The sequence below is a fragment of the Pelophylax lessonae genome (genome assembly GCF_965119305.1).
Source record: "Pelophylax lessonae genome assembly, chromosome: 5".
NCBI classification, from domain to species: Eukaryota; Metazoa; Chordata; class Amphibia; order Anura; family Ranidae; genus Pelophylax; species Pelophylax lessonae.
Genome location: NC_138772.1, coordinates 316114466 through 316221775, shown reverse-complemented (window position 1 = coordinate 316221775; position 107310 = coordinate 316114466). Strand labels below are relative to the sequence as shown.

General features: G+C 44.8%; 1 protein-coding gene across 1 annotated transcript; it reads right to left on the bottom strand.

The window, feature by feature from the left end:
- Positions 1 to 10229: 10229 nt before the first annotated feature.
- LOC309556027 (inosine-uridine preferring nucleoside hydrolase-like) lies at positions 10230 to 98807 on the bottom strand. Its single transcript, XM_082258294.1, has 6 exons — positions 98678 to 98807; positions 81604 to 81791; positions 41095 to 41274; positions 29389 to 29500; positions 15762 to 15898; positions 10230 to 10667 (listed from the first exon to the last, which is right to left on the bottom strand). The coding sequence occupies exons 1-6, from the start codon at positions 98691 to 98693 to the stop codon at positions 10320 to 10322; spliced, it is 981 nt and encodes a 326-aa protein (XP_082114420.1). The 5' UTR covers positions 98694 to 98807; the 3' UTR covers positions 10230 to 10319.
- Between the last annotated feature and the right edge of the window lie 8503 nt (positions 98808 to 107310).

The window sequence follows — 107310 nt, the reverse complement described above, 5'->3', positions numbered from 1 at the left end:
ACCCACTCAATGCCACCATTTGCCTATGGTTCTTTTGGCAATGGCATCACTTGTACCAGACCTACCCACCTACCAAACCTTTTTTTTCACTATGAATATATTGAATAAGAGTCAAATCCTATGAACTTTAAAAACAATCATCACACAAAACATGATGTCAATGCATTAAATTCTTGCACGGTCATTTCCTACTATTAGTTACATAATATTATACTCTATCGCCTTGGGGGAATTATCATGGGAGGCCCAGAAGCATTGGAAGAATATCTCAAGTGACAATTTTTTTCACAAAAAAAGTGGTGAAAAGAACACTACTAGAGTGCTGGTGATCTGTGCATTTTCTATTGGAATATACATGGTGCTATCCATAGTTGTCATTTCAAGCACCTAGTTTCTCAAAGTCCAAGATACTTTAGCAATCAATTTCCACTTGACTAAAAATATTTTAATTCTCAGTATAGCCCTTCCTGTTTTTAAGCTTTTCACACTCTTTACATAAGTAGCAATACTTTGATCATATAAGTAAAGGTTTAGACATAATTGGGGAATTCATTCATTTTACACATTTTGAGTAAATGGCAATTTTGATCTACATTGTAAGTCAATGATTCATTACATCTTTTAGGAACAACAATGTTGCTATGGAATGTCAACTGGGTGCGTATGAATGACACACAGGATTCTCTTACATATCTGTGAATGCTTTAGTATACTGAGACAGCACATCTTCAAACTAAAAGGAAACATCTGTCATCATGTTCAAGTACAGGTGATGTGTAACTGAAGACATGTCTGAAAATGTCCAAACTTTTAGAGCTTCAAATTAATCAGCAATTTAGCTCCTGCTTCAGGTTTACAGATTAGATTAGTGCTGTCCATAAGTTTTCCTATTTTAATCAAACACACGTATTTCTGGTTATGTTACTGTATGTTATAATGTACTGTAAATTTTCAAAAATAGATTAACTCTCGTATGCATAATGGTCACTACAGTAAACAGCTAATTAAAAAACAGTTTTCTTGTATGTGCATGAGTTCTGATTGTATGGTTGCATATCACCCTGTACAGTGGGCACTAGTGAGTCATTCCATACTCTGCCACCCACAGGTTGGTCATTGTAAGTGCAAAAAAAAATGTTCTCAAAACCAAGATGTCTGTGAAAGGCTGAGCAACTTAGGGCCCTTTCACACGAGCGCTCCGTATGTCCGCAAATCATCCTATTTTTTTGCGGATGATTTGCGGACATAATGTAAGTCTATGGCATTGCGGATGTCAGCGGAATACCATCCGCTGACATCCGATTTTCTTCCCGTCAGTTCTGTTCCCTTTTTTTTGAACTGAACAAAACCCTATTTTTGTTCCGTTCAAAAAACGGAAAGGAAGGAAAATCGGATGTCAGCGGTGTCATCCGCTGACATCCGCAAACCCCCATAGACTTACATTATGTCCGCATATCATCCGCAAACGGATGGGATGATATGCGGGCATACGGAGCGGATGACAGAAATGTCATCCGCTCCGTGGAAAAAAAAAAGGACCGCAGCGGAGCTCTCACACGGAGAGGCCGTGTGAAAGAGCCCTTAGTAATTTCTTGCCAATCTTTCTATAGGAGGTGACCCTCGGAGGTAAAAAAAAAAAAGAGGAAAGAAAATGTAAAAGTTATTGCAAGTTGGGCAAATGGTTCGGCCTGGTTGTTAAGGAGCAGGGCTGGGAAGCCCACCTGCAGCTGTCCCTTTCACAGCATCCTTAACAACTAATAAGCCATCAGCTGTCAACGGGTTTCCCCACTGACAGCAAATAAAAAAAAAAGTGTGGGTTAAAAAAAAACATGTTTGTGATATCACCACACCAGCATCTCTGATGTTCCAAATAAGAAGGGCCACCGGGTGATGTTACCTTTATAAAAACAGTCAATGCAGAGAGGAGGCATTTGGCCGGTGGCCGGCACAGAAGGCAAAGCATTTTTTTTTTTTTTTTGGGTCGGCGGGCAGCGTAATTGACAATGGGTTTACATCAGGGATCACAGTTGTTTTTATTTTTTATTAAAGGATTTGTCTCCCGTATTTTTTTTTGTACACTTTTTTGGTGAATGGGTAGGGAAACTTTGTACCCAATACCCATTCACATGGGGGGGGGGGTGGGATCTGGGGGCATCCAGATTCTGATAAGCCCCTGATCCAGAGACCCCGCGACAGCCACAGTCCAGGGTTGTCGGAAAGAGGCCCTTGTCCCCATCAACATGGGTAGCTGGACACTAGGACATTTCTACACACCAATGGGGCCCTCTGTCCCTGCTTGTAAAGGGCCATTTCTGGATCTGGCTCAGTGCCTTGTCAGATTCCACCTAAGCAGTGTTCCAGCTGAGCCTGGGAGTTCTGCAAGCAAGTGATGTGCTGGAGGAAGATGAGGAGTGTATATAGCTGTATATAGGAAAGCTGTCCCTGAAAACTGCTCATGAAGTGAAGTGGGCATCCCATAATAACCCTATCCCCATCCAATTTTAATACCCCTAAAAAACAAAAGCAAAACAAAGTTGCTGGACTTATTCCTGACTCTTGTGTGCTGTGGAAATTCAGTGTGCCTGGCTGTGCAGATTGGGGGATCCCTATTCACCAGCGGCTCCTAGGGGGGGAAGTGCTACAGACGTGTCCAACTGTACTACACTTTAGTGGTCAGTAAACTGATTTACCCTATCAGTATTGCCAACCGCCCAATAATTTTAACCCATTTTTGGGCTGCCTATGTTTTTATCCTCTAACCATCTCCTGTACCATATCCGTATCCTCTAACCATCTCCTGTACTATGTCCGCATCCTCTAACCATCTCCTGAACCATGTCCGTATCCTCTAGCCATCTCCTGTACGATGTCCGCATGCTCTGACCACCTCCTACACCATGTCCACATCCTCTGACCATCTCCTGTACCATGTCTGCACCCTCTGACCATCACATGTACCATGTCTGTATCCTCTAACCAACTCCGGTACCATGGTCCGTATCCTCTAACCATCTCCTCTACCATGTCTGCATTCTCTAACCATCTCCTGTACCATGTCTGTATCCTCTAACTATCTCCTGTACCATGTCCGTATACTCTAAGCATCTCCTGTACCATGTCTGTATCCTCTAACCATCTCCTGTACCATGTCTGTATCTTCCAACCATCTCCTGTACCATGTCTTTATCCTTCAACCATCTCCTGTACCATGTGCACAGCCTCTTATGACCTCCTGTATCATGTCCGCAGCCTCTAACCCCCCTCCTGTATCATGTCTGCAGCCTCTAACCACCTCCTGTATCATGTTCGCAATCTCTGACCATCTCTTGTCTTTTATCATGTCTGTAGTCTCTGAGGGGGAGCATAGAGAGGAGCCAAGAGCGGGACTGCTGCTGGGATGGGGGTCACAGGAGGAGTCAGACATGTGTGGACTGTGGAGAGGAGACTATATTTTAAAACCAGAGCTGTCAAGCTGGAGCCGTCTGAGTCCTGCATGGTGCGCCTGGGAGGAGGTCAATGACAGTGCCGCCAGGCCAGTCTGAGGGGGGTCACTGATGTAAGGTGGGAGTGAATACAATAATGTAAGGGGCACTGATATAAAGGTTCCCCCTTATATCAGTAACCCCCTCCTTACCGTAGTGTATTCACTTTGCGGAAGGTGGTCTCTGCTCGCCAGAGTTTCCCCCACATCAGAGTTACCGGCATTCCCCATTACATCAGAGTCTGCAGGATTCCCCCTTACAGTGCAAGGAGGAACTCTGTGTACCCTCATGTAAAGGGCAATGCTGCAGACCCTGAGGTAAGTGGGAACTCTGATGTAAAGGGGAACGCAGTGCTCCCCCCTACATCAAAGTTCCCCCTTAGATCATGATCTGCAGCATTCCCCTTTACGTCAGAATTCCCTTGCACTGTAAGGGGGGAATCCTGCAAACTATGATATATGGGGGAACTCTGTGCTGGTTGGGTTATATTAACCTGACCTTCATAAAAATGGAGAAATATCACTGAAAACGGCCATGTTAGGTACTTTTTTGCAGTACCAGTAATAAACGTGGCTCTGTCAGTAAATTTCATGATTTTTGCCAGTAAAAATTTAGTGCCGTTTGTAAATGTTGGCATCCTGTCAGTAAATTTCACTTCGGAGGGTTGGCAAAGCTGTACCCTATATACCTATACTTTCATCATAGGATAGTATTCGATTAATCATAAATATATCAAATTATTTTATGGTTGAGAAAATGTTCATTTTTTTTTTTTTTTTAGGGCATTGTATTAGTGAAAGTAACAAACATGAAAAAAACAATAACTTCAGCAAACTCAATGAATAAAATATGTCTTCTTCATAGGGAGTGTCTGGGTGTATTAATGTTTCTCCAAGCAAACTATTTCACACAACTGTGTCCTTGCATCAAATGCCAGTTCTGTGAATTTGTGAGGACAAGCCAAATAATAATTAACACATCTTATTAACTTATAATAAGCTAAATTATGTATTTAAATGTACATTTAATATCCAATTATATTGTATATATCCAAATATATACAGTATATGTTGTAGCCGAGTGTCTCAAGGGGAGCCTGGAAAAGTCCTGTTTACACCTCACCCAGGCTCCTCTCGTATATTTTAAGGAACCTTTGATTCTTTATCCAGTTTGGGTTTTGCACATCTCCCTTTTGGCAATGTAGGCTCACCTGGAACTCAAAGCCAGTGCTCCTGAGCCTGGGGGAACAGACAAGTGGCGTCTGTGAAAGATGCAAGGTTGGTGAAAGCTGTAAACTGCATGTGTGGAGACAGACTAGCATTAGGCTTGCTTAAGGCCCGTACACACATGCAGATTGTCGGCCGAAAAGATTCGGCCGACGACCGATCGGCCGATTTTCTGCTTGTTCCGACAGCCGACAGCGCACTTTCGGCCGAACAGAATCTGTCGTGCAAGCATTAAAATTTTTGTATGCCGACACCAGAACGGCCGATTGTTTGCCAGTCAGTACAGATTTCAGCCGACAGACAGCAGATTTGCAAGACTGAGCATGCTCAGAAAAGAAAAAAAGACAAGGAAAGTTAACCATCACATGACATCACTTCTGCAGTCGGCTGTTGTTGGCCGACAAAATTTGTGTGCAGTCTTTTGTACTTTTCAACAGACAAGACAGCCCGCGGACAAAAGACGGCCAATCGTTCGGCCGACGATCGGTACGTGTGTACGGGGCTTTAGCCTCTTAGTTAGGATGTGGATTTGTATAGTTGATGCCGGGACATGGGCGTCCGCAGAACTTTTTTCAGGGGGGGGGGGGTCATTTTAAGGTCACCCATGCTCTGCCCCTTTTCAACAATATCATGAAGGGGAGGGGCTTAGTCATTAAACTTATTTTGAGAATTTATTTTTAAAGAGCAAACCGCCGCATTTATTTTTAAAGCATTTGTTAACCTAAAAAAAAAAAAAAAATTGATCCTGTTCCCTTAATGCATGTTATACAGCACATTGTTTTGCCGTTTAATTTGGCCCCTTCTATCTCTGAAAATACCTGGCTGATCCTGCCTGGCTATGTCCTCCCCTCTGTAAACTGACCACAGTATACCATGGCTGCTGAGCCCTGAAACTGTGGTCAGTCTACGTGCCTCTGTCATCCGCAGCCCTCCTGTCCTCCTCTGTCCTTTCCCCTGCCTGTCTGCTCCTGTTTCAGTGCCCGCCCCATCTCCTCCTGCTGCTATAGTTCCATTTAAAGTTTTATATCCGGTCTACAGTCTGTTTAATAATCTTGTGTGCCCCTGTGTCTGTGTTTTATAAAAATAAGCCATTCTTTACAAGTTTTCAGAGCACCACTTGTCGCTCACGTGACCCGCCGCTTCTCTCCTCCTCCCCCCCTCCCGACTGACATCAGCGAGGAATCCTCGGCCCCGCCCGCTGCAGGTAGCTGTCAGACGGGGAGAGGAGAGAGCCGCTGGGTCACGTGAATGGTGCTCGGCCCTCTGAAAAATGGTAAAGAACGGCTTTTTTTTTAAACACATACACAGACACACAGGCACACAGGATTATTAAACAGACCAGACAGAATGGTATAAAGTGGCTTAACAACCACTAAAAAGGGGAAGTTGAGATTTCAGGGAAGATTAGATTAGAATATAAGGGAATAGATTAAGCTTTAGCCAGCCAAATTCAGGAAAAAAATTACAAAATATTAACCAGGTATAGATGCCCTGCAGTATGACATTGAATGTTGCCACCACTTTCTGACCACTGATGGTGATGTAGAGAGAATTCCAGCAATATACTCCCCATCTGGCAGTCCTGCTCTTCTTTGAGGTCATATTGGAGCACCATCTTTATATTAAGTTTCCAGCTTAATTCACAGGGGTGTTCGGAAATATCGGAAGTGGACTTACTCTCTGTCCATCCTGGCTCAGCAGTATCTGCCAAAAAGGGCTTGCAAGCTTCGCGTCCTCCTCTCCACAAGTTGAGTCCTGATGCATAGGCATTTCAAATTACCTACAGGTTCTTAGTACTGGGGAATAAAGTACTGAACTTCAGTGGCGGCTGGTGAAGTTTTAAGATGGGGGGGCGCAAGACCCCACCCTTTTATTTTGACCCCTCCCATTTCTCAAAAGCCCTACCCCTTATAGACTCCACCCATTTTGTCCCCTGTATTTTGCTTGCGTGAACAAATTCTCCCAATATATCACATATTAAGGGGTCTCTCAGTACTAGTATATCCTATAATAGGGAGCAGGGGCCCTATTATGGGATACACTGACTGAGAGTGGCACAAACCCCACAGTACAGACCCCCCCAGCACAAACCCCAAAGTACAGGCCCCCTAGCACAAACCCCAAAGTACAGGCCCCCTAGCACAAACCCCACAGTACAGGCCCCCTAGCACAAACCCCACAGTACAGGCCCCCTAGCACTAATCCCACAGTACAGACCCCCTAGCACAAACCCCACAGTACAGGCCCCCTAGCACAAACCCCACAGTACAGGCCCCCTTTCAATGCAGTGACCAGCGTACATGCCCCCTTCAATATAGTGACCAGCATACATGTCCCCAATGCAGTGACCAGTATACATGTCCCCAATGCAGAGATATGCGTGCGTGCCTCCAATGCAGTGACCACCAGTGTACATGTCCCCAATGCAGAGCTATGCGTGCGTGCCTCCAATGCAGTGACCACCAGTGTACATGTCCCCAATGCAGAGCTATGCGTGCGTGCCTCCAATGCAGTGACCACCAGTATACATGTCCCCAATGCAGAGCTATGCATGCGTGCCTCCAATGCAGTGACCACCAGTGTACATGTCCCCAATGCAGAGCTATGCATGCGTGCCTCCAATGCAGTGACCACCAGTGTACATGTCCCCAATGCAGAGCTATGCATGCGTGCCTCCAATGCAGTGACCACCAGTGTACATGTCTCCAATGCAGAGTTTAGCGTGCGTGCCTCCAATGCAGTGACCACCAGTATACATGTCCCCAATGCAGAGTTTAGCGTGCGTGCCTCCAATGCAGTGGCCACCAGTGTACATGTCCCCAATGCAGAGCTATGCATGTGTGCCTCCAATGCAGTGACCACCAGTGTACATGTCCCCAATGCAGAGCTATGCGTGCGTGCCTCCAATGCAGTGACCACCAGTATACATGTCCCCAATGCAGAGTTTAGCGTGCGTGCCTCCAATGCAGTGACCACCAGTGTACATGTCCCCAATGCAGAGCTATGCATGTGTGCCTCCAATGCAGTGACCACCAGTATACATGTCCCCAATGCAGAGTTTAGCGTGCGTGCCCCCTTCAAAGCAGACAGTGTCAGAACACTTGAACACTGTCTGCCACTTACCTCACTAGTCACGGACGGTGACCTGCGTGGCGTGCTGCGAGTCAGCCTGGGGTGGCGGCGGGACTACACTCACTGTCTGCGGATTGTCCTCCTGCTGCTCCTCAGCCTGGACGGGGGCGGCTGCATGTCCAGGGGTGGAAGGTGTCCGGTGTAGCCCTCTCCTCTTTGCGCCGCGTTGTGTACAGCACTGCTCCCGGGAGTGACAACTTACACAGCCGAGCAGCCGGCACTGGTCACGCGGCTCTCGCTCGGCTCGTCGCTCCTCTCTCTCGCTGCGCCGGCTCCTCTCTCTCTCTGCGCCGGTGAAGTGTCCGGGCCGCGGGTGGGAACGGAAGGTGATCGTGACGCTGGGGCGGTGCACCGCCCCCAGGCGTCACGTCACCATGTCCATGTCCTCCTGTTATTGGTCCAGGCTGGACTCTGGACCAATCACAGCCGGACATCATTAAAGTGGGGTGTGTCGGGGCGCATTGCTCTGCGCCCCGATGACCCCCAGAAAAGTGCCAATCGGCTCCGCTGCCAGCGGAGGGTGGGGTCAAAAACCCCACCCCCTCCTTACCCGGCACCTAGTCCGGCGCCCCTAGTGGGCGGAAAATATAATTTTTTTTTATTTCATCTTTTTTTACTTCCTCTTTTTGGGGGGGTGGCGCCCCTGCGCCCCCTATGGGCAGGCCGCCACTGCCTCCAATGGAAGATCAGAGAGATGTGGCTGATAGGTTGGAAGAGCTACAGTCGGGATGTAGTTCATGGGGACCGAAGCCAGGACCTGAATTTGGCGAAAATATGTCCTCTAGACTTAGAAGGGAAATTCATCCTCCAAAAAGGCTTACTTATAATACCCTTTGAGAGAGCTCAGATGAGCTTATTGCAACTACTCAACGTCCTAATCAAGCACCAACCTCTTCCACTGAGCCTTTGGTGGAAGATGACCCTGTTCCACTCGCTGACACTATTAAGTGGGACACTAATTTATTGCTGGCCTGTTGTGAGAGAGATTCAGCTTTTTCTAATGCTTTACATAGTCAGTTACTTGAAAGTTCTTCTATTGATCAGTTGTCAACTACCTTAAGTTCTATTCAGGGTTGTTATTGACTTATTTGTTCTTACAGACCAGTATATATTTGATTCTCATAAGGAGAATTCCTCCATCTCTGGGGACCAAAGAAATTCAAGTGGGGGGGGTGGAGTGTCAGGATTGACGTGCAGAAGGATTTTTCACCTGATGGATCGCCGGAATATATGGACAGGGATGCCAACAGGACACCTTAGCGAGACACAGGTTCACCAGAGGTGCAGAGTCTAAGTGCTAGTCGGTATTCACCAGGGCCCTGATGGTGGGGATGGATTTGGCTATGTGCTAACACCAGGTTACGGTCCTCCAGATTCCCCAGCCAGGCCAAGAGCAGGTCCAGGTCAAGGTCCAATAGCCAGTAGTGGATAAACAGATCAGGTTAAGGCAAAATCGAAGTCAAGACGAGCCGGGGTCAGGGGGGGCAGCAGACAATCAGAGGTCAAAGGCAAGCCAGGTCAGATGATCAGGAACAGCAGGTAGATACAGGCACAAGAGACAGGAGAGCTGAAGATCACGCAGCAAAGATTCAGTGTGACTACAGCACTTAAATAGGCCGCTGTAGGATCTCTTATGCTGAAGTGTGATAAGAGCTCCTACTACCGGCGAGGATTCCGCAAAGCCTTGCTAGAGCAGGAACTTTAGTACATACTGTCTTAAAGGGGACCTGTTTGAATATTGTTAGATCCTAAATAAGTAAGAAGAGATACTGCTAGCTCTGATTTTAGGAGGGGTTCAGCCAGTGTTCAGGGTTATTATATATTACAATAGCTTTGACAGTTAGAGCCGATAGTCAGTTGACATTATTAATTGGGACACCCTGTTCATTGAGCATTTATCTTTACAGGGTCAGTCTCTTGAGCCCCATTGTGATTAGTTGGGTTTAACTAATTAACACTGCTATATTTGTTATTACTGAATCCTATTTTTTTATCAATAAGTTTGATTGATTACCTTTTCCTCAGTAAACCCTAAGATTCGTATCTCCATTGTGTCAGTGTGTTCTTGAAGATTATTACTGAAATGTCGGAACCTAAAGTGTCCAGTGGGTTGGATGATTCTCAGGGTCAGGTGAGTGCAGAGGAACTTCCACTAACCAGCAGCCCTCAAGGGAGCATTGCTACACATACACACACATATACATACACAGATCTAGAGATAGATAGATCTATCTTTATCTATCAGGCATTAACAACTTTATCACAACCAGTAAAACCCTTTACAAAGAAAGATAGTTTCAGCAGTAAAATCCAGTATTTATTTTGCATATAGTGTTTTTTAATCCAAGTTTTAAATTTGAAAACTCCAGAAATATATTTTAGTAATGAGGATGCTTGTTAAACATGACAAATAATAGCTACATTAAACAATAGATTTTATTGTTTAAACTTTATTGTTAACAAGAATTAGGATCTTTCTCTATTTAACAGCAGACTCCATAAGCTTGCTAAATTTTTCCAGATCACATCCATTCATAATGATAGCTTTGTTTTTCTTCTTTAGTTCATCAATGAAATCCAGCACCATCATTCCACGGGTGAACTTCCCATTAAGCTCCACAGTCACTCCACATTCAATGAATTTGGTAATTGTGCTGGGATCTATGGCTGCAGCCATTGCATAGGAGTCACAAGAGACAAATCCAGGCCCATCCACAATGGCTTTCTCTTCCTTCACATCTCTCGAGAACTGCAAGCTGTGAGCATATATCTTCTTTATGAAGTCAGATTTTTTTGTCCCCAAGTTGACCCAATGATCATACCATTCCTAAATAACCAAATCAAAGTTAGTTTTATTTTATAATAAAATGGTAAACTTGTCATAACCATCTACATAACATTATCAATATAATAAATACACCATGCCACTGTTAACAGCGACTGTATCAAAAAACATAATTGGCTGAGAGATTTTGTTAAGAAGAGCAGAGACACAACCTGTAATTAAAGAACTATAGGCAATTTTTTTTTTTTTTAATTTTGGATAGATTAAGGGAGGGTTATAACCCCTGTCAGGTTTACCATGTTTGTCCCTTTGGGGAGATTTCCCTTCACTTCCTGTCCCACAGCCAAACAGGAAGGGAGAGGAAATCTCTGCAAATTAGGGAAATTTCTTGGGGACTCCCTGGTCACCAAAACTAGTGTCCCCATTGGAATATTTCACCTCTTACTTTTCTGGGGACAACACAAAATATGGAATTTTTTTTTTACTTTCACTGGAAAGTAAAAAATGGTAAACAGGACACAGAGAGGGTGAATCTCCCTAATGGGGATGCAGACAGCAAAACCTTACAGGTGTTCTTATCAATCTCCCCTCTGTAATGGAACTGCGACCCACGCTGTACTTGTGGACTTCCATCAGTATACGGCTTCCTCCCAGTCGTGAACATAGATATCAAATTTTCCAGCCGCCCCCATACAAAGCTAGCCGACAACTTAGCTTGTACTGGAATCATCTCCTTTATTGAACAGTTTCACACTCAGTTTATACACACATGAGCACATCCCCCTCCTGAGAAAGTTACCCCATCAGGTCAGGGGGTTGCCTGATTACATTATCATATGCAGATGAACTTGTATACAGAAATAGAATTAAGCTGAACTAATTATCTAGTCATCTGGACAGAAGCAATAGGCGAGTTAATTTAACAATGGGACAGACAGGCTTAACCAAATACGCATTTCACCTCTCAATACACAGACAAAAGGCAGAGCCTGTCTCTGACATTGAAGTTCAATACACATCATAATTGCAGAACCCAATTGAAGCAATCCAAACCATTAAGTATCTGCCTTTCACTCCCAGTGACGGTGAGTAGCGTCACACCCTCTATCCAAAACATTAAAAAAAAAAAGAAAAGTTTTGCCTATAGCTATACTTTAACTGCTTGCCGACCATCCGCTGCAGTTGTACGGCGGCAGTCTGGCGCTCCCAGGCAAAGCGTCGTACATGTACGGCGCTCGCCTGGGAGGAGCTAGGGGGCGATCCCAAGCCGCCGGAGGCGTGCTCCCGACCCCGCTCTTCAGCTGGGGAGCCAGCGCGTGTGACCGGCAGCTCCAATGGTCACTTGCGTTCTCCCGCAGCAGTGAGAGAAGGACAGATGGCTGATGTAAACACAGCTGTCTTTCATTCTCTGAAGTCATCACAGAGGCTATGTGATCCTGCTATATAGGATCGCATGTCTCTGTGATTACTTCACAAGCCACGCCCCCTGACAGTTAAAATCACGCCCCTAGGGACACACTTAACCCCTTGATCACCAGTAAAATTTAACCCCTTCCTGTCAGTGTAATTTTTACGGTAACAGTGCATATTTATAGCACTGATTACTGTAGTAATGTCACTGGTACCCCCAAAAGTGTCAAAAATGTCAGTTAGGGGGTCCGATCTGTCCGCCCCAATGTCGCAGTCCCGCAGAAAAAAAAAAAACGCAGATCGCCGCCATTAATAGTTAAAAAAAAAAAAACAATAAAAAGTGACATAAATCTTTCCGGTAGTTAGTAAACGCAATAACTTTTGCGCAAACCAATCAAAATACGCTTATTGGGATTTTTTTTACCAGAAATACGTAGCAGAAAACAAACTGGCCTAAAATGTTAAAAAAACATTTGATTTGTACATTTGTTTTAGAGAATTTCATATATAAAAAAAAAAAAAAAAAAAAAAGCGCACAGGTGATCAAAATACCACCAAAAGAAAGCTCTGTTTGTGGGGAAAAGGACGTCAATTTTGTTTGGGTACAACGTTGCACGACCGCGCAAATGGCCGTTAAAGTCACGCAGTGCCGAATTGCAAAATAGGGCCTGGTCTTTGAGCAGCCAAATCCTCCGGGGCTAAAGTGGTTAAACAATGAACTGAGTGTTCTCCCCTTTGTAGCCATTACAACTACAGAAACAATACCCACTACCTCCAGATATGGGAAGGATGTGACATTGGCGCTTTTCCACTGCATGGTACGGATCAGTTCGGCTCGGTTTGGCGCTTTTCCACTGCATGGTATGTGTTAGAACCGTTCGGTGCGGTTTGGTACAGCAGCGCTTTTCCACTACATTATACGGCTCGCTTAAACAGTACCACCTCGGTTGGGGTTCCAAGCAGGCCGTCCTGATACCATATCCCACAATCCTTTGCGTGCAGCATTGATTGTTTGTCACTACTAGCCACTGATTGGTCAGAGAATCGTTGTAATCCCACCCACTTATTACTTAATGGAAAAGCAAACCGAGCCGAGTAGAGCCTATACAGTGCTGACTCGTACCACGCAGTGGAAAAGCAAACTGAGCCGAGCTGGGCCAAGCAGTGCCAAGTGGAGCCGAGCCGGTACTTGCAGTGGAAAAGTGCCATAACTCTCCTTCTCATGTCACAGTGCAGGTGCTTGCACCCTCAGTGATTAAGCACAGATATATGGGGGCAGGGAGTAGCGTTGCCACCTCATCCCTTTAAACCCAAACACATACACAGGTTCTGAGGACAGTTTTTTGCAGATAAGGCACCAAGTGAGTTTAATATAAAAATTATTATTTTCCAACAAACTAGGGTGGTAATTGCCATCATCCCATTAATATATAAAATAGGTTATTCCTCTATTGTGTGGGATTTTAAAGATTTTAAAGGCAATACTATAACAATTAAATACTAGAATTTAAAAACATAATAAATCTTTATTTGTACATGTATAGGTAAAAAAGTCTCAAAAGGAGTCTTACGTATATACAGTGTCAACAAATCATACTATATTGTGGCATTTCAAAAGCAAATCGAACAACAAGTCAAAGAAAATATAAAAAGGGATATTCACACTACAATAATTCAATGGTTGATACAGTTGTGGTAGTTCCAACAATTGATTTTCATCCATGTCGCCATGTCGCGTCAGTTACAGTGGATGTTACAATATTGCTGAAAAAAACTCCAATGCGTTTCAACATTGTTTTTTTCAAGGAATAGTTAACCACTCTGCAAGTACAAATAACTATCATTTATCGCTATATCTTATACATTCAAAATTGCTTGCTAACCTCCTGCTATATGAAACTTACTTGAATTCCCATAACTGAGGCTGAATACGCCCTCCCTAACCCCGGGGGGGGGGGGGGTATTTATATTTGCAGAGTGGTTGACTATTCCTTGAAAAAGACAGTAGAATGTCAAAACGCGTTGGAATTTTTTTAGCAATATTGTAAAATCCACTGTAACTGACGCGACATGGATAAAAATCAATTGTTGGAACTACCACAACTGTATTGTTGTATTTGCTTTTGAAATGCCACAATATAGTATGATTTGCTGACACTGTATACACGCAAGGCTCCTTTGAGTCTTTTTTACCTATATATGTACAAATAAAGATGTATTAGGTTTTTAAATTCTAGTATTTGTTATAATTGCCTTTAAAATCAAACAATAGAAGAACAAGTGAGTTTATTACCACCTTAATCAGCCGTTTTCAAGCGTTTACAAAGACGGTCATCTTAAGAATTCCAGATTTCGTTTTCTTTACAACATAAAATCTAAACTACATAGATTTGATTTATTATAAAAAAATGTATCGCCCCCCCATTCTAATCACATGTCCCCAAGTATTTGAAGGTTCTAGCACGACCTTAACTGAAATATGGTGGACATTTAGGTGCGCCACTGAGAGTAAGAAATACTCTTTTGGTCTAACCAGGAATGCTTTACTTCCCGCTTTGTTTATGTAACAAGTATCAGTGAGAGTCGGTTCACACTAGGGCGACACGACTCTGTACTACTTTCCACACTGCAAAAGGGAGATGTCTCTCTTGCTCGTCAGGATCTCTAAAATATAGGCTCTCCAACCTATCCATCCACAAATATAAATGATCTTTCAATACCATAAGAACCCCCCCCCCCCCAATATAGACTTTTCATCGATTTTAACCAGTTCAGGAAAGACTTTACAGTTCTCAAAAACTGCTGGTTTAGAGCACCCTTTTTCAATCAGGGTGCCCAGGCACCCTGGGGTACTTTGAGGTTTCTTCAGGGGTGCCTTGGCAAAATGCCTAAAAATTGTATACAGGCTGGCATGTGGATGAAGGCTGCCTTTTTAGTTACTCTAAGTCACAGGTTTTCATTGTGCACCATTACAACCTTCTAGCTGCCAGCATCCTAATAACCAATGGCATCATCTGTTGATAAGAAGTCAGTGGTCTGCATAGCATCCTTGTTTGACCCTACCGCTGCCCCTCTGTGTCAGCATAGGGGTCACATTAGCTGAGTGATGGAGGAAAAACTGAGGGAGAAGAGAAACGGTATACTAGTCAGAACCAATTAAAGTGTATTTCCTTTGAAAGAATAAATCCGCTATAATGTTGGGTTTCCTACTTGGACTAGTGGATGTTGATGCATTATGTTGTAAAACTATTAGAATAGTTTTTAAATTTAGAATGGGGTGCCTCGAGACGGTCCATCATTTTTAAAGGGTGCCTTGGCTGAAAAAAAAAAAAAAGTTGAGAAACCCTGATCTAGAGTCACATTTGGCCATTCCAGGCTGAGAAAAAAATAACCTGAAGAGGTCTCAAGAGCCAACTTGATACCTTTTGGCTTCAGTACTTTTTAAAAAGGTACTGATCCAAAAAAAAAAAAATATATGGATTAGCAGTTCGCACTTCACCTTGACTGTTCTAGCTGCATGTTTTTGCCAGGCCAGTTTAGGAAGAGGTTTGCAGCAGCAGTCCTCATATACCTCTCAAACCAGGTTTCCAATAATCGCTGGCTTTTTTTTGCAACCCTGACAGATTGGTCTGCTGCTTTGATTTAAACAGCAAGTTAGAACACTTGCTCACACGAGTAATCTATACATGTAACAAGTACAGAATTAGGGTACAGGGTTTCACTTACCCATGAAAGCTTGGAGCGACATGAATGCTCCCAAGTAGCAATGTAGGTTGTACACAAATAGTCATTCAAAACAATGTAGGCAGCTTCTGGATCTGCAAGGAAGTTAAACTCTCCACAACAACTGGTGTTTCCTCTCGCTTTAGAAGGAAAAAAAAAAAAAAAAAGTTAGCTTACACTAAGAAATAAATGTATTTTTGTAAAATCTTACTGTAAAATCCTTTTCTCTTAGCTCATTGACAGACGTAGTCCTCGGTGATTCAACACCCTCGGGTTATGCTGCCCTCTACAGGAGTAGGACTAGACAGGAAAGAAAACGTTCTGGCCACACCCTAGGGGCAGTCCCAGAGGGTATATCCTCTCACTTCCTGCTCTAGCAAATCAGTTATGTCACAAAGCAGTGTTTAGAGAATTTAACCCAACCCAACTCAAAAACAGAGGGGCGGGTACTACGTCTGTCAATGAGCTAAGAGAAAAGGATTTTACGGTAAGATTTTACAAAAATCCATTTTTCTCTATCGCTCATTGACAGACGTAGTCCTCGGTGATTCAACACCCTCGGGACGTCCCAAAGCAGTACCACAAATGAGGGGTGGGAAAATGGAAATCAAATCCAATCTAGAAGGCCCAACCGGTGCCAACTAGAAGTTTACAATGCTCATCCTCAATGATGAGACTCAACAGAAATTTTTCAACAGAAAAAAACCCCCGAGGTAGACCACCGGTCTCCTCAAATTGCGGCCTGCAAAACCTTGCGGTCAAATCAGCCATCCGCCGATGCCATCACATCAATCTTATAAAATTTTGTAAAGGTATGTACCGACGACCAGGTGGCCGCCTTACATACCTGGACCACTGACGCCTGATGGCGATAGGCCCAGGAAGTACTGAGCGCTCGAGTGAAGTGCGCCCTAACAGGGAACGGAGGATTCCGACCCTTAATAGAATAAGCCTGTACCACCGTCTGACTGATCCATGTAGATATGGTCGCGGCAGACACAGGCAACCCCCTTCAAGGGCTATCCGTGATCACAAAAAGTGAGTCCGTCTTACGAAAACAAGTTTGTAGTAGTCAAGTGTATCCTTCTGAACCCCATCCAAGGAGTGTAATGCAAACTCCCAAGGATGGCTAGTCTTAGGACACGGGGAAGGTAACACAATACTTTTATTCAGATGAAAAACTCTGAAAACCACTTTAGGAAGGAAGGATGGATTCGGAAGAAGAACCACCTTATCCTTATGAACCACCAGATATGGGGAACGACAAGATAATGCGGCCAGTTCGGACACCCTGCGTGCAGAAGTAATGGCCACCAAGAAGGCCACCTTCTGGGATAATGTAAGCAAGGGAATCTCCCTAATATCTTCAAAGAGAAGTTTCTGAAGAACCGACCACACTAAATTAAAATCCCAGGCGGTAAGGGTGCGCGCACTGGCGGAGCCAGATGTCGCACCCCCTGGATGAAATTCCGAACCAAGGAATGATTAGCCAAAGGTTTCTTGAAAGAAGATTGCTAACGCCGAAAACCTGACCCTTGATCGTGCTCAAGGATAGTTTCTGCTCAACCCCTTGTTGCAGACAGACCAAAATTCGGGTCACCGAATAGGTATGTGGGGGAAATCCAATAGATTCACACCATGCAATATAAGACTTCCATGTGCTGGAAGTCGCTTTCCTTGCTTTAACTGGAGGTAGGAATAACTGAAGCTGACACTCCCTTGTCCTTCAGTACCTGGGTCTCAATGGCCAGGCCATTAAGCCAGCGACTGTAAAGCAAGATGGAAGATCGGTCCCTGAGACCGCAAATCCTCCCTGAGAGGAAGTCTCCAAGGAGCGTCCGCGACTAGCCTCACCAAGTCGGCGTACCAGGCTCGACGAGGTCCGTCCGGAATTTCCAGAATAACTGGAATTCCCTCCACCTCTATCCTGCGAAGAAGTTCCCGCAGCAACTTGAGAGGATGGAAGGCATGCCGCAGCTGATACTGCCCCCACGGGGCGATCAGCGTTTCTGCTGCGTCCGCTAGAGGATCGCGGCGCGAGCTACAAACCTCCGCACCTTCCTGTTAAGCCAAGGTGCCAACAGATCCACATCCGGGATGTCCCAATGAAGGAACAGCTAGTGAAAAACCTCTGGATGAAGAGGCCATATGCGATTGGATCAGAATCGGGCTGCTCTAGAGCTGCTCGATCCAGTAAATCAGACAAAATCTGATCGCTCTCAGTTCCAATACCCTTATTGGTAATCTGGATACTATCGGAAGAAATGACTTCCCCTGGTTGAGCATCGGAGACTTCCTGGTCCGCCCGCTCAACCGGATCCGATTGTCCAGGGAATCGGAATTCTGATTCCATTAAAGAATCTCCTTCAGGAGAATTCGGGTATGAGACTGGGTATACGGTACTGCCTCTAAGAAGACCACCATCAGTCCCAGCCAATTGACGGACAGCAACATCCGAATCGTTGACTGAACCTTCTGGAGTTTCTCCGCAAGGAGAAACTCTCTTGCCCAGGATGTATCCAACCTTAGGCCCAGATAGTTCAGTCTCCTGGTGGGAACCAGGGATGATCTTTGGGAAAGCGAAAAAACGCTGATGTCCTGCGATGATGGGGATATAAAGATAGGCCTCCTAAATGTCTATGGACGCCAGGAAATCCCCCTGATGCAGGGAGGCCACCACTGTACGGATGGACTCTATTTCTTCCCAAGTCCAGATTTGGACGCACCTTGCCCTCTTTCCTGGGCATTGCTCGCGGAACAAACAACTCTTTATGAGCAGAAAAGGAAGGTCCTCGTTGTTACGAGGTCCTTTTATCCTAACAGTCTGTGGCAAGACAGCAGGTGGTACCGTCTATCCTATAAAGAGGAATTCCTCAAACGGATAGCACCTAGCCATGCGTTTGGAAATAACAGGGGTTTGTTTCAAAACGACCCCATTTGGGTAAAGGAAAATCCTTCGCCCTTTTGGTAGGCTAACAAGTACCAAAAAGGAATCTCAGTCTCAGCTACCTCTGCCGGTGTAACCTCAAGACTAAAGGTTTCCCGGACGGACACAACTAGTGCATCCACCACTCTTGTGCTATGGCGGAGGCAGAAACGTGCTCCTCACTGCTGAGGAGATATTACCTGAGACAACAGCCCCTGAAGTATCTGATAAACAATAGGGGTAGGCGGGGGTCGCTTCTTGACCCCCGTCCCTGACAGACCACCTCCACCCGGGATACCAAAGACTCCAAAACTGCCGATAATGCATTAAAAACAAGTGGGGTACTGGAGGGTCCTGCGGCCACCTTGAGGGGATCAGGTGGGGATACCTATGCGGCAGGGTCAATGATTATACAAGACACTTGCCAGCGACAAAAAATGACAAAGTAAAAAACTTTTTTTTTTTTTTTGTGTCCCCCAGTCGCAACAGCGCCCCTCAGTGTTACCTGCCTTTTTGGACCCGAGAGAGAGAGACCCCAAGGCTCATCCCTGATGCACAGAAGTTTTCATCAGTTTGCTCAGTGCTTGTCTTGTTACAGACAGGAAGTCTTTGGCCCTATTTCCTGGGTAAAGGAGGCGGCTCCGCCCCTTAACACGCCTGCCGGCGCCTCCCCCTGGCTCCATGAGGTGTTTGAGTCACCTCAAACATGGCCGCCCCCATGCTGGAGACACGAGGCTACACCAAAATGGCAGCCTCGTGCGATCTACCAGACAATGGCGGCGGCCTGCACAGAATAGCGGCATGTCTGCAGAAGGATCTCAGTCTCACAACTCTTCACCCTCATGGTGGTCAGCATGGTCGGCGGTACCGGACCCTGGCGGGCCGTATGCGGTCCGTGGCCATCGGGAGGCATCTGCTTAGCTGGAGGAATGATCTGGAATGCAGTATACATGTATAGACATCGCCCTGTGGCTTCTGACAGGTAGGATACCTTATACTATAACAGTAAAGTTCCAGTACTGCCACTGACTACAATCATTTTCACATTTTTACAATTAGATTGTCAGCTCCCAAACCAAGCCTCCTGGCTTCTTGTACACAAAAATCACACTCAATTAGGGGGATCTGTGACATGTTATAGGATAGAGGGGAACCCATCCTTACCATTACAGAGAGGGGCCCGCGTTCACCACAAGACCCGTCGGGGGAAAGGGGGAACATACTACTCACCATACCGGAACCAGGCGGGCGCCAACTCCTGACAGTACCCCTCTCCACCGAGGTAGGAAGGCTGTCGACCAATACGGACGCCGTGACTCATGGTCTTTGGCGTTTCAGCGAGAGGTTTAACTCGCAGGGTCAGTCCCCGTCCAGTGGGACTATGTCGCGGCCGACCCAGCGTGGAGCTATGGCCTGCACGCGCTCGTAGGCTGAACTGGGGTGACCACTGGATCTCAACATCCAGCCCGTCACCCAGTTCAGCTTTCTTGCTTGAAGATCTCACAGGAACACTGGAGAAAAAAAGCTGTCTAAAAAATCTTTTCTAAGAAAAAAATCCTGCCAGGACCGAAGATCCCAGCAAGGTATCTAGGTCCTTACTCCTAACTAGACAGAAAAAAACTGATTTGCTAGAGCAGGAAGTGAGAGGATATACCCTCTGGGACTGCCCCTAGGGTGTGGCCAGAACGTTTTCTTTCCTGTCTAGTCCTACTCCTGTAGAGGGCAGCATAACCCGAGGGTGTTGAATCACCGAGGACTACGTCTGTCAATGAGCGATAGAGAAATACATATTTACTGTTCCACACATATATACACATATACATACAAACACTGCAGAGGCGGCTCTCTAATTAGGCGATTAAGGCGGCCGCCGAAGGCCTCGCAGTCTCTTTCCTGCCCAATATAAAATATAATTTTTTTTATTTTTTTATTATGAGAATACTAGTAGCCTTGCCTTATCACACTTGCTAGGCCGCCGGCGGCCGCATCCGCAACATTGCCGGCGCGGCGCCGGCGCTAGTATACAGCATAACTGTAGGCCCCGCACTCACATCGGCTTCGTCTCGGCCAATGGATAGAGATGACATCACGACACGACGTAGCCCCTCCCCTGCATTCTACCGCCTGCAGTACCAGGAGAAGAGCAGAAGACAAGAGAAAAAGGTAAGGACAGCGAGTGACTGATCACCAGAGCTGGCACCGTCCCCTGGCAATCATCGAGAAGCCAGTCTGCTGGAGCTTAAAGGTACTGCATGACTGTCCTGCCCGACACTGACAGTGAGAGCTTCCTGTGACAGCCGCCTGTGACCTCACACACACAGCCTTGATGATATTTATGCCATTTGATATATGATGCCACCTACTGACCCCCTGCCATCCTTATCACCATCATCATCTCCCTGTTCCTAGCATCCACCCTACCATCATATTTCCTATCACCTCTCCTGTACCCCACAGTCAGCCTGCTACCAACATACCCCCATCATCATCATCTCCATCTCCATCATATTTCCCCTGTGCCTGGTATCCTACCACCCCACCACCTGTCATCTTCATCCCCATGCACCCCTCTGCCAGCTTCCTTCCACCCCTATACCCCCTGCCATCTTCATCCCCCCGTACTGCTCTGCCTTCTTCCTACCACCCCACCCCACTGTCATCTTCATCCCCCCTGTACCCCTCTGCCAGCTTCCTATCACCCGCCCTACCCCACTGTCATCTTCATCCCCCCCCTTGTACCCCTCTGCCAGCTTCCTTCCATCCCGTCCCCTGTAATCTTCATCCCCCCTGCACCCCTTTGCCAGCTTCCTTACACCATTGTACCCCCTGCACCCCTCTGCCTGCTTCCTTCCACCCCTGTACCCCCTGTCATCTTCATCCCCCTGCACCCCTCTGCCAGCTTCCTTCCACCCCTGTACCCCCTGTCATCTTCACCCCCCTGCACCCCTCTGCCAGCTTCCTTCCACCCCTGTACCCCCTGTCATCTTCACCCCCCTTGCACCCCTCTGCCAGCTTCCTTCCACCCTTGTACCCCCTGTCATCTTCATCCCCCTGCACCCCTCTGCCAGCTTCCTTCCACCCCTGTACCCCCTGTCATCTTCACCCCCCTTGCACCCCTCTGCCAGCTTCCTTCCACCCCTGTACCCCCTGTCATCTTCATCCCCATGCACCCCTCTGCCAGCTTCCTTCCACCCCTGTACCCCCTGTCCTCTTCACCCCCCTGCACCCCTCTGCCAGCTTCCTTCCACCCCCGTACCCCCTGTCATCTTCACCCCCCTGCACCCCTCTGCCATCTTCCTTCCACCCCTGTACCGCCTGTCATCTTCATCCCCTCTGTACCGCTCTGCCAGCTTCCTACCATCGCAGCCTCTGTCATCTTCACCCCCCCTGCACCCCTCTGCCCGCTTCCTTGCACCCCATCCCCTGTCATCTTCATCCCCCTTGCACCCTTCTGCAAGCTTCCTACCACCCCACCCCTGTCATCTTCACCCCCCTGCACCCCTCTGCCAGCTTCCTACCATCCCACCACCTGTCATCTTCATCCCCCTGCACCCCTCTGCCAGCTTCCTTCCACCCTGTACCCCCTGTCATCTTCATCCCCCATGCACCACTCTGCCAGCTTCCTACCACCCCACTCCACTGTCATCTTCATCCCTCCCCGTATCAATCTGCCAGCTTTCTACCATCCCACCCCCTGTCATTCTCATCCTCCCTGTACCCCTCTGCCAGCTTCCTACCATCCCACCACCTGTCATCTTCATCCCCCTGCACCCCTCTGCCAGCTTCCTTCCACCCCTGTACCCCCTGTCATCTTCATCCCCTCTGTACCGCTCTGCCAGCTTCCTACCATCCCACCCTCTGTCATCTTCACCCCCCCTGCACCCCTCTGCCAGCTTCCTTGCACCCCATCCCCTGTCATCTTCATCCCCCGGTATCCCTCTGCAAGCTTCCTACCACCCCACCCCCTGTCATTTTCATCCCCCCTGCACCCTTCTGCAAACTCCCTACCACCCCACCCCCTGTCATCTTCATCCCCCATGTACCCCTCTGCCAGCTTCCTATCATCCCACCACCTGTCATCTTCATCCCCCTGCACCCCTCTGCCAGCTTCCTTCCATCCCTGTACCACCTGTCATCTTCATCCCCCATGCACCCCTCTGCCAGCTTCCTACCACCCATGTGCCCCCTGTCATCTTCATCCCCTCTGTACCGCTCTGCCAGCTTCCTACCATCCCATCCTCTGTCATATTCACCCCCTGCACTCCTCTGCCAGCTTCCTTGCACCCCATCCCCTGTCATTTTCATCCCCCCTGTACCCATCTGCAAGCTTCCTACCACCCCACCCCCTATCATCTTCATCCCCCCTGTACCCCTCTGCCAGCTTCCTACCTTCCCACCACCTGTCATCTTCATCCCCCCTGCACCCTTCTGCAAGCTTCCTACCACCCCACCCCCTGTCATCTTCATCCCCCTGTACCCCTCTGCCAGCTTCCTTCCACCCCTGTACCCCCTGTCATCTTCATCCCCCATGCACCCCTCTGCCAGCTTCCTACCACCCCTGTGCCCCCTGTCATCCCCTCTGTACCACTCTGCCAGCTTCCTACCATCCCATCCTCTGTCATATTCATCCCCCTGCACCCCTCTGCCAGCTTCCTTCCACCCCTGTACCCCCTGTCATCTTCATCCCCCATGCACCCCTCTGCCAGCTTCCTACCACCCCTGTGCCCCCTGTCATCTTCATCCCCTCTGTACCGCTCTGCCAGCTTCCTACCATCCCATCCTCTGTCATATTCACCCCCCTGCACTCCTCTGCCAGCTTCCTTGCACCCCATCCCCTGTCATTTTCATCCCCCCTGTACCCCTCTGCAAGCTTTCTACCACCCCACCCCCTATCATCTTCGTCCCCCCTGTACCCCTCTGCCAGCTTCCTACCTTCCCACCACCTGTCATCTTCATCCCCCCTGCACCCTTCTGCAAGCTTCCTACCACCCCACCCCCTGTCATCTTCATCCCCCTGTACCCCTCTGCCAGCTTCCTACCATCCCACCACCTGTCATCTTCATCCCCCTGCACCCCTCTGCCAGCTTCCTTCCACCCCTGTACCCCCTGTCATCTTCATCCCCCATGCACCCCTCTGCCAGCTTCCTACCACCCCTGTGCCCCCTGTCATCTTCATCCCCTCTGTACCGCTCTGCCAGCTTCCTACCATCCCATCCTCTGTCATATTCACCCCCCTGCACTCCTCTGCCAGCTTCCTTGCACCCCCTCCCCTGTCATTTTCATCCCCCCTGTACCCCTCTGCCAGCTTCCTACCATCCCACCACCTGTCATCTTCATCCCCCTGCACCCTTCTGCAAGCTTCCTACCACCCCACCCCCTGTCATCTTCATCCCCCTGTACCCCTCTGCCAGCTTCCTACCATCCTACCCTCTGTTATCCTCATCCCCCTGTACCCCTCTGCCAGCTTCCTACCATCCCACCCCGTCATCTTCATCCCCCCTGTACCCTTCTGCCAGCTTCCTTCCATCCCACCCCCTGTCATCTTCACCCCCCCCCCTGCCAGCTTCCTACCACCCACCTTCCTCTCATCTTATTTCCTCTGCACCCCTCTGCCAGCTTCCTACCACCCCACCCCACCCCCTGTCATCTTCATCCCCCCTGTAGCCCTCTGTCAGATTCCTACTACCCAACCCCCCCTGTCACCTTCATCCCCCTGTACCCCTCTGCCAGCTTCCTACCACCCCACCCCACTGTCAACTTCATCCCCCCCCCCCTGCACCCCTCTGCCAGCTTCCTTCAACCCCACCCCCTGTCTTCTTCACCCCCACCCCCCGTACCCCATTGTTAGCAACATCCATTGACAGCAATTTAGACATTAATGGCTGTGTGTTGAGTTATTTTGAGGGGACAGCAAATTTACACTGTTATACAAGCTGTACACTCACTACTTTACATTGTAGCAAAGTGCCATTTCTTCAGTGTTGTCACATAAAAAAAGATAGAATAAAATATTTATAGGTGAGGGGTGTACTTAGTTTTGTGAGATACTGTATACCCTATGTTTAATGATATTTGATTAAAGAGTAATCAGTTAGTGAAAATTCTAGAGATTGTAAATTCATAGTTCATAGGATTTAAGGCTCTTAATATATGCAATCTATACAGTTCATTTCTATAGCTTGAATTATTTTTCCCATTTTGGGCGTGAGTGGGGCCTCATGTCTAAGATTTGCCTAAGGCCTCACATAGCCTAGAGCCGCCTCTGAAACACTGTATCTCACAAAAGTGGGTACACCCTTAATATTTTTGTAAATATTATAAAATCTTCTCATGTGACAATACTGAATAAATGACACTTTGCTACAATGCAAAGTAGTGAGTGTACATTTGCTCTCCCCTCAAAATGACACACACAGCCATTAATGTCAAAACTACTGACAACAAAAGTGAGTACACCCCTAAGTGAAAATGTCCAAATTGGGCCCAAAGTGTCAATATTTTGTGGGGGCCATCATTATTTTCCAGCACTGCCCTAACCGTCTTGGGCATGGAGTTCACCAGAGCGTCACAGGTTGCCACTGGAGTCCTCTTCCACTTATCCATGACGACATCACGGAGCTGGTGGATGCTAGAGACCTTGCGCTCCTCCATCTCCCATTTGAGGATGCCCCACAGATGCTCATGTAGCACCCTCCTAGGTAGGTGCTAGGAAAAGCATATGTATGGCCCTGTCTGCTTATCAGGGGGGGCTGATCAGTTAGTTAGACTGTCATGTGTTTCCAGGTGTGGTCTGTTGAGTCTGGGGAGTCTCCCCACTGTATCCGATGAGGGCTCTTGTTGGACAGTGGAGGAAACCTGGCCAACAGCACACCAGGGTTTGTAGCCGTCCCAGTGGGCGGAGTTTGCTGCAACGCACCCTGGGATTGGGTATAAACCTGGCGGGAGCATGTGACAGAGCATCTTTGGTGGGAAGCAGAGTCCCAGGAGGAGGCTGATGGCTGTCTCTCCTCCTGTCAGAGCAATTGAAGGTGTCCTGGAAAGTCGGCCTGAAGGACCGGAGTTTGAGCTGGGCTGCAGAGAGGAATCCAGAGTGTGGCTGACTGAGTGGAGCTGCTGGGCAGAAGTTTCCAGGAAAAACAGTGTTGTGAGTATATATCTGCCCAGGGGTCTGCCTAGGATAGGGGGCCACTTCAGAAGGTCAAAGGGATCCAGGAGCCAGCTAACCGGTAGTTGTGGCATAGAAAGGGGGTGCCAAGTGTTAAGCCCTGAAGATAAGGGAGTGAAAGGGGGCGCTTAGAAGTAACCCAGGGGGACCCATGTTCAGCAAAACGGCTGGGAATTGTGCTACACTCAATAGGGATTAGGTCAGGAGACAAGATGGACCAGTCAATCACCTTTACCCTCAGCTTCTTTAGCAAGACAGTGGTCGTCTTGGAGGTGTGTTAGGGTTATGTTGTAATATTGCCCTGTGCCCCAGTTTCTGAAAGGAGGGGATCATGCTCTGCTTCAATATGTCACAGTACATGCCATTCATGCCTCCCTCATTGAACTGTAGCTCCCTAGTGCCGGCAGCACTCATGCAGCCCCAGACCATTACACTCCCACCACCATGCTGGACTGTAGGCAGGACACACTTGGTCTTTGTACTCCTCACCTGGTTGCCACCACACATGCTTTGACACCATCTGAACCAAATACGTTTAGCTTGGTCTCATCAGACCACAGGACTTGGTTTCAGTAATCCATGTCCTTAGTCTGCTTGTCTTCAGCAAACATTTGCAGGCTTTCTTGTGCATCATCTTTAGAAGAGGCTTTCTTCTGGGATGAGAGCCATGCAGACCAATTTGATGCAGCGTGCAACGTATGGTCTGAGCACTGACAGGCTTACATTTCCTTCCAGATCTGGACCAGGGCATCACTGAGCTCCTGAATAGACTGAGGTGCAACCTGGCGGAGTTGGATGGACCGAAACAATGTATCAGAGGTGTTCTATTGGATTTAGATCAGGCAAGCATGGGGGCCATTCAATGGTATCAATTCCTTTATCTTCCAGGAATTGGCTGCATACTCTCACCACATGAGGCCGGGCATTGTCATGCACCAGGAGGAACCCAGGACCCACTACACCAGCATAGGGTCTAAAAATGGGTCCAAGGATTTCATACCGATACCCAATGGCAGTCAGGGTGCCATTATCTAGCCTGTAGAGGTCTGTGCGTCCCTCCATGGATATGCCTCCCCAGACCATCACTGACCCACCACCAAACCGGTCATGCTGAACGATGTTACAGGCAGCATAACGTTCACCATGGCTTCTCTAGACCATTTCTCGTCTGTCACATGTGCTCAGGGTGAACCTGCTCTCATCTGTGAAAAGCACAGGGTGCCAGGGACGGACCTGCCAATTTTGGTGTTCAATGGCAAATGCCAATTGGGCTCCATCGAAGGGAGGACAGGGCCCACTAGAGGATGTAAGGCCTTCAGGCCACCCTTATGAAGCCTGTTTCTGATTGTTTGGTCATCAGTGGCCTGCTGGAGGTCATTTTGTAGAGCTCTGGCACTGCTCATTGTGTTCATCCTTGCACAAAGGAGCAGATACCAGTCCTGATGAGTTAAAGTGGAGTTCCACCCTGGGAATACTTTTTTAATAAAAATACCCCCGGGACAGTCAGAGCTAGTACATTGCACAATGGCTAGCCTCTGATCTGTCCCGGGTTGCACTTACCTTTTAGGAGAAATACTTACCTTGAAAAAGTATTGTCCAGCGCTGCCATCTCAGGTGTGGGCAGCTTGAAGCCAGAGCGATCCTCTTCTGCGTCCTCTTCCGTCTTCTTCGGTCCCACGATGCACTGCACAGGCCCCGCCGTCACTTCCGGTACGCGCGCGTCATCCCTCCACAGCTTCTGGGCATGCCCAGAAGCTGTTTAGAAGCGAATGACACTCGCGCACCGGAACTGACGTAGGGGCCGGTGCAGGCGCATTGATTCCTGGGAGCGATGACGTTCAGCTCCCAGGAATGATTGCAAAGCCAGGAAGTGACGAATCGCCGTGGCCGCCGAGGGGAGGAAGAAGGAAGTAAGGCAAGTATATTTTCTTCTATACGAGGCAAGTAAAACAAAAAAAAAAAATTGCGATTATCCATTTGTTTTTCAGGTAACCCGGAGCTAGAAGATGGAGGTAAGTATAAATTTAGGGTGGAACTCCACTTTAAGGACTTTCTATGGCCCTGTCCAGCTCTCCTAGAATCTCCTGCATGCTCGAGACTGTGCTGGGAGACACAGCAAACCTTCTGGCAATGGCACGTATGGATGTGCCATCCTGGAGGAGTTGGACTGACTGTGCAACCTCTATAGGGTCAAGGTATCACCTCATGCTACCAGTAGTGACACTGACCCTAGCCAAATGCAAAACTAGTAATAAACAGTCAAAAAAGGTTAGTGAGTAGGGAAAAAAATTGTCTGTGGCCTCCACCTGTAAAACCATTCCTGTTTTGTAGGTTCATTTCTATAACACCAAAGCAGCTAAAACTGATTAACAACCCCCTTTGCTACTTAACTGACCAGATCAATATCCCAGGAGTTTAAATTACTTGATGCTATACTCTGATTAAAAAGTGTTCTTTTCATTTTTTTTTAGCAATGTACATTGCGGTTTGCAAGTGGTTTACTGGGATTATGGCTGAAGATAATCAGCCATAACCCCAGTATTCATTTTTGCAGCCGGTGGTTGGCTTTTTAAATGAAAGCAGTCCAAGCGGCTCATGAGCCGATGGAACGCTTTCCGAAGTGGCAGGAGGGGATGTCCCTCCCGGCTCTCGCCGGTGTTTCTTGGGCTTGCCGATTCGCTGTAGAAACGGTTTGACAGTGAGGCCAGCTGCTCCCATAGGTGATCAAAGAGTTTTTGACCCCAGATCTCTCCATAAAGAGGACCGATCATTCTTATTTCTATTACAAGGGATGTTTACAATCCTTGTAATAGGAATAAAAGTGAAAAAAATTTATAAAATAAAAAAAAGATAGTGTAAAAAAAAAGAAAAAAAAATAAAAAATTTAAAAGCACCCCCATCCTTCTGTACTTACATGTAGAAGGGAACGTCAGAGTGAGAGCAATAATTCTAGTGCTAGACCTTTTCTGTAACTCTAAACAGGTAATCTGTAGAGGCATTTAAAAAGTTAGCTATGGAGGTTTTTAAGTACCATAGTTTGACGCCATTCTATGAGCATGCGCAATTTTAAAGCATGACATGTTAGATATCAATTTACTGGATGTAACAACATCTTTTACATGTTAAAAAAAAAAAAATCGGGGAATATATTGTGTTTTTGTTTTTTATTTTTTTCATTAAAATGTATTTTGTTCCAAAAAAAACTGACAAAAAAAATTGGAACAATCGCCATTTTGTTCCCTAGGGTCTCTGCAAAGAAAAAAAAAAAAATAATGTTTGGGGGTTCCAAATTTTCTAGCAAAAAAAAATATGGATTTAAACTTGTAAACAAAAGGTGCCAGAAAAAGCCTGTTCTTCAAGTGGATAAACATGCAAAACAGGTAAGGAGTGACCAGGCAACTCAATTCCCAACTGGGTTTACAACTCAACTGGGTTTACAAGTAAAATGAGATAGATCATCATTCAAGAGCTGAGGATTTAAAGATCTGGACATTAACTAAGATTATTTACAAGCTGAGAACCTACAATCTCTGACTTACATTCCATATTTCCGCCCATTATGTACAAATGGTGCAGTTTCTGCGGTATTGTTGGATCCATCCTCACAGCTAGGGCCAAGTTTGTTAATGGACCTGTAGCCACTAAAGAGATCTAAAAAAAAAAAAAATAAAAAAAAAAAAAAAAAACATTAAAAAAAAGCAAACATTACGATGTGTTTACATTGAGCATACTAGGGTCAATGAATACAAAGTAACTAATTTTTTTTTCCGACTACCTCTGAATCAACCGTGGCTTTGGGTTTTATCAATGCAGGTTTTTGTTTTCTATCAGTTAAACATGAAGGACATTTGTCTTTTTTCTACTACAACAACAACTATGTAACTAGGTACAGTAAATGATTGATAGAAATATTATTTGCTGATTTACGTGCAGTTATAATCATTTAACTATTAAAGCCCAAAAAAAAAAGTCAATTCCAAAAATATGAAAATCCGTCTGGTTCAGGGACTGCCTCTGAAGATGTATGGGAAAAAAAGAAAAAAAAAATCAGCTACATCACATTGGCTATGACTAATTTTAGCATAGGAAGTGCAACACTGGCTTTTTAAAATAAAATAGATTATCCTTCCAAAAATAGATTCATTCAATTACCAATTAAAAGCTAAACTTCAGTTTTCAGCTCTAAAAATACACCAATTAACACAGTTATGTTTGCAGTAAAATGTTTTTTTTTTTCTTTTTTTCTTTCTTTAAAATGGCAGCAGTGAAAATGCCCAAATTGGTCTGATTGGCTCCTTGTTATCCTTAGTACAGCAGCACTTAGACTGGAAGAGAGAGGAATAGAATTAGGAACCAAGTGTGCTACATGCACAGATTCTGACAAGGAACCTGCTGACAGGAAGAAAAGGCTTAAGGACGAATCAGTATTCTGCTGCTGTTCCTTTACTCCTTAACTTTGGGGCTTCCAAGGACTTTTTTTTACAGCTTTCCGTGCCCACTTTTTTTAAATGGGCACAGGCAAGACCAAGACCAGCCAGTCTGATTCTGTGGGAAAGTCCTCTTCAGCATGATGTCTTCGCTTCTTTCATGAACCATGGACTTCATTCAAGACAAATGGGTTCACAAACTGATTCATTCCGGGTACAAGACTGAATATCGGTCCCGGCCGGCGGACAGGTTCCTTCAGTCAAATCTTCACCTGCTTCGGATTGTTTGAAGGATCTCTGGGACGCAGTGCACAATCTCCTTGCTCAAGGATGCCTTCAAGGTTTCTATTCAAACCTGTTCATGGTGCCCAGGAAAGAGGGCAAGGTGTGTCCAATCCTGGACCTCAAGACTCTGAACTGGTTTGGGTGGGTGCAGAAGTTTTGAATAGAATCCATTCGGTCGGTTGCAGAGTCTTTACATCAGGAGGATTTTCTGGCCTCCATCGATATCAAATATGCGTATCTACACATCCCCATCTACGGGGGACACCAGCGATTTCTCCGCTTTGCGATGGCAGAGGAGCATTTCCAATTTGTGGCGTTACAATTTGGTCTTGACTCCGCTTCCAGATTCTTTACCAAGATACTGGCCCCAGTATTGGCCTTGTTGCGCCAACAAGGGATTGCGATCCTGGGATATCTGGACGATCTCCTATTGAGAATGGACTCTCACTAGGCTCTGTTGGGCGACATGTCAATTACAGTTCAGACCGTTGGAAATTCAGGTGGACAATCAATTTAAAAAAATCTGCTCTGACGCCTTCAGTGAGGTTAGATTATCTGGGGCTGACTCTAGATTCTGCCTTGGTGAGGGTCTTTCTTCCCCTGGATAAACTTCAGAAGTTACAGGGAGCGATCCAGTTGCTGTTGGAAACCGATCTGCCCTCCCTACAGACTTGCATGAGAGCCCTGGGTCTGATAGTATTAACCTTTGAGGCGGTTCCGTTTGCTCATTCTCACTCGAGACTTCTGCAAAAAGATTCTTGCCAAATGGAACAGGGATCCAGTCTTTAGACAAAATGATACACTTGAGCGGACTCCCGAGGTCTGCTCTATCCTGGTGGATCCAGTCACCAGCATTGTGTCAGGGCAAGTCCTTGCTACCACTGTTTTGGACGGTGGTAACCACGGATGCCAGCCTGTCAGGCTGGGGTTGAGTGCTGGGGAAGCTCTGTGCCCAGAGTACCTGGTCAACAGGAGTCTCTTACCGATCTATATTCTGGAGCTCAGAGTAATCAAGCTTTGCCTGATCCACTGGACGAACCGGTTACGCGGTTCGAATCCAATCAGACAATGCCACGGTTGTGGCTTACATCCTCAGGGGGGCACCAAGAATGTCCTGGCAAGCCAAGGTGGTGGCTGAGATTCTGGTATGGGTGGAAGACAATGTTCCGGCTATTTCCGCAGTCCACATTCCGGGTGTGGAGAATTGGCAAGCGGATTACCTGAGTCGTCCGGTGCTGGATCAAGGAGAATGGTCCCTTCATCCGGAGAGGCGTTTCATCTCCTATGTGTCCGGTGGGGAACTCCGAAGGTAGACATGTTTATGTCCCGCCTCAACGAAAAAGTCCAGAGGTTTGTGGCCAGGTCTCAGGATCCTCTGGCCGACGCCACAGGCCAGGTGATGAATATTCAATTATCCTCACAGACGGGACACACTATTCACCCAATGACATTGGGGCTTCTCAGCAGAGGGCGTTAAGGTAAAAGAAATTGGACATCATAGTGTAAATCCGGATTAAAAGGAGTTAAACACCAAAAATTGATGATTGATATTCAGGCCCTGTTCAGGTACCGCTTACCAGAAATAAGTTGATGTAAGGCCAAACAGTATAAGGAGACTCCAGGTATGCCTCAGATAATGAGGATCGAGGGACCTTAATGATGTCAGTATGGAACTCCAGCAACGTGTAGATTGAGTGATGAAAAATAAAACAAGGCAAACGCCATAGCGTAAAACCAAAAAAACAGGACAAAAAACACCCAAGTGATGTGCACACAACAGGTCTCGTGAGGGAAGAGTCAGTGCATATGGGGGACCAATCACCAAATAAACTCCATAGGTACCCCTTACCAAACACTAAAGGGTTGGGAGCAAAACAAAGGAGTATGTGGGGTGTCAAACCAATGAAGATGGCTGCTTACCGGATGGATAGGAAAACAGAAAAAAGAGGGACACCAAACATGCAGACCAAAAGACCAGTGGTGTGTATGGGTACTCTTACCAGCTTCAATGGTTAAACAGGCAGGGATGTGAAACTCAGCTCAGATTCCCAGGAGAAAAACGACCAGCTCAACAGATGATTGAATGGGTAAGGGAATCCAGTAATTGACACTCAAAACGGGACTTCTCCAAGGGGCTCAGGGCTCAGAGGTAGATGAGAGGGCAGCCAAAGAACACAGAGGAGAGAGCCATAGTGTAAAACCCCAATAACATTTATTGTAGAAAAAGAATAAAACTTACAAGCGTCGGAAGAAATAAGCATGTACAGGGAGATGTGCGAGCCGCCGGCCGGACGGCTCCGCTCGCCCGTCCTTCAAAGGTGGATCACGTGGGGATGACGTCAGCACGCCGCGTCTTGACGCGTTTCATCAAAGATGATATTATCAAAGGTACGGGCGGCGTGCTGACGCCACCTTTATATAACAAAAACAATCGATGACCGGAAGTTCACCCAGCGCCATCTTTAGTGTGGTAACCCGGAACCGGAACATATTACATGACCCGGAAGGGGAATTAAGGAGGGACAATAACAATTTGCCATTGGTAAATCCCGATGAATGGGATTAACCCTAAATTGACTCCGTCTAATGCCGTGTATGGATCCATATCATACATCAGACCTGGGGGCCAAATGGACCAAGTTCAAAACCCCATTGTCCGAAGAGCAGAAGCAAATATCAATAAATAAAATATAGTATATAACGCTAGAAAGTGCAAAATTGAAAATTAAAAATGGGATATATGACCCAATAATTGTGAGAACTTCCAGTGATGGATTCTATTGTGTAGTTCCCACAACATCAAAAATTATTTAAAATTGGCTCAGAATTGTGGGTAAAGGCCATAAATACTACAGATAATATATATTACATAGCATAATAATGGCAGTGATATATAAATTAAAATAAGTACATACATAAATTGAAAATTACATGCATGAAATAAAACAAAAAAATATCACCAAAGCCAATACGGTATGGAAAACATGGCAAAACACCAATGTCTAAATGAAGCCTCAACCATCCTATAAAAGAGGTGAGGCGACAATGATGAGCAATTAGTCATATCAAGGGGGGGGGAGGGGGAAACAGAAAAAAGGGGGGAACCAAAATAAAAATGTATATATATATACAAAAAAATTTAGGAGTTATCGATAAAGGCGTTCACCTCCGTGTCGACATTTAATCCAAAGGGTGTATAGGATTTAACCCTATATATCCAGGCCATCTCGAGACGTGAAATGCCTCTCTTTAAAGGTTCACCCCGCCAATGTGGAACAAACTTATCTATTCCAAGGAACAGCGTACCCTTAGGGTCACTATTGTGCATCTGTGCGTAGTGCTTAGAGACCGAATGTTTAGGGAATGATTTTCTAATGTTTGCAACATGTTCATTAAGCCTCACATTCATAGGGCGTTTTGTCCTGCCGATGTATTGGTAACCACATGGACACTGGAGCAAATAAACCACTCCTTTGGTAGCACAAGAGATAAATGGCTCTATATCATGTGTTTTACCAGTACTACGGGAAATAAAAGTTTTAGTATTCCGTTTCTTTATTGAATTCAAAGAGCAAATCTGGCACCTGTTGCACTTGTAGTACCCTGTAAGTTGATCTAAAAAGGTACTTCTAGATTTTGGAGGTTCAAGCACATTGGGGGCCAGGCGATTGCGTAATGATGATGCTCCTCTAAAGATAACCCTAGGTCTCTCTGGTAGGGAGGTGCTGAGGACAGGGTCATTATTTAGGATATGCCAATGCCGGCGTATCAGATTTTTAATGACCATGTGCTGGCTTGAGAAAGTGGTGATAAATGGTGCAGCAGCAGAATTGGTGGCAGTATTATTAGCCTCTTTCATCCGTGGTTGCAAGAGTTGGGCCCTGTCTTGTTGTTGTACCTCTAGGAGTGTTTTCTGGAGAAAATCTGGGTCATAACCCTTCTCAAGAAATCTTCCAGTTAGGACTTTCGACTGGGAAAGGAACTCCTGATGGTTGGAACAATTTCTCATAATGCGGAGATATTGTCCCTTGGGTATTGCCTTTAACCAGGGGTCGTAATGGCAACTATCGACTGGAATGTATGAGTTTCTATCAGTAGTTTTAAAATATGTTGATGTTACAAAACTATTGTCCTTCACAGATATAGTTATATCAAGAAAGTTGATGGTAGACTGGCTGCATTCATAGTTGAGCTGGATGCCTCTTGAATTGGCATTCAACATTTCCATGAAAGCCACCAATTCATGGTGATGACCGTCCCAGAGGAGGAGGACGTCATCGATGTACCTAGCCCACAGCCTCAATTGAGGCCTATGGTGGGCATAGATGACGTCCTCCTCCCACTGGGCCATGAAGAGGTTGGCCAAGGAGGGGGCATATTTAGCCCCCATAGCCACCCCTGTTATCTGGCGGTAAAATTTACCATCAAACCAGAAATAATTATGGTGTGTGGCAAATTCCAAAAGTCTCATGATGAAAGAGATCTGTTGGTCTGGTATCTGGGAATCCCTATCAAGAAACATCCTCACTGCATCTAGGCCTAAATGATGTGGAATGATCGTGTAGAGGGAGGACACGTCTGCTGTTACCAGCCATAGATCCGCAGTGGGAGTCTGTTCAGACAACAAATTCAGGATATGCGTGGTATCCTTGACATAAGATGGAGTCCTCTGGACTAGAGGCTGCAGATAGGAGTCTATGTACTTCCCCACCCGGGACGTCACAGAGTCTATGCCACTGACAATGGGGCGACCCGGGGGGGAAGTCAGACTCTTATGCAGTTTTGGAAGGCAGTAAATTACTGGGGTCCGGGGGCATTTCGGAATGAGGAAAGCCTTCTCCTTTTTATTAAGTATCCCCAGTTCGTGACCATCCTCCACAATTCTCTCCAACACCTTTTTGTATTTGGTCTTGGGATTAGAGGGCAAAATGACATATGTTTGATTGTCATTCAGCAATCTATGCATTTCTGCCATGTAGTCGTCCCTATCAAGGACAGCTATTCCCCCCCCTTTATCACGGCATTAGACGGAGTCAATTTAGGGTTAATCCCATTCATCGGGATTTACCAATGGCAAATTGTTATTGTCCCTCCTTAATTCCCCTTCCGGGTCATGTAATATGTTCCGGTTCCGGGTTACCACACTAAAGATGGCGCTGGGTGAACTTCCGGTCATCGATTGTTTTTGTTATATAAAGGTGGCGTCAGCACGCCGCCCGTACCTTTGATAATATCATCTTTGATGAAACGCGTCAGGACGCGGCGTGCTGACGTCATCCCCACGTGATCCACCTTTGAAGGACGGGCGAGCGGAGCCGTCCGGCCGGCGGCTCGCACATCTCCCTGTACATGCTTATTTCTTCCGACGCTTGTAAGTTTTATTCTTTTTCTACAATAAATGTTATTGGGGTTTTACACTATGGCTCTCTCCTCTGTGTTCTTTGGCTGCCCTCTCATCTACCTCTGAGCCCTGAGCCCCTTGGAGAAGTCCCGTTTTGAGTGTCAATTACTGGATTCCCTTACCCATTCAATCATCTGTTGAGCTGGTCGTTTTTCTCCTGGGAATCTGAGCTGAGTTTCACATCCCTGCCTGTTTAACCATTGAAGCTGGTAAGAGTACCCATACACACCACTGGTCTTTTGGTCTGCATGTTTGGTGTCCCTCTTTTTTCTGTTTTCCTATCCATCCGGTAAGCAGCCATCTTCATTGGTTTGACACCCCACATACTCCTTTGTTTTGCTCCCAACCCTTTAGTGTTTGGTAAGGGGTACCTATGGAGTTTATTTGGTGATTGGTCCCCCATATGCACTGACTCTTCCCTCACGAGACCTGTTGTGTGCACATCACTTGGGTGTTTTTTGTCCTGTTTTTTTGGTTTTACGCTATGGCGTTTGCCTTGTTTTATTTTTCATCACTCAATCTACACGTTGCTGGAGTTCCATACTGACATCATTAAGGTCCCTCGATCCTCATTATCTGAGGCATACCTGGAGTCTCCTTATACTGTTTGGCCTTACATCAACTTATTTCTGGTAAGCGGTACCTGAACAGGGCCTGAATATCAATCATCAATTTTTGGTGTTTAACTCCTTTTAATCCGGATTTACACTATGATGTCCAATTTCTTTTACCTTAACGCCCTCTGCTGAGAAGCCCCAATGTCATTGGGTGAATAGTGTGTCCCGTCTGTGAGGATAATTGAATATTCATCACCTGGCTTTTCTATATCAACTATTTGGTAAGGGGTACCTGCACAAGTTTTCAAAACCTTTATTTGGCATTGGACTTTTTTATGGACTATTTCAGTTGATGGTTCAACATACAGCGCAGCTTATCTTTTACTATTTATTTTGGGGTGTCTGTCACACTTGAAGTTGCTGCTTATTGTTTTGAATTAGCGCAGTTGTTTTCCTTTTATTCCGACGCCACAGGCGCCTTGGTGGCTCCTTGGAGCCAGTATCGGCTGATCTAGGCCTTCCCTCCGATAACACTCTTGCAGGGTGGCGGTGGAAGGTATTCCAGTCATTCTGGTGGCCTTACACTGGCCCCGTCGGTCTTGGTATGCAGACCTAGTAAAATTGGTCGCCGATCCTCCATGGAGACTTCCTCTGAGGGAGGATCTGCTGTCCCAGGGACCAATCTTTTATCCTGCTTTATGGTGGCTGGCTTCAATGGCATAGCTGTTGAAGAGCAGGTGTTGAGAGATGGGGGTCTCTCTGAATCTGTGATTCCTACCCTGTTGAAGGCTAGGAAGGCGACTTCTAGGAATATTTATCATCGTACATTTCATGGTGTGAATCGCTGAAGCTGCACCCTCGCTTGTTTTCTATAGCTAGGGTTTTGGCCTTTTTACAAAAAGGGGTTGAGCAGCGGTTGGCCTTGGGCACCATCAAGGCCCAAGTGTCGGCCTTGGCTATTTACTTCTAATGTCTGTTGGCTACTAATACCTTGATTCGTACTTTTTCTCAGGGGGTGCGTCATCTGGCTCTCTCGAGGAGATCCCCGTGGCCTCCGTGGGATCTCAATATGTTTTTTCCTGTTCTTCAAAAGCCTCCTTTTGAAAATATTAGGGAGATTTCTCTGCTTTCCTTATCCCAGAAGGGTTGCTTTTCTGGTGGCAATTACTTCTCCCTGCAGAGTGTCTGAGTTTGTGGCGCTGTCCTGTCTTCACCTTATTTGGTGGTCCACAGAGATAAAGTGGTACTCCGACCTAATCCGTCTTTTCTCCCTAAGGTGGTGTCTGATTTCCATCTAAATGAAGACATTGTGTTGCCTTCACTCTGTCCTAAGCCTCAGCATCCCAAGGAAATTGCTTTGCACTCTCTGGATGTGGTTCAGGCGATCACCTGATGGTCACTGAGTCTTTTAGGAAATCAGATGCTCTTTTTGTCCTTACTGAGGGATCTCATAAAGGTTTGGCTGCGTCTGCTGCGACTATATCCAGATGGATTAGGCAGACGGTTGTTCAGGCTTCTTCATTGAAGGGTCAGGTTCCTCCTTTACCTGTGAAGGTGCATTTTACTAGAGTGCTGAGTGCCTGTTGGTCTTTTTGCCATCAGGCCTCAGTAGTGCAAGTTTGTAAGGCGGCGACTTTGACGTCTGTGCACACTTTTACAAAATTCTACAAGGTAGATTTGTTGGCATCTTCGGATGCATCCGTTGGCCGCAAGGATTTGCAGGCTGATGTTTAAAAGGAGATTCGTTTGTTTCTTTTTAGGGTTTTTTTTTTTCTTTCATGGGTGAGCTCCTGTTGTTCCTGGTTGAGCTTTATGTTACCCATTTGGCTAAGTTTAGCCTTTAGAGTTTATGTTAACTATTTGGTTTGCATTCTTCCCACCCCTCATGCCTACACTGCTTTGGGACGTCCCAATGGTATAAGAAGCATACGAGCTGCGTCACAATGGACGTTAGAGATTGGATTTTTGTAAGAACTTACCGTAAAATCCTTTTCTCTGAAGTCCATTGACAGACGCAGCACCCGCCTCTCTGATATGGGGATGGTTTTGGGTCTTCTCACTGCTTGCAACGAAACTGGTATGCTGGAGTAGGGTGTGTGGGGTTATGCCTATAGGGACAGCCCAGGTAGGCATGGTAAACGGTACTACTCCTGTAGGGAGCAGCATAACCCAATGTTATAAGCAGCATAAGAGCTGCATCTGTCAATGGACTTCAGAGAAAAGGATTTTACGGTAAGTTCTTACAAAAATTTTTTTTTTTTTAATATACACAAATGTTTGTATAATTTCTATTTTAAACTGAATTGGTTGTTCTACAAGGTGATTGTTTACAATCACTTTAACTTTACGTTTCTCTCCTAGGGGTATCATCATCACGGTGAACAATTAAATAAAAACACAACCTCTTGACTATTTTGGTACACAGGAGTACTCTGTATTTTTCAGCCCGGATTCTAAGGCTCCATTCACATGAACGTTCTGATCAGGCCCATCTGTCTGTTTTTTAGGCGACCCAGTCAGAACCTCCATTCTCTTCAAGAAAAGCAGATGGATGGGAATCCATTCCCCTTCTGTCTACTGGATCAGATGGCAGTCAGGTGTAAATGGACAGGCGGTCTACGTCCACTCTGCATAAGCAGAGTAGACACGGACTTGTCATCCACCTGCTCAGCAGGGAACAGCTGACCGATCCCCTGCTGAGCAAGCGGATTGCAGCTGAAGTCCGCCCCATGTCAAAGGACCCCAACTTTCTTATAATAGTCAGCCTGATCAATACACAGACATTTTTCTGATGTGCACACCTCTGCTATGTTCTTGAAGCTCAACTGTTTCCTGAAGCACAGGGAGTAGTGTTGGAGCTTAGCTCACTCAAAATGACTTCTGCACAACTGCACAGTCAGTAGGAACGGTTTACTATGCAAATTGGGAACCTAGGATTGGAGGCTTCATCCCACCTAAAACCCTTACAAAGCCTCTGGGCTCCAGGACCTAGACCAGATCTTATTTATCTTGTTTTCACCATAAAAGGCACACATTTCGAAGCCCCACCCTGTCAGCCAGTCTCACACCTCCTTACACACTACTCATCCAAACTGTTTTTTCTCACCGTTACGAAGTGCTATCCTGCCACATATTCCTCCCACCCTCTGTTTCGACCCAGGGGTTGGAACATACCAGCCGGAGCACCCCTTTTCAGCATATCTGAACCCCTTACAAGTGCATAAACATGTCTGGCACAATGCCTTACACTTCCTTTAAAGGGGAATTCTGCAGTATGCCTCCAAAAGTAACCTTCACTGTGTCCCACCACAACTCTTCCATGATTTAAAAAAAAAAAAAAGAGACATTCCTCCTATGGTTGGGCTTCAATAAGTGATAGCTAAACATGTAATCCAGAGTCATTCAAACACTCCTGTTTTATCGGTTACCACCAGGGCCGGCCTTTGGGGTGTGCAAGCTGTGCGGCCGCACAGGGCGCCATGGGCAACAAGGGCGCCGTGCGGCCATCACAGCTCGCAGAGGATCAGGCGACTCAGGCCGCACAGCGGGAGGTAAGCTGCGACCACGGCCTGGACAGAGTTAACACAGGCCGCAACCGCCACTTACCTCCTGCTGTGCCTCGGTCACCTCACGGTCACCTACCGAGGCAGTCTGAGGCGAGCTGTGTATTACTCATAGCTCAGCCTCCGATCCACGGTGACAGATCCCTCCTCCCTGCAGGGACACCAGAGGAGAGATCGTTAGCTTCTCCTCGCCGCGCCCCTGTGCATGATGTGCAGACAGCGTGGAGGGGAGGTCTCCTTCAAAAAAATGTAAGGGGGGTATCTGATGTGGGGGGCTTTGTAAGGGGGGGCTCTCTGATGTTGGGGGGCTCTGAAGTAAGGGGGCTTTGTGTGGGGGGTCTGTGATGTAAGGGGGCTCTGTGTGTGGGGTGTCTGATGTAAGGGGGGCTCTCTGATGTAAGGGGGTCTCCGATGTGGGGGTCTCTGATGTACGGGGGGCTTTGTGTGGGGGGTCTCTGATGTAAGGGGGGGCTTTGTGTGTGTGGGGGGTCTCTGATGTAAGGGGGCTCTGTGTAGGGTGGTCACTGATGTTAGGGGGGCTTTGTGTGGGGGGGGGTCTCTGATGTTAGGGGGGCTTTGTGTGGGGGGCTTTGTGTGGGGGGTCTCTGATGTGAAGGGGGCTTTGTGTGGGGGGTTCTCTGATGTGGGGGTCTCTGATGTGAGGGGGGGCTCTGTGTGGGGGTTCTCTGATGTCGGGTCTTTTTGCAATCTTTTTGTTAAACAAATCCATCCAGTCCTTATGTACCTATAAAAGAAAGTTAGAATGGTAACACCGTATGTATGTAATAATATTAATGAACAGTATAAAGTTATAGAAGTATACAGATAGTATATTACTTTAATTTCGGGGTTGAAGAGGAAGACAAGCTTTTCAAATTCATCTGTTCAGCACACTATGAAATAATTTTTTTATTTTCTTACCAATCACCAATTAGACAATTGCTAAATAATAATCTTTATTTAGGGGTAGCAATACTCTTGGTCTACATGGTTTTGGAATGATGATTGTTACCTGGCCTGGATGCTGAGAAGTAAAGCGTTTTATTGCGTCAATAGCATGCTCCTTTTGTAGCAATTGCAGGCTGGGGGCATCTGGATCCGGTACATCACCCAGCCCATCTTTTCCATGAAAGTCAGAAGCATTTATGTTCTCTCCTAGGATTGCTGATCCTGCTCCTCTAAACACAGGAATCTGTGGAATCAAAACAGGTGATAAAATACACATTTAAACATACAATATTTTCATAGAAAAAGGCAACACTGTATGCAAAACAAAGCCACCTGCAGGATTTGGCACGTGTTACAAAAATATTATTATACAGGTAGGTACTGTGCCTATGGTGAAACATAGAAATTGCTCCTGATGGCTATTTTAATTTTCCTGTTGCTGTCAGAATTAAATATATCATCCCAAAAAAAAAAAAAGTTTAGTTGCCTACACTGTACTGTGAACTATTAAGAAAACACAACAGAATAACCAACAATGAGCTCTACCTGGTGGCTAGTGCTGGCATTACAAGTGTGCAGATATCCCATCTGAACACTGCATGCAGTTCCTCTGGAATGGATTATATTTAGATCTAAATTAATCTCAGCCATTTCTTTGTTCACAAAGAAGACAGAAAAAAAAAAACATCAGAAGTTAAGCCATTTGTGTTTTCCTCCCCAAGGATTAAAGTAGATCAGGACTTAAAATATAATATAAGCCTTAACAAAATAATGTGATTCGAGAAGTATATTCAATTCGTGTATGAGGCTTTCATGAAAATTATACCTGTGCAGTACAAAATAAACAGAGCATGCATCAGCATAGTGCAGGTTCCTCTAATTTTAGATAACTATATTGTACACAAAAAGTACTTTGTGTAAACACATATCTCATAAAATTCAATAAAGAACAAAAAAAGTAGCAAAGAGGTTAAATGCCCAAAGAGCTAGCAAGCACACAGTGGCGTCACTAGGGTTGGTGCCCCCCCCCCCCCCAAATAATTTTTGCAACTGGGGAAGAAAGAAAAAAAAAAAAAAAAGTAAAAAAAAAAAGAGAGGGGGGGGAAGAAAAACAAGGAGGAAAAAAAAAAAAAAAAGAGAGCAGAGGGTGGAAAAAAAAAAGAGAAGAGGGGGAAAAAAAAAAAGAAGAGGGGGGAAAAAACTGTATTTATGTTATTTACCGTAAAATCCTTTTCTCTGAAGTTCAACAGACGCAGCTCCTTATCTTCATGACTCAGAGTTATGCTCCTCCTTCTAGGAATAGGCACTAGGCAGAGAAAGAAAAAAAAAAACTTAACCACGCCTATGGGGGGGGGGGGGGGGGGCTGCCCCTGCAGACATAAACCTAGACTGCCATCAGTTTATTTGCAAGCAGTGTTTACAAGACAAAAAACCCCATACCTCAGAAGTAGAGGGGCGGGTGCTGCATCTATTGAACTTCAGAGAAAAGGATTTTACGGTAAGTTCTTACAAAAATCAATTTTTTTTTCCCGTATATACACAAATATTTTGTCTTTAATTTCCATTTTAAACTGAATGGGTTGTTTTACAAGGCGATGGTTTACAATCACTTTAACTTCATGTTTCTCTCCTGGGGGTTTCGTCATCACAGTAAACAGGGAAATAAAAATATAACCTCTTGACTATTTTGGTACACAGCAGTCATCTGTATTCTTCAGCACAGTTTCTAAGGCTCCATTCACACAAACGTTCTGATCGGGCCCACCTGTGTTTTTCAGGCGACCCAATCAGAACCTCCATTCTCTTCAATGAAAAGCAGACGAATGGGGATCCATTCCCCTTCGGTCTAGTGGATCAGATGGCAGTCGGGCGTAAATGGACAGGTGGTCTATGTCCACTCTGCATAAGCGGCGTGGACATGGACCTGTCTTCCGCCTGCTCAGCAGGGAACAGCTGACAGATTCCCTGCAGAGCAAGCAGATCGCAGCTGGAGACCGCCCCATGTGAAAGGACCCCAACTTTCTTATAATCGTTCGACAGACGCAGCTCCTTATCTTCATGACTCATAGGGATGTCCCAAAGCAGTATAATCATGAGAGGTGGGAAACCATGCAGAAAACAAAAATGTAAGTCCCCAATAGCTAAAAACTTAGCCAACCAGGTAACATGGAGCTCACCCGGAAAAAATTGAACTCTCAAAGAGAAACTAAACCGAGTTCCCTTTTAAACTGCAGCCTGCAAAACCTTGCGACCAAAAGCAACATCTGCGGATGCCAACACATCTACCTTGTAGAATTTTGTGAGCGTATGCACAGACGACAAAGTTGCCACCTTGCAAACTTGTAGCACTGATGCCTGATGGCAAAAAGCCAAAGAGGCACTCAGTGCTCTCGTAGAATGAGTCTTCACTGGGAAAGGAGGAACCTGACCCCTAAGTGAATAGGCTTGTACCACCGTCTGCCTAATCCATCTGGAAATGGTCACAGCAGATGCAGCCAGTCCCTTACTAGGTCCAGCAGTAAGGACAAAAAAGCATCTGATTTTCTAAAGGACTCAGTGGTCTCTAAATAAACCCTGATCATCCGAACCACATCCAAGAATGCAGGGCATGCTCCTTCGGTTGCTGAGGTTTAAGGCAAAGTGAAGGCAACACAATGTCTCCACTCAGATGAAAATCAGAAACCACCTTAGTAAGGAAAGACTGATTAGGTCAAAGTACCACCTTATCCCTGTGTACCACCAGATAAGGTGAGTGGCAAGACAAGGTCACAAATTCAGATACCCTGCGGGCAGAGGTGATCGCCACCAAGAAGGCAGCAACCTTCTGAGACAAAGAAAGCAGCAAAATCTCCCAAATTTTTTCAAAAGGAGGCTTTTGAAAAACAGATAACACCAGATTTAGATCCCACAGAGGTAACGGGGATCACCTCGGAGGAGCCATAAGGAGCACTCTCTGGATAAAAGTCTGGGTTAGGACATGCGTGACTAACGGGAGAAAATATATAGCCAAAGCCGAAACTTGGCCTTTGATAGTACCCAAAGCCAACCGCTGTTCAACCCCTTTCTGCAAAAATGCCAAAACCCTAGCGATCGAAAACCAGCGAGGGTGCACCTTCAGGGATTCACACCATGAAATGTATTATTTATTTCCACGTACGATGGTAGATCTTCCTGGAAGTTGACTTCCTAGCCTTCAAGAGTGTAGGAATAACAGAGTCAGAAAGACCCCCATCTCTCAACAGCCATGCTGTTAAAGCCAGCGACTGTAAAGCAGGATGGAAGATCGGACCCAAGATAGCAGATCTTCCCTGAGAGGAAGTCTCCAAGGGGTATTGGTGACCAGCCTTATCAGGTCTGCGTACCAAGACCCGCGATGCCAGTCTGGAGCCACCAGAATGACTGGAATGTTTTCCACCTCTATCCTGTGCAGAAGCCTCTGTAGGAGTTTCAATGGGGGAAATGCATAAATCAGCCGATAGCAATCCCAAGGAGCCACCAGTGTGTCTGTGGCATCGGCCAGAGGATCTTAAAACCTGGCTACGAATCTCTGCACCTTCTGGTTGAGGCGAGAGGCAAACCGATCGACCTCAGGAGTCCCCCACCAAACACACAGGAGGCGAAACACCTGCGGGTGTAAGGACCACTCCCCTTGATCCAACACCTGACGACTTAGGTAATCCGCCATCAGTTTTCCACACCTGGAATGTGTGCAGCAGAGAGGGCTGGAACAAAGCTTTCTGCACAGGCCAGAATTTCGGCCACCTCCTTGGCCGCCAAGACACTCTTGGAGCCCCCTGGTGATTAATGTAAGCCACAGCCACAGGCCTTTGAGAATGTCCTGAGTAGGACGAAACGTCAGGCACGCCCGCACGCTGATCCAGGCTCCCTACTTTTCCATGCGCATTGATTTGGATGGACTTGCGAGTTGCCAATTTTATGTATTTACCCATTAAAGATTTGGTTACTATGCCATTGGAGTTTTCCTCTTTATTTTGAGGTATATGGTATACCAAGGCTGTCACCACTGAACTGCTCTGTTTGAATATTGGAGGCTTGCCTGTTTCGGCGGGGATCCCATTGGATTGGTTCCATCTATCCCAGAGGACCCTATTGGATATCTTCACTACATGCTCATTTGACCCACCCTAACCGGGGGTCATGAGGTTCTGGTAAGCAGACACCCCTTCCATTTGGTGCACGTGGGGATCATTTTTTCCAGATTCATTGTTTTCATTCTGTGGTGTTGGACTATAACCTTCAACCTTGGACCTTTATTACTTGCATTTATTGGACTTTCCATCATACTGAAATCCCCAGCAATTGTGTTTATGTTGGCGCTGTACTTTGTATTTATACAGCCATGACGTTGTCCGATTGAATCCGAAACGGACAACCTTGCAGATGAATTGTCCAATGACTCAGACAAGTTTTATCGCTCTGGGCTCCAAAACATTTATCAGAAGTTTTGATTGTTCCATCGTCCAGGTACCCTGGGCACAGAGCTTCCCCAGCACCCCTCCCCAGCCCGACAGGCTGGCGTCTGTGGTTACCACCATCTAAAAACAACAGAAGGAAGGACTTTCCCTGGAACAGTGCTGGAGATTGAATCCACCACAACAGAGCAGATTTTGTGTTGTGTCTCAACCGAATCACAGAATCCAAGGACTTTGGATCCTTGTTCCATTTTTCAAGAATCTCCATTTGCAAAGGCCTTGTATGCGACTGAGCAAACGGAACCGCCTCGAAGGTCGATACCATCAGACCCAAGGCCCAGATAATCCAGTCTCAGAATTGGAGTCAGCGTGGATTTCTTGAAATTGATGCTCCAAACGAACTCCTGCAGAGTTCGGACCGTGATCGTCAGATCCCCCAACCAGGCTACATGAAGGTCCGCTCTCAACAGATCGTCCAGGTACCCTATTACCGCAATCTCCCGCCGGCACAGCAGTGCTAATACCTTGTAAACACACTGGGAGCAGAGGAGAGACCAAAGAGTAACGCCACAAATTGATAATGCTCCTCTGCTACCGCAAAGCGAAGAAACCGCTGGTGTCAGCGTAGATAGGGATGTGTAGATATGCGTCCTTGATATCTATGGAGGCTAAGAAATCTCCCCGATGCAGAGACGCCATTACCGTGCAGATGGACTCCATCTGAAACCTCTGTACTTGCACAAAGCAGTTCAGAGCCTTGAGATCCAGGATGGGACACACCTTGCCTTCATTCTGGGCACGGTGAATAGGTTTGAATAAGACCCCTGAAATTTTCCTGGAGCGGGAATCGGCACAATCACTCCTTGTGACAGCAAATCGTGTACTGCCCCTCGCAAGTCCCTTAATTGGACTGTGGATATTTGAAGATTGGACAGAAAAAACCTGTCCGACGGACGAGACCGGAATTCGATCTTGTATCCTAATTGGATCAGTTTGTGAACCCATTTGTCCTGAATCAAGGAGGTCCAGGGTTCCTGAAAGAATTGAAGACGTCCCCCCCACCCCAGACTCAGGTGAGGGTGCCCCTTCATGCAGCAGAGGACTTGTCTGCAGGTCCAGATTGGTTGGACTTCAATTATCCCAACCATCGCTTCTTGGAACCCCAAGAAGACCTAAATGGTTTACCTTTTGCTTGCAACCCGGAGGCACGAAAAAGACATTTTTGAGCAGTAAAGGAAGGCCCCCGCCTAGTACGTGACGCCATGCCCTTAGAGTATTGGGGCAGATTAGTGCTCTTACCCTCCCTTAGAAACCTGGTCACCAGCATTTTAGCCATTCTAGTACCACAGGGGAAGCCGTGCCGTTTCCAAGTTACTTTTCAGTAACTTCACCCATTCAGTAGCAGTCTGCGCTACTAAAACATTCACAAAGGTAGCCTTTAAAGAGGTTGTAAACCGAAAAAAAAAAAATTTTTTTCTTTCCATCCTGAAAGATAAAGACATAATGAGCTAGTATGCATCGCATCAGTGGCGGCTGGTGCTCAAAATTTTTGGGGGGGCGCAAAAAGAAAAAATGTAATAGGTATTGCTTCGCGTCAAAAAACGCAGTAAAAAATTGCGTGACTTTGAAGTCATGGTACAGGCATGGCACAGGTGATGGTATAGGCATGGCATAGGTGATGGTACAGGCATGGCACAGGTGATGGTACAGGCATGGCACAGGTCATGGTACAGGAGATGGTATATGCCCCCTTTCAATGCAGTGACCAGCGTACATGCCCCCTTTCAATGCAGAGACCAGTGTACATGCCCCCTTCAATGCAGAGTTCAGCGTGCGTGCCCCCTTCAATGCAATGAACTTTGTGCTGTGCCCCCTTCAATGCAATGAACACTGTGCTATGCCCCCTTCAATGCAATAAACACTGTGCTGTGCCCCCACAATGCAGAGTTCAGCGTGCATGCCCCCTTCAATGCAACTGTGCTGTGCCCCCTTCAATGCAATGAACAATGTGCTGTGCCCCCTTCAATGCAATAAACACTGTGCTGTGCCCCCTTCAATGCAATAAACACTGTTCTGTGCCCCCTTCAATGCAATAAACACTGTGCCCCCTTCAATGCAATGAACTCTGTGCTGTGCCCCAACAATACAGAGTTCAGCGTGCATGCCCCCTTCAATGCAACTGTGCTGTGCCCCCTTCAATGCAATGAACACTGTGCTGTGCCCCAACAATGCAGAGTTCAGCGTGCATGCCCCCTTTAATGCAACTGTGCTGTGCCCCCTTCAATGCAATGAACTCTGTGCTGTGCCCCAACAATGCAGAGTTCAGCGTGCATGCCCCCTTCAATGCAACTGTGCTGTGCCCCCTTCAATGCAATAAACACTGTGCTGTGCCCCCACAATGCAGAGTTCAGCGTGCATGCCCCCTTCAATGCAACTGTGCTGTGCCCCCTTCAATGCAATAAACACTGTGCAGAGTTCAGCGTGCGTGCCCCCTTCAATGCAACTGTTCCGTGCCCCCATCAATGCAGAGTTCAGCGTGCGAGCCCCTTTCAATGCAGAGCGCCACAGCATTGTCCCCAATCACCGCAGAGCGCCACAGCATTGTCCCCAATGATTGCAGAGCACCACAGCATTATCCCCCAATGATTGCAGAGTGCCCACAGCATTGTACCCCAATGATTGCAGAGCGCCACAGCATTGTCCCCCAATGATTGCAGAGTGCCCACAGCATTGTACCCCAATGATTGCAGAGCGCCACAGCATTGTCCCCCAATGATTGCAGAGCGCCACAGCATTGTCCCCCAATGATTGCAGAGTGCCCACAGCATTGTACCCCAATGATTGCAGAGTGCCACAGTATTGTACCCCAATGATTGCAGAGTGGCCACAGCATTGTCCCCCAATGATTGCAGAGCACCACAGCATTGTCCCCCAATGATTGCAGAGCGCCACAGCATTGTCCCCCAATGATTGCAGTGCGCCACAGCATTGTCCCCCAATAATTGCAGAGCGCCACAGCATTGTTCCCCAATGATTGCAGAGCGCCACAGCATTGTCCCCCAATAATTGCAGAGCGCCACAGCATTGTCCCCCAATTATTGCAGAGCGCCACAGCATTGTACCCCAATTATTGCAGAGCGCCACAGCATTGTCCCCCAATAATTGCAGAGCGCCACAGCATTGTCCCCCAATAATTGCAGAGCGCCACAGCATTGTCCCCCAATTATTGCAGAGCGCCACAGCATTGTCCCCCAATAATTGCAGAGTGCCAGCATTGCCCCCCAATGATTGCAGAGCGCCACAGCTTTGTCCCCCAATGATTGCAGAGTGCCAGCATTGTACCCCAATGATTGCAGAGTGCCAGCATTGTCCCCCAATGATTGCAGAGTGCCAGCTTTGTCCCCCAATGATTGCAGAGTGCCAGCATTGTACCCCAATGATTGCAGAGTGCCAGCATTGTCCCCCAATGATTGCAGAGTGCCAGCATTGTACCCCAATCGATGCAGAGTGCAGCGTGCGTGCTCCCTTCAAACTTACCTGGCGGCGGCGCGGCTCAGCTTCTTCCTCCTCTTCTGCGGCGGGTCCTTCTCCCTCGTCTCGGCGGCGGGCGGCCTCTCCTCTTCTCTGAGCGGCGGTGACGGTGAGTGACTGACGCACGCACCGGCCCCGCCCCCATTGCGACGTCAGCTATATCCTGGATGATGATTGGTCCAGGCTGTAGACTGGACCAATCACAGCCAGGATATCAGAAAGTGGGGGTGTCCAATCGCAAAGACTTGCGCCCAGGATACCCCCCAGAAGGCAGCCAATCGGCGCCTCTTCTGGGACGTAACCCCACCCCCCCCCCCCCTAGCCACCAGTTCCTTCAGGCGAGGCCGGCGAACCCAATTTTTTTTTTGTACAACTTTATTTGTTCGTTTTGTTTTTTTTTTTGTTTTTGTTTTTTTTTTTTCTTTTTTAGGGGTAGGCGGGCCGCCACTGCATCGAATACTAGCTCATTATCAAATACTTACCTTAGAACGAGCCCCCGCCGCTTACCTCTATGACGGGCGACATGTCCAGTCGCCCGTCTTCCGGGATCACGGCATCCGGCCATATGATTGGCCGGAGCCGCGGTGACGTCACTCCCGCGCGCGGGAGCCGACGGTCACGGCACGGGGCTCTGAAGGAACGGCAAGATCGGCCGTTCCTTCAGAGCACATGCGCCAGTGATGTCACTGGCTGCATGAAAGGCTTTGTTTTGGGGAGATTCCACTCACTTTGTCACTCCAGGATGTAATGCAGGGACAAACTGCGCCTAAATGGGGAGGGTGCAGTTCTGTTGGGAAAGAAGATAGCCAAAAAGATAGAGGAACTTTTAACAACTTGCCTGCTGGACACTTTTACCCCCTTTCTGACCAGGCCAATATTCTATGCTGTCACAATTTGAATGACAATTGCACGTCATGCAACACTGTATCCATATGACATTATTTTTTTTTTTTTACACAAAGAGAGCTTTCTTTTGGGAGTATATAACCACCACTGGGCTTTTTTATTTGTTACTAAACAAACGAAAAAAAAAAAAAAAACATTTTGAAAAAAAAAAAAAAAAAAATTTTTATAGTTAGTGATGAAATTTAGCAAACAGGTATTTTTTTCTCCTTCACTGATGTGCGCTGATGACGCTGCACTGATGGGCACTAATAGGCACCACTGATAATCAGGACACTGATATCAGGGCCGATGGCACTTTAAAACAAGCCGGGATCGGCTCTCTCTCCTCACGCTGTCAGCAGGCTTGTGTTTACTTCCGTGATCAGCTGTAATTGGACACAGCTGATCATGTGGTAATGGCCAGTTGAGATTAGCCCTTTACCCCAATCTGTGATCAGCTGGGTCCAAAGGACACAGCGATCACAGAGCACGCCCACGTGCCCTCTCAAGCACGTGGGCAGCGCAATCAAGAGAGCGCATCCATGTGCACCCTCCCGGGCAAATTAGGCCTGCATTGTAGCCATCTTTCGGCTATAGCGTGGGCAGGAAGGAGTTAAACTAAGTGGTGGGATGAGAGATCAGAGGAAGCTATAGCCAGCAGTGAGCAAGGCTCAGAGGGTGCTACTGGGGGCAATAGTGGTAAGGGGAACCAGAATTCTTAAACCAAAAGGCGAGTAGGTTGGCAGAATCCAATTGCAGCCTCAGAACAATTAAGGAGGAAATAAGTAAAAAACTAAAAGGCAAGTACTAAAAACGCTAGAAGTCTAGCTGATAACATTAATGAACTGGAGCTGCTGTTACACAAGGAGGATTTCAACTTTGTGGGAATATCAGAAACTTGGTTTGACAGCTCACATGACTGGCCTGTTACTGTCCAGGGGTACTCTTTTTAAATCGGAAGGACAGGGAGGGTACAAAAAGGGAGAGAGGTGTGCCTGTATGTCATGCATGTGTAATGATTCGCTAGTGAACATAAGGGATGACATTGCTAATGGGGCAAGGAAAGAGGTGAAATCCTTGTGGCTAGAGCCTCAAAAGGGAGGAAACAGGGAAAGAATAAGATTATGCAGATATCGACTGGGCAGATGGAACTACTCACTCATCTAAAGCCTCATCCACATGATCAGATTATCGAACGATCTTGCGTCCGATTTTTGTTGCATGCTAGTCTCATATCGAAAGTGAAGAGGTTACTTTCATACAAAAATTCCCGTATGACAGAATTCAACTTCAGAAGTGATGTCATGTGTTGAATTGTTTTGTATGTGTTCTTTCATTCCTGAGCATGCCTAGTCTTGCTCGTACGATTTTTTTCGGACGAAAACTGTACTAATTAAATGAAAAGTGGACGTTTTATTGACGTACGATAAGAATTTTATAGCCTGCACATCCAGTTTTTGGCGTCTGAAAATTCGTAATCGGCTGTCGAAAACACTGTACTAACAATCCGAAAATTGGCAGATTGCTCGTCGGACGAAATTTTACTTCCAATTTTCGTATCGTGTGTACAGGCCTTTAGACTTGTAATTTCTTAAATGTCTTGCAGGACAGCTTCATGTGTCAATTGGTGGATGCCCAGCTAGAAATAATGCATTGCTAGATCTACTAATTATAAAGAACACAGATCTGATTGTGGAAGACGAGATGTGGAAACATGGGACAAATTCAGAAACAGCGATCACAGGGTAATTACATTCAATGTAAATCATAGGAAAAGGAGGCACAAGGGTAGTGCAAGATCACTCACTACATAAAAAAAAAAAAAAAAAAAAAAAAAAAGCCGAATTTTCTGAACTGCGCTCAATACTATGAGGTATTAAATAGGATAAAATTCTAGAAAATTCTAGAAACAATGAACACTGAGGAAAAATGGGAGTGCTTTAAGAACATATTAAATAATGGCATTAGCGAAAGTATCAACTTAAGAAGGTAAGACTAAAATTCTACCACTTACTAAAACTCTAGTCCGGCCACATCTTGAGCAGGCCCATCTAGTTCTGGCCACCAATCCTCAGTAGGGATATGCTTGGACTGGAGAGAGTCCAGACAAGGCAAAAAAGCTAACAAGGAGACTGGAGGACCTAAACAACTAAAAGCATTAAACATTCTCCCCGGGGAAGAGACACCTAAACTGATTGTAAAACAACCCATTTCGTCATTTCGTTTAAAAATGAAATGGAAGGCAAAACATTATTTTTTATTATCCATACTCAAAACACGTACATAGCTTTTTTCCCTTTTATTAAAGTGATCACATTTGCTCTGTTCCTAGCTGCATAAGAGCTGGGGGGGGGGGGGCTCTCAAGTGAGCTTTCAAGTGAAAGACTGGGGGGGGGTGGTCAGGACAAGTCTGATCAATGGGGGAGAGTAGGCAGAGTTTTCCAGCACAGCTAGAGAACTGACCATGTTGTGTTTGCCTGCTTAGTGTGGTCAGTTTTGATAGGAAAGCAGAGGGACTGGCAGGAACACCAGGAATTTCACACAAAAGAAGCAATACAAAGAACAGGATACTTTCTCATACAAGTGCATGGTACAGCAGGCAAATATGGAATGTTGGGGTGACACACACTTAAGAGGAGATATAATGCCATACAAATATCTCAATGGTTATTCTAGCATAGGGAGATTCAGTCTCTGGGAGCTTACGAAGATACGCAGCTACTCAGTTAAGTTGGAGGAGAAGCAGTTTAACCTTACACAGTGTTAAGGGTGTGGAACTCCCTTCCACAATTGGTGATGTCAGCAGGCCAAGTGTCGATAATATCAAAAACAGCTGAGATGGGCATCTTTATGAAAGCAAAAAGACAGGGATATGGGAAATGGTTTTGAGATAAACACACCCACACAGGTTGAACTGAATGGACTGATGTGTTTTTTAAACCTTACCCACTATGTAGTTATGTAATGAGAAATGTATTTAATGGGGAGGGGACACTTATTGAACACATTTTTTGCAGGCTGAGGAAGGGTTTGAACTTCCGAAAATGTTTTTATTTCTGTCTGTGTCTTTCCGGCCGAAAGACAACCAGCCCCCCACATTTATTGTACTGCGGCAAGAGGGACAGGAAGTCCCCAATAGGCACTGGCAGAAACTTTAATTTCTAAAAATTGGACCCAAGTACGAATGGAAAAATATAATCTCAACAATCAACATATGTTTTTCTTGCAACTTATAATATTTAAAGATACTAAAAGGAGCAATATTTTGATCCAGCTGTCCTTGGGCCCTGTGGTAAAATTGTGCAGAAATGTTTGCTTTGTCTTGCGCTGGAGAGCAACTGCACACGTTATAGTGCCAGTTCACACACATGCAATGCGGGAACCCTGCGAATCCACTGCGGGTTCCCGCATCGCACTCAACTCGCAGGCAGTTCACACTGCCATATGCAAATCGCTGGGGTTGTCAAAGTTAACGACACCCCCAGATCAGTTTGCATATTGCAGTGTGAACTGTCAATTCGGACATTAATCGGATTGCATAGGTGTGAACACCCATGCGATCCTATTCTGGTGCGGAGCAAAAATAAAAAAAAATTAAAAAAAAGTCCTGTGCGACTTTGGTCCAAATGCGATGCAAATTCAGCCATACAATCTGTATGGCTGAATTTGCAATGCACAGACATTATAAAATAAAATGTACCTGCGCCCTTAAGAGCAGCGTACTCCTAAACTCCTGGGAAGTGAAGGAAAAATAGCAAAAAGGGGAGTCGCGCTAAAATATGAAAGGGTTAACTGAGCAAATGCTTCAAATGGTTAACACTGATCAAACAAGATCCTGAATTGCAATGCGTGGAATGCAAAAAGTACTAATGTCAAAAACAGTGAATAGCACTGATCTGTCAGGATCGTACAATTGAAACATATAGAGTGTCCAGAAGTAAATTGTAACAAAACAAAAATGCAGTCCACTCCAAAGATATATAATCCCACAGATGATGAAAACAAAAGTTCAGTTCAAATAGTGGTACGGTAAAAACTTCCACCCAGGTGACTGTTACGTTGACAAACAGCTTGTGATCCCTTCCACCACACAGAGCCTCTTACCAGAGAAAAATAGGAAGTGCACAGCGAGTAGTTTAGGACTACTACAGCCTGCTTCCAGCGTGACAGCTCCAGTAGGATTCAACCCGAACAGAGTATACACCAACACTGGCTCCTTTCAAAACTTGATGGTACCTCTCTCACAGAAGCGAAGTGGAGTGAGAAACAAAGATTGGGACAAGCCCATATAGTGTGATACCACCAAAAAACAAATTTATTTGCCAACATAAAGAATTGCACTCACCCACAGAACCGAGAAACAAGCATGTAGTGGCTATGTTGCACCAGAGGCTAGCGGCGTTCAATCTTCCTGGATCCACCAAAAAGATGCCCGACCTCGGGCTTCCGGGTGTGACGCTGGATTAGCTCCTCCCAACGCATTTTGTCATTACGACGTTGTCAAGGGGGCGCCCCCTTGACAACTTCGTAATGACGAAACGTGTTGGGAGGAGCTAATCCGGTGTCACCTCGTCACACCCGGAAGCCCGAGGTCGGCCATCTTTTTGGTGGATCCAGGAAGATTGAATGCCGGCACTGATGGATTGCAATGATGGGCACCGGTGGGCGGCACTCTGATAGGGAGGGCACTGAAAGGGTCCCTGAGCCCTGATTGCCATCCCTGGTGGCCATGGGTGAGCAATCCCTGGTGGCTCTAGTGGCCCCCCCCCCCCCCGCTTGGGTCTGCACTGGTAATCAATGCTCCAATTACCAGCACAGAGAGCTGTAGATTGACTCTCCTCTACTCATGCCTGTCAGGCACGAACTGAAGAAAGACGGTCAATGGCACTTCCCAATTACTATGTGACCAGCTGTGATTGGACACAGCTGGTCACAAGTAGGGATGATCGAACTTTTGAAAAGTTCGGTTCGACCAGAACACCCGAACTTCACGAAAGTTCGGTTCGGATTTCAGAACCCCATTGAAATCAATGGGACCCGAACTTCGGTAATCAAAAAACACCATTTTGAAGCCCCAAAACCCAATAAATGCCCCTAAAAAGTGCCTAGGGTTCTGGGTCATGCCCCATTAACTATTAATCACACAAAAAAAAGTTCTTAAAAATTGTCATTTTTGATAAAAAAGCCAATTATTGAAAAATTAAAAAAAAAAAAAAAAAAGAGATTTTAGGATTTAGTATCTGGGGGGTCTAAAAGGTATGCATGTGAAGTTTCAGCTCTGTAGCATGTCCAGAACCATGAAAAAAAAGAGATGATTTTTCAGTAGAACAGAAATAAATGCTTGCGCTAATGAAATCATTTACAGTAATATATTTCTGCTACTATCACACCTATATATGTCTAGGGGTATATATTCAGACATATATGCCTATATATACCCCCTATACACATGTTCAGATGTTTTGCCTGCCTCAAAAGAACCCCAAAAAATGCCAAAAAAAACGCTAGCGTCAAAAAAAAAATAAATGCCCAGGTGTGTTTTTGCTGGCATTTTTGGGGGGGTTTTGGAGGCAGGCAAAACATCAGAACTTGTGCACAGTACCACTATACACAAGTTCAGATGTTTTGCCTGCCTCAAAAGAACCCCAAAAAAATGCCAAAAAAAACGCTAGCGTCAAAAAAAAAATGCCCAGGTGTGTTTTTGCTGGCATTTTTTGGGGGGTTTTGGAGGCAGGCAAAACATCAGAACTTGTGCACAGTACCACTATACACAAGTTCAGATGTTTTTCCTGACTGCAAAGAACCCAAAAAAATGCCTGCTATTAAACCGGCAAGGTGTTACAGCAGAGAAGCCATATTCCTGTGCTTAAAGTTTTCTAATACAAACAATCTTTTTTTTTATGGTTCTGGACATGCTACAGAGCTGAAACTTCACATGTACACTTTTTAGACCCCCCAGATCTGAAATCCAAAAAATCTCTTTTTTTTTTTTTTTTATAATTTTTCAATCATTGGCTTTTTTTATCAAAAATGACAATTTTTAAGAACTTTTTTTTGTGTGATTTTGTGTCTGGGGGGGTCTAAAAGGTGTACCTGTGAAGTTTCAGCTCTGTAGCATGTCCAGAACCCCAAAAAAAGATCATATAAGTGTAAAAGAGGGGTCCCACCATCCCTGCTCTACTGAAAAATGATCTTTTTTCTGGTTCTGGACATGCTACAGAGCTGAAACTTCACAGGTACACTTTTTAGACCCCCCAGACACTAAATCCAAAAAAAGTCATGCCTGCCTCCAAAAATGCCCGATAAATGCAAGAAAAAGCGCCGTAGAGAAGCCGTATACCTGTTCTAATAAAAATTATAAGAAAATGCTAATTTTTGGGGGGTTCTGGACATGCTACAGAGCTGAAACTTCACATGTACACTTTTTAGACCCCCCAGATACTAAATCCAAAGTAAAAATCAAAAAATCTCTTTTTATTTTTTTTATTTTTTTTTTATAATTTTTCAATCATTGGCTTTTTTATCAAAAATGACAATTTTTAAGAACTTTTTTTTGTGTGATTTTGTGTCTGGGGGGTCTAAAAGGTGTACCTGTGAAGTTTCAGCTCTGTAGCATGTCCAGAACCATAAAAAAAAAGATTGTTTGTATTAGAAAACTTTAAGCACAGGAATATGGCTTCTCTGCTGTAACACCTTGCCGGTTTAATAGCAGGCATTTTTTTGGGTTCTTTGCAGTCAGGAAAAACATCTGAACTTGTGTATAGTGGTACTGTGCACAAGTTCTGATGTTTTGCCTGCCTCCAAAACCCCCCAAAAAATGCCAGCAAAAACACACCTGGGCATTTTTTTTTTTGACGCTAGCGTTTTTTTTGGCATTTTTTGGGGTTCTTTTGAGGCAGGCAAAACATCTGAACATGTGTATAGGGGGTATATATAGGCATATATGTCTGAATATATACCCCTAGACATATATAGGTGTGATAGTAGCAGAAATATATTACTGTAAATGATTTCATTAGCGCAAGCATTTATTTCTGCTACTATCACACCTATATATGTCTAGGGGTATATATTCAGACATATATGTCTATATATACCCCCTATACACATGTTCAGATGTCATGTCTGACATCAAACATGTCCTCAAAAAAGCACTGGCAGTGGCAGCCCCTGCAGCATAAAAAATGCTTGCTGGTGAGAAGCCACATACCTGTCCCGAAGCAACTCAGAGAAATGATCATTTCTCTATAGCGGTCACCCTGCTATGGAAGGGTTTTGTCACCCTGCCATAGCAGTCACTGTCAGTTAACCCTACACTACACTACGGTCCCCTGACACTTAACACTTTCCCTACAGAAACTAAATTTTTGAAGCTAACTTAAGTGTAAAGGAGCACTATAACTACACTAGATATCCCTTTCCTCACACTAAAAATAGCTAAATGACACTTTTAAAGTAAAATTAACAGAACTGCTTCCACTCTCTTCCATGTCCAGTATAACAATGCTGGGAATATGGCGGGGGCGATCTTATATACTGGGGGGCGTATTCACTAATGATTGGTCTAGGGACCCCCTAGTCACTCCAATCACATTCCTAGCATTCTCCTGCCCCCTCAATTGGCTTTTGCTAATGGTTCTGGTCCAATCACGGGCTTTTAAAGCCCATTTCCTGAAGCATTGCATTTTGGGCGGTTCTGGTTGCCGAATTCCGAACTTTTTGGGCAAAAAGTTCTAAATTCGGCCGAACCTCGAACACCCAATGTTCGGGCCGAACCGATGGTGGACCCAAACCGTTCGATCATCCCTAGTCACAAGGGAAAGAGCCTACGTCAGGCTCTTTATCGAGATCTGAGATGCGGTGGGTCAATGACACACCGCAGCACCGATCGCCACTCTGCGCGCCCCATCCTGCTGGACGTCATATGACGGCCAGTCAGGATAGTACAATCACTTTGCTGCTGTCAATCCGCTATAGGGCGGATGGCAAGTGGTTAAATAAGGGGGTATTTTTCAGTGAATTTTCATGTTATTTTTCGTCATTGGGGCTCTCCGTTTGCGACAGCATAGTAACCAAGTCATTGCAGTATGATACGCATTTGGTTGCATTTCACACACAAAAAAAAAATGAATATATTTTAATTTTGGATATATATATCAGGTTACTTTAATTTTTAGTGGCACCAAAACATGGTGTGGATTTGGATCCTTGTGTGATAAATCAGGCAACAATCACAGCAAAACCACACCACATTTTGGGTCCCTAAAAATGAATAGAACACAAACACATGCTGCGTTTTTGCCAGCATTGCCGTGCGATTTGGATTGGAATCTGGGTGTGGCGGCGGGTGGAATCACAGGGATATTCTGCCCACAATCCCAAATTGCTACATGTGAAGAGTCAGGACCTAACAGGCTAACACAACAGCAATTATAGAAGACTCAGCACCCAGCACCTCAGTCAACAAACTTTGCCAGCAGTTCCCACAATCTCAGATACCAAGTTATAGTATGAATCAATGACCGGAATAAATTCTGCACTGCAGTTTTAGCTGAGCAATGCAGTTTTAGCTGAGGAGCACACAAGGGAAAGAGGCGCACGTGTGTCCACACACATATATTATATATATATATATATATATATATATATATATATATATATATATATATATATATATATAATCCAAAATTAGAAACTGCGCTTGGAAAACATTAAAACCACAACTAATTGGTGATATAAGCAGCAACTCTGCTCTGCTGTGAGATAATTATCACATAATACATTCAAATATGTAACAAAACAGCCACGCAAAAAACTGATCAAAAAATAATGTGATGATAATAATAATAATAATAATAATAAATATATGCAATGCATACTAGCACATTATGCCATTAACTTTCAAAAAGAAGATTTTTTTATGGTTTACTACCACTTTAAGCTAAGACCAGTAGGCCTAGCATCGCATGGAAGGGGTCAACAACTTCCTCAGCAGGACTACAATGTAGCAGGCTAGCAGCATATATTTAACCACTTTAATACCGCTCACGGTAATACTACTGCGGCAGAGCGGCACGATACCGCTCAGCCACGCAGTATTAACGTGATGCGCGATCACGGCTCCAGAGCGCGCTCCCGCGCGCCGCGGGTCCCGATCCCGATGTCATTCGGTAGGGAACCGATCAGTCATCAGATACTGACCAATGATTTTTGGTCAGTGTCTGTAGATCGGTCCCCACCAATGGCAATCTGTCCCCTGTCTGTGTAATGTAAACACAGACAGGGGAAGTGATGTCACTGTCCTTCCTGGAGTCCTTTCGGTTCCAGGAGAGAGACAGAGACACACCAAAAACGTGAGTTTCCACCAACACTACACTGACACACCTCACATAGGCACATTTAACCCCTTCATCACCTCTGATCACCCCCTGATCACCCCCAAAACCCCTCACAGTGAACACTATATACAGTGGTATACAGATATTTTACTGATCACTGTATAAGTGTCACTTGTGAGCGTAGTTTGCGCCTGCGTTAGGCCCAAATAGGGTTAGGGTACCCGCCACCTATCCCCTAATAAAGTTTTTACCCCTTGATCAGCCCCAGTTAACCCCTTCACTACCTATTACTCTGTGCACTAAATACAGTATATAGGTAAATACTGATCACTGTATTTAGTGTCACTAGTGACCCTAATTTGCGCTTGCGCTAAGCCCATATAGGGTTAGGGCACCCGCCACCTATTCCCTAATAAACTTTTAACCGCTTGATCTTCCCCAGTTAACCCCTTCACTCCATATAAATCAGTGCACTAATATATACAGTATATCAGATAACTACTGATCACTGTATTTAGTGTCACTGGTGACCCTAATTTGCGCTTGCGCTAGGCCCGAATAGGTTTAGGCCACCCGCCATCTATCCTCTATAAAGGTTTAACCCCTTGATCTCCCCCAGTTTAACCCCTTCACTTCCCTGTCACAGTGTTCACTATATACAGTGATTACCGATCACTGTATTAGCGTCACGGGTGACACAACTTAGGCTAGCTAGTTAGCGTCAGGGTCCCACTACACCACCGTTACTTAGCGTCAGTTAGAGTCAAGTACACTAACACACACACACCACCGTTACTAGTATAGTGTTTGAACAGATCAATATCTGATCTGATCAGAACTATACTAGCGTCCTCATAATTTAGTGTTCCCCAAACGCAGTGTTTGCACAATCAGCACTGATTCCTGCTAGCACCTGCGTTTAGCCCCCCTGCCCAGCCCACCTTACCCAGGCAAGTGTAGTAATCAATAGATTACTGACACTTCCAAAAAACACAAATCACACAAAACCGCTGCGTTAGCAGAGTCAGGCCTGATCTCTGTTAGCACTAGCAGTTTTTCTTTGTAGCGACCAAATAGTCCTCGACAACCAGGTGCTTTTATTACCTAGTAGTCGCATCACTGTACGAGTAAATTTAGCTACCAAAATGACAAAACGTTCGTTCAGTGATGATGCTATATACAGTATAATGGCCATGTCAAGTGAGAGCGATGGGGAAGCCTCACTGTCAGAATCAGGGTCAATATACGAACCAGATGACAGCAGCGGCTCCCTGACAGATAGCTCCGACAGAGGGGTCCCTGCTAGGGTCAGGCATACCCGACCCCATTCTGGAGTTGTTGACTTGCAAGAACTGGAGGTTTCTGGTATGCAGCAGAGTGCCAGTACTAGTGCCGCTCACACTTCTCGTGAACTGGCAAGCACGAGCGGCCTAGTACACCCTGGACCTTCAACCAGCACTGCAGTATCACCTGGTGACGTGGCGAGTCACCTGAGTGCAGTTGAAGCTGGTGCGGTGGCTAGCAGGAGTAGTGGCCCGCAGCCACCGCGTATCCGAAGACAGGCCCGTAGAGCCCATAGTGTCCTCCCTGAAGCGCTGGCATATCCTAATTGGCAGCCCACAGATTCCACAGCGCCAGTACTTCCCCCATTCACCGCCCAACCCGGAATCCAAGTGGAAACAGCTGGTTTTAATCCCATAAACTTTTTTGAGCTGTTTTTCACTGAAGATCTTTTCAGATCTATTGTGGACCAATCAAATTTGTACACTCAACAATTCATCGCCGCCAACCCAAATTCACCCCTTGCCAGACCATTCGCCTGGAATCCTATTACGATTCAGGAGTTTAAAACCTTTCTGGGCCTTTCCTTCAACACGGGCATTACAAGAAAGAATGAATTGCGGTTATATTGGTCCACTGACCCAATTCATCAAATGTACGTGTTCTCTGCTGCTATGTCCAGGGCTCGATACCAACAAATATTTCGGTTCATGCATTTCAACGACAATGAACTCTGTCGTCCTCGGGGAGACCCTGAATATGATCGGCTCCACAAAATTCGGCCCCTCATAGACCACTTCAATCAGCGGTTCGCAGCCTTGTTTACCCCCCAACAAGATGTCTGCGTTGACGAGTCCCTGATTAAGTTTACTGGTCGCCTTGCTATCAAACAGTACCTCCCCAGCAAGCGTGCCAGATACGGGGTCAAGTTGTATAAGCTTTGTGACAGGGCCACAGGCTATACAGTTAATTTCCGTGTCTATGAGGGAAAAGATAGCACTGTGGAGCCCCCCGACTGCCCAGGCTACATAGGGAGCAGCGGCAAGATAGTTTGGGACTTGGTGTCACCCTTATTCGGAAAGGGGTACCACTTGTACGTGGACAATTTCTATTCAAGCGTGCCACTTTTTAGACACCTCTATCAATTGCAAATTGGCGCTTGTGGCACCGTGCGATCTAATCGCCGGGGCTTCCCCCAGCGGCTAGTGAATGCCCCACTGAGCTCGGGGGAGAGAGCCTGCTTGAGGTGCGAGGAATTGCTTGCAGTGAAGTGGAGGGACAAACGAAACGTTTACGTGCTGTCCTCCATTCACCCAGACACGGCAGTCCAAATTACTACGGTCACCGGTGTTGTTGTTGAGAAACCCCTCTGTGTCCACGACTATAACCGTAAAATGGGAGGGGTGGACTTCAACGACCAGATGATGGGACCGTACTTAATTGCCCGTAAGGCCAGACGCTGGTACAAAAAAGTGTCTGTATACCTATCTCAATTGGCTGTTTACAACGCTTTTGTCTTATACAAAGCTTCTGCTGGAACATTATCCTTCTTTCAATTCCAAGAAGAGATAATCAGAGCCCTTCCCCAACCAGATGCAGTGAGGCGGCTGCATGAGAGGCATTTTCCGCAATACCTCCCGAGTACCGATACCAAACGATACCCCCAAAAAAGATGCCGTGTCTGCAGCAAGCGCGGATTTAGGCGTGACACCCGGAATTATTGTCCCGACTGTCCTGACCGACCTGGTCTTTGCCACGGTGACTGTTTCCGTCGCTACCACACACTAGTGGATTATTAGCATAGGGTACAGCACGGCACAGTTTAGGGCACATTTACACAGGGTCTCAAAAGATGTTCGATGGCTATCGTCATTTTGAGAGACCCGAACCTGGAACCTGGAACTCGACGTTTGAAGAAAAAAAAAAAAATACATAAAAGCCAAAAATAGTTGTCGTCTCAGTCATTTTTTATGTTCTTCTACACTTCCTATGTACTTTTAATGTACTTTGTTTGTTTTTCATTCTTTTGTGACCTGTTTCTCTTGCAGGTACTCGTCGGCTACCACGCATTGATTTCATATATTCTGACACAAACAGTGTTTGCGCTCAGCATACATGGATACCTTTGCTGATAGCAGCTGTGGTGATTTTCTGATTTCAGCACTGCAGTTAAAATCCTATTTTGGTATACGTGGATAGTGTCGTGTATACCCATCATTAAATTCAGTGGGTGGTTGTTTGGGCGGTTAATGATGAGTAATACTACGCATTATTCCTGTGCTGATTTCTGATAGGTTCTCTTTTTTTTCGTTCAGCCCACAGGCTGCATGAAAAAAAAAAAACCTATATGCCAAACAAAGACCAGCAATGTACTGGTACGTTGCTGGACTTTGAGTGGTTATACCAGGATGATGCCTGCAGATTTAGGCATCATCTTGGTATCGTTTTTTACAGCAAGCGGTCGGCTTACATGTAAAAGCAATCCTAGCGGATAATTGGCCGCTAGACTGCTTTTACATGCAGTGGGAGGGGACTCCCCCCCCCCCTCCTGCCGCCTTCCGCTGCCTTCCACGGTTTTTCTCGGGCTCTCCTGTCCCACCGGTTAACCCGAGAGTGCAGCCGGTGGTTCAATTATCTAACCATAGAGCTGATTGGAGATGAGAATGGCTCCAATCATCTCTATGGCCTAAGATGCCGGAGGCTACGAGCATTTCATAACTTCTGTTTCGCCAGAAATAAACAGCGCCATTGGGAAATTGGGAAAGTATTTTATCACACCAATTTTGGTATGGTCAGATGCGTTAAGGTCAGAGGAAAGATCTAGAGTATAAAAGACCCCAATTTTTTTTAAAAAGAGTACCTGTCACTACAGATTGCTGTCATAGAGGAAATTTAAATTCACCGTGATAACAATAAAAATGATTAAAGAAAAAAAAATGAAAGAAAAGGTGTCAAAATAACATAAGAAAGCAAATTAAAAAAAAAAAAAAACAAAAAAAAAAAATCAAGCCCCCCTGTCCCCCCGTGCTTGCGCGCAAATGCGCGCACAAGCGTTGGTCTAGTGTCATATGTAAACCGCAATTTCAGCATGCATGTGAGGTATCGCCGTGAACGCCAGGTCGAGGGCAGTAATTGTTGTGGTAGACCTCCTCTGTAAGTCCAAAGTGGTAACCTGTAAAGACTTTTAAAGGCTTTTAAAACCGTACGTAGTTTGTTGCCGCGGCACGGGCGTGCGCAATTTTTAAAGCATGTCATGTTAGGTGTCTATGAACTCGGCATAAGATCATCTTTTAAATTTTACCAAACAATTTGGAATTATATAGTGTATTTCTGCATTAAAAATAAAAAAAGTGTTTTTTTACGCAAAAATTGCGTTTGGAAAATGTGTGCGCAAATACCGTGTAACAAAAAAAATTGCAACATCCACCATTTTGTTCTGTAGGGCCTCTGCTTTAAAAAAATATATAATGTTTGGGGGTTCAAAGTAATTTTCTTGTGAAAAAAAAATATTTTTTCATGTAAACAAAAACTCACAGAAAAGGCTTGGTTTTCAAGTGGTTAGAAGAGTGGGTGATGTGTTGCTAAAATTGAGCATAAAATGCCAGGACTGTTCAAACACCCCCCAAATTACCCCTTTTTGGAAAGTAGACACCCAAAGCTATTTGCTGAGAGGCATATTGAGTCCATGGAGTATTTTATATTTTGCCCTAAGTTTCAGGAAAATGACAATTTGTTTTTTTTTTTTTTTTTTTTTTTACACAAAGTTGTCACTAAATAATATATTGCTCACGCATGCCATGGGTATATGTGAAATGACACCCCAAAATACATTCTGCTGCTTCTCCGGAGTACAGGGATACCCCATGTGTGAGACTTTTTGTCAGTCTAGCCGCATACAGGACCCGGAAAACCAATCCGCACCTTCTGGCTTTCTAAGGGCGTAAATTGTTGATCTCACTCCTTACTACCTATCACACTTTTGAAGGCCATGAAATGCCAAAATGGCACAAAACCCCCCCAAATGACCCCATTTTGCAAAGTAGACACTCCAAGCTATTAGATGAGAGGCATGATGAGTCCATGGAATATGTTATATTTTGCCACAAGTTTCAGGAAAATTATTATTTTTTTTTTTTTTTTTTTACACAAAGTTGTCAGTAAATGATATAATGCTCACACAAGCCATGGGTATATGTGAAATGACACCCCAAAATACATTCTGCTGCTTCTCCTGAGTACAAGGATACCCCATGTGTGAGACTTTTTTGCAGTCTAGCCGCGTACAGGACCCGGAAAACCACTCCCCACCTTCAGGCTTTCTAAGGGCGTAAATTGTTGATCTCACTCCTTACTACCTATCACACTTTTGAAGGCCATGAAATGCCAAAATGGCACAAAACCCCCCCAAATGACCCCATTTTGCAAAGTAGACACTCCAAGCTATTAGATGAGAGGCATGATGAGTCCATGGAATATTTTATATTTTGCCACAAGTTTCAGGAAAATTATTATTTTTTTTTTTTTTTTTTACACAAAGTTGTCAGTAAATGATATAATGCTCACACATGCCATGGGTATATGTGAAATGACACCCCAAAATACATTCTGCTGCTTCTCCTGAGTACAAGGATACCCCATGTGTGAGACTTTTTTGCAGTCTAGCCGCGTACAGGACCCGGAAAACCACTCCCCACCTTCAGGCTTTCTAAGGGCGTAAATTGTTGATCTCACTCCTTACTACCTATCACACTTTTGAAGGCCATGAAACGCCAAGATGGCACAAAACCCCCCAAAATGACCTCATTTTGCAAAGTAGACACTCTAATCTATTTGCTGAGAGGCATGGTGAGTATTTTGCATCTCTCATTTTTTTTGGAAAATGAAGAAAAAACAGGAAAATGCATTTTTTTTCCTCTTTTTTCAAATTCCAAAACTTTGTGACAAAAAGTGAGATCTGCAAAACACCCAACATGCCTCTCTGCAAATAGCTTAGGGTGTCTACTTTCCGAAAAGGGGTCATTTGGAGGGGGGTTGTGCTGTCTTGGCATTTCATGGCCTCCGAAACTGTGATAGGTAGTCAGGAGTGAAATCAACAATTTACGCCCTTGGAAAGCCTGAAAGTGGGGGTTGGCTTTCGAGGACCTGTACTCGGCTAGACTGCAAAAAAGTCTCACACATGTGGTATCCCTGTACTCAGGAGAAGCAGCAGAATGTATTTTGGGGTGTCATTTCACATATACCCATGGCATGTGTGAGCAATATATCATTTAGTGACAACTTTGTGTAAAAAAACAAAAAAAAAAATAATAATAATATATTTCCCGGAACTTGTGGCAAAATATAAAATATTCCATGGACTCACCATGCCTCTCAGAAAATAGCTTGGGGTGTCTACTTTGCAAAATGGGGTCATTTGGGGGGTTTTGTGCTATCTTGAAATTTCAGGGCCTCCGAAACTGTGATGGGTAGTGAGGAGTAAAATCAGCAATTTACGCCATTAGAAAACCTAAAGATGGAGATTGATTTTCGGGGTCCCGTACACAGCTAGGCTCCCAAAAAGTCTCACATATGTGGTATCCCTGTACTCAGGAGAAGCAGCAGAATATATTTTGGGGTGTAATTACACATATACCCATGGCATGTGTGAGAAATTTATCTTTTAGTGACAACTTTGTGTTAAAAAAAACAATTTTTTTTTTTTTATTCATTTTTCAAACACCTGTGACAAAAAAATTAAATATTCAATGAGCTCAACATGCATCTCAGAACATTCCTTAGGATGTCTACTTTCCAAAAAGTGGTAATTTGGGTGGGTCTTGTACTGCCCTGCCATTTTAGCACTTCATGAATTGAGATAGGCAGTCAGAAATTAAAGCTGCGTAAAATTTCAGTATTTACACCATAGTTTGTAGACGCTATAACTTTTGCGCAAACCAATAAAAATACGCTCATTGAATTTTTTTTTGTCAAAGACATGTAGCTAAATATATTTTGGCCAAAAAATATGACATAAATTGAGTATATTGGATATTTTTTAAAAGACAAAGTTGAAAATTTCATTTTTTTGCAAAATTTTCGCTCTTTTTTTATTAATATCGCAAAAAATAAAAAGCGCAGAGGTGATCAAATACCACCAAAAGAAAGCTCTCTTTGTGGGAAAAAAAGGACGTAAATTTTGTTTGGGTACCACATTGCATGACCGCACAATTGTCAGTTAAAGTCGCACAGTGCCGAAGCACAAAAAGTGGTCTGGACGTAAGACAGCAAAATCCTCCGGTTGTAAAGTGGTTAAATAGGGATTAATAACCTTCAGGGCAGCATTCAAATGTAGTAGCACAGCACTCCATACAGCTAAGGGTAAATCTCAATGTTCTCACTGTTATGTGAATGTGCAGATAGCATACACATGGGGAGAGAGAGCCTGTTTATTTGTAGGTCGCCTTCCTTTTTTTTTTTAGAGTCAATCTTTGTCATAAAAATAGATAATACAAGAGCAAGGAAAAAAAATCCATCCTGCCCACTGTGCTTATATTCAGAATGGCAGGATTGGCTTTTGTAAGAGATCATCAACCTTACACCTAATTGTACACTCTAATGTTGAGACTGAGATAGGCATTGCAAGCATGAAGTAAGGAGGAGGATAAGAAGAGATATTCTGAAAGAGTTTATAAAAAAACAGAAGAAAAAAAACTGAACTCCAACTGTTCTAAGCAGCCCTGAACTTGATCCATGGTGGAAGTTCAGATCTAGAACACAGCACACAGAGAGAGACACCCACACTAATTATATATATATATATATATATATATATATATATATATATATATATATATATATATATATATATATATATATAAAAAATATACATATACATACATACAGGGAGTGCAGAATTATTAGGCAAATTAGTATTTTTGAGGATTCATTTTATTATTGAACAACAACCATGTTCTCAATGAACCCAAAAAACTCATTAATATCAAAGCTGACTATTTTTGGAAGTAGTTTTTAGTTTTAGCTATTTTAGGGGGATATCTGTGTGTGCAGGTGACTATTACTGTGCATAATTATTAGGCAACTTAACAAAAATCAAATATACAGTATACCCATTTCAATTATTTATTTTTACCAGTGAAACCAATATAACATCTCAACATTCACAAATATACATTTCTGACATTCAAAAACAAAACAAAAACAAATCAGTGAGCAATATAGCCACCTTTCTTTGCAAGGACACTCAAAAGCCTGCCATCCATGGATTCTGTCAGTGTTTTGATCTGTTCACCATCAACATTGCGTGCAGCAGCAACCACAGCCTCCCAGACACTGTTCAGAGAGGTGTACTGTTTTCCCTCCTTGTAAATCTCACATTTGATGATGGACCATAGGTTCTCAATGGGGTTCAGATCAGGTGAACAAGGAGGCCATGTCATTAGCTTTTCTTCGTCTATATCCTTTCTTGCCAGCCACGCTGTGGAGTACTTGGACGCGTGTGATGGAGCATTGTCCTGCATGAAAATCATGTTTTTCTTGAAGGATGCAGACTTCTTCCTGTACCACTGCTTGAAGAAGGTGTCTTCCAGAAACTGGCAGTAGGACTGGGAGTTGAGCTTGACTCCATCCTCAACCCGAAAAGGCCCCACAAGCTCATCTTTGATGATACCAGCCCAAACCAGTACTCCACCTCCACCTTGCTGGCGTCTGAGTCGGACTGGAGCTCTCTGCCCTTTACCAATCCAGCCACGGGCCCATCCATCTGGCCCATCAAGACTCACTCTCATTTCATCAGTCCATAAAACCTTTGAAAAATCAGTCTTGAGATATTTCTTGGCCCAGTCTTGACGTTTCAGCTTGTGTGTCTTGTTCAGTGGTGGTCTTCTTTCAGCCTTTCTTACCTTGGCCATGTTTCTGAGTATTGCACACCTTGTGCTTTTGGGCACTCCAGTGATGTTGCAGCTCTGAAATATGGCCAAACTGGTGGCAAGTGGCATCTTGGCAGCTGCACGCTTGACTTTTCTCAGTTCATGGGCTGTTATTTTGCGCCTTGGTTTTTCCACACGCTTCTTGCGACCCTGTTGACTATTTTGAATGAAATGCTTGATTGTTCGATGATCACGCTTCAGAAGCTTTGCAATTTTAAGAGTGCTGCATCCCTCTGCAAGATATCTCACTATTTTTGACTTTTCTGAGCCTGTCAAGTCCTTCTTTTGACCCATTTTGCCCAAGGAAAGGAAGTTGCCTAATAATTATGCACACCTGATATAGGGTGTTGATGTCATTAGACCACACCCCTTCTCATTACAGAGATGCACATCACCTAATATGCTTAATTGGTAGTAGGCTTTCGAGCCTATACAGCTTGGAGTAAGACAACATGCATAAAGAGGATGACGTGGTCAAAATACTCATTTTCCTAATAATTCTGCACTCCCTGTATATATACACACACACACACACGCACACACACACACACACACACACACACATATATACACATACACACAGCACTAAAAAAACAATATACCCGCAATAGCTTTGCCCACACAGAGACATACAGGCTGCACTGCCCATCAATGCAGTCTGATCAGTGTCCATCAATGTAGCCTTACCAGTCCACATCATTTCAGCCTCACCAGTGCCCATGTTGGTGGAACTCAGCTTTTACCCCAGGCTCACACTGGTGCGGTAAGGTGCGGGAACCCGCTCTGTACTCGTGCCAGTTCCGGCACCATATTTCCAGTTCACACTGCCCTGTGTGAACTTGCACATTAATCTGATCACATGGGTGAGAAGACCCATGCAATCCGATTCCACTGCAGGAAAAAAGAAGGCACGTGTGCCATTTTTCTTCCGCATCGAATGCAAGTTCAGCCATACAAGCATATGGCTGAACTCGCACTGCTCAGAGATCGCAACAGTGTGAACCGGGCTCACACAGCACACAACATACAACTGAATAGCAATCAGAATATAAATGCACTTACTGTCAAATTGGGTTTTCTACTCCTCGGCTGTCTGTCACTGACCAGCACAGGAGAACAGCAGGCAGCCCCTCTAGAGATCACTCAGAGAGCCAGTCAAGCGTGGCCAGGGGAGGGCTGGCAGCCTTGGGTCTGGGGGGCAAGTCCAGTCAAGTGGCCCATTGAACCATTCGCCAGCGCAGCCCAATCAGTGCCTGCCAGCGCAGCACAATCAGTGCCCGCCATTGCAGCCCATTTAGTGCCCATGGGATGTAGGGGGTCATAGGGGGTCATCTGGTGTGTCAGGATCGGTCTTAATAGAGCAACCTCTTTCGGGGGTGGGGGGGGCTGATGCCAACTTCCTCCAAGCTGCCTCTGCTCTGTGCTGTGATGCTCTGTCACGTCTCCTGCCCTCTCTCCCCCACGAGCCAGCGCCCGACATTCACTGCCCATTAGTCACGTCCAGTCGGCCCCTCCCACATGCCCTGGCTGCCTCTGAGTCCTGGGAGGTGGGAGTTGTAGTCCAGCTGCGCTGTTCGGTTCCTCTCACTGACAGGAGCTTGATTGCGGCCGGATTACAATTCCCATGATCCAGTGCTTCAGCCGGCCATCCAATCGGCGGCCGCCGCCCCCTCTCCCACCAATGATAGGCCGGCTGCTGGACCATCCATCTCTTATGTTGAAAAAAAAAAGTGAGGCACGGGCAGCGGCGGCAAAAACATCTGGCGGGCCGGATAAATGTCCCTGAGGACCCCTGCATTAGAGTATAGTGCAGCGCAAAAAAAAAAAAAAAATTCTTAAATGTATATTGTACACTGATGCTCTGAGGAAGGGGGTTTCAACCACCCCCCCCCTTATCTATGGCCCTGCTTCATTACGATACACTGCTATTTCTACCTACCACGGTCTGTGAGTACGTTAGCCCTGAGTGGTTTGTTTCTAATTGCCTGGTCTGGCGCTACAGGTTACGCAAGCTCGCTTACTGCATACACACTAGGGTACGGTCATCAGATACATTCTCACACGCTCTGCTTGCCTTGGTCTAGGTAGCCGCTACCTCATCAACATACACCTGGGCTCAGTTCCAGGTGGTTACGAGTTGGAGCAACATTGACATGGAGCCGTTCTGCAGGCACTTCGCCTACCAGAATCTCAGTATGTACTACTTGTCAATCATCAGCACACACCACTACTTGGTGTCCCAAATGTTGATCATTCTTTTCACTCCAGTACCAATAGGCAGGCGGCTATAGTTCCTCTACGAGGGTTTTCGGGTCAGGTGAACAAGCTGGGCAGACCCATTCATTAACTGGGTAGGTGCAGTTGTGCAATAATTATACGGGCTGCAACTATAACCAGTGTAGGCTCCTGCACATCTGTGATGTGGGTAATAAATCTGTGCTAACTGCTTCAGAGTGCACACCAAATCCACCTGTCTTGTCAGCCCTCTAGTTCTTCGTGTCTAAGCCAAGTCAGCTTGTCCTTTCTTGGGGCTTGTTTAGAACATCCATACCCTGCTTTTCAGATAGTTCCGGCTGGAGTGTTTTTTCTGAAGGTTTTCACACAGGCCTTATCACACTACCAACGGAAACCTTTTATATAACCTGGTGTCGGCAGGCAGTCATGCTCCTATTGTTGATCTGCCCATAAAGTAGATGGCCCTTCTAACACCATTACGTTTCTAGGTATAACTCTTGATACCAATCTTATGCTTGCCCGTGGAGAAATTTGTCTGAATACGTCAGGTCATTCACGAGTTTGTTAGGTCCCTGGTCTGTTTCAAAAGAGTTAGTCTCTTTTAGGGATGCTTAATTTCACAATGAGGATTATTCCACAGGGTAGATCTTTTGTTTCTAGGTTGTTGGCTCTTCTTCCCCTGCACCGGGATGCTGACTCACTGATGAGTTTGCAAGCTGATGCACAAGCCGATTTGCTCATGTGGGACCAGTTTCTTTGCGACTGGAATGGTATTTCCATATTCATTCCACAACCTATGACCAGGTCCCCCTAGAGTGTTTTAAGATGTTGCAACCTCAGTGAGTTTTACGGCCATTTTTGGGCATCAATGGTTGGCTAGTCGTTGGCCCCCAAAAGTGTTCCAACATTCCCAGTTTTGCTCAGACTTGAGCTTTGTTTGAAGTCTACCCGATATATGCTGCAGCATGTAGGGGGTCAGCCCCTTGAATGACTAACTTCAGTACACTGTAGTTCTATTGAGAAATTCCCACAGACTGTCATGCATCTTCCAGCCACAAGAGGTCACTGTTGTTGCTTTAGGTGAAGGGAGGAAGCAGGAAGTTCCAGGAAGTGTGTGGTGTTCGGCTCTCTATGGCTGTGCTGAGCTGAGGAAAGGTACTGCATGCTGTGGCCTTGAGAGGGATATAGACTGTATAATCCTGGGACAGAACAACAGGATCTTGCCAGAGGAGACAGAACTGAACTGTGATACAACGGACAGTAGCTGAGAACCAGAGAAAGAGAGGAGAGAACATCCCAGAGCACCTCAAGCAAATTACAGAGCAAGGGGCCAGACTGCAGTGACCTCCAAGTGACAGAACAAGATAAACTACTTGCAAAGAAACCCAGACCAGTGCATAAGAGACTGCAGCTACAGACAGCAAGGGACAGATCCAGAGACCTGACTGCATCCACCATCACAGAGACTGAGATAAAGCAGCTGTACCTACAGAACTGTGAGTTGCACCGGTGCTAACCTGTGGTAGGGCATAGAACAGGTTTCTGTAGACAGAGCGTTGCAGCAACGTGTCCCGGTTAGCGGGAATCAGATAGGATCATATAACAGAGTAGCCTGTTTCTCTGTGTGTGCGTTGGCGGGAACGCCATTTTAAGTATCACGTTGCAGTTAACTTTGCTGTAGACCTATGTAATCTGTTTTTACTGTTAACATCATTCTCCGGCCATTATACTCTGTTGGTTAATAAAGCCGGTATCTGCTTCAGCCTCTCTGTCTGCTGTACCGTACTTTAATTCTGCATTGCGGTCCCCTACTCCTCTGACCGCTACACAGCAGGTCACATAGGGCCCTGGTTGGTCTGGCAACACAGTGATTTTCTTTACTTATAATTTAGCTACAGCCGAAATTATCAATAAGGGTAGATCCGGGTCCCTCATCATTATGCCCTTCATGCACAGGTTGACATGTTTAGGCCTTACTTACATATTTAATTTCCTTGGTGAATTTATCAGTGGTAACGACAATAGTGAAGCAGACACCTTATCTCGTTTTAATTTCCCACTATTTTTCTTACAGCATCCAGAAGCAGATTGGTAGGCATGATGGTACCACCTTATTCCCTACTGATCATGGATTAGGCGCACTCTGGGCTCAGGCGGTTGACCTGGTTAATATTTCATTATCAAGAAAGACAATCAAAGCTTACACTACAGGTTGGAAGACTTTCGTTAAGATCCCCCTGGGGATGTCAAATATGTGATGGTTTTCGCTGCCTATTGCCATAGTGAATTGTCCCTATCGCTCAATACTATAAAGTTATATCTCAGGTTTTCAGCATTTCAAGTCCCTGCAGGATCCTGGCAGTCCTTCCATTTTGGCAGCCCACCCCCTCAAAGCTATGTTAAGGGGTATTCAGAAAGCTCAGGGGCAGTCACGTTTTACACGTTTACCCAGTTACTGGTTAGCTCTTCAGAGGCATGTCAGACATGCTGCCCCATTCCCGTTTGGTGTAGGTCCCAGTTAGTTCTCAAAGCAGCCATTTAAGTTTCTTTGGTCTCCTCAGACCCCGGGAGGTGTCCCAGCCCAGTGCTACTCAAAGGCAGTCTCACTCAGTTAACCGACCATTTTTCTCTGCAACTTCCCAACAATAAAAAAAACAGGCAGCGGGGCCAGGGATTTGTAGTGAATTATTACAAAACTAAAAGTAGCTGCTATCCTTAAGAGTCAGTTACTCCCTTTCCCAACATGTCCTCTCACCTGCAAGCAGTTCATTTCTCATGTTAGGATTTTGTTAACGCATTTAGGTTTAAAACCTAAATCATTTTCAGGACATTCATTTAGGATCAGTGCAGCATCCGCAGCCTCCATACAGGGGGTTCCTTCACACATTATCAAATATATGGGACGCTGGAATGCCTCTTGTTACAGTTGATATATACCAGAACCCCACGCTGAAGTCCATTAGGGCATTTGCTACTTTACTTGATTAAATTGTTCATGTTATCCTGTCATTAAGCATTTTCCCTCATACTTACTCTTGTGTTTTTTGCCCTCTTTTAGGTATACTGACCAGCACAACTTTAGCACACCTCAGGTTGTGGTAGTTACGGATATCGCATTTCTCGTTGAAGACTCAGATTACAAATATACAAGTAAAACTTATGCAAGGAGATTTGTTTAATCTCTGTGTATCATCTGAGGCTGTACACGTCACTGGGTACATGTTAGGGTTTATATCCACTTTCAGTATTGGGTGTATACATCTGTGGTACCCTAACCATGCTTTTTTAAACTGTTCATCTTTGTAGCTATATTTTGGGTATCTTTGAAGCTATATTTTGGGTAAAGAACCTAACAGGAAAGTAAGCATAGATTGCATGTCTGGGCAAATAAAAAAAAAAATAAAAATGCAACCTATGCAGTATATCACTGCAATACAAGCAGATTTCCCCCATGTTTCATGGTTTTAAAAATGCATAAATGAACACACAAACATATTTAATACTGCCAAATATTCAGTGAACATCCTGCAGTTAGCTGGCAATGCTGCCCCTGCTGGGCTGAAATCCAGAGTAATGTTGCTAGAATACCTCCCCTTCTCCATAGCACAAGGGTGAAGTGTTCAGTAGTTCAGCAGGGGTGAACTCAGGAAAGGCTGCCAATACGGTTTTAATCTCAATGCAGCAGGCAGTGTTGTCCGTTGACCACAAGAAGTTAGGAGCGGATTGTAGCAGGTATTTTTCTGTACTTGCAGTGTTTATAAAGTGACAAACATGGGGCAAAATGTGTGTATATTGGAGGGGGATGTACCAAATATGTTTTTTTCTTATTTTGCCCAGACATACCATTTTAAAAGTATGGCAAAAAAAAAAAAAAAGAGAAGGTGCTAAACTATGCCATTTCTTAAAACCATATAAACCAGGGGTAGGCAACGTTAAGGCTCCATTCACACATGGGCGTTTTTGAGTGTTTTTCAGGTCCAAAAACGCTAAAAAAAAAAAAAAAAACGCCTGTAGCTGAAATAAGTACATGAGCTTCTTTTTGGGCTGATTACCAGCATTTTTGATAGATGTCAATGCCTGCCTCCAAAAACTGCTGAAAAAAACGCCTGAACATCGCGGTAAAAAATTGCGGTAAAATCCGGGAGAAGTCAAAGATCACCGGGCACACTGTCACCTCCTTACACTGGATTTAAACTTCTAATTGCGGTACTACCATGTCGCAATCGCCTGCATTGCACGGGAATCATGGGCAACACATTGCCTACACATCACCTGTCAAACACACTCCGATGCATTTCAGAGGAGCAGCAGTGTCTTGCTGCACTTGTGAAGGAGCCCTTAGTGCTCACAATTATGCAATGCAGGAACCCTGCGAATCCACTGCAGGTTCCCACATCACTCTAGACTTGCTGACTCACAGGCAGTTAACACAGCCATATGCGAATCGCTGGGGGTGTCGATACAAAAAGTTAATGACACCCCCCCAGATCAGTTCGCATATCGCAGTGCGAACTGTCAGTTCGGACAGTAATCGGATCGCATAGGTGTGAACACCCATGTGATCCGATTCTGGTGCGGACCAAAAAAAGGGTCTTGTGTGACTTTGGTCTGAATGCGATGCGAATGCAGCCATACAATTTATATGGCTGAATTCACAATGCACAGACAACGCATGTGATTTGCAGAGTAGTACGCTGACATCACATATGTGTGAACCGGCACTTGCATTCCACAGCAGCACCCTTCGAGCTTGTTCATACCTAAAGTTGGGAGGCTAGTAAAATCCCTGCGGTTAAGTTTATCGCCCCCCAATCCCTACCCCCTTTAGCTGTTGAGGCAGCAGCCAAAAAGGTGTACACATGCCGCAGCGCAAATTATATCCCCTGTTGCTTTTGGTGGGAGTGCAGGGTACTTGCAGAGTGGCCATGCTTGGCAGGTGCTACACCCAGCAACCATGACAGGGCATATATCTCCTGTTGCGGCATGTGTACACCCCTGGCCACTACAGCTAAATGGGGTGCGGTTGGGGTGGTAAAAAAAAAACATGTCTTAACTATGGGATTTTAACACCCCTCCCCCCCCCCCCCAGCGGCAAATGTAAATGAACCCTTACAGTTCTGAGCCCGCTATAAAGGCTGCTTTCACACTAAATGTGCTGCGGTACCGCAGTAAATTTGCTACTTTTCTGGGTTAGCTGCACTTTGCCATAGACTATTATATCCTGCCGGTGTGGTGCACTCTAAAAGCACACCAAAACTCCTGCATTCAAGCAGGACATAATAAAAGTCTATGCCTAAGCGCAGCAAACCCACAGGAAAGCTGCATGTACACTGCACTACACCCGCGGTGTGGGTAACCAGCAGCTCATCAGTGTGAAAGCAGCCCAATATTATGCCCAGTGTATTGCTTCACGCTGACCTGAAGATCTTTCCTGCTGCCAGCAAAACCCTGGAGACCGCTAGCCTGAATATGAGGTGGAATGCAGTTGGTATCACCAGGACTGCTGCTAGAAATCAGGGGGCCCCATACAGCCTACCTTGGCAGGGCCTTCCCCTCGAATATATCAAGACAATATTTTCACTAAAATCATTATTAGCGGACACAAACATAACAGAGAACCTGTGTGAATTTGCCCTTTTTAATCGTTTTTTTACAATTAAAATTTATTATATATACACATATATACATACACACACACACACACACACACATAGTGAAAGGGAGGCACACAAGAAGGTGGGGGGGTTGGGGGGAGTCAGAAGCAGGCAGAACAGGGAGGGGGATCAGTGTCGGAGAAGCAATTACAGGAACGATGCCCTGTGTCTGTGTCTCTCCCGGCAGCAGCCGAAAGCTGGCAGGAGGGGGAGAAACTGGCTTTTTTTTAGCTGCTGCAGAGAGCCGCACAGGGCTTCTTTCTGTAATTGCCCCTCCACCCGACTGCACTGATTCTCCATGCTGTTGGGGCCCCCTGTGTGTCCAGGCCCCCTACAGGAGGGCTGGTGCCCCCCCCTTAGCGTCACTGGGTATCACTCTGTACGGAACAGGAGCCAGCACTACAGAGGAGACATCAGCTTATGCAGCTCTTGCTCCCTACTACAACTCCAACTTTAAAAGTAGTCATTCTGCATTGCACTATGTGTGATGCTCTGAAATGGCGAGGTCAGCAAGCCCAGACCGCGATCTACCTTTTCACCTGGCTGCGATCTATTAGTAGATCACAATCTACAGGTTGCTGACCCCTGATATAAACCATATAAAATAAGGAATATAGGCTTACATTATTTTTAGAATCAGTATAATTACCATAATGTTGTACTTGACCTAAATAAAGTATGTACAAATGTAATTATAGGTAAGTATCTGAAAATTAACAGTGTAGGCAAAGCCAGTTCTTTCTATTTTCTGTTTCTTGGAAGAAGTAGTGTTACACCCAAAGCTTTAGAGGAGTGGGTGGGAGGGTGACAGACACTATATACTGTACAATACATAATTATAACTGTAGCATAATTGCTGATCTAAGCTATTCAATTTATTGAACATGCACACCCTCGGCAGCAGCTGTGAAACATGTTTGGGGCCTCCATTGCCCTGTACAGAGGTTGCAAGCCAACAGCTGACCCTTTGAGGGGTGCTGGCTCTCAATCCCAGCCATACCCGATTGTTTGAGTCCCCACTGATGACAGCTGACCCTTTGAGGGGTGCTGGCTCTCAATCCCAGCCATACCCGATTGTTTGAGTCCCCACTGATGATTGGGAGTGAATCAGAGGCTCCTAAATATGTGATCACTACGTCAGCAATGACCTATTGAGAACATACAGGCTGGAAACATATAATAAATAAATAAAAGCCTCCAGCCTGCAGAAAAAAAAAAAAAAATAAATAAAACACTGGCACCTAGCAGCATGCAGAACACTGGCATGAAGAAAAGAAAAAAAAAAAAAATGATATAGGGAAAATACGTACTTGTAATAATTTTGCACATTTTACAGCCAAAAAAAAAAAAAAAAAAAAAAGCAGTTAAATAAAGTTCTTCTATGTTCTTAAAACACAAAAACTATTTTGATATGCAAAATTAGGTATAGAGTTAACTGATGCTTGGCGACACTGCTGAACCTGGACTGGGTGACTAATGACCTGGTCCTAATGACCGCTGGACATGAAATAGAAAAGAAAAGTGTCATTTTTAAAACATCAAAATGTTTATCATATCTACCTATTGGTAACCACTTGAAGAACCTTTTGGTGGTATTTGATCACACTTTTTTTTTTTAAAAAAAAAAATGTAAAAAAAAGACATTTTTGAAAAAAAAAAAATATATATATATTTTCTACTTCAGTTAAATATATACACAATATTTATATACAATATTTAATGTATTTATATTCAATATTTAAATACACAAAATATTTAATAAATCATAAATAAAATATATACACAATAAAGTCAAATTGCTTCATCAATTTATGCCAAAATGTATTCTGCTACATGTATTTAGTAAACAAAAATCTCAAGAAGTGTATAGTAATTGGTTTGTGTGAAAGGTGAAAATTGATCCATCCTTATGTACTGGCTTTTGCATTTCTTGAGGCCCTAAATTGCCAGGACAGTACAAATGCCACTTAAATTACCCCTTTTTAAAATGTAGATACTGTGACCCAAAGTAGATAGTCTGAGGTATTTACCAAGAGGCATGCCGAGTTTTTTGAAGTTGTAATTTGTCACAATTATTTGGAAAATAAGTTAAATAAAATGTGCGTTTTTTTTTTTTGTTTTTTTTATTACATACTGTCACCAAGGCAGTACAGAGTCATCATATTACTGGTGTGGTGGCAATCAGGTATACTGACTGGTATGTAAAATAATTAAAATGTTTACATTTTTTAAACTGATTTTTTTTTTTTTTTTTACATCCTGTCAGAGCAGCCCAGCATCACCATAGTGATACTGTACTACTCAGGGGGGTGATCATGAATTTTTTTTTAAAACTTTTTTTTTTACACCGTTATTGCTTTTAGAGTGAAGAAAGTAATGGTTTTAGCTGTCATGAAGAAGCAGCTTGCTTTTGGTTGTGCTCTGTGATTGGCTACAACTATCACATGGGCCAGGTATCCTGTGCTTGCTGTGGGCTAATCACAGATCAAAATGCCTTTTATGAATGGAAAGCTATTCATGACAGTTTTTTTTTTTTTTTTCTTTTTTTTTTTTACATGCTATCATGTGATTGCAAATACCAATCATATCGATCCAATGATGTCCAGTTACCAATTACCGATAGCTGTAATCCACTGTGTCTGTCACAGGAGGAGCGTGGTGGTGGGCACTCCTAACCCCGAGCAGGCATAATCATGTATATGTTATTGCCTGCACATGGCGCCCCGCCGCAGTATAATTAAAGAAATTATGTTGCATAGTTGTTGGATTTAGGTTTTTAGCTAGTAACTAAATTTGAATTCTTCTCTCTCAATCATGCATCTTTATAAAGTCACCAACCTAGAATGCTTTGATGCTTTAGGTAGATACAAAAACTTTAGTATACTAACATTTGCTAATCACAAAAGGCAAAAACATAAAATATCTTGTGCTGAGCTACTGCCATTTGGGAAGTGTAATTTATTTATTTTTTTTTTTATTACAGAACATCTCACAACTTCCGAGCTTCTGAGAATGAGGGCCAACACAGGGAGGAAGTGACTTGCGGCTTGCTATGCAGCAAAGAACTGGGTGTGGCAAAACAGAGTAGGAGGGTCTAAGAGACATGGTTAAACAAAACCTGGGCTTCCTTGTACCTATAAAATACATTGAGGCAGGGGCCTCCATAATTGCTGTTGTGTTAGCCTATTCAGCCCTGACTTGTCACATGTAGCAATTTGGGATCTTTACTGGGCAGATGCAAAGGGCACCATTTTGTGGAAGGAAGCAGCAAAGCACACACTGATTTTTTGTTAAACAGGCATACAGGACAAGAGAAGAAGTGGTACTTTTCAGACACCGCAGAGTCAATAATACAGAAAAAGAGAAGATGATACTTAGAATGCGGTGTACCCGGAAAACACAAGAGTATCACAACAGCAATGGAAAACTCAGCCCAACCTTAGTCGATGTCATTAAGGCCCTGTTCACATGTAGCGATTTGGGATCATGGGCTGGCAGTATACCTGCGATTCTGCCTGCAATTCCAAATCACACTGCAATGCTGGCAAAACGCAGCACGTGTGCCTTTCATTTTTAGTGGCACCAAAACATGGTGTGGTTTTGGATCCTTGTGTGATAAATCGCTCAACAATCACAGCAAAACCACACCAAATTTTGGTGTCACTAAAAATGGACTAGGACACAAACATAAGTGCTACGTTTTGCCAGCATTGCCGTGCGCTTTGGATTGGAATCTGGGTGTGGCGGAAGGCGTAATCACAGGAATATTCTGCCAATAATCCCAAAATGCTACATGTGAACAGTCAGGGCCTAGCAGGCTAACACAACAGCAATTATAGAAGACTCAGCACCTCAATCAAACCAGTAGGCCTAGCATTGCATGGAAAGGATCAACAACTTCCTCAGCAGGACTACAATGTAGCAAGCTAGCAGCATACATTTAAATATGGATTAATAACCTTCAGGGCAGCATTCAAATGTAGTAGCACAGCACTCCATACAGCTAAGGGAAATATCAGAATGTCCCCACTGTTATGTGAATGTGCAGATAGCACACACATGGGAAGAGAGCCTGTTCATTTGTAGGTCGCCTTCCTTTTTTTCAGAGCCAATCTTTGTCATAAAATAGATAACACTAGAGCAAAGAAAAAAAATCCATCCTGCCCACTGTGCTTCTATTCAGAATGGCAGGATTGGCTTTTGTAAGAGATAATCAACCTTACACCCTAATGTTGAGACTGAGGTATGCATTGCAAACATGAAAGGAGAGAAAGAGAGAAAGAGAGAAAGAGAGAGAGACCTGGTGGTTGTTGGCGACTTGTCCTCCTGAGGTTAAGGTCCAAACTCCAGCACAGCAGCACTTCAGCGAAAATTGAGATGATCCTTCCTCATGGTACTGGCAAGCAGGCAGGCTCAGCTGAGCTAACAGCACTCAGGCTCAGGCAGCTCCTTCCCCAAAGGCAGGAAGTGGCAGCTCGAAGAGAAGAGGAGCCGATCATATGTGTCATTGGGCGAGATAGGTGCTGCCCGCTCCCTCCACTCTGCTCTCAGCGCTGCTGTTCTCCTGGAAGCTTATGTAACTGGCTGGACAAGTCAAGACTCTGGAGTCTCAGTCTGGACTAGAGAGGAGGTGTGGAGGCAGAGCAGACAGACGAGAGCACTGTCAGCCAGCGCCTCCCTCATCCCAAGCCAAGCCTACAGCCCGGGCGGCGCTCCAGGTGGTCAGGTGGAGTAACAGCAGGCAGCAGCATTAAAACAACAATATATTAGAGCCTAGTGCGGCACATGTATATTGTACACTGATGCTCGGGGGGGGGGGGGGGGAGGTTTCAACCCCCCTTTTGACATAGTAGTGTACATGTTATACTTTGTCCCATCTTCCCAGGTGCCCTGTAACACTAGCTGCAATAGACGGCTGCTCTTGAAAGCCAGCGCCTGCTTTCGGCTTCTAACACTTGCCCAAAGCAAGCACCAGCAAGAGGAATGCAGAGGGGATGTGCCAGTTTTGCACAGGTGCTGGCTATCAAAGCAGCCATTCCCTTGCTAGCTGTTGGGCAACCATGTGCAAAGGGCAACCTGTCCAACATTGCAGTTAGTTTTACAGGGCACCTAGGAAGATGGGGCAAAGTGCTGCATGTACTTTGTCCCATGGGGAACTAGATAATGTATAAAAATAGGGATAACTCTTCTTTAATGCAAAAATTAAAACTTAACACCCTATTAGCACAACAGTAGATACAGACTACAGCAAAAAAAACTATTTATAATATGCAAACATAACTGTTACTTACATCTAATCGGTCACAAATTTTGAGGACACGTAGAACATTCTTGCACACATTTTCCAATCCAGTATTTCCGCCTACACACGTAATTCCCAAAATTTTAACATTTGGAGAGGCTGTTGCCATCATAATAGCCTGGGCATCATCAGTACCACAGTCCACATCTAGAAGTAGTAACTTCTTCTGAGGCTTTGCTGTAAAAGAAGGTAACACTATATTCAATATCAGTTTGAAAATTGTTAGGCATACAGTTCTATATTAATTCTACTCTTGTACTCTATAGGATTTTAAATTACGGCTAAATTTCAAACTCAATAGAAAATATTAAAGACATATCTGACAGATGTAAATTACACACTAAAAGGATAATGTAAATACATTTCAAGCAGAGGATATGAATGTTTGGACTCCTGAACCAGCATCTACATCTCCAACTAATGGCAAAAAAAAAAAAAAAAAAATGGAAGGTCTGCGTGGGGCAGAGGCAATGACTGGCTGCCATTGCCTTAGTGGACAACCAGGGCTTTTGCCTCATATTCACTAACCTGCCACTTTATTAGGTACACCTTGCTAGTACCAGATTGGATCCCCTTTTTCCTTCAGAACTGCCTTAATTCTTCCTGGCATAGATTCAACAAGGTGTTGGAAACATTCCTCAGAGATTTTGGTCCATATTGACACGCTAGCATTATGAAGTTGCTGCAGATTTGTCAGCTGCACACCCATGGTGCGAATTACCTGTTCCACCACATCCCAAAGTTGCTCTATTGGATTGAGATCTGGTGACTGTGGAGGCCATTGGAGTACAGTGAACTCATGGTCCTGTTCAGGAAACCAGTTTGGGATGATTTGAGCTTCGTGCCATGGTGCATTATCCTGCTGGAAGTAGCCATCAGAAGATGGATACACTGTAGTCATAAAGGGATGAACATGGTCCGCAACAATACTCAGGTAGGCTGTGGCATTTAAACGATGCTCAGTTGGTACTAAGAGGTCCAAAGTATATTCAGTGCTTCTAGAGACTTATTGCTCCTGGGCTCCCTGCACTGCAAGATACTTTCCCTCCTCCTCTTGTACATCCCAATGACCCCCTGTTTTTTGTAGTATTTAGTCAGCTGTTGGCTACTCTGACGAATGCCAATCACTCCTTAAGACTCCTCCTGCAGGGTGTAGAGTGTGCATGGTAGATTATAGTTCTCCTTTCTTCCCCTGTCCCTACTTTTAGGATATCCCCTTCCTTATTTTTAAATTACAATGTATGTATATCCCTATTTGTAAAAAACCCAACATTTAAGATCTAGTTGTCCTTCATGAAGAGCACATTTTTCACAACTTCTCTCCCCATGCTGCCACTATTCCTGTCACTCTTGTTGGCAATTCCCAAAAGTCAAAGTAACAGCCAGGAATTGCTGTGTATAACAGCCATAATTAATGGTTTATATATACAATGCAACCTTATTACATGACATTTTACTTGGTTGTATTCATATAAAGATGTAAAAAAAGGGTAACCTTTGATCACCATAAGATGTAGGTTAAGCAACTTTTGCAAGTAAAAAAAAAAAATGAAATTAGGAAAAAAAAATGGATTTTTAAATACAACTTACCTGTAAAATCCATTTCTTGAAGTACATCACGGGACACAGATCCATAATCATAACATATGGGTTATATAGGCCACCTACAGGTGAAGGACACTGGCAACCAATCAGAATTGATGACCCCCTATATAGCCCCTCCCACACAGGAAGTACCTCAGTTTTGTAGCAAGCAATAAAAGACCCCATAGAAGAGGGGAGGGACCTCTGTGTCCCGTGATGTACTTCAAGAAATTGATTTTACAGGTAAGTTGTATTAAAAATCAATTTTTCTTTTCGTACATCACGGGACACAGAGCCACAGAGCCATAATCATAACATATGGGACGTCCCAAAGCAATGCAGGAGGGGGGGGGGGGGGAACACCAAAACAATATCGCTATCTGACCCTTAACCGAAGGATTACACCACTGCCTGCAGTACACTGCGGCCAAAGCAGACTCCTCCTGGGTCCCAACATCCACTCTATAGAAACGAGTGAACGTATGCACCGACGACCAAGTTGCGGCCTTGCAAATTTGAGCCATAGAGGCTTGATGGCGATGTGCCCAAGAGGCACCTACTCCTCTGGTAGATTGGGCCTTTACAGGAAAAAGGTGGAACATTTCCTACTAAACCATACGCCTGGGTAATAACCTGACGAATCCAACAGGAAATCATAGATTTAGATGCTGCTAACCCCTTCCTGGGGCCTGCTGGCAGCACAAACAAGCTCTCGGTTTTATGAATATGAGCCGTTTCCTGTAAATAAGATTTAAGTGCATGCATTACATCAAGGGAATGCAATAACTTTTCCTCCTCTGAGTGAGGATCTGGAAAAAATGAAGGTAGTATAATGTCCTGATTTAAATGAAAGGCGGACACTACCTTGGGCAAAAAATCTGGGTGAGGATGTAAAATCACCCTATCTTGATAAAATATCAAGAATGGCTCTTTACAAAAAAAAGAGCTGCTAGTTCGATACCCTTCTAGCCAAAGTTATCGCAATCAAAAAGACCAGTTTCTTGGTCAAAAGAACCAGGTGAACCTGCCGCAGAGGTTCAAAAGGCTGTTTTTGCAAAACTGCCAACACCAAATTTAAGTCCCAAGAACACAATGGTGGCTTCACTGGAGGAAGCAAATGTACTATTCCCCGGATGAAGGTTTGCACCAACGAATGGGAAGCGATTGGTTTCTGGAAAAAGACCGATAAAGCTGAAACCTGCCCTTTAATTGTGCTCAGGGCTAATTTCACATTTACCCCTGCTTGCAGTAAGGATAGAATTCTCCCGATGATATATGTGTGGGCATGCCATTTCCTGGCTTCACACCAGGCAATGTAGGACTTCCAGACCCTGTAATAAATATTTCTAGAGACTGGCTTCCTGGGGTTATCAGAGTATGAACTGTGGGGCCAGACACACCCTGCTCTTTCAAGATTAAGGCTTCAATAACCAAGCCGTCAAATTTAGCAACTGTACAGCAGGGTGGAATATCATGCCTTGAGAAAGAAAGTCCGGTTGCAGTGGAAGGACCCAGGGCCTCGTCACTGCCAACTTCTGGATTGGTGCATAAATTCTCCTCGGCCAAGCTGGGGCTATCAGAATTACTGGTTTCCCCTCCAGCTGGATCCTGCGCAACAGACGCGATATCAGCTGTACCAAAGGAAAGGCATAGATCAGGGAATACTCCTCCCAAGGAGTCAAAGCATCCGCTCCGACTGCGAGTGGATCCCTGGTCCTGGACACAAATCTCTCCAATTTGTTGTTGAACCTGGATGCCAACAGATCTACGTCTGGGACCCCCCAGCGTAGGCAAATCAATTGAAAAATCTCGGAATATAAGGACCATTCCCCCGGAGACATCTGTTGATGGCTCAAGTAATCTGCCTGCCAGTGCTCTATTCCCGGAATGAATACTGCTGTCAGGCATGGAACAAACTTCTCTGCCCAGGACAGGATGATTTCCACCTCTTTCTGGGCTGCAAGACTCCTTGTGCCTCCTTGATGGTTGACATAAGCCACTGGCGAAAAAAACTGAGGTACTTCCTGTGTGGGAGGGGCTATATAGGGGGGTCATCAATTCTGATTGGTTGTCAGTGTCCTTCACCTGTAGGTGGCCTATATAACCCATATGTTATGATTATGGCTCTGTGTCCCGTGATGTACGAAAAGAAACATGGTTTACTTCTTAAACCCTAATTAATGCTCAGTTAAAGTAGAGATAAAGCAAAAATGTATTTTTTAGTTTTGTATATAGAGTGAAGGAGGGTTCCTTTGAAGCTGACAGCCAACATTTTATAAATCTCCAGGACCCGTTAATGTTCCCAGATGCACCTACTAAAAACGTCTGGTCTTTACCGATCAATTGGGCACAGGAGGAAAAAAAAATACCCATCATCATCTCGGACAAGTCTAGTCAGCTACCTCTGCAACCGCAAAAGGTGATTGAATCCTTTTCCACAACCATCACCAGGAGGTAAATAAGCATTAGGCTCCCATATAGGAGCTATAAGACAGGACCTCGGATTGCCAGATGCAGCACCCGAGTCATCAGAGTCCCAGCTCTCCAACTGTAAAACTGCTGGAGAGGGAGCTGGTGCAGGTGAAGGAAAAGAAGCAGAACTTATGAAGTCTGGTAGTTGACGGTGTCCCTTTTAGGTGGATTGTCCACTGGATAACCTCCCTCACAGGCCAGAATTTCTGTGCTCGCCACTTCCTCTTCAGGCACAAATGCAACCTTGGGCTATGTTTGGTGGATCCTACGCGATCCCCTTTATCCATCAGATGTTGTCCCTGCATGTAATGACATCAGCAGCATGCCTAAGGTGTGGTGACTTGTACAAAGCGGGAGACAAGGGGTTGCTTCCTCTTTGTCTCCATGCTTCTCTCTGATGACTTGAGGAATTTTCTGAGGGGGACCCTGAGCCTAGGACACAACTACCCTTTAAAAAATGTTACCTGTATGCAGTAAGAAAGTATTCAGGCAACTCTTAAAACACATTATTTGAACTGAGAATTGGTGTTGAACGCATGACAATGCAAAGTATAACTAAAGGCAAAACCTTTATTTTTTTTAACTTTGGATAGAATAGAGAGTAGTGGACGAACATCGGACGGGGTGGTTCGCGAACGCCATCCATGAACTTTCTCAAAATGTTCTTGGCGGACCCCATTCGCTTTAATGGCAGGCGAACATTAAAAACCTCCAGGTCATATTTGCAGCCACAAAATACTTACTAGCTGTGCACACATAGTCCCACAAACATGGACACTGACATACCAGAAGAAGTATTGCTATTGGTAAAGTTGCCATAAACTTTTTTTTTTTTTTTCCAGCCAAAATTTATTACAGGCCCCAAAAATTAGCCAACAGGCGTTCACCTGACAGCAAAGAACTTGATATTCTGTGGCTGGAGGTACATTAGGCATTCACAGGATAAATAAGTGTTGGCCAGTACAGGCCCCAAAAATTAGGCATTCAACGGACATAAAAGGCCTTTCATGCCGCTGTATTTACCTAAGACCAGGACCATGAATTGTTATGGGTGGTGGCGGATATTTGTGGGCTGTCATGAGGAATTTGAATCAAACATGGTCTACTGGTGACATGTGTTGAATTCCTCCGAGATCGATGTCTCTTCATTTTTATATATGTGAGGTAGTCAACACTGTCGTGAGCTAGGCGAGTGTGCTTATTGGTCACGATCCCCCCCTGCTGCACTGAAAGTCCTTTCGGACAGGACACTGGACGAGGGGCAAGCCAACAGTTCATTGCAAATTCTGAAAGCTCTGGCCAGAGGTCAAGCCTGCCCATCCAGTAGTTCATCACTTCTCAGAGCGACCACATCGGCCGTTAACCCGATGTAGTCGGACACCTGTCGGTCTAGGCATTCCCTGATGCTGGATCCGGAGGACAGCTATGGATGGGTCGGCTGAAAGAATGATCTCATATCAGAAGTGACCAACACATCTTCAAACCGCCCTCTTCTTGCAGGTGCTGTTGGATTGCTACCCGCAACGGTTTCTCTGTGAGTGAAAAATTACTCTGCCAGCGCACGCAAAAGCAGAATGCAGCATTTCCCGAAGCAAGGCCTGGAAGTGCTGCATTCTGACAGCCCTCTGATGGTGGTAACATTTCTGACATTTTTTGTTTGTACCGGGGGTCGTTGTCACCCAGTACAGGTCCTTGCCCTTTATGATTTTTATACGGGGTCCCTCTTAAAAACACTGGAGCATGAAGGCCCCCCATTTGCACTAAACTGGAAGTGGTGTAGTGGCCTGGCTACTGCTCATCATTCAGGATAATGTCGTCTTTGTTCTCCTCCCCCCATCCACGGACAACACCAGGGATTCCAGAAAGGTTTAAAGCATGCTCTTCTTGCTCCTCCTCATCCACCCCGGCACCATCCTTCTCAGACTCCTCTTCAGACTCCTGTTGTTGACTTGTCTCATATGGAGTAGCCCCCCCCGGGAATTCATCCAGCATTGCTACTTCCTCATCTTCCTGCTCCTTTACGGCTTGATCAATGACACAACGCAATGCACGCTCCAGAAGGTACGATGTAAGGTACGATGGTGTAAGGTACGATGTCACTGATGGCACCCTGGCTGCGGCTGACCAGTTTGGTGATCTCAATAAATGGCCGCAGAAGTCTGCATGAGCAGCCACTGGCGTGGTGAAAAAAACCCAAGCTCCACAGAACCTGTCCTGCTGCAGAGTTCGTACAGGTAGTCGTTAACTGCACGTTTATGCTGGAGCAGCCTATCAAGCATATACAAGGTTGAGTTCCCATTGCGTTGGGCAGTCACAATAAAAATGTCTGACGGGCAAGTTCAGGACGTGTGCCATGCATGGCACGTGTGTAATTTTGCCCTGTTTCAGCGCCATTAGCAGATTGGCACACTTTACCAACTGTCAAATTGAGCGGTGTTAGCCACTGATCTGCCTGTGAATGCAAAGCTGAAAGGAGTGCAGGACCAGTGTGGCTCTTGGCTTCCAAGCACAACAGACGCAGAACAGCATGACAACGTCTCACCTGGCATGTTGAATAGGTTCTGGGGATCTTGGGCGGCGCAGCGGAAGAGACAGTAGCAGCGGAAAAGGAGGAGTCAGCCGAGGAGGAGAGGGAGGATGGAGGAGGAGAAGAAGAGGCATGGCCATATAGCTCTGGGATGCCCTTCTGGTAGAAATATTTCCTTCCTGGGACCTTCCATTGTGGTGTTCCAATGGCCACAAATTTTTGAAAGGCCTCAGAGTCCACCAGTTTATATGGCAGTAGTTGACGGGCTATCAGTTCTGACAAGCCATCGGTCAACCATTGGTCAAGTGGGTTATCCGGAGTCATCATTTTTTTTACGCTCCAAAATTTGGGCCACGGAAGCCTGCCTTTTTCCAGAATAACGCGAGGATGGCATGATGGAAGGTGGAGTGGAGGAAAGTGTGAGGAGAGAGGACAAGGAGAGGAGGCTGGACAGTGAGAGCCTGGAGTGTGGCTTTGTGGGTTCTGACAGCATTGCTCCCACTGGGCTCGGTGATGGGAGTCCAGGTGTTGGGCTTACCACGACTTATGCGTTGACTGCAAAGGCTGCAGATGGCAACACTATTGTCAGCAGCGGACAGGTTAAAAAAAGCCCACACTGCGGAGCCATGTTCCGGCATCCTGGGAGCGCCGCCAGATGTGACCGTACATGGTTGATGGCTTGCTCCCGGTACATTACCAGTCTGGTTTGTCCCTCCTGTGCAATGTAAGTTTGGCCTGCTTCTCCTCCCTATCTGCTGGTCCATCTCTCCCTCTGAACTCCCCTCTTCCTCTCTTGTGGGCACCCACTTGACATCCATAGACACGTCATCGACGTCACCTTCCCCACCACCTACATTTAGGATCTCGGGAGTAGACAGCAACAGCGGGGACCAACCTCCTTGGGCTGATCTGGATACTGTCATCAGACTGCTGAGTGGCGGTTGTTGCTACCTCCTCTTCCTAATCTGATGCCAACAATGGCTGCGCATCGCAAATGTCTTGTGATGGATCGGAAAATAATTCCTGTGACTCAAGCAGAGGGTATATGGTGGTGGTGTCTTAGCGGGTGCACACAGCAGAGAGTGAAGAGGGTGCAGATAGAGAGGAGGAGGGTGCAGAAGAGGAAGGCTGAGTGAGCCACTCAACCAAGTCTGGTGCGTCCTTTGACGTAAATCAAACGCACCTTCTGCAGCTTCCCACTTTGGCTCCTGCCCTACCCCTACCACCCCTGCGTAAGGGCCTGCCCTCTTCCTCTGCCTGTCATTTTTTTTAAATTACCCTGTGACAAAAGTCTCTAAAGAAGCGCAGTATATGTGGAAGAAGGTATATAACACCCCGCTTCAATCTGTCGTTTTGAGGGGCCACTGGTTTATCACGAGTTAACGCAGCGAAAGAGGCAACATTTCTGCACTACCCAAATACACTATAATATGCTTTCTATGTTAGAAAGTATAAAGTATATTACATCCTTATATACTGCACACCAAACTAGTACACCTATACCAGTCGTTGAAAGGACTTTTGTGGACCTATTACCGAGCGATCTGTGTCACTAGCAATCTGTCCCTGCTCCACACAGCAAACCTCTCCCTACACTGACAAAAAGCAGAATGTAAAATGGCAGCCAGATCAGGTCTATTTATAAGGTAGGGGGTATGTCCATGTGCTGAAATGTCTCAATTGACTTTCCTGTACCACCTGATGGATGTGTCATGGGTCAAAGTTCTTTACAATGTAAAAGAATATGGCCGTCCCGATCATTGCCATATGTTCACATGATCGGCGGACAGCGAACGAGCAAAGTTTGCCGCAAACCGACCGCCGGGTGAACCGCAAGGCCATCTCTAATAGAGGGGGATTACAATGCCTATCAGGGTTTTATTGTCATGTATGCCCCTGTTAGAGAGATTCACCCTCTCCATTTGCTTGGTTTACGATCACTAAAGCTGGATACACACTATCCAACTTTTGTGGTTAGATTCCCTTCAGATTTACCTTTTCTATGTAGTGCAAGGGCCTGCCTGACTGCATACAAATTAAAAGTGTTTAGGTTTGACCTCATATTATATGGTTTTAAGTCTAAAGGAAAAAGTCTTCAGAAAATCTTATAGTGTGTATGGCCCATAACAGTGATACTATTAAAAGAAAATTCCAAATGTTAGATAGTATTCAGAACAGGAATAGAGGGGATCTTCCAATGATGTTCTGGTGACACCCTGGGATTCTCTCCCTGTAGAGGGATTTCCTCTCACTTCCTGTTTTGGCTATGGGAGAGGAAGTAAAGGGACAAATGGGACACGGATGGTAAAAAATAAACTTTACAGGGGTAAAAACCTTCCTTTACTCCATCAAAAATGGGGAAAAAAAAAAAAGGAGGATTTGCCCTTAGTTCTGCTTTACCTTTGCATGATGCTTTTATTGGTGCCTTATTAACTTATTAACCTTATTAAAAACTTGGATAGCGAATGTGGTGATATTCCATCTTGGAAGCACTGAGGTAATAGAGTTATTATTAAAATAGGGATATTTGCTGGTGGTTTTCCAAAACATCAGATAGGGGATATTTGTTAATGGAGAACATTATGGGTTGCAATCTGCAGTGGGTGTAAATATTACGTTATGGACACCCCAAACAAGGTACGGAAATGCAGTATGTTTGCCCACACCAGATCGTATGGTGTACCATGCAGGCCATATTTTCAGCCGTACCGGCGTTCCAGAACCTCTGGCAGCCCTCTCCTCTTCAACCTGTCATGCAACACTGATGCCAGTAGAGGAAGTTTTCTGCACAGCTCACTTCCTCTACTGGCTTCTCTGTGCCAAGCGCTGTGCATTCAGGGCTGCTGCCCTCGAGCCCTGGTGAGTGCTTCAGGTCCCAACCTACAGCAGCTGCTGCAATGTCCCTTTTTACCTCCGCTACTCAGACTTTGTAGCACGGAGCTGAGGAGCCCCGAAGCACCCCCTCCGTTCTGTGCTACAGTAGGGAAAACTCTCCTATCCACTGTACTGTGCTGAAAAAAAAAAAAAAAAAAAAAAAAAAAAAAGCATGCACATACCATAGAGATCAGTAAACACGGAAGAGGTGAGGGATCTGTCACTGTGAATGAAAAAAGAGGGGGGAGAGCTTTCCAGAGAATATGTGAAAATGAATATGTGCAGAGAGGAAAAGTGTGTTTGCGTGCGTGTGGGGGGGGGGGGGGGTGATTTATGATCAGAGAAGAGCTTGGGGGGGGGGGGATTTATGATCAGAAAAGAGCTGGGGGGGGAGGGATTTATGATCAGAAAAGAGCTGGGGGGGGGAAGGGATTTATGATCAGAAAAGAGCTGGGGGGGGAAGGGATTTATGATCAGAAAAGAGCTGGGGGGGAAGGGATTTATGATCAGAAAAGAGCTGGGGGGAAGGGATTTATGATCAGAAAAGAGCTGGGGGGGGGGGGGGAAGGGATTTACGATCAGAAAAGAGCTGGGGGGAGGGATTAATGATCAGAGAAGAGCTGGGGAGGGAGGGATTTATGATCAGAGAAGAGCTGGGGAGGGAGGGATTTATGATCAGAGAAGAGCTGGGGGGGGGGAGGGATTTATGATCAGAGAAGAGCTGGGGGGAAGGGATTTATGATCAGAGAAGAGCTGGAAAAGAGTGTGTGTGTGTGTGTGTGTGTGTGTGTGTGTGTGTGTGTGTGTGTGTGTGTGTGTGTGTGTGTGTGTGTGTGTGTGTGTGTGTAAAAGTCGAGATGGAGGGGATTTTAGCAGAAAGGAGAACTGGGATGAGAACTGCAGAGGGCAGAAGGCAGGTTGTGCAAAATTAAGAGATGTGGAGGGGGCAGGTTGTGCAGAGGTGAGGGCTGTGGGGGAAGCTGGGGGTTCAGAGGTGAAACATGGGGGGTTGCAAAGGTGAAAGCTGTGGATTGGGGTGTAGAACGGGGCAGAGATAATGTGGATGGGGTGCAGAGGTGAGTTGTGGACTGGGGGTGTAAGCTTTGTGGGGGGATTTTTGCTTGAGGAAGACCAGGGAAATTTGGTGAGGGACAGTAAAGCATACAGAGTTCAGTGACAAAGATGTTTGGCACAGCATGCAGGGTGCAGTGGTGATAATTTTGTAACACCTTGTACATTACCTACACAGAACCACTATACTCTGCATGCTGTGCGGTTTGTTACGTATTAAAGGCTTTGGGATTGTACTTCTGAATGCTGTACTCAGTACAGTTTTGCATTACATACTCCTGACCCCTGCATTCTGTATGATGCACTGCATATTACTTACGCTTTACCACTGCATTCTGTGTGATGGCCTCTGTGTTTTATTCCTGACCCCTGCACTCTGTACACAGGGCTAGACGTTTCATATTCCTGAGCACAAGGGATGCTTTGCATTGAATAAGTAATCATTGAATGTAAGTACTATCCCTTTTGCTGATTCTTTTTTTACCCTGTGCGAGACGCACTTCTAACAACTGCACAATACTCACTCCTGAGCCCTGTGTGTTATGAACTCCTGAGTCTTGCACATTCCTGAACCAAACACCTTATGTGATATACATTTCTAAGCCTTAACCTATTTCAATTTATTGGCGCCACTGTACCTCTCTCCTTTAAGAAAGGTGTGGCTGGGGTTTGGGCATAAATGAGGCGGGATTTGGGCATGGTTGGGGCAGAGAGTTAGGCATAGAGGGTGAATTTCTGCACCTATTCTCCAAGCAAAAAAAAGCCCTGGTACCATGCAATACTGTTGCAGTAAGTTTTCAGTGTGGTGTGATTTCAGCCCATTTAAAATAAATGGGCTGAAATTGCACTGCACAGAACTGCAAGTGAATTGCACAGGAAAGAAAAGCATGTTCATATGCAGTGCCGAGTGTGAATCGCCCCTTAGTTCATAATAAAAAAAATAAATAAAAGAGATTCGATACTACCGGTATGTAAGCATTTTATTGCTTGGAATATATAACAACATCTTACAACAAATTGAACTCAGTATACCATACCATATATATATATATATTTTTTTTTTTTTTTCAGTTTGAATAGATATTTACTTACGACACATACTTGAAGTCAGCCTTAGGTCCTATACACCTAAGAGAAGACGACTAGTCATTCTTACCCCTCTGCTTAAGTTAGGTTATTTGATCACAGTGGCCAATTTCAGAGGGATCCATGTAGATATTATAAAACTTTATTTAAATCATTTGCTTATGCCTTTTTTGTAGGATATTCAGAGAGAGCATCAAGAATGGGTGTGGTGCCTTGGCTGTCCCCTGCGGCTCCTTCACTCTTCCTGGAAGTATGGATTCACACGCAAACACAAACGGATGCCATAAATAATTTGTATTTGGCCAGGGCTCCATATTGTGAAATGTTTCCAAGTGAATGCACTTTGAGTATGTTGCTATACAGGATTATCTGTTTAATAAGATATTACTAATTACATATTCATATGTTGTAGATGTGTTATCCTTTGGTTTCTCCTTAAGTAACGGACAATCAATTCACGAAAGTCCAGTACAGTCCTATCATTGGCTGATATGAAGAACCCTTTGTTGCATTACATGAATAAATAGCTATGCTATGGGATTGATTTACTAAATGCAAATAGGCTGTTTATTTTTCCAGGGAATTTACCTTTGCAAATGTGGTAAAAATCACTTTACAAAGAATACCAAACACATGCAATGAAAATAAGAAAAAATGTTTTTTGCTTTTACATGACTGGACGATGGAAGTCTGCAGAGCTTCAATATGCTAGAACTGTAAACTAATACAGCTTGTTTTTTGGGTTTAGAAGAACATTTTAATGAGCTGTTAAATAAAAAAAAATAAAAAAAAAGTACCATAATTCTAGTAACTGCAAATCCCATATCGGTTTCTCTATATAGTCATGTGATTTGATCACATTTGAGTCACTTGATTTGATTTACCTCATAGTATTGACCTCAGTGTCTAGGTCAGGGGTTTTGAATTTTTTTTTTTTTTTTTGGAGGTCTGATCCGTAAACTTTTCTTCCAGCCGAGGTCCAAATGAATCGCCTGTTTGTGCCATGACTAAGACCATTCACATCACAGCCCCCTCCTCAGAAATCACAATCTTGTTTTTACATCTGTTTCCTCAGTCCCCTTTTACGTCACAGTTTTCCCTCGACAGTGGTGTCCTCTGCCCTCTGTCACATCACCCCCCCCCACACACACACACACACTAGAGTCCCCTGACCCCCCCATTAGTGTTCTTTGCCCCCACCTTCACATCCACCCACAGAAATGTCCTCTGCCTCCATTTTACCCCCCCGCCCCTCCCGGTCTGCTTCTCCCATTCACATTGCAGCCCCTTCAGCTCTGCCCCGCCCCCCCTATTACATTGCAGCCCCCTCGGCTCTGCTTCTCCCATTCACATTGCAGCCCCCCTCGGCTCTGCTTCTCCCATTCACATTGCAGCCTCCCTCAGTTCTGCTCCCCTCCCTCAGCCATTAATTGATGCCTAGTCTAGGTCTTCACACTCAAAAGACTTCACATTGCAACACCCAATAAGCTCTGATCCCCCATTCACATTGCAGTCCCCCTGAGCTCTTCTCCTCCCATTCACTGTGCAGCCCTCCTCACCTTTGCCCCCCCCCCATAACTCTGCCCCTCATTCACATTACAGACTCCCACTTAATGTGTCCCCCCCCCATTCACATTGCAGCCCCCCTCAACTCTGCTCCCCCCATTCGCTTATCAACCAATTGTACATGCTGGGACACTTGACGTTACCTCTGGACTCGCCCTCCTGATTGGCTGAGACACAGCAGCAGCACCATTGGCTCCTGCTTCTGTCAAAGTTAGCCAAACAGGAGAGAGGGGGTGGGGCTGAACAGTAGCTCTGTGTCTGAATGGACACATGCCTCCATAGCAAGCTGCTTGCTGGGGGGGGGGGGGGGGGGGGTCACTCGACAGGAGGGACCCGAGAAGAGAAGGATCCAAGCTGCCCTGCGCAAAACCATTGCACAGAGGAGGCAAGTATAACATTTTTATTTTTTTATTTTTTTTAATAAACACACACACACACACACAAAGACTTTACAATCACTTTAATGTCGTAAAAAAATATTTTGTACACCTGTAAAAAGGGGTTTTTTTTTATGCCCGTGTACATGAGACCTTAAGTGTTACTAAGCCCAGGACACTGCATTCACTATATCTGGTCTTCTACAGTACACGGAAATTAATTTTTTTTAGTAAGCCCATGTTCACATTGGTCCGATTTAACATCACATGTCTAATCTGAGCCAATCGGAGCTAGTTGCCGGCGATTGCATCATCCGAACTGGTGCGGCACCGCACTGACTACCAAAAGTAGTTTCTGTACTACTTTTGGCGACTTTCGGGGATGGGTTCGATTTCCATAGACATCTGTGCAGAAATCGCCCCCGAAGTCAGACTAAGATGCCTGTTTGAAATCGTGCGAGTTCAGCTGAACTTGCACAATTTCAAACGGCCGCAGTGTGAACCTAGGCTAAATAACTGCTAAATACCTTTTCTCATCAGCCGTATATAGCAGCCTTGTGACTTCTATCAGTGCCTGTTTACAGCTTGTAGGAGGTGTTTTCATACTGCCCTGGCTGTCCTATCAGGATGCAGGACCCCTGACTTTCTGTTTGGACAGTGTTGATTGGCCCTGTGCTGATCACATGCACGCTCCTAAGAAAAAAAAACTCTCTAGCAATACACACCAAACAGGGCATGTGCAGAGTGACTCCAGTAACTGTTTTATCGGACATGTTTTGGAGGACCTGTGCATACAGGATCAAACAACCTTTTTGCACGATGCAGAGGTTTAACCCGTTAGGTTCCACAGTGAGTATTACAAGCATGCTTTACTGCATAAACACAGATTTTACTGTTGTAAGTTAAGTAACACTTTAAGTTGAGGCACCCAGTCTTGTCATTAGCAAAACACCCTTCCCTATATTCAGGAAGAGATGACTTTGCATCCAATGTAAAATGTTGGCAGCCTGGCACTGGTGTAAACTCATCCTAACATTAAGGGCCCATTTAGATTTGTGCATTACGATAATGCACAATTACAGTAATGTGCAACACACTGACACTGCAGTGCACCATACAGGTACCATGTGTTTAGAGTGCAGGGGGTTAAAAAATAAATAAAGCCAGGTACAATTATCTGTTCATTAAAGTGGGACTTCAATTAAAAATTAAACATACCACTCCTCTCATCTCACCCACCACCACTTCTAACAAGTTTGGTGTATTTTTCTCCTGGAGAGTATCTTTTTGTGGCAGGTACCCATTCCCACTTCTGTAATTCTGCCTGCGATATGAAAGCCACACATTAGTGATTTGAACTGCCGATTTCATTGCGACTTAATTTATAGTGATTGTAAATTTTTTTTTTTAAATAACAAACATGTTATACACCTTGGATTGCGAGCATAATTCGTTCCGGAAACATGCTTGTAATCCAAAGCACTCATATATCAAAGCAAATTTCCCCATAAGAAATAATGGAAACTCAGATGATTCGTTTCACAACCATTTATTCATAAGTCCTTCAGTTTATAGTCCATATAAGAATATAGGATTGCGATAGGTTATGTAACCATAAAATGTCCATCCACAAATAGCCGCTTCCACAAGGGGATTAGAAGCAAAATCCAGCAGGAGCTACAGAGTATCAAAGAGAAGAGAGGCACCTCTAAGTGTAGCAATATGGTTCCATTTAATGAAGGTACAACATTTAGCAACTCACATGGTTGATGAATAAAACAGGCACATCTAAGTATGCAGGCATCCGGGGTAAAGCTGTCCACATAGACTATCTTCTGTACCGCCGGCTGCCAGTCTGTTATCCTGACCAGGAAGACCACCCTGCAGTAAAGCGATCTGAAAGCGAGGGGCAGCATGGAAGGGATGACGTAGATGGCGGTGCGGAGAATGGTCTATGTGGACACCTTTACCCCGGATGCCTGCATCCTTAGATGTGCCTGTTCCAATCATCAACCATGTGAGTTGTACCTTCATTAAATTTAACCATATTGCTACACTTAGAGGCGCCTCTCTTCTCTTTTATACGCTGTGACTTAAGGCTACTTGTATATCAAGTCAAAATGTATTTGAAAATTTTGCTTGTCTTGCAAAGCGCTCTTAAACTAAATTACTCTCAAACCAAGGTTTTACTGTACTTCCCTCCTATGTGCACTTAGTATTGCACAGAGCAGCCTGGGTCATCCTCTTCTCTGGTCCCTCTTTACTACTCCTAGTCCCTCCCATCGAGTGCCCCAACAGCAAGCAGCTTGCTATGGGGGCACCCAACCAAGCTGCAGCTCCGTGTGTCCATTCAGACATGGAGCTGCCGTTCAGCCCCACCCCCTCTCTCTCTCTCTCCTGATTGGCTGACTTTGATTGACAGCCACGGGCGTCAATGGCGCTGCAGCTTTGTATCAGCCAATCAGGAGAGAGAGTCCCAGATGGCCGAGGGACTTGTGGACATCGCTGGAGAGAGATGGGGCTCATGTATTAGGGGGTGCTGGGGTGGCTGCTACACCCAGAAGGTTTTTTATCTTAATGCAGGGAATGCATTAAGATAAAGGAGTTGTAAAGTCAGAAGGCTTTTTAACAGAAGTCTATGCAAGTTGCAAATGAAATATGTAAAAAGTAGAGGAGGAACATTTTTCATAATTGGTGTAACGTGAGTCGTAGCGATATGAACGGTTCTATTGACGGGGTGCGATTTGGAACATGACATGTCGCGTCTGTGTGAACAGCGGCTTAGGCTGGCCACACATTATACAATTTTCTGGAAATTTACCTTCAGTTCTGTAGTACAAAGGCCTGCCTAATTGGATACCAGTGAAAGTGTTGTTTAGCTTTTACCTCATATTATGTGGTTTGTGGTAAATCGTAACAGAAAATTGAACATGTATGGCCAGCATTACTGTGCTGATTACAGCAGAATGTGTCAGTGTGCTCTGCACTGAAATGGCTGCTGGTAATCCAACTCAGGAGTGCACAGGATAGGGTGACAACACTGCAATTGAACAGAATAAGCATTGTCACCCTTGGAATGAAAGTGTCAGTGGAAATACCTTGCTGCTATAATTACATAGAAAACAGAACATATAATGCAAAGATTAAAACCATTTATGTTTAACAATTCATTGATTTGAAGTGCCTGGGTTTAGCTACCATTTCAAACCTAAATATTGCCAATCAAAATTCAAAGATAGGGTTACCGATATCAAGGCTGTTTTCACAATGTCACTACATGAACAAAATGCACAACATCTATGGGTAGTAAAAGTTAGGTGACAGGATGATTTACAACAAGTGTTCATTAATTATTTACAACTAATCAGAGTAAAGTTTATCACTAATGTACAGGGACTTTGATTTTTTTTGAAACATAGTCTCGATTTGTTTCAGTAATCTGACCTAACATTTGAGAATTTTGGTAAAAGAAAAATAATTCAGAATATAATAAAAACAAGACATACCTGTTTTGCTCGCCATTTAAATCAAGTGCACAATGATAATTGCAGACCTGCTGAATCTTCGCAGAGGCAGTGAGAAATCTACAAGCTGCTTTGCACACCTTTAGGCTTTGACTTCTATGATCTTGCTGTGTTATTTAGTCTATGGTATGCACTCTGGTATCCTATCCAGTCCTTACAGTCAGCATGAAAAGATTCTTTGGAAAGGAGTTTTCAGTATTTATTTCAAAAAAGTCTTCAAAGATTACACAAGAGGAGGAGTGCAAAGTCAAATCCACTCCCTAGCTACTAGGCGGTTGGTCATTAGAGGTCTATTAACCACCTCCCCACTTGCTGAATTTGTAATAAATTGTGGTCATATTTAACCTCTTGTTATCAGTCTTAAAAAACTCCTCCCCCAGTCCATTCTATTTTTTTTTTTTTTTTTTATCTCCACTTTCTTTCAACTATTAATATTTAAACTTTGTTTCTTTTTAATAGCTTTGTTTATTCATTTTGTAAAATGTTCAAAATTAAAAAAGCACCATATAATCCGTTATAAATAACTTTGCAATGTTTTGTTCCAAATGTTAGGGCTTATTCACAATGAGTGTGTTGAGCTGCATTCACCGGTATTATTCATAGTTACATATTGAAAAAGAAGACACAAGTCCATCTAGTTCAACCAACAAAAAAAAACATACAATCCCATATACACAATCCTATACCTACAGTTGATCCAGAGGAAGGCGAAAAACCCCAAGAATGATCCAATTTGCTCCAGCTGAGGGAAAAAAATTCCTTCCTGATCTGGCGAGAGGCAATCGGATATTCTCTGGATCAACTATACCTATAAATGTTAGTATCCACTTATATTTTGTTTATTTAGGAAAGAATGAATGCCTTTTTTAAAGCAATCTACTGAGCTGGCTAGAACCACCTTTGGAGGGAGGCTATTCCACATTTTCACAGCTCTAAAGGCCCGTACACACGATAAGAAAATCAGTAGGGAAAATTCGTCCGACGACCGATCTGTCGATTTTCGGATTGTTAAGCCCCGTACACACGCAACGATTATCGGCCGACCGATCGTCCGTCTTTTGTCCAGAGTTGTGTTTTGTTGGTTGGAATGTGCCTAGACTGCACATGAATTTTCTCGCCCAACAAAATTCTATTTCAGAAGTGATGTCATGTGTTGGGTTGCTTTCTTTGTGTTCTTTCTTCACTGAGCATGCCCAGACTTGCTCATCAGATTTTTCCCTGTCGAAATCTGTACTGACTGCACGAAAATCGGCCATTGTGTTGACGGCCAACAAAAATTTTATAGTCTGCACACCAGATTTTTTTTCGGCCGAAAAGTCAGAGTTGGCTGTCGGAAGCATCATACTAATCAGACGAAATCATGACACTGTTTTAGCTCAAAAGTCACTGAACAGCTCCCTCAAGCCATGCACTGGCTGAGGTAGCTCTGTGTAGATACTTGTGCTGCTGCAACTCTTAACTTGTACACTTCACACTGTGCACTGACTCTTCAGGGCCCAAACTGCAGGAGCCCCCTTTACACTTCAGGGTCCTCTACCTAGGTACCCCCTTCTAATACGTCAGGGTCCTCTGACTAGGTACCCCCTTTCACAGCTAGTTGACTCCTGGATCCCTAGAACCTTCTCCGGAGTGGTCCCCTCTGACACTAGGCAGACCCCAGGGGCAATCCACAGTACTCACAACCTTTGTAGGCTTTTCTGGAACTGGACCCCTCTCTCTCTCTCCGCTGGTTCTCGGCACACCAGATCCCCTTTCAGCTCAACTCAATACTCTCTGGATTCTCAGGCAGCACCCTGAGACATCCGCTTCCTCTGACAGGAGGAGAGACAGCCGTACGCTCCCTCCCGAGACTCTGCTCCCGCCAAAGACACTGAGTCATGCGCCCCCTTCAGACTTATACCCACTCCCAGAATCCTCGGCGGCAGAATATGCTTTCTGGGGTAGATATATGCCTGAATGTGTCCCTGATTGGGTTTCCTCCACTCCCCAATGAGAAGCCTTTCACAGGGCCAGTGGGGAGACTCCCCTCTCAGCAGACACACTTGAGAGCCATGACAACCTGACTGACAAAAATAAATCATGGCCCTGCTGTTAAGGCCCGTACACACAAGTGGAAATTCGGCAGGGAATTTTCGTCCGACGACTGATCTGCCGATTTTCGGCTTGTTAGTATGATGCTTCCAACAACCGACTCCGACTTTTCGGCCGAAAAAATCCTGGTGTGCAGGCTATAAAATTTTTGTCGACCGTCAAAACACGTCCGATTTTCGTCTCATTAGTACAGATTTCGATGGGGAAAAATCTTATTAGCAAGATTAGGCATGTTCAGAGATGAAAGAACACATACAAAGCAATCCAACACATGACATCACTTCTGAAGTAGAATTCTGTTGTGCGGGAAAATTCATGTGCAGTCTAGAGCACATTCCAACCAACAGACACCACTCTGGACAAAAGACGGACGACCGGTCGTCGGAAATTCGTTGCGTGTGTACGAGGCTTTAGGCAGGCAAGGCCCACTGTACTTTACCTAGCACCTGATAGAAAAATAGCCTAGGCTATATACAGCGCTTGCCGCAGAAAAACAATTAACTTAATGTATGTGAACAATGTTGAAAACTTATCTTTGCAGTATAAGTGAAAATACAAATCAATTAAACACATGAAAATTAATAAAAAGTTCCAAGGAATTGATAAATAGATAAATAAGTTTTCCGGTGGTGATTAATATATGTGAATAAAATAAATGTAAAATTCAATAAATAAAGTCTTTTCAAGTAGTGATCAGGTGCAAAGTGCTTCGTGCTCAATAACTAAAAGTTTGTGACTTTCGTGACGTGGATTCCTCTTTTCCTGTGGCTTGTGGTAGAGATAAATGACTTACCAGAATTGTTGGGTCCTATGTGCTGTATAGCACTAGGACCTACAGCGTTTGGAGGCCGTTCAGGCCGGATTGGGGATCCCCTTTGTGGATGATCCTGGTGGGAGATAGGTTAGGTTCCTCCTTACCTGATCTCGATCCTCAGGATATGGGGTTAAAAGAAAGGCTCCAGATAGTGTATTATCGTTTTAAAGTTTAATCATCAAATATTCATAAAAATCGGAGCGAAGAAAGACTCAAACTCCAAGTTTGCAGGCAAAGAAACCGCTTACAAACACCTCCTAGCAGAGTGGCGAGCGGAGTGTTCCGGCTTGCGTTCCACGTGGTGCGTAGCGTGCTGACGTGCGTTCCACAACCTTGACGCATTTCGTCACTTCCTGTGACGTTTTCAAAAGGTAGAAAGGCACTGCGCACTGCGCACTGGCTAGTATTTATACAGAAGACACCGCTCATCACTCCGCTCTACAATCATCTAATTAATAGTATGCTAATACGTTGTTATAGTAATGAGGATGCTATTTGAGCCAAATACTAGCAGTTGTTGTTATTCATATTATATACCGATCGATAGCATGAAATTGATTAAACTAAAACATTAGACCCCAAATTATAACAATCCCAAGATATTATTTATAGCATATAGTGCATATTCATGTGCATAAGTTCATAATAATACCTCCTGTATTCATTATTTAAAATATATAAAAAATGTAATTCAACAATTCCCCTATAGATTGACTCAAATGACACATTAGATAGACGTGATTATCCCAGTGATCATATTAGTTTTTTTATATAAAACAGTACCATTAATATGTTTATGGATTGCCAATATAAAAGCTTAAAACATGTACTTATGGATTATATTAAAATTATGAGGTTATAAAATATGTACTTATATATATATATATAAAATAAGACTGACTTTATAGATAAATAAATAAATATAACATAGTGGGTCGCTTTTCATATCAGATGATCAGATTTTCCTCGATACTCAACCTTAGGACACGCCAAATTGTAATTTTAAGAGATTGGTGTTAAATATTAAAATTATAGCATAGTGGGTCGCTTTTCATATTGTTACCCTTCAGAGGCCAGTTGGATATCATTTAAGTGAAATTGTAAACTAATTAGATTAAACGCCAGAAATGGGCCACTAGTCAAAAATGGAAGCTACCATATTAACTGTTTTAGCAAATTTTAACATAGTGGTTTGCTTTTCATAGTGTTACCCTTCAGAGGGCATATTTACAAAATTTACAATTTTAACATAAAAACAGATTTTCCTTGATACTCAACCTTAGGACACGCCAAATTGTTTTTTTTTTTTAAGAGATTGGTGTTAAGTATTTAAAATGTATTAAAATTATGGGTTAGATATAAAACAGTTAATGTCCATGTCAATATTCATTCCTTTAGGCTGCAAAGTTGAGAGTTCGTAGATCCATTTGGTCTCGTTCTGTGAAACTGCAATGCGCATATTTTTTCCTCTCCAGTTTTGTTCTATTTTATCTATTCCACAGAAGGACATTAAGCTAGCATCTTTATTATGCACAAGGCGGAAATGGTTAGATACACTATGGTATTTAAAACCTTTTCTGATGTTATCAATATGTTCACCCAGACGAATTCTCAGCTGTCTCGTAGTCTGTCCTACATATTGAAGATTACAAGGGCAGGTTAAAAGGTAAGTAATATGTGTACTTTGGCATGTTATTAAATTTTTAATTTTTTATGCTTTCTTAGTAGTGTTAGATTGAAACTCCAGAGTTCTCCGCTTCCTGTTTCTTGTGGTCTTGCACGGATGTAAACCATGCAAGACCACAAGATAAAACGATAATACACTATCTGGAGCCTTTCTTTTAACCCCATATCCTGAGGATCGAGATCGGGTAAGGAGGAACCTAACCTGTATCCCACCAGGATCATCCACAAAGGGGATCCCCAATCCGGCCTGAACGGCCTCCAAGCGCTGTAGGTCCTAGTGCTATACAGCAAATAGGACCCAACAATTCTGGTAATTCATTTATTTCTACCACAAGCCACAGGAAAAGATGAATCCACGTCACGAAAGTCGCGAACTTTTATTTATTGAGCACGAAGCACTTTGCACCTGATCACTACTTGAAAATACTTTATTTATTGAATTTTACATTTATTTTATTCACATATATTGATCACCACCGGAAAATACTTATTTATCTATTTATCAATTCCTTGGAACTTTTTATTAATTTTCATGTGTTTAATTGATTTGTATTTTCACTTATACTGCAAAGATAAGTTTTCAACATTGTTCACATACATTAACCGCTTGCCGACTGCTCACAGTATATTTACTGCGGCAGTCAGCCCTTCACAGGCAGAGTGACGTAGGTCTACGTCGCTCGCCTGTGAGGCTCTGGGGAGCGAGCGCGCGCCCGCGGAGGCGCGCTCCCGCTCCCGCGCGGTCACGGACCCCCCCACGCGTGTGACCAGCGGACCCGATGTCCGCCGGTCACTCGGTGATCGGCGGGGGAGAGGGAGAATGTCAGGCAGCTTGTGTAAACAAGCCACCTGTCATTCTCCTCGCTGTAAAAACACTGATCACATGGATCTACTATGTAGATCCGTTGATCAGTGTCCTTACAGCTCAAGCCACAGCCAATCACAGTAGAAAGCACGCCCCTAGGGACACACACAGCCCCTCCCTCCCAAATAAAGTTAACCCCTTCACTACCAGTGTATTTTTACAGTAACAGTGCATATATATAGCACTGATTACTGTAGAAATGTCACTGGTAACCCCAAAAGTGTCAAAAATGTCAGTCAAGGGTCCGATCTGTCCGCCCCAATGTCGCAGTACCGCAAAAAAATCGCAGATCGCCGCCATTACACGTTAAAAAAAAAACACCAAAAATGACAGAAATCTTTCCCTTTGTTAGTAAACGCGATAACTTTTGCGCAAACCAATCAAAATACGCTTTTTGCAATTTTTTTTACCAAACATAGGTAGCATAAAACAAATTGGCCGAAAATTTTAAAAAATTTTGATTTTTACATTTTTTTGGGGAATTTCATATAAAAAAATGTGAAAAATATTGTTATTTTTGCAAAATGTACGCTCTTTTTTTGTTTATAGCGCAAAAAGTAAAAATCACATGGGTGATAAAATACCACCAAAAGAAAGCTCTGTTTGTGGGAAAAAAAAGGACGCCAAATTCGTTTAGATACAGCGTCGCACGACCGCGCAATTGTCTGTTAAAGTCACGCAGTGCCGTATCGCAAAATACCCCCTGGTCGTTTAGCAGGAAAATCCTCCGGGGCTTAAGTGGTTAAGTTAATTGTTTTTCTGCGGCAAGCGCTGTATATAGCCTAGGCTATTTTTCTATCATCCATTCTAAATCTACAGCTGCTGCCACACAATATATATTTTTATATTTATATCTCACTAATTACACACATATTTTTATATTTTTATCTTATATTTAATCAAAACCTTTTCCGAGGTGCGGAGAGATACACTAGTATAGTGTTATCTTTTTTCTATCTTTACCTAGCACCTACCTGTAGGATGCTACATCCACCCCACACCAAAATGAGACAGATCCCTCTGACTCTGAGGCAACTGCCTCCTATCAAAACGCTGCCAAAAAATCAGGAGTATCCCACAAACCTGGAGAGGGGGAAAAGGGAAAAACGAATATACAAATAAGTTACGTTTTAAATTTTTGTTTTTTAGGCTTACCTTGCCTTATTGTGCAAGGGTTGGCTGCTATTGACAATTGACCATGAGGAACCTATTTTGAATTTGCCTGCCTCATGTTAATACTGGATTACACATAGGTATGTGTCATCAAGAGTGAGATCCTGATGTCGGTTGTATCCTCATTCTTGGTGTGCTAAATTAGATCCTGATACGGTGATACCCTATTGTTTTCATCTTTATTTCTATTTAGTTGGAGTATCTGTCTTTACTTGTGCTACGGAATATGTGGATACGTAGAACCCTAATGAGATGCCCTAACATAATTTGGCTGTATGCTGATAATGTGGTAAACTGAGGTAGGTGTCATTATGGGCTGTACCTGGCGTTATAGCTGTAGCCATCGGTTGCCTTTTTTTTAATATATATTATAATACCTTGTTGCCTGTACCCCTTATTAGTCCAATTACAGTAGTCACCACGGCCATTGTGGCAAAAGTTAGAGGGATCCTTCAGCACAAGTGCAAGTACTCGTAGATGTATCCTTACACCTTGAAGATTACAGTATCATTGTCCCGATATTATTCTGTGGTCATTACCAGGTTAGCCTCCAATTGTGGCCAGCCTGACTGATCGGTCCGCCAGTCTGTTCTGCCCGCCATGATCCGATTTGCAGTGGGGTCAGTATAAGCCACACCTGTATTTGATGTGTTTGATATATTTATGCCACCTACTTACAATGTATGTATGTTTCTCTCATTAGTTTTTTGTGGTCTATGTATTTATTTTGTTTGTATATATACAATTGTAGAAATATTGGTCTGTCTTGGTCTCTTTGGCCCTGAGGAAGCCTTGTGCGAAACACATCGGCTTGCTGGGGACCCTTAGACCGTGCTCCATTAGAGACCCCAATATCACCATCTGATACTAAGTATCGGCATTCCCTTATGGGAATTTATTTCTACACATGCATTTCTTTTTCTTTTATATGTTATGTATGGGATTTATGCCCTTTAATGTAAACAAACTGAATATCTGCGCTACCAAAATGAGCAGCTGGCATAAACCACAATGTGATACAAGGAAATGAAATATAAAATGCAGCGCTGTTGATTGATTCTGTATATAAATATGGAACATAAGTTCATTTGAAATAATAATACGGAACAGTCCAATCCACCAAAACACCATGGAAAGTGAAGAAATCCGTCAGCTTGGTACTGGAATAGTGAGAACCTCCACCATATACAAAGTGACCGATTGGCCTCTTACCAAATGCCGGTGACCAATGTTCTCACAATGGTCGCCAAACGCTCTAGCTCAAAAGCAGGATGGTCAGCTCCAAACGGTATCAGCAGAAGCTCCCAGGATCCAAAAATCACCTCCCAAGGACAGGATCAACCATATAGCGTCCCACTCAGATATGAAATGCAAAAGCAGGGAGAGACCATGGTGCAGTATGTTCCAATATAAGATTTATTTAAAAATTAGGTGCACTCACCACATGTAAAAACATAAAGGACCTTCAATAGGAATTCAACAACCGCTGAAGAGCAGTGCATTCAGTCCGGCTTGTGACGTCGACGCTGGTGGCTCCGCCTACATGTTTCGCAGTTGCCGTTTGGAGCTGTACTGTGTTATGTAGTTATTAACCTTCCTAGCGGTATTCCCGAGTGTGACTCGGGGTAAGATTTTAGTGCCAAAAGCGGTAACCCCGAGTCACACTCGGGGTAGCGCTAAGAAGATCGCTGGATGCTGGAGGAGGTTTTACTTACCTTTTCTCCGGGATCCAGCGAAGACTGCGAGCGGTGTGCGGCGGCGGAGCTCTCTCCCGATCGTCTGCGAGCCCCGGCTTCCGTCTCCGGCGACGTGACGTCCGCCGGGGGGTGGAACCGGCGGCAAATTCAAATGTAAAATGCACCAAACACACTAATACCGTTCAAAATAAAATAAAATCACATTACATTGCCCCCCAGTGCCCTTTCCTGCAGTTTTACTGTACTTTTTATGTAAATATATATATATATATATATATATATATATATA

Coding starts and splice junctions, on each gene's coding strand:
- LOC309556027 (XM_082258294.1), bottom strand. Junction 15,899..29,388: donor AATGGGCGGAAATATGGAAT/GTAAGTCAGAGA, acceptor TTCCTTCTAAAG/CGAGAGGAAACACCAGTTGT. Junction 10,668..15,761: donor GTCGCTCCAAGCTTTCATGG/GTAAGTGAAACC, acceptor TTGGTTATTTAG/GAATGGTATGATCATTGGGT.